The sequence below is a fragment of the Cheilinus undulatus genome, linkage group 19, assembly GCF_018320785.1.
Source record: "Cheilinus undulatus linkage group 19, ASM1832078v1, whole genome shotgun sequence".
In the NCBI taxonomy this organism is placed as follows: Eukaryota; Metazoa; Chordata; class Actinopteri; order Labriformes; family Labridae; genus Cheilinus; species Cheilinus undulatus.
The window spans coordinates 18,071,892-18,216,070 of record NC_054883.1 but is presented as its reverse complement, the minus strand read 5'-3'; the positions used below and the strand labels follow the sequence as shown (position 1 = coordinate 18,216,070).

Below are 144,179 nucleotides of genomic sequence, written 5' to 3'. Positions count from 1 at the left end.
GTCTTGAGGTTGGAGCAGTCTTGTGGTGCCGCTCCGCGCTACGCTCTGAAAACAGTCGATGGGTGTTGACGGAATCTCTTAAATGGTCGTCATGGTAATTCCATTGTTATTTGGAACAAATTTGTGCATATACTGTTACATTAGTTGAAGGCTGTGTTTAAAACACTTCAGCCAGACATGAATCATGTAGAATAAAAGGTGATCTTAAAAAAGGAGATTAAACTTGATGATTTAGCCTGAGTGGACTCATTACTCTGCTTCTGTTGAAGTGTGAGCTGACTGTAAGCTGGTGTAGTTCACGATTTCTTCATCTCATCAGACAGAAATCATTACCTTCTTCACGCTTTAGAATATCATTTTTTATGAAAGTCTTAATGGATATAGATATCTGATACAGAAAATTACACATGCTATTAGACTCTAGAAGAGAGCCTGATTTCATTCGAGTGTGATTTAGTCTGACGGTTTACTTTGTCTTTCATTTGTTGTTTCTTTCGTCCCTCTCCTCTTTGTCCTTTTTCTCTCCTACCTCTTTAACACCAGTGCAGTTTTGGCAGAAGCCTGAGTCTGGTTCTTCTCGAGATTCCTGCCTCTTAAGGGAAGGTTTTTCTCACCACTGTCACAGGGCTGAATAAAGCTTGTAATGTGCTCATGGTAAATAACGCTGGTCTTTATTATAGTTGGGAATAGTCCTTATTATAATAATCATTATTAAGTCTCTTAAAATAAGCACCATCAGAGAGTACAGTCTAGACCTGCTCGTTGAGGGTAAAAGGAAGTAACATAAAACCCAATGTTATAAGATTAAATTATGTTATTTTTTTAACAAAAGTGAGAATTTTCAAAATAATACAGGTGAGGCAAAAATAAGAACTGTACGAGTGCTGTACAAAAGTGGAGAAGGAGAACAAAAGAAGACTTTAACTTAGAGTTTTTTAAGCTTACTGGCTGGATTTTTAACAAAAGAAAAGAAACAAAACCTGACTAAACTTCTCTAACTAAGCAAAAGTAAAAAACAATAACTAATAGCACCCTGAAAACTAATGTAGCTAACAAATAGTAGCTAAGTGTGTGTGCAATGTGCTCTAAAAATAACTAACTGGTCCACCTCAGCTTGACCTGCTTGTTTACTAAGAGCTGGGTAGATTTAAGCCCTGAAAACTTTCTCTCCAGTGTAGGAGGTCACAGGGAATGACAATCAAGGCAGCATCAGGGATGCCTCCTAACAGGAAGTCTAACACGTTTGATTTTTCTGTCTGCCTTCTTCGATTTGTTCCTTCATGTCAGTGAAGTTGAGCACAGAGAGCTCTGCTCATGCAAAAGTCAAATGTTGAGGCAAAAGAAGATAAAACAGAAGAGAAGTTTGTTGAGCTTTAGATCTCTGGTACCTGACCACTCCTTTAAAAATTCACCACCCATCAAACATAACAGCATCCGGCACTGACGGAGGAGGATTAACTCAATCTCTCTAGAATCAGACATCTAGAGTGGAAGTGCAACTTTGTCATTAGACAAACAGCTCAAGAGTCTCCAGGCCTGCAGTCGAGGGCTGAAAAGAGCTGTATGGGTCATTGAGCTCAGCTTGGGGTGGGCAAAGGAGCAGTTCTGATTGGTCTGGAAGTATTCACTGTAAAGAGGATAGAGTCACAGCACTTCAGAGAGAAGATGAAATGCACCATGATGTGACCCTTAGACCAGACTTTAGTATACCACAGCACATCAACCCTGACCTCTCCTGTGAAAATCTAAAGACTTTTTATCCAAAACATGTGAAAAAAACATTGCAATAATGGTCTCTGTTGCTGTGAGGGTAACATTCATTTATCAGAACAGTTTCTCTGTATTATTCAGGAGATGAATATTAAACTGAGCTGTCTGTGTGGCCACTTTTCACCCATTTAATCTGCCTTTTGCCATTAGATGCCACTTTATCCCATTTTTGCCACTCTTTATTGCCCTTTGCCCATTTAAGTCAGTTTACCGCCCTTATCAAAATAACCAATGACCTCACAGCTGCAGATTCTGGACACATCAGCCTCCTCATTCTCCTTGACCTATCCGCTGCCTTCGACACAATATCTCACACCGTCCTCCTTGACCGCCTGTCTCACCATCTTGGCATCACTGATACAGCTCTCTCCTGGTTTCACTCATATCTCTCACAATGAAAACAGTTTGTTACCATCGGCACCTCTCACTCATCCCCCGCCCCAGTTAACCAGGGCGTGCCTCAAGGCTCTGTTCTTGGACCTCTCCTTTTCACCATCTACATGCTTCCCCTTGGACAGATTATTCACAAACACGGTCTCAGCTTTCACTCTTATGCAGATGACACCTAACTCTATCTCAGCACCAAACCATCCACTCAGCTTCCTCCCCACTCCCTGGTAAACTGCCTCCACGACATCAAAGCCTGGATGACCTCTAACCAACTCAAATTTAACAGCAATAAAACAGAGCTCATGGTGGTGGCCCCCAAAGCGCTGCTGCAGAAGGTTGGAGATCTCATGCTCGATGTGGACGGGACCTCCATCTGTCAATCCTCCGAGGTCCGAAACCTGGGCGTCATCCTGGACTCCACCCTCTCCTTCCAGTCCCACATAAATCTGTCACCAAATCTGTCTTCTATCATCTCAAGAACATCTCCAGACTCCGACCATCACTCCCTGATTCTGTGGCTGAAACACTCATTCATGCTTTCATAACCTCCCGCCTGGACTACTGTAATGGAGTCCTGTCTGGAGTTCCCAGCAAAACCCTGGACAGGCTTCAGTACGTCCAAAACTCTGCAGCTAGAGTTCTCACCCGCACTAGACCCTGGCAACACATCACTCCGACCCTCATCCACCTCCACTGGCTCCCTATCAAGTCCCGTATCAACTACAAAGTCCTCCTACTCACATACAAATCTCTCTATGCTCTGGCTCCCCAGTACCTTTCTGATCTCCTCCATCCTTACACACCATCCCGCAACCTTCGATCTTCAGACACCGGCCTACTTTCCATGCCCAAAACCAAACTCCTAACCTATGGAGACAGAGCCTTCAGTGCTGCAGCTCCCACCCTCTGGAACACTCTTCCTGCAGACATTCGTAGTGCTCCATCTCTGGACATTTTCAAAAAACGTCTCAAGCACCACCTGTTCACCACAGCCTACAGTCTTCACTAAACCACCCCTTACACTCATCCTACCCCTCACATAGTTTGTCCATGTTTATGTGTTCCTGTAAAGCGTCCTTGGGTTTCTTGAAAGGCGCTATATAAATTCAAGATATTATTATTATTATTATTATTTTCACTCATTTTTAAGTACATTTCTGCCACTTTTTGACCATTTTTACCACCTGTAACTCTTTTTTGTCACTTTTCATCCATTTGTTGCCAACTTTTTTTAACAGTGTCCCATTTTTTTGGGAATTGGCATTGCACAAGTGCGTTGTAGAGGTGTGTGGGTGGGGCTCAGCGATAGGCCAGTTGAGGCTGTAGTGACCAAAGGGCAATCAGTCCAGGGACTTTGTATCCCGCCACTTGCCCGTTACTTGGCTCCAGCACCCTGCAACCCTGAACAGGACAGGCATAGATAACAGATGGGTGAGTGAATGCATTTCTATACCAGTTGAAAGTGTGGCTGCTGAATTAATAGCATCTTTCTCTGGTTCAGTCTGTGTGGATTTGCACTGATCGCTCTCTGCTCATTTCCCCGACTGCTCTGGGAACATCACAGGAACATTTGCAACCACAATGAGCAACATTTGAACTGTTCCCAATAAGCTCTACATTTCTTCACTCCTCCGAGTGAAATAAAACAAATCTCTGAGTGAGACAGCTGTCATGGTGATATTTATCGTCTGAATCAAAGTGTCTCCATTACACGCTGCCTCGATCTTCACAGACCTGTTAGTCTGCTGGTTCCTTCTGTTGATACAGCTCTGCTGCTGTTTGGCTGCCTGAGGGGATTTCTGCTGCACCTGCAGGCTGTGTTACATGTGGTCCCCATGGGGGGGTTTGTACTGATAACTCCCTGTGCTCTCACCTGCTGCTCCGTGTATTTTACAGGAAGTGACAAGACAGAGAAGCAGAGCAGAAAAACTTGCTACTCTCTCCTGTTTTCATCAAACATGAGGCCTCGAGTCAACTGACCTTAAGAAGTATGATTGTTCTGATTAGTTTATAAAGAAATAATATTAAAGTGCAGACTGTAGCCCATGTGATCTATCTATCTCTGTTTTCCCATTCTGGTCTGATTTAGGATTCAAGATGCTTGACAGTCCTGGGTCTTCTTTGTCAGATTTCTCCTTTTATGATGTCTTCTATTGGTGAAAGGTCTGGACTGCAGGCAGGCCAGTTCTTCTTCTGTGAAGCCATGCTCTTGAGATGGCTGTGGTATGGGAGCTTGCTAAAGAGCTGTTTTTCAGTACAGTCTCATTTCAACTGACAGTATTTCACCTTTTCAGCAAAAAGCATGTTTGTGGCAAAATGAGGAATTTAAAAATATTTTTTGAAGGGGCTCAGCTAGCCTCTTAGCTCAGTACTCCTCAAGACTCTTGTCTACCATCATCTAGATAGACCAGTGGTTCCCAACCTTTATTTCTCAGGGCCCCCTACTCATATCTAAGGAAAGCAAAGCCCTCCTAGGACCCACCTGGAAATATTAAACATCACTTTTAGTTTATTTCATTGACAAAATCCCAACATAATAGACCTACATACACTTTTAATTGATAAAAGATGTATTTATAAACTATCCATTATTACAGCAGTGTATCAGGGCCACCCTAGAAAAAATGTATAATATTAATAACAAAAATCTGTTGATTTTCAAGAAAAAAACTTCAAAAGTTGTAAATGTACCTAAACTTAAAAGTCGAATTTTGGAGACTATAAGGTCAAAAATCCAATCACTGTTTTCAGTTTGGTTTCTTGTAAATTTTATGCTTTACACAGTTGTAAATTTATGATTTTAAAAACTTTTGACTTTTTAAAGACATTTGGACAAACCATGAAGTCATTTGAACAGCTTAGAAGGGAATTTAATCTACCGACACAAGTGTTTTACAAATATTTACAGCTAAGAAATTATCTTCAGAATCATGAAGAATGGTGTAACATCTGTAAAACACCATCTAAATATTTATTTATGCCTCTGTTTTTATCTATCTGTAACAAACATGTCCGGTCAGAAAACTGACTGTTAGAACAATCAGAGCTCCTTGGCTTGATTTGGAGTTAAGAAACTGTATGAAAGAGAGAGATCAACTGAAGAAAGCTGCAGTTGTAACTGGGAATTCAGCTGCTGGCAAGCTTACGGTTACATGAGAAACAGAGTCACAAAATTGAATAAACAAAATAAAAAACAATATTATCAAAACAGGATTGAGGAAATTAAGGGTGACAGCAAAAAATTATGGAGAACCCTCAAAGATATAACGGGAAAAAGGATCAACAACGTCCCATCATGCATTGAATCTGATACTGGAGCCATCACCAAAGCAAAAGATATTGCTGATTATTTTAATACTTTTTTTCATAAATAAAGTGGATACAATGAGAAATCAAATGCTGACAAACATAAACATCAAAATGTAAAGACAAACAAGTGCCAATTTGAATTTCTTAATGTAAATGTTGATGAAGTAGAAAAATGTCTTCCTGCATTAAAATGTGATAAACCTTGTGGCTACGATAACATGGATGGTAAACTGTTAAAGCTTTCAGCTAGAACTCTTGCAAAACCACTTTTTCATATTTTTAATTTAAGTCTAGAGGAAGGTGTTTTTACACAGCTGTGGAAAATAGGAAAAAACAACCCCTCGCCAAAAAATAACAAGGATCCTGTTACTGGACCAAATAAGTGATCTATTTGCAATTTGCCTATTTTAAGCAAATTAATAGAAGGTATTGTATTCAAACAAATACAGTTTTACTTCTCTCAAAACAGATTTAACCCAGAATTTCAACCCGCTTTTAGGGCAGGTCATTCAATGTGCACAGCTCTTACCCAATTAACAGATGACTGCTTGAAAGATATTGACAGAAAGTTGTTAGTAGGTACTGTACTGCTGGATTTTAGTGCAGCTTTCAATTTGATAGACCATGGCCTTCTATTAGTCAAACTATATGTAACATTCAATGTCAGCTTGTCTGGTATTAAATCTTTGAAATGTGGAATCCCCCAGGGGGGCTGCTTAGGACCTCTTTTATATGCAATATATACAAATGATCTTCCATATGTATTAAACAAAGTAGGTATTGCAATGTATGCAGATGATTGTACAATACATGTATCTGCAGGGAACAGCAAGGATCTAAATAAAATGATCCAGGAAGAATTAATGCTGGTTTCAGAACGGGTTTTAGAAAACAAACTTAAATTGAACATCTTAAAAACAAAGTCCATGATTCTTGGCTCGAGAGGACTGATCAACAGCTGTGCATCTCTTTACAAGGTGAACTGATTGAGCAAGTTAAAGAGGCCAAACTGCTGGCTGTAACAATGGATGACAAACTTTCATGGATGTATCACATTAATAATATTGTTGCAAAAATGAGCAGAGGAATTTCCACTATTAGAGGGAATGCCTACATCCTAACAGAAAATACAACAAAGCAAGTTATTAAATCTCTACTGTCCAACTGTCTGGTCTAATGCCTCAAAACAAGACCTTAATATGATCAGCTCACCGAAAACAGAGGTGCCCGTTTAGTACTGCACTGCTCAGTGAGGGACAGTGTGGATGGGATGAATGCCAGTCTGTCATGGATAAATGTGCATGTAGCCTGGTCCAGTTTTTAAGAAACATCATAACCTCCAAAATGCCTTCATAGTGGTACTCCCAGCTTACCAACACTAATGATAGACACAGTTATGACACAAGACAAGCCTTTTTGGAGTGTTTCACATTACTCCTGCCCAAATCCAATGCTTAACAGAAGACTGTCACTGTCTATATGGAATAAACTGCCACTGCATTTGGTCAAAATTATTAATAAGCCTACTTTTAAAAAGAAATTAAGGACAGCCATTTTTAATAAAGAAATAAGCCTTTTACTTGTAACAGCTGGTAAATGATTAAATGAATCTGAGAGATATTTCATAGACTGTTATGGAAACTGGAGTTATGAAACTGTAAACAAATGTTTTAACCATCTGTTTCCAGACTATAAAATATTTTAGCTCTTGGTTTGTTGTGACTGTTTGATTTTATTGTGTTTTACTATATCGTGTTACTGTTGTATATTTGTTTTATCATGTATTGTGTTTGTCATGTCTCTTTGTGGACCCCAGGAAGAATAGTTGTTACTACGGTAACAACTAAAGGGGGTTTCAATGTAAATAAATAAATAAATAACAATGAAATAATCCACCAAACACAAATGTAATTTGTACTAAATTTATATGTGAAAGATTAGCAGTAACATTCAGTCATACATAACAATATTAACATTAAGTTCAAAGCTGTGAATCAAGACTGTCTATTCATTTCTCTAATGCAATAGAAAAGTTATGTCATTACTGGACTCTGAAACCTCAGACTATCAAGACTTAACAGCAGAAACCGCAGTGCTGCAGCAAGTTCTTGGAAAAATCACAGAGTGAGTAAGAAATTAATTCTAACTCAGGCCTGCACTTTGAACATTTCATTTAACCGAATAACCTCTTCAATTCTCCCACTTATACAGCTCAAATTAGATTAGGACTGCTGTAAAAAGGCTTAAAGTGAGATTAAATGGTGCTTTTAGACTCTGTTTAAACTTCACAGATGGACAAGTAGTAATTGGAAAGAATTGACAGAGGCAGTGGCATTTTGCTTAGCAAAAGAAATGTTGCCACTCCAGTTCATTCATGTAAATGATCTGTAAAATAGACGCTAAATACAACATGGCTATTTACACTCCTTTTGCAGTTTTGTAGCATTAAAATCTGAAAGATTTGGCATCTGCCGATGGACTATTTTTTTTATTTTGGTACATTTTTTTGTGCCTGATGAATAAATGCAGAATTTGAGTTTACATTCATACTGTTAGATTAGATTAGAAAAAATGCTGTGCACTAATTTACAGCACACTTGCACTATCTATATGAAGCTGCTACAGTGTGTTAGCATATTTGATACATTTTACCTCGCCAAAAAGATGGCGTTGAATTGTCCTATTTTTTTTATCGTCCCTTATATCGTTATCACAATGAATACTACAAAATATTACGATACAGTTTTTAGTCCATATCACCCATCCCTAGTACTGAATGTAGAATGATGAGAATGAAAATGAATTAGGCCAGGCCAAGCTGTCGGACAAAGTGGAGTAGGCTACAAGATGTCAGGAAGAAACGCATCATGCCACCATCCAAAGAAATTCAAGAACAAATGAGAAAAGAAGTGATTAAAATCTATCAGTCTGGAAAAGGTTACAAAGCCATTTCCAAGGCTTTAGGCCTCCAGCAAACCACAGTCACAGCCATTATCCACAAATGGAGAAAACTGGGGACAATGTTAAACCTTCCGAGGGGTGGTTGGCCAACCCAAAATGACTCTCAGAGTGCAACTATGACTCATCCAGGAGGTCACAAAAGGACTCAGAATGACATTCAAAGACCTGCAGGCCTCACTGGCCTCAGTTAAGGTCAGAGTTCATGACTCAACCATAAGAAAGACACTGGGCAAAAATGGCATCATGGGAGAGTTCCAAGGCCAAAACCACTGCTGACAAAAAAACACAAGGGCTCATCTTACATTTGTCAAGAAACATCAGAAGAGAACGTGCCCTTTTTTTCTGGGGCATGTTTGCGCACAGCTTTCCCGTCAAAGAAACATAGATGTAGAAAAACTCTAAATAGCGGGTCAAGCGAGATGACGAGTTCCGATGCCCCCTGTACCCCACCGCCCTTCCCCACTCACCCCTTAACCCCTCCCTTCTCCTGCAGCTGCTGTGAACACACAGACACCAGCAGCAGAGTCCAGCTCTCCCATCACAGCCTGCTGCTCTTGTGTGGCGGTGAGTGAACAACAGAGGACTCAAGTTAGCAAAAGACAAGACCAAGTAGCCTATAGTTAACGTGTGTCTTGCTAACGCACACGCATGAGCTAAGGCTCTTTCTCATGGGCATACAGGATAATGTACTGTACATAAGTGAAGAGACTACAGTACTCATACAGTTACGTGTAGACTATCTAAAAATATCATCAATATTGTCACATTGATATGCAAATTAGCGCATTTTAATTAAATAGCACTAATTTGCACATATTTGACAAAGCCCTGCAGGTTAATAGGATAAAAAATGAACTAAAACAGAGCACCATCGAACTTCCCCAGTTAATTAAAGACAGTATTTTACCTGAAATGTTAAATAAGTAGAGGAGCTTGATTGGGGAACTCAAGGGAAAAATCTACAGATGCAAACAGACGGAGAGCAGTCAAACTAAACACCATCTGAATGTGTTAAGAGTGAACGAAGACATGGATGCAAAACAGACCAAAATCTCTAAATTGACCAGAACATGGAAACACAATGTTCTAACCTGTAGAGTCCTGTCTGAAACAGTAGGCTCCTCATCTAAAAACTATTCATTCTACTAGATATTTGATACCAGACAGACAGACCTCCTCCAGATGTGAAAGATGCACTAAAACTAAGATCATGTGACCATCTGTTAGTGTGTGCTTGTTTAGAAAGGGCATAATAATGATAATAATAATGGATCATTAGTATAAGGAAATTCTGTATTCTGTTGCTTGGCTATAGAAGCTCAAATCATTTACATTTTAATCATGTCTGCAGCACAATGCCATTTCTATTTTGTCAATAATTTTTTTGCAGTGATTTTCAGTGTTTCTGCTGTTTTCTCCAGTAAAATAAACAAAGTTAGCAGTAGAGGAGTGCAGATGCTCTAAGCCTTATTGTTGCAACTAATCATTGGTCTAATAGCAGTTACGAGGGTACGTTGGCTTGCTTATTTATGTAGAGAACAGCTTTTTTTCAGTTTAGTGTGAAGATTATGTTTATTTTGAAGTACTTTTAAATTCAGTTACACCAAAATGATTCAAAGAATTTATTATCCGGTGCAAAAATAAAAAAAATTGAGAGTGCATTTTTTTTTCTTTTCTTGAAAACTCTTACTTCACCATGCCCCTCTCCCTTGTGGCTACAGTTATTCTCAATATTTAGTAAAGAAAAGCATCATAGAAAACAGGACCATGGTGTCATTATTTTGTTCTTGCTTACTCTTTTGATAAACCCAGTGAATACTAAAGTGGACATTGTCTTCGTGTGATCGATTTATTTTGTAGAAATATGTTGAGTATTCGTCAACTTAATGTGAGGGTATTAAATAAATTGGTGATTGATTAAGTCAGGGGTGGGCTAATATATTTAACTTTCTTTGAATATTTTTATGAAGACAAGTGCCCTTTTTCTCACTTGAGCCCCTGCCCCTTAAAATGTCTGTGCACGTCCCTGCCCAACGGGATGCATTATGTGGACTTATGAGACAAAAATTGAACTTCTGAAAGGTGTGCAGCCCATTACATCTGGCGTAAAAATAACACAGCATTTGATAAAAAGAACATCATGCCAACAGTCAAACATGGTGGTGGCAGTGTGATGGTCGGGGGCTGCTTTGCTGCTTCAGGACCTGGACCACTTGCTGTGATTGATGGAACAATGAATTCTGCTGTCTAACAGAAAATCCTGAAGGCCAACACTCCTTGAAAAAAAAACAAACAAAAAAAAAATTAAGGTTTTGGAGTGGTCAGGTTAAAGTCCAGATTGAAATCCAATTGAGATGCTGTGGTGTGACCTTGAATGGGCAGTTCATGCTGGAAAACCCTCCAGTATGGTTGAGTTAAAACAAGTGAACCAAAATTCTTCCACAGCGATGTGAAAGAAATTTCAGTTATTGATGCCAAGGGTGGCACAACCAGTTATTAGGTTCAGGGGCAAATACTTTTTCACATTGGGCCAGACAGGTTTGCATTTTTTCCCCCTTAATAAATAATATCATCATATAGAAACTGCATGTTGTATTAACTTGGGTTGTCTTTTTGAGATATTAAAATTTATTTGACAATCGAAACTTTTAAGTGTGATAAATATGCAAAAAAAAACCCCAAAAAATAAAAAAAAATCCGGAATCAGAAAGGGGGCAAATACTTCTTGACAGGACTGTATCTCACCTCTGGTCATCCCTTTATTCAGTCATGCATCAGCATAAACAAAAAAATGAAGCAAAGAAAGGTAAAAACGCTTTTTTCTGCAAATAGGGAACACTGAACAGCTCTAGTTGACTGAGGCCACAGCTTCAAAGTGTTAAAAATTAAGTTAAAAAACACCCTTCTCACCCTACAAAAAGGCTTTGCTTTCATCATTTCAGAATGTTTGTAAAAAGTCGGTCGATAGTCATTTAATCTGTTTTGTCAAGACTAATTTATCCTTATTTAAACCTAAAAACCTCTGACAGTGAAAAAGGATTAATCTTAAAGCTTTTATTTATCAGAGTGATAGTCTGACAGCTTTATTTCCTGCTGAGGTGTTAGATGAGCCGCCTTTTTTAGACAATCATTTAATGAATGTATTTTTGTTGTTCTGTTGCTGATATATGACACTGAACGAGCTGTTTCAGAACAGTGTGTTTTTCTCCTTCATTAACTTTTCATACAGTGTGACTGTGTGTGAATGCAGTCTCAACCACAAAAGGAGCAAAATGACTCCATAAAACACGGCACTACTGGAAAACTGTCCCTGAAATGACCTGTTTTTCCCTCCAAAGAATCATCCTCTTGAGTTGAAGCCTTGCCAACAGGTTACTAAATAAAAAGTTAGGATACCTTCTTCATTATTGATAATTAATAGATATATTTTTAATGGCTTGGCTGATGCGTTCTCTCGCTTGTTAAAATGCACCCTGTGGAGGTTTTGACTATTTTGTAGCAGCAGGCGCTGCTGCTCGACTCATTATCCAGAGACGGAGGTATGAAAAAATCACACCTGTGCCTGCCTTCATTGGCTTCATGTTAGAATAAATCAGCGCTAAACTTTAATTTTATTTCAAGCTAATAGATGGTGATTCAAGGCTGATCTGCCTTTGGCTGACAGAAACTTTCTGCACTTTTCAAAAAGTGACATTGGCTCTTTTAAAATCTCTTCATGAACTCTGTGATCTTTGTGAACCTATCTATAAAACTTTGTCTTGTTTTGTTGTAACACTTAAAAAATATAAAAGGTCACATATTATGCAAAATACACTTTTCAGGCTTTTCTAACAAAAATATGTGCCTCTGGCCTGTCCACAATCCCCCTACGAATCAGAAAAATCCACCCCCTCTCTTTCTCCGCCTTTCAGAAAATGTGTGCTGAAACAAGCTGTTCTCAGATTTTCCCCTCATGATGTCATGTGAGGAGTTAGCACCACCGCCAAGTTCAGTAGGAAAGAAAAATCCGCCCTCCTCTCCTGATCCTCCTCTCAGCTGCCATCTTAGAGAAGGATCAGGAGAGCTACATCCATTTCCTGTGAGGGGTGTGGTCAGGGGCAGAGTCAAACAGTTCATTAACATTTAAAGCCACAGACACAGTAACAGCTCTTTCTGCCAGCAATTCCCTGTTTTCATTGCTGCAGCCATGCAGCACTTCCATGTTTTCCTTAAGAAACGTCTTTAAATTCAGGTTCATTGCAGGCTTCACCTATTCCCTGCAAATGCACCGCACCAAACACTGCCATCAGGGGAAATTCCTAACTTTCATAACATTTCTGAGTAGGCAAACTCAGGGGAGAGACCTGTCCTGCAGTAGTGTCTGTCTGATATACGTCCACACTCCGAGAGAGGAGAGGATATCCTCTTTCCCTCAGCTCCAAAACTTTAAGCCACTACTGCTGGTTAGCTAGCTTGCAGCTAGCTTGTTGAGGACACTGCCTGTCAACAGACGTGAGGGGAGAATTTCAAAATAAAAGTGTAGCTTGAAGCATCACTTTAGATCAGTGTTTTGACTTTCCATTGATCTGATTGGATCATTAAAGCTATAGTAAGCGATTTATTTTTAGTGTCGTATACCCACAAAAACAACACAACCCGTCAGGGTCTTGTTATTGAAGCCATCTAAAAGAATAACACACTTTTGCAACACCTCCTCGCGCTGCACTCTCACTTAAGGAAAACCAGCTAGTACTCGCTAGTACTCGCAGCCAATCATGGCTCAGAAAAGAGGGAGCATTCCTATTGGCCGCTGTAGTAGATGCGCTTCCGCCTCTCAGCTCAGTGAGAAGTTGATACAATGGCGGAGTTACCAGCGGTGTTCGGTTCTATGTACAATTTGTTCATGCTGAGATGAAGTGTTTTCTTGCCTGTGATTCAGTCATTGATTTCAGAGGAAAAGTGGAACCGTCAGTATTCTATTCAGTGGATGTGCACATTCACGAGGAGGTATGTGAGAAAAGGGGCGGAGCTACGAGCTCAAACAAGGAGAAGAACAGGAAGGGAGGGGGAGTAGAGTTGATTCTGCACGGTTCTCATTGAATGTTACATACTCAAGCTTTAATTAACCAATCAATGTATCGCTATACATCGATGACTCGCTACTCCTACCATTTTCAAAGTGTTAAATTTAACTTGAAGAACCTGGTTGGAGACCAATTCTGTTGTTGTTCCTGCCAAGAAGAAATATATTTTACCGCATAACTCCTCAGTAGCTCCTTGGTATTTAGAGGACACTTTAAATTTAATGCTTAACTTTTACTTGAGTAGATTTATAGACCAGTACTTCAACTTGAGTACATTTTTACCACTGTAATTCTACTTTAACCTGAGTACAATACTCCTGTACGTTTTCCACCTCTGCTAAAATGTGACTAAAGCTAAGACATTTTAACCTGAAGGCTAAAACAAAATTAACACTGCATCTCTAGAAATAAAGAAGGACTCAAATGTTGTAGTGAAACTTGGTTTCTTTATTCACACCATTTTCTACTCCAGCTATGTTAGAAGTTAACGTGTCAATCCTCTAGTTCCTATGTTGATCTCATTCATCTGTACACACTATATAAAAAAGTCAAGATTATAATATGTTTAGAAATCCAAGAAGGTCACGAGGTGAGGAGGGTTCAACAGTTGTCGAGGGGTTTTCGCTTTACAGTCCCTCCCCTCACTTCCAGCCTCCTCCGACCTCCGCTTTGACTCCTTTTTTCTTATTTTTGTCATTAAACAAAAGAACATATCGAACAAGGCATTTGTACCAGAGCTCAGAGGGGGGCTTGGACATTTGTAAAGCGCTTTGACTGTACAGCTCACGCAGAACACAACCTACAGGTCATATACAGAGCATGGTAAAAGAGGAATAGTATACTGCTTGGGCACAACACAAACACAATACAATGCCATCTGACAAAAAGGTACCATTGAAAAGAAAACAAAATTATTCTCTTCAACTTTTTTAAGCATTTCATAGAAACAAAAGAGAAAGGTAAATCGGAGTAAACAAATCGAGAATATATACAGTGAGGTAAAACACATTGGTCTTTAAAAGGAGGTATTTTCTTTTCGATTAAGTGACCTTTTTAATATGTTAATTATGCTTTTTTAAGATACTTGTCAGCTTTTGGATGACATCTATAAAGCAGGTAATGCAGACACCAATGCAGACACACAATCACATGCAGTCTTGTCATTCGAGGTGAAAAGTAAAAGAAGTCTTGTCAAACTTAGGCACCAAATAAAATGTGATAAAGCTTTCTGCTACCCTTTGTTGCCACAAAGGCCTCACTGCAGCATCGGAGAGGAAACGTGTTTCACTGAGCAAAGCCTGAACCCTTTAGTGACCCAAACAAGTCCTACCGAAACCCGGACTCAGCAGAGACAGACATTCAGAAGTCTCTGAGACGAAGGAGGGCAGTCAGTAAGGGAGAACGTGCTAACTCTTTGACCCTAACGCGCTCCTCATCACAGTGAGTGGATCATGCTAGCATAGATAGGTCGTTCAACCTGTGTGATCCAGAGGGACTGGGCGGGCAGACACCATTGGCCCAGACTTTGCATAACAAGAGAAAGAGAGAGAGAGAGACCCGTGCGGTGGATAGTTGCATGTTCAAAAAGCTGCTGCTGTGACCTTTGGGCTGAGTTTACGCAGGTTGTGCTCAGATTGGTAGTCGTCTCTGAGAGGGCCGATACATTCACAGCTGTGGGGATTACTCAGTGCGTGGTTTGAAGCGGTAGAGCTGCTGGCATAGTTTATCTCACCTCCCTGTTTTTGCCCTCCATAGATGCACACAGAGCAGAGAAAAATGCTCCCTCTGCATTTCGAGAGCAGCATCAGGCCTGAACCAGACCGAGCATAAAGGGTGCCTCTCATTTCTTGGGTCACGAAACGGCTCAAAACACATCGCTGCTCCCGTACACGACCTTTAACTGTGTTGACCAGTGAACCAAGGTGTGATAATTTAATGATGGCTGTACATCGACAGTGTACAATGACCTCCTCCCCGTTTTAATCTGAGCTTAGGACAGAGAAGGCAAGGTAGGATCTTATAGATGAGGTACAGCGGGTTTTCTTTGCGATTCTTTAAATGGGTCATGGCCCAGTTAGCTGTTTTAAAAACCTCAGGAAAAAGAATGAACTCTCAATAAAGAAAAATATATACAGGGATAAATCCAATCTTTTCAGCCTGATTAAAATAGACAAGTTTGTAAACCGTGCTGTTGAGATGAAGGCGGAAACTGATGTGGGATGAGTACTTTAGGGGAACTACTCTTTGAAAGTCACTGGCATCTGTTTCACTTGACAATAAAAGTTAAATAGACTGTTTTCTGACAAGAGCAAAATAAAGCTGGCCACACACTATATCTAAGGTTCTCAACTGGTGGGTCAGGACCCTAAAGTGGGTCGCAGAGCCTTTTTCTCTGGGTCATGAACGTGTGCTTGGGAATAAAGGGTAAAAAGTCAATGTTCTGTTATTCAGAGGTGGTAAGGTAGCTTGTGTTATTGTTCAAATCCAAGCTTAAAAAGCTTGAGAGGCCACAGACTTAAGGACAATTTCAACTGATTTTTAATATAAAAAAAACCTCTGAATGCACGCACTGGACAAGTGGTTCCCAAAGCCTGGGTCACAATATGCCTACCAAAGTAAAAGGAAACTTTTTAAATAGTTTCAAATGGTATACTTCACCACTATTGTTAAAATAAATAACAGTATGATTTGAAAGGAAACCTTAATCAATAGATGAAATTTATGCCGAAAGGAGAGTGAGCTTTAAAAAAATGAAAGTATGAGCACTCTTCTTGAAATGCATGGCTGTGCGAGTAACCAATTCCTGACACTAAGGGTTGTGGGTTAAGTTTTGGAACCCTTTGCACTAGACAACTAGGTCAGATGGTTAAGAAACACATCTGCCATCTGCAGGAATGATCTCACAAAACCTTGCATGAGCAATGTGACTTCAGAGGAAAAACAAACATGGAGGATGACAGAAATCCTCCTCTGGCTGTCCTGCAGTATAGCAGCGAAAATCAAAAAGTGAGGAAAGTAATGTGTAATCCTGTCTGAGAGGAAGGTACAGATGTGTTTAGTAGGGATCTTTAGGGGGGAAATCTGGTGTTAAATCCAGCTTGAATTGGTCTAGTGTGTGACCAGCCTTAGTTTCTTGAAGTCTGTACTGTCACCAGATGATTCTGCTACCTCTTTCTCATATTAAATGGCAGAATTACAGCTTTAAGATGAACTACAGCCACCATATAGTGGTTGTACTGCATTACAGTGAGGCGCCATAAGAAATAATTGAAACAAAAATCTAGCTCAGATAATAATTGCAAATCAAGGAATCGCTGCTATTGTACAAGAGCTGAAAAGCCAGTGTTCAGAGAAGGTATGTGAGAATCAGCAGACAACAAAGCCTGATTTAGAGGCTGTTTCTTCCTGAAGAGAATAACAATGTTTTGTGTCATCGTTGGATATAAGGTCTGGAAATGAACCAGAATTGCAGATATGGATGTTTTGTCAAAGGTAATTAAAAAAAACCTCTCACTTTTCTTCACAAAACACTGAGATTCTTTTTCAAAATACTGTCTCAAAGAGTGGGCTGTTATCCCTGCTTTTTATGATTCTTTGAGTTGTATTTACTAGTCCTGTTTCCATGTGGCCTTAAGATCAAGAGATAAAACAATTTTAGCAAGGACAGATAAAGTTGGTTCAATGTGGTATGGAGCTCTGAAGCCAAAGAACCGGCTGCAGTGAAATGTGGCCCTTGTAGCTAGGAGATATTCATTAGGTCAATTAGAGAACATGGAATGACAAGAGAGAAAGGCAAGAATCAAAGACAGAAAGATTGCTGTATAAAGAGTATAAGAGATAAAACAGCTGGGTGCAAACATCTTTTTACAGTTAAGTCATCTTGGGTTTAAAAAAGAAAAGAGTACAAGGCTGCTGGTGACTTTAAGACAGAATGAAGGTTGTCCTTGTTGAGGCATACCCGAGGTGCTGTTGAGTTGAGCTTTTGTTGTTGTTAATGTCCCAGAGAATGGCGTTGCTTATGGAATATACATACTGTACAGTCTCAATCCAACACAGAGGGCGAGCCAGGGATGATTTAAAGAATTTAGTATTTAGATCACCACATAATCAACCCGAGCCCTATGTCCTAAGCCACATGGCTTAGAGACATGGGTCCTTGGACTTTACCTGGCTAACCACTACAACCCTGACCACTTTTGTACACAATTAACATTTAATTCAGCATAGTCCGTCACCCTTTTTGTATCTAACATAGCAGCAATTTCCACTTCTTCAAATATCAGGATAGCTTTCATCTTTTTGTCGACTCCGCTAGATATTTACAAGGCTTATTTCTGCCACTGCTGTCTCTACATATTTAAGAATACTTCACTCACCAGAACGACTCTGAGCAGTGGATCTGTACGGGTGGATACATCACAACTTGTCTGCGTCTCATTTAAGCTTACTTTCTATAAAGCAATGTCAAATTCTTAAAAGTGAAATGCCCGCTGCAACTGGTTATGTAATTGTCCCAGAAATATGCCATAAATATTTTTAACAGCTTAAACAGGATATTGCTGGTGATGTTTTTGTACTGAGCAGCTTAAATACGCAGTTTTAGTTTAATTGAAATGTAACAGCTTCTAGAAATCAATCAGAAAGACAGCGTATCCACACTTTGGATGTGCATTTTAAAGAGAATTACTCTTAAGTAGTTACCAAGACAAAATTCACAGAGATGGACCAGGATGAGTCTGTTAGTTTGATGCTAACACACAATGGAAAATGCCATTAATTGGCTAAAACTAGCATTACTTTTGATTAAATGTAACAGAGGGAATTATGTATTTCACATAAATATTCTATCTGAAATAAATCATTTAACTGGTAGTTTTCATGAAAACACAGTAGAAGAGATCTTTTCTGAAGTTGAGAGTAGAAAAATCAGTTTTTCAGCATTTCAGTTGTGTCAGCGGACATTTAAACTTTCATTTTAATTTCGGCTAGTCAGCAGGTGTCAGATGTGCTACAGCCATCATAGCATTACAACCAGGTGCTGGTTCAAATAATGACTAAAAATAAATTAATGACTGGGCCTCATTCACCAACGCTTCTTATGACAAAATCTGTCCCTAACCCATTTAGACATTAATGTGCTTCTACCTTTAAGACCTGATGTGGTGTGGCATTTTGGAGGATGTTTTTTTTTTATTTTTAAGACATGAAACTCCAACACGATTTGCTAAAAAAAAAAAAAACAAAAAAAACAAACACGCTGGAAGGCAGAATGGGTAAAAACACATATCTTGGTTTTAGCTTTTAAAGCCTCCAAATGAAAGAAAACTGATGGATAATTAAGTTTTTATATTAGAGGAAAGAAGGGAGAGAAGAGGAGTTTAGTGATGCTTCTAAAAAAAATGTCAAAGTTTAGGCCAAAGGCAAAGATTAACAGTTTAAACCATGGGTCTGAGCCTTCCAAATGCTTTTGTTTCATATCTCTATCTGCAGCCAAGGCTGAGAAATTAAGATTTCAGTAAACACTGAAAGTTTTCAAAATTTTTCGGAAAACCCTCAGGTTTTTAGAGTTTGTTTTTAAGAACATCCTGGCATTCTCTGAGATTTCTTCTTTGCTAAAAACATGATCGAAGAACACATAAGACCACTCTGAAATACATTTGAGTGCTGATATGAAAGGATGACATTAATTGTTCACTTCTTTAGCACACAGATATGCTTAATTATGAAACTGGTAATTACATCTAAAATGACATTTAACATCATTTTTCTTATCTTTGTGCGTTTGTATCCTAAATATGCAAAAATAAGTGACTTATATATGGTCAACATTGAGTTTGACCAAAAGATGTTGATATTCTAAGGTTTTTAAATAATGTTTGAAGAAGTAAATATTGTTTGATATTATTTTAATTTCATAATGGGTGACATTTCTAATGACAGTGCTACATGAACAATAATATCCAATTTATGCAAATGAAGCACATATTTAACATCCACTACCACAATAAATATACTTTTAAATCATCCCTTTTTGGTTTCATTTGGAACTAATGAGGGTTCTCTTATATTAGAGTCCAATGCTTGTTTATATGTTTAATCTGAATTTGGGCTTTACTGATGTCCTGCCTTCCTCTCTCCCTACTCTTGTTCGCCTTCTGCTTTTGCACACAGCCCTGCAGTCTCATGCCCTTATACGGACATGTGCAAGCTTCCAGATTACAAGGTCAAAGCATTTGTCAGTCTAAGAGCAGAAGGGAATAAACTTCAGCAGTATAAGAACATTTCACGACTCTGACGTACAGCACTGTGCAGAAGTTTTAGGCATGTTTGGGCCAAAATTTGAGGCTGAAGTAAGGCGTGTAATGGCGAGTATGCCCACCTGAGGGCCCCATCGGGCGGGAAGGAGGATTGACACAACCCAGGTCATGCTCTGGATGTCTTTGTGTATTACCAAGGGCATGGGAAAATAATCTGATAAAAACAAAAAAAACCCCACGGCTTTAGGGTGGAGTTATAGGTAGATGTGGCGCTTAAACATAGGCTAGGGTACTGTTAGGGCTGGTAGGAGGGTTGCCACAACCCCCTGGTTGTCATGTGTATGTTCTAAACACCTGAAAACTGTTGGTGGTTGCTGGGCATATTACCAGGGGTGCAAAGGCCCGGACAAAAGGAATGTTGTTAAGCTCGACCTTGGCTGCTGAGCGACACACGTACATGTCAAATGTGTCGACACTGACTCTGGCTGCCCTCCCTCCTCTCTTCAGCCCGGGGTTGTGGAACATCAAGACCTATGAAGAACGGTTAGAGTTCTACATGCCTAAAACTTCTGAACAGTACTGTAGGTTTCTCTTAGAAGCTTTCTAAAGAACAAAATCTAAAGAGCTTAATGGTGAATCAGATCCACTGTCTATCCCTGGTCCAAACTCTTGAATTCAAGGTGAAAATCTGTGGTAACTGTTGTCATATGGAGAAGTTCTCTGAAATGCAACAATTACTTAAAAAGAGAAGAATTTAATGCTGCTGTTACTATGTCTGGAAACTGACCTCTAAAAAGACTGAATTACTATTTTCAGACATTCATTGTGAATGTTTTCAACAAAGTATGACATTAACCATCTGTTATCACATAATCAGTTGCTTTAAAGGCATTTTTCCTGCAGAGCCCAACCACTTTAAACCAAACAAGTCACAACCTCCAAAGTAATTCACTCCCCCTGCCTCCTCTTCATCACTTGGCCTTCTAGTAGAAAAGATGTCAAAAGGCTTTTCCAACTGTGTTTTATGTGTGGGCATTAAAGTGGAGAGAAGTAGCTACTCCAGCGCCCATTGATAAGATTGGCACCCTGGTTTTAAGCCGCCATCCATGGATGCTGCAGCTTTCCGTTCTGCCTGAGAGCAGCTGATTGAACTGACCGGCTCTGTGAAGTACACAAGAAGAACTGATCAGTCAGGGAAACAAGCTGCGACAGAAGTGGACTTCTGCACTTCCATGGATGCTGGCTGACAACAACATTTATAAAATAAAAAAACTTAAGATAGAGGACTGCCAACCATATGATGATGGGCTGGATTTGCGTCAAAGCAACATGGCACACTGATCAGATTTAGGCAATCTGAGGATATTTTTACATCCAACGGCAGCTCTCACCTCCACTTTTCAAAGCGAGGTGGACAACTAAGTAGCAGCACATCAATACATTACGTATCCATAAAGAAAAGTAATGAAGACAGGCGGACTCACCCGTGTCCAAATTGCCACACAGGTAAACCTTGCAGTGGTTCAGAAGTGCACTTATTGCTGAACAATCAAGAGAATATGCCAGATTTTTTTGAGTAAATCACTTTGGCATATCTAATTCGGTGAATATTTAAGTTATGGAGACGTAGATATCAACGGCACCTAATTATGGATTTGTTTTGATCTGTGTACTAAAAGACAAGTGCTTCTGATGCAATAGACCCAAGTAAACCTGTAACAGAAATCAAACGGGTTTAAATGTATGGCAATTTTGGCAACAGGACAAACACTTGACCAAAACAGAACGTTAAATCAGGTGCTACATATATTTTTTGTCCTTTAGATAAAATAATGACACTACCTTTATGATAGAAATCAATGATATATATAATATTTTTTTCAATTAAAATAAAAATAAAGAAAAATGATAAGAGCAGATCTTGACTCTTATGCGTTGGTCCCTTAAGGCTTGCTAAGCTGAAATGACAAAAATGTCAATTTTATGCTTTTTTCATCTTTTGTTTTGTACATTCTGGTAGAAAAAGACCTTGCCACAAAAAGAAATAAAGAAAAATAATACACAACCTGGAAAACCTATGGCTTAGTAAGTATTTGTTTGCTATATTTAAATGAATGTACCTCAATTTTCTTGATTATCCTACAAAGAAGAAAAATGCTTGAAAGGTTGATCTGCGCTGCTGCGCTGCCGACAGCGCAAAAACACGCAAGAAGAACAGAATGAGAAATCCAAGAGTTTTACATTTATAGGGCAACATCAGTAATGCTTACAAGTCTTTGTGTCTCTTTTCCACAGCCGCCATGAGCTTTCGCGGCACTGTTTTCCAACTAAACACAGTTTGAGGTGCTGGAGCTCTGTTTCCAGACTGTCCACAAGGAGGAGAAGCTGTACGATGAGTTGTTGCTGAGGTGGTCCGGTGTTCAGGTGTGAAGGGTTTCATGAAATGGCACCAGAGTGTCGGCTGGTAGCGGGTGCTGTGAGACGTGCAGTGTGTGCCAATTTTTGCATTCCATTCCCTACTTCATGGGTGTGCATAGTACGAGCTTGCTGTACGCTCGGCATGGCTCCTCCAGGCCTCCTCTGGCACACGCGTGCACGGAGCTGCATACATGAGAGCAAACACACACAGCAGCCGACATGAGAGGAGTTGGGTTGTTAAAGCACTGGCACTTTCCGGTAACCGCTGGCTTGGAAGGCATGGTGGCAGCTGATTGTTGTTGTTGTGTTTGCTGTTTTGTGGTTTTAGCAGAGCAGAGTATAGAAAATAGACACATTTATCTACTGTATATTGCATATGTTGCAGCATGTTGCCAAAATGAATGAGGTCATCATGTCCAGTTTTGTTTTGCAAAAGAAAAATAAGTCCCCTGCCACCAGAAAGAAAATTAAACACAATAAATTAAACTGACCTGTCCACCTCCCTTCCAGGAGATGGGAATACGACAGTAACAAGAAAAAAAAAATGGTGCAAAAACGTTATAGAGATGAGAGATTCTGCTTACAGCTCAACTACATGAAGAACAGATGAAGCTGTTGTTTGTCTGAGACCTCACAGGGTGGCTGACATGCTATCCCATGACACCCAGGTCCATGCTTCAGTACCCAATGCTACTGTCACACCACTCTACAGTAGGGCTGCAAACCACTTAGCTTTAGATATGTTTTTTTTCTTGCATCCTGGTTCGCTTGTTTAAGGAAGAAATTATGTACTGTGAGCAAATAATCATAATGTAACCCTACAAGGGGAGGAAGAGCCCAGATTTTTACACTAATACTTAATGGCGCTCATTAGTGACTTAGAGCAGCAACTGGTGGGTCAGGGCTTTAAAATGCCCTTTTCAGTGGGTTGAAGATGTGTTCCTGCATCTGAAAGTTCATGGAACTCTTTAAAACATGTTTTTCAGTGTTCTCTTTTATTTGTCACACTTTGTAGTATATGGAGGTCAAGCAATTACATTTTTCATTAAATAAATCAAATTGGTTTAAAAATATCAGACATTTGGGTTGCAATACCACAATGATGAGGTGCCGCAGGGTCCTGGGGCCTGACCAGTTGTGAACTACCAATTTAGAGGTTAGATTCTCCACCCAAGATTAGACCGACCTAACCTAGCCAACAGCCCGGTAAGACATGATTTTCCTCCACCTAAGATGTCTGTCAAAAACTGATCACCCTGTTAGATATAACAGCTGGACTTACCCCAATTTTCTGTGTTTTAGTCCATTTTTCCTGAAATAACTTGCACATCGTTATAAAATCTGAAGTCTTTTAACTAAAAAACTGCACTCAAAGCAGTCTCGTCAAAAAATATTATATCAGTGACCTTTTCTAAATGTATGCTTTACATTATTTATGGAGATAGGCCGGGAAAAGTGGCGCTGCCACCCTAGTCAACTCCTCAACATACACATAGGAGGAGCGAGAAGGATCAGATTGAGTCAATCATTTAGTACAAGGTAATGCAGTTTACATAGATTATGAAGTGTGTGAACAACAATGTTGACTGCAGTCTGTTATATTTTGAAGTGTGTGAACAACAATGTCTACTGCAGTCTGTTAGACTTTGAAGTGTGTGAACAACAATGTTGACTGCAGTCTGTTAAATTTTGAAGTGTGTGAACAACAATGTTGACTGCAGTCTCTGTTAAATTTTGAAGTGTGTGAACAACAATGTTGACTGCAGTCTGTTAGATTTTGAAGTGTGTGTGAACAACAATGTTGACTGCAGTCTGTTAAATTTTGAAGTGTGTGAACAACATTCTTGACTGCAGTCTCTGTTAAATTTTGAAGTGTGTGAACAATGTTGACTGCAGTCTGTTAGACTTTGAAGTGTGTGAACAACAATGTTGACTGCATTCTGTTAGATTTTGAAGTGTATGAACAACATTGTTGACTGTTGTCTCTGTTAACAGGTACTCAATCTGATGTATTCCTGAACATTCAAATTCATCAAATATCTTTTTGCATTATTTTGTTACATAATATTCCTGACTGGTGAATAATATTCCACTTCTAAACTGCTGCCTGTGTGACAAAGTTGGCTGGCCTTCATTAATTGTTAGATGGGACTGGTTTATGCTTGAAGTTCCACAAAAAAATCCTAAAATTAGTAAAACATCCTTCAGCTTTGGTGTAACATGCACTTTAAAGGCTGCACAAAAGACACTAAGGCTCAATTTAATTGCTACCATAAGTCAATTTCATGGCCACAAAGTACCATGTTCATGATTAAGTGTTTCTAATGTCGCTCAGCTTCCTCTGCTATTTTTATAGCCCTCTCTTCACTGTGCACTGTCTACTTCATTTTTTTCCTGTCTGTTCATTTTGTGTTGAATTTTGTGGTTTTTATGTTCTCTTAGCGTCTTTGCAAATGAGAGCATGCTGTCAATGACAACTCGAGATTAAATAAAGGTCTAAATGAATAAAAGCTTCCATCTTGGGCTCATTTCAATAGATTCTTTCAATAGCTCAGAATAGTAGTTAAATTGAACTTATTTGTAATTGTAATTGTAACTTATTCAAAAATGTCTTGTGTGTTTTTTAACCCAGCTGGGACCAATATATACATTAAATGGGCCAGGCTAGGCTGTGCTAGGATGCGGGAGCTTGGGTGGCGTATGGCTCAATTTCTGGGCCTGATTTAAACTCTAATATGACTGAAAATCCTTTGTGCTTAAAACAAAAAAAATCATATCCAAGTTAAACCTTTTAATTCCTTCTGTTGAAAACAGTTCTTTTAAGTCTCTGTTTGTGACTGCTACCATGATAAATACACTCTGGAGACTTTTTGAATTAAAATTGACCAAACTTCTCAAGATGATTGATATGATTTGTTATCACAGCTTTGTTCCTGGAATGGTTAATTTTCTGCAGCAGCATGCTACCGAAAAAAAGTAGATAGACCAGTAATCAGAGTAACGAGTTTGATTGTGAGGGAATGTGCTGATAGCCTGCACACAGAGTGACTGTCTCATATTACTGCTCACATTTGATTATAATGTAAACGGAAGAAATCTCCAAACAACATGTAAAAACATGTTTAAGAAAGTATGCAGTAGGCACTGAAGAGGCCACCTGTAGTAATACTAAATTGTCCATTCTATCACATCTGACAAATTACAAGCTATTATATTAGTACTTTCGAGCAGATATTTCACTAAATTTAACAGTCTTTACAAATTTATACAACTATAAATATGTCACATTATTGTGAGAGCATTTCCCACAGGTACATTCCTTTCAGAATGTATTCAGTGATTAAGAGATAATGTTATTTGACCCTTCCAAAAGTTTTGTTTAGATTAGACTTTAAGTGTAATCATGGGGATTTCTGATATGTTTTAATTTAAAGATAAGTACCTTGCAGCCCTACTGAGAAGTTGTTTACTCTCTGAAGAACTGACAGTTATGCTAATATACACATGACCATGTGATGATGAAGACGAGTTGAGATGAGTGCGAAGCTCCGGCAGCTCAGAGGTTCCTCAAGTGATTCCCTGTCAGGCCTTTAGGCGACCTGATGGGGTGCAAGCTTTGACTGGTTTGGTGCGTCATGAGCGGTGAGTTTGGGACTCTACATGGATCCCAGTTGCCCTGGTGGGTCTTTCAGAAACTTCATGATTTAGGCAGATGGAGGATAATGAGTCGAGGCTTCCTTTAATGCCTCTGCTATCCCATTCAGGCACAACCGTCCCTCATTAGAGCCATCCGTTCAGACATTTCTGTGTGTGTATCAGGCCAGTGTGACACGCATACACACATGGTTTCTAAGTTTCAGATGCAGGACTTAGCAGTTTGTCCATGAATGAAACAGAATTAGAAAAAAAGAGCACAAGAGGGGGAAAGTCTTCACTTCCCTTTACAACCAAAGGGAGAAACAATCGATGAATAATAATGATGATAACAATGCTTTAATGCTAACGATATGGGTGACAGTCAGATGTGTGTGTAAGAGTGTGTTCTGTAGTTGAGTCTACATCTTGATTCCCTCCTGTTGGCTGAGCTGAGACAGCGTTTTCTTGATTCGGAGGGCGGTGAGTCGGGCAGCACTGTTGGCATACCAACACTCCCTCATTATCTTGGCCATCACCCGCAAGGCCTGCAGAGGAGAGAGAGAGGACAAGAGTTAATGGGAGTTAATTACAACATGATTCCTGGGATTCACACTGATCTGATGGACGTGTTGAAAGCTGAGTTTTGATTTCTGTTCTGACAAAAGCCAAAGCAAACACAACCATTGAGAAAATCTTGTAAACTCTGGGGTTCCTCAAGGCTCAGGTCTTGGTGTGTTTATGTTTGCATGATGCATACACATAATTCTAATTTTTTAAAAATTCATCTTTGTCCATTTTTGAACCCTACTGATTCCTCTAGTTCAGCGGTTCCCAACCTGGGGTCCGGGACACCCTTGGGGGGCGCCAAAGATCTAGAGGCTTTGTCTGCTCTGAGGTTGTCAAAGTTAGATTTGCAAATATCAAGCAACATCATGATAAAGCACTTAATAAACAGTTTATAAAATGGTCTGTTAATAGCCTCTTCCTTAAGGTTTTATAAAAACAAAAAACAACAACAAAAAAACAAACAATTAAATGGATGATGAGTTTTGACAACAAAATGACGATAACTTTTTTTGTTAGGGTCGGGGGGGGGGGGGGGGGCTCAGCTTGTCTCTGAAATGAGTAGAGGGGGCCTAACCCTAACCTACGTGGGGAGCTCCACTCTATAACACTCACCTTCTCTACAATAATGAAACACAAACAAGGCTCTACCAGCCACTGGACGGTAAAAGAGAAGAGTCACAGAGTCACAGTTGTTGATGCTTGGCTAATAAAAAAGAAGCCCATTGTTCTAGGCCAGAAAGCTACTGAAAGTCCAAGTGATCAAACATGCAAAGACAGCCTATGCGATGGAGGTGGAATGGCTTCCTCCAGGCTTGTAAAACAGAAAACACCCAGTCAGAACCAGACTGGGTCCAGAATTAATGTTACCCAATGCAGCACCAACCATCAGCTCAACCAGCCAGCCAAGGATAAGGCAGAAGGCAGACCTGATAAGCAATAATGTGTGGAAAACAAAGTTGTTGGGTCATGATGGGTTGTGATGACCTTCCTGAGGAAGTAAGGCTTGCAGAAAAAGTCACTGCTTTTAAATCACTTTTATGTGATGTCGTTTTCTGCTCCTTTTTATTCCTTTATTCAACATTCTACCTTTTTATCTCCACTTTTATTTTTACCATTACTGCTACTTTTGCTATTTTACTGTTATTATCAATGTTATTATTTCATTACCAATTCTGATCTTTAGCTTGTTTTAATATCTTTTATTCTTCTTATTTATGTTTTAATACCCCTTAATGTTTTGATTTCCTGTATCTATAATCTTGAGTTTTTATTTAGGCAGTTCTTACTGGTTTTTGCTTTCACTCTCCTGATGCTTGTATCATTTTAGCATTTTCCTTCCTCAGACTTATTCTTTTACATTTGTTTTTCCTTTACAATTTAACCTCTCTTTATGTTTTTAGTTCTTTTTGCTTCTCTTTTACTTGCCCTTCAAAACTTCAGTACCCTTGGTCTCAGATTTTTGTGGTTCAGTTCGTGTGGTGGGTACTAGTGGGTTCTTATGATGTCTAGTGATTTCCTAGTTCTTGTGATATCTCAAGATGTCTTGTCCTACTGACGTCTTAGGTTTCTCAGTGTGATGTCATGGGATATTAACACTCATATGATTTCTTTGGGTTTTTAGTTCCAGTAATGTCTCATGTTGTCTCAGTAATAATGTTGCTTGGGTTGAACATGTAGCCTGGGGTTGTTCTTCTTTCAGTTCTCTTACCTTGAGTGTTCTCAAGCACAAACAACACAGCTCAACACATAAACACAGCTCTATTTTACATTAACTCTGGCCCTCATTTCACTGAACTGGATTAACATATTACTTGGATGCTGATTAGCTGGCATAAGGAGAACAGCTGCTTTTCCAGTGTCAACTGAAATTACAAATTTGTCTCATTACAAACTTGGCTTCATCTTCCATATGGGAATTAGTGATTCTTTATTATTTAAACAGTCTCCTTTGGTATGCCGAGCATAGTCTCTAAGCTGTTCTGAACTTTAAACAGCCTGCTGGCTGCTGATCTTTTTTTGTTTTTTTACAGGATGCTAGATTAAACAATCTCAGTAAGAGATGGTCCTTCTGATTAATTTCCTGGTGACTCAGATATTTAAATACCACTATTCCACTTTTTGGATTTAAAATGTTTTTGTTTCATTTTGTTCTGTCTTAAACAACTGGTGATCAACTTCCTGTGCAGATAAAGATCAGTTTTAATTTTGAAAGACAGAGGAACTTAGAGGTTAAGAGAGAAAGAGAAAGATTATTAACGAGTCTGAAATTGCATAATTCTGTACTAAATACTAGATATTTTGAGTGCATATGTGCAAAAAGTGCATTCACACTGAGAAGTGTAATCAAATGCAGTGTACTATTGGTAAACTCAATACTGTCCAAACTTGAGTGTGAAATGAACGACACTCCACTCCCTCAATGACTGCCATATTAGTGAAGAAAACAATATAGTATAGTAAGCATGCTAGCAGGCTAGCTAATGTTTGTATCCACTGGCTAGCTATTATTAGCAAAGGAAGCACATTTCAATCAAGAAAAAGGCATTTAAGGCCAATAAGTTCATTTTCTTTAAGCAAGTAATGTTCACATATGAAACAAGTTGAATGAATCTAAAAGTGAGTAAAAATTTGCTGTTAAATTTTGATTATAATTGTCACTGTTAAAAAAGAAGAAAACAGGCCGTTAAACTGTTGCCACTTCCTGTGAGTGCAAAGAGCAGTGCACAATTTGGGACGATACTAACCTGCTGTGATTAAGTGCTTTGTACTGCATCTAAAATACAGTACACTGGCAGAAGTATGGGATTGGGGACACGCCAACATCATGCAAACTTGCTATGGATTAAACAAGACTAGGTAAAAACCTAGTAGGTGGCTGACTGCAATTATCTGCGATGCCTGTTGAAATGCCTGACTGAAATGTGTGTTCTGGCAGAGTGAATTTGTCATGATTGTTGGTCGTTTATCATTTTTAGCCAAAGGTATAGTAAGCGGTTACTGTAAAAGCTACATGTTGCTCTCTCTCTCTGTTCGTCTCCTTCTTTCTGTGTGTGGAGATGAAACATGAGCAGCGTCAGCCCCCCTCCCCTCCTGCTTTCTTCTACCACATCTGATTGGTTAAAGACAGACACACATCGTCTCCGCTGCAGCAGAGCAGCAGGTAGAAAACAGAGGGGGAAATACGCTGTCTGTATTCTTTGCTATTACTGCACAAATGGAAGACAACACTACTTTCCCCTTAACTATCAAATTGTCATGCCAAAGCAGGGGGCAGAAGAGCGTCATCTTCGTTTTCTTTCGCAGAAAGCATTCCGTTTTGCTCTCAGCGCTAAATGTGATGACGAAACGTGTCGGTCCGGCTAAGACCGAGCTAAAGTTCGGCTAGCAGCCACAAGTATTCACACAAGTTAACCTTTCCCCCCTCAATTATCATATAGTCATGTCAAAGCAGCTCAGCAGAGGAGTAAAAACATCTTTCCCAACATGAACAGCTTACAGGGTTGATTTATTCTTTGTCATACATAAATGTGGCCCAGTTCTGGTTAAACAGAGGCTAAAGCTATGTCTGAGTATTTAGAGCAGTAAGGGCAGCCATTAAAGGACTGTCAGCATGAGTAAACCCCGCCCATAGAGCAACACTGTATAGATGAGCCATACATAATGTTAACTGGAGCCTGGTTAACACAGTGGAGGCAGCCATTAGTGACAGCATTCAGTCCAAGCAAACGCAGCTCTGTAGTATATGGCTCATTACAAAAGCATCACTCACTCAGCGATATACATAAATACAGACAGACAGACATACAGACTCACTCAGACACAGACATTGCCATATGTAGGGCTATCAGCGGTCAGCCAAAAAGAAAATAAGGGAACAGTAAAAAGATGCTGAACAATTTTTTCCCCCAATATTGCAATTGTGATTTGATATACAATTATTTCTGATGCTCCTCATCCTATGTAATCTCCGTTAGAGACACGTCAATATTTATCATTTTATTTATGTTTTCCAATAAACACAAGCAATTAATCATTCTATATTATTACCAACACAATATTAGATTAAATAAGGACTAAACAATTTTAATCTAATTCTATATCTACCTGTGGTTTTGACTCTTATTGCAAATTGGACATGAATTCTTGTATTGAAGGGAATTTTATTCTTGATGTCATTATCATATTCAATAAGAAACCTACAAAAACGAGAAAAGTAGGACTTTTATTAGACTATTCTTAAAAAAAATGGCACTTTAGTCATTGCAAGACATGTAATGCATAACATCTCGGCTGCCAAAAAATAAAAAAATAAAAACAGGTTTTGAACTGGTATTTTGGCACAAATTTCAGGTTAAAAGATATTGCACCTTTTGCAATATGAAAACTACAGTGGTCCGATTTAATTTAATTTTCAATTAATTGCCCAGGCCTAGATGCTGGATAATACAAGGAGCAGATGATGTCTGAGCTTTTGTTTAGTGTAAAACAGCACATTGTGGAGCGTTGGTGGACTTATTTCACATCACTGTGGCTGCAGGGAGAAAATGTGGTATAATTAGAGTGTCCTGAAAGGGACAAGAAAGCATGCAATTAAAAACAATTCTGTGTAACTATGGGCACTACTTAACTGTGGTTATAGCTGTCAGCCATAGTTAATACACCTTAGTTTCTCTTAAGGTCATTCAACAAATAGAATTTCAAGCATACTGATGGAAAATGCTTCTTAAAGACTTGGGATTTCACAATGCACTGTATTTCATAATGCTACATTTACACTTCACAGCTGCAACTAAATCATCCAACAACAACTCACAATAAGTGCAGCCAGCCATGAGGCTATAATCCTAAAACTGCAAACATCATCTTCAGCAAATTTGCTGAGCAGCTTCAAGTGCTTCATACAACATTTACTCTGTTTGGTTATTTTAGTGTTTTGAAGATTGTTCTTTTTTATAACTGAATTCATTAAATCAAAAGTTTCTCTCAAGTGTTCACCCTAAGGTCATATCCAACTTAGCTTTTAAAGACAGGTAAAAATATTTGGTGGCTACGAAAAGGCTTCTACCTCACCGCAGCAAGGTGGATCCTGTTTTGAATTCCTGGTCAGTTTCTGTGTGGTTTTTGCATTACTCCCCATGCATGGGTGGGTTCTCTCCAGGTACTCTGGCTTCCTCCCAAAACATCATTTGTAGGTTAATATGTGAATATTTTTAGATTAATTTTGCCTGTAGGTGTGAGGTCAAGCATGTCTGCTTGTTTCGTTCTACATGTCAGCCCTGTAACTGACTGACAGCCAGTCCAGGATGTACCCTGTCGCTCTGGGATCAGGTCCAGCCCCTTCCCCTTCAACACAGCACGGAACAGACACTATAAATCATGGATGGATGGAAGTGTTCCTCCTGACATGTCTGCTTGCTTCTGAACATGATTTTGAGGATAACAATGCAACAGTTTTTAAACTTGAAAAGAAAACAAACTAACCTCGTTTTTGGGCTTCATTTGGACAAGTCAAGCTTTTTGCCTCATAAAGTCACAGCTCTGTTCTAATTAAATTAGTGAAACTGACGAGACAGGCTTTGATTTCAGGAGAGAGCCTTCAGAGTTTACACAAATTCCTTCATGTCTCCCTTGGCAGGGCTGTAAACAGCATCTGGTAAGTATGACTCAACATGTCTGTGTGTATGTGTCTGTTTTCAGCCTCCGTCTGTTGGTGTCTGTCTGGCGGGATACTGCCACTGCTTCCATTGGACTGCCTACAGGGCTCGGAAGTACAGCCGACACATTCCAGTACACCATTCATCAGGTGTGAATTTTACAGTGCTTGGGAAAAACAATATGACAAATACAAACTTCACTTGACAACAGAAGTAGATTTAGTGTTTTTTTTTTTTTTTTTTTTAGGTAAAAGCTTTCGGATGCAAACACCTCTGACGGGAGGTTCTTTATATAAATGTGCAAGTCTGATTAATAGTGGACTGGTGAGAGGACTGAAAGAAAATTCCACTTGAGAATGTCACAGCTAAAATCACTGCATTTAAGAGAAACTCAACAAATTTAAAAGACTTGACTGTGAGGAACCTAGTGAGAAATTTGTAATAGGTCCACTTTGATTTTCGTTGATTTGTACAAGTGGCTGTGCAAAATAGGGGAAGAAATAGGCAGCAGACTGTGAACATATAGGAAAGAAACACCAACGCTCCCTTATACCCAGTGGTAATTATTTTATCCAGATACTGCCAGCTGAATCATTCTTCAGCTACTGGGAGGAATTTAACAAAAACTATATGCCTATAGTATGAGTAAAATATGAAATGTACTCCTCTACCACCCCAATGCAACCCCTGCCACTCCAAATGAAATGCACAAAAATAACTATTTTATGCACATAATTTACTTTATTTCAGAGCATGAGCCCTCAGTTATCCTAAATGCCTCCGCTCTGCCCTCATTTCCATGGCAAGTTTTCATCTGACACAATCAACCTGAAACATTTCCCTTATTGTCAGGGGTTATGACTTAGCCTCTGCCTACACGAATTACAGCTGTGTCCTTTTCTTACTACTGACTATTCTCTCCCTGCAGCGACCATTTCCCTTTGAAACTCACAGACTGCTCAGTGGGAAGGTCACCTTGTATTTCCTTTATGATCCATATTAGGCTCCTTTTTAGGCGGTTAAGTTCAAGTTAAAATCTTTGATCTCCCTATTAAAGCAGGTTTGTATCCAAACAGGAAGTCCATTACCGTAAGGTTTCCAAAATTACACAAAAAAAGTCTTGCTTGCAAAATGTGTCATTTCAAAATGGGATTGAAATTGATGCAATTAATTGTGATTAACTACAGAAATCCTGAGATTATTCCCCCCCCAAAAAAGTATTCTTTTGACAGCCCCACTAACAACATGAGAACAATTTGAGGTTGGTCAGTATTTCCTTCAGTATATTTAAAGTAAAAAAAGTATTAAGAGTGCATTAATGAGATTTTTGCAATCGTAATAATTTTAAAATTTGGCTGAAAAAAATCAGTTCAGAGAAAATAATTGTTTTAACTAAAAGTAAAGACTAAAATATATAAAGACTTTAAACTGACTAATATTTGACCAAACTTTTGACAGTGAAATCATTAAAATGTGGCTAGAACTGAAAGACATTTTAATCTAAATGCTAAGACTAAATTCAAAATAGTTACCAGAATAAACACACGTCTTAAACCAAGGTTAACTAACTTTTTTTTTGGGTACAGACTTGTTTTTACTTTGAAAGAAAGTGAGGAAAAATAACAATCTTTACAAAAAAAGGAATTTGCTATGGATTGAAAAGGAAAGGGACAGTAAAAAGGCAAATGTTTGATAACACTGGGAGCAGATGACTTTGGATGTCCACTGAGCTGTCTGTGAGTTTTTTAAAGTTAGCTGACACATCAAGGCGGCATTACACCGAATGGCTTTTCCTCCAATTTCAAAGTCGCAGACAAAATTCCAAAGTCGGAGTGAAATCATGGGAGTCTTGCTAAAGTCACAGCTCACTCCTGTTGTCTCAATAGGTTGTTTAAGGTGGTCATAAGACTCGATTTTAGGCAGTCTTTCTTCAGTCTTGGTGTTACAATAATACCAAACACGTTTGATACTGTAGTAAGTCTTCAGTTTGGTTGTATGCATGTTGTGTTTCTCAGTGACGTGACCGTTGTCCATGAGCACATTAATTAACTTTATGCTTCCAAAACATGAACGTGAGTGTAGATCAATCTAGAGTCGCTGAAGGTCTGCTAAGAGCTGCAGTCAGATCTGTGCACCTGTGTGTTTGTGTGCCTAGTCTGTCAATTCATTCCAGGCCGATATGGAAGGTACGGAAAACCGCCACTGGGATTTTCAAAGTAAAAGCCCTTCAGTTTGTTTCTGGGGTGAGAAGACTCATGCGTTTATACCATACTTTTATTCTGAAGTGTTTCCGGGATAGATCCTCAGGTGTTGCAGTAACATGCAAAGTTGCTTCTGTGTTTAACTTTCCTTTTGTTTCTACTAGATGTAAATCAGGGGTCTCAAATTCATTTAGGGTAGGGGGCCAGATTTGCTTCAACGAGATGTCCTGTGGGCCAGACTTTTTTTTTGCAATATCAATACGACCAACCACTGATATATGAAAAACAGAATAAATCTAATATTAGATGCAGGCACCATTTTATGAGTACTGCATGTTCACACACTAAAAGGTTAATTAGCGACTTTAGACAGAGAATTTATTTGCAAGTAATCTAAACAGGTCAGGCAAACATATGCTGCCCTTGTAATATATGACGGTTTTTACATATTTTAATGTTTTTAGAATCCACTAATGATGAATTGACAAGACTGCAATATTCATTATAAATATACAGCACATTCAGGTTGACTGTTTATGGCTTTAAAACAACAACTTGTTCACAAAACCTGATCTGACCCCTATTTCACCTGACCTGGGATCAGTGCACAGAGTCCAGAGAGGAGATTGAGAGGGGGGGGGGGGTCCTGCAGAGATTTATCACACTGCAGCACTATTACTGTTTATAGAGCTGGAAACCCCTCACCTGCTTAGTGAAATCTTAACTTTAAGCACATGCCTGGGCCGCTAGAGTTGTTTGTCTGCATGTCCACTCTATCTGAATCCCCCTGACATCCCTGCACGCGTGAACTGGGGCATCTCCATGTGCATTTTAGCGCTGCATCAAGACTAAACATACCAACCTCTCATGTCATAGGACAGCCTGTGTCCAGATTAGGATTAAATGTTCAATTATAAAGAATTGATTTATCAGTATGAGAGGAATTTTTACCATTTGACAAGACCTGTAGTTAAATACGCCACAGGATTTACAAACCATGTCCTGTTTAAACTTAAATGATCAAGACCACAATTTCCTTTCTTGTTGACATAAAATTAAATCGTATGTAAATTAAATTAGTTGATATTACTTTGGCATTACAGATTGTAATAATGAGGGATGAAATCAGTCGGGAGATTGAACTGAGTTGCTCACCAAAACGAGATATGATGTCTGCGTTTGTGGCTGATGGACAATTACGCAGAAAAAACATTTATGTCATCCTGAGCGCAGCTGTTTTAATCCCACTTAGGGGAAGAAGTTTGGTTTACAAAGCAAAAACCTCTGGATGCCTTTATAAACTAATTTAAACTCCTATCCATATCTCTGACCCTTCCTGTCACATAAGTGAGCTGTGATCGCAGGTCCTCATTTCTGCATCGTTTAAAGAATGAGTTAAGGAACAGCAGTGGAGACTCTTGGACCAGCAACCTGGTACTGCTGGCAATGAACTCAGACAGAACCCGAGTCCTGGACCAAACAAAAACAAAAAAAACATTGATGCCTCCACCCTCAACCATAACAACCGGAAGATTGTTTTATTATGAAGACATCAAAAGAGCGTGTTTTTTCGGCTGCAGTGTATTAATTAGATGCATTTGGGGATTAAGGCAACTATTTTGAATTCTTGTTCTTATCTCTTAATGCTTATTCATATTATGGATATAATATGAATTGAGTCTTTTGTTGGCTTTAAAGCTGCAGTGTTGTTAATTAGCAGCAGTAACGTTGAATTTTGTAACTGAGGCTGTAGTGTGTGTGCGTAAAACACGCAGGCCGCACTAACACTACACTTTGATGTCAAGTAGGGGGCCACAAAATATCTTTTTGTGGGACACAATTGGCCTGTGGGCCGCAAGTTTGAGACCCATGATGTAAATGCTTTAAAAACATCGGATTATAAGGGCTATTAACTAAAATGCGAACTCCATCTCCTTCTACATCTTGTTTGCTGCTCAAAAATTGTTGTTTTGAATTTCCAACAGATGCATGATGGCTTGCCGACAAATTGTCTTTAGATGTGATAGAGTCTCACAAGTCATTCTTTTTAGAGTCTTTTAAGAGTTTCAGCTAAGTCCTCTGATGAAGGCTGGCATTAAGGAGCAGTGGTGGACTTATTTTACATCACAATGGCTGCAGGGAGACACTGTAGTAGCTTAACAAAGTGTATTGCAAGGAACTAAAAACATGGGATCAATTAAGATAATGCCCTAATCATGGTCCTTAATTAAGTGAGATTGATGCATCAACTCTGACAGCCAAAACATTAATTCACATTTTTCCTGGAAAGTGATACATTTGACTGCAGCTCAGTATTTTAAATCACATGTTTACTTTTATATTAGCTAACTTATATACCAAGGGACCACATTAAGGGATGGGAATCAAGAACTCCAATTGGTTTAATCCATCAACATCAGAAATATTTAATCTTAAAAATTCCCTTATTGATACCTTACTTCCCCTTGCTTTGTAAAACATGGCAGTCAGCAAAGCGAAGAATACATCTTCTATCCTACAAGGTTTTAACTTATTTTTATATATCCACAGATCTAGGATCTAGAGACTAGTTTTATAGTGAAGAGGAAAAGAAAAACATCGGATTGCATCCTGAAAGGTTTCATATATTTTCTCTTCTGCTGAAGAACACTTGGCTTGAGTGTGTAGCTGGATCTGCCTGCAGGTCTGTCTGTGCAGCTATGTACTCCAGAGCTGTTTCTCAACTTTGTGTGCAGAAGATAACGGCTCTCAGGCATGTATATGGGATATGTACACAAATCTGTAGTATAGAAGAGGGCCAGCCAGTCTCTGGTTATGGCCAAGCAGGCCTGAAATCAGCAAATGCTGGTCCTCAGACGGTCCATTGGTGCAACTTTAGTGAAAATAATTTTAAATTAAAAAAAAAAAAAAAAAAAAAAAAAAAAAAGGAATAAAAACAAAAAAACTTTGTTTTGTTTTAGTTGTGCAAAAATTAAGAGTAAAACATGAAAATTAAACTCAAGCCTTCGTTCAGTGAGTAATACGTACACAAGCTGACAGAGTAGGGATGAGGATCGTTTACTTTTGCTGATACTGATTAGATTTTCAAGCCTCCTTGAGGCTGATGTTTGCTTTAAAAACTGACTCTAACATTTGGTACATGTTCTTCTTTGTGCCTAACCATGAAAAACAACAGGCTTTTTGATTCACAAATTCTGGCTGCAAATCAAAGAAGCTTTTCTTTCTGAAAGGCCAAACTTGTTGACAGCAACAAATAATGTGCCCTACCACCAAGTAAACACTTGAAAGAGTGAATGAATCACTACAGCTAACAAGATCAGGGACGGGCTCAATCTGGAATCCAGCGGTTCTTCAGTTTTGTCAGTAATCAAAAGTTGAAACTCTCTTTATCATTCCTCACAGATTTTTCTTGGTTAACAAACACTCAGACTTTAGTCTGCGTCTGCAGGTGCTGTCTGGATTTGACTTGCTAAACCTGTTCCTCTGTCTGAATTGTGCATCACTTTTGTTTGATGATTAGAGGCTCTTCTTTTATTGTTTATCTTTCTGCACATCCTCATGTTCACCCAAATACAGACAGTGAACCACATCTAAACCATCTTTATATAAATATTAGCGCCATTTCAGAATTCACCAGTACCTGCACATTTTACATTTCATAGCAATTCACTCAGTGTTAGAATTTGCTGTCTGCAAATGTTTAGCCTTACAATTGTATGAATAAGCGGAGCAGATGCAGCTGGATGCACCTGCTAAGCCATGGAAACCCATTCCATGAAGCTCTCTACGCACACTGTTCTTGAGCTAATCTGAAGGCCACATGAAGTTTGGAAGTCTGTAGCGATTGCCTTTGCAGAAAGTTGGCGACCTCTGCACACTATGCACCTCAGCATCCGCTGACCCTGCTCCGTCATTTTACGTGGCCTACTACTTTGTGGCCGAGTTGCTGTTTTTCCCAATCGCTTCAACTTTGTTATAATACCACTGACAGTTGACTGTGGAATATTTAGGAGGGAGGAAATTTCATGACTGGACTTGTTGCACATGTGGCATCCTATCACAGTACCACGCTGGAATTCACTGAGCTCCTGAGAGTGACCCATTCTTTAACAAATGTTGGCAGTCTGCGTACCTAGGTGCTTGATTTTATACACCCGTGGCCATGGAAGTGATTGGAACACCTGATTTTAATTATTTGAATCTATATTTGGCAATATTGTGTATTTCTTGGGTTCTTACAATGTTTATATTACTTAAGTTGGTTTGGAATGTTTCCATGCTGCCATTGTTAGGTTATTTTGTGTCTTAGTTTTGGATGTTTGTTCTTTTATGCTCTGCATGTAGTTACACCCCCCCCCCCCGTGAGGCTCCACTGTTCCAATACTTTTGGAGGGAAATGAGTGTAAAACACTCTGTAACCCCCTGTTTTAAACAAATAAAGTTATAACTATAATTATTTCACCTGAAAATACTGTTTTTATCTCTGTTCTTAGCAGATACTAGCAACATTTTGGTAGACTTCCATCATAAAATATTACACTTTCTTTAATCTTTTCAACATGCCCAGACTGAGGAGGCCATCGTTGGGTTGAAATAAATGTGTTTGATACTTGAGCTAGTGAAGAAAGTATCTGCATTGTTAAACTTGTGTTCTTTGGAAAAAACTAAACAGGCTTTTAAAGACTCTGCGTTTAAATAGAATATGAGTTTTTGTTCTGATGAATGACAGAGAAGTATAAAGCTGAAAAAAAATGTTTTTATACTTGGGTACAACCATGGCCAACACATTTTCAATATCAGCATTGAGCATTAGAAAGCCTTGAAAAAACTAAAGAGCTAGTCAAAGAAAGATGGACCCTGAGCAGTGGATTTCTGTGGAGATAACATCAAAGATATTTCTTAGATCCAACTGACAAAGAGAAGATGAAACTCTAAGACGAAAAAGGCCTTCACTGTCTGATAAAACAGACAATAAAGGCTTTTATTAGGGCCCGAACACCGAGTGGTGCGAGGACCTAATTGTTTTTGCTCGAGACGTGCAATTTTCCGTCATTGTGTGGACTTTTGAGGCCCTTAACATATTCAAAAACGCAAGAAACTTGGCAGGTGCATCTGGTCTTGCGAAAATTTTGATATTTTTTAGGTCTCCAATATGACAATTCAGAATTGCAAAAATAGCGCCCCCTACCAGTTTTCAAAGTTGAAGCTCCCTCCTTTGACTTTGTCGTAGATTCATTCAATTTTGTGTGCAGGTTCAGCTTGGGCAGATCTACAAAAAAGCCTCCTGGGCCTACACTCTATCTCCAACAGGAAATCCGCCATTTTGAATAAATTAGTGAAAACTGGGGTATTTTTGCCCTGTTCCAGGGGTCATAACTGGATTAACTCCTCTGAGGGATTTCATCCGATTGACTTGTACTTCAGCACAGAGGTAGATGAGACATGGATGATGAAAAGTTATTTGGGGTTTTCTCATTTATTATTTGGGAATTTCTCATTAGTCGAAAGGCGTGGCCATGGCGGCCCCTCAAAGTTAGCTATTTTGCCAAAAAAATCTGATTTTGCTGTCATGGAAACATGCAGGGCCAAAACACAACATATTTTGTCAAACATTACTGTTTTCCACATCTTATCATATCAGCATGCCAGTACTAAAGACCTGCAGATTTTCATCAAAGGGTGGGGGCATGGTATCCTTGCAAATTTCGATTTTGACGATGGGGTCTCGCCATACAAATGTAATCTGTTATATCTCAGCTGTAAATCATATCTTAACTAGGTTTTGTGTGCTTATTGGAATTGCATGCCTGAACAAGTTTCGTACGCAAATTTTTTCTCTAAATCATAGCGCCTCCAGCTGGCAGCATGAAGTACTGTTTTTGTATAATTGCCTCTAATTCCTCCAAAATGGGAGATATTGCAGTCAACTTTTATCAAATTTATGAAGGTTTACTGGGGTAATCAGATTTGTAAATCTCACAAGTCTGCTTGTAACTCAGTTGCCACAACAAAGGATCCTTTGCCATGAAACAGGAAGTACTTACTTGAAGAGCTTAAACTTCTTGTAGAGTCCTGAAACTTGACACAAATATGCTTGGTGGAAAATTGAAATGATTGATTTTAATGTTGTGGGTGGGCGTGGCTTTTTGGCTCAGTAGCACCCTCTACAACATTTCAAAAATTTAGCCCCTGCAGCAGGTTTAACGTAAGATTTCAAAAATTTTTGAGCTTATACAATATATCAAGATCTAAAAAAAAGCCTCTTGGACCCATGCCGTAAAACAAACAGGAAGTCCACCATTTTAAATTTTGTGGTCAAAAAGCAGCGTATTGCAGACGTCACAATTTTCAAAATTCCTCTTGGGGAATTCTTCCAAACACCTCCATGTTAAAGATATTGTAAGAGGACATGTCAAAGCTGAAAATTTCATTGGAACGTTTTCATTACTCATAGGGGTGTGGCCATGGTGAATTTTTCTTCGCCATGAACAGGAAGTAGAATTATCCTAGGCTTAGAAAACTTGTAGAGTCTTGAAACCTAGCACAAAAATTCATAGTGGGGATCTGAGATGACTGCCCTTTGTGTTTTGGATGGGCTTTGCTTATTGTTTCCGTGACACCCCCTACAAATTTTTTTTAAAAATCAGCCCCCGGGACACATATTACCTAGGCCTTCGAAAATGCTTACACTTTTGTGTCATCACAGGACCTACAATTAAGTCTCTTGGACCCATACTGTAAAACAGCAGCAAGTAAATTTTTTTCCTTCATTTTGCGTGTGGAAAGCTTCAAAAGTCCCTCTTCTCTTAATGGAACCAAAATTAAGGCTATGCTGCTATCTTGTAAAAATACAAAATACTGCAAGACTATTTAGGACAGGGTCCAAACAGCAACTAACACATTACAATGTCTGTATCTATTTATCCATGAAAATAAGAGAAAATGATGAACTGAGATGAGATAGTAAAGCATTGAAGAAAATAATAAAATTTGTACACGTCTGTATCGCTGTATTTACTTCTCTGCTCTTTATCACCAGTGATTGGAACATTCAGAAAACAATCAGTCAATGCTTTTAGCCACTGAGTCATTTTTCTCCTGTGCAGCACACACAAGGGAGAGGGAGTGAGGCTGCAAGCATGCCAGAGAGAGAGAGAGAGAGAGAGAGAGAGAGAGAGAGAGAGAGAGAGAGAGCTCATACCTCTTGCCCATTTGTTTGACTACCAAATTAACTAAAAGTGCTGTGTTGCTGGCACTCAATGGTTGGTACACATCAGCGGTTGTGACACATCCCGACATGCAACGGGTTGCGAGGGTCCATTATCGCTGCTTGCAGCTTTAATTAAAGATATTGTTAATGATATGTTCTCTGAATGAGCAGAGAAGTAAATCATGGTGCATGGTCGAGAAAGTTCTCATCAGCATCCTTCTGAGGGAAATTTCTCTTCAAATGTCTTCTGGTCAGAAGTGTTGCCTTTCAATTATTTCAGTCAACATAAGGCTTGTGTATGAAAATATGTAAACAATCAAGAATTTTTGCCCCCCAATGGAGGAAATATTCATTTCAGATCCCAAATATCACAGTTGTCTGGAGGCTGCCAGACAAAAAGGTGGCTAAGGTCAAAATACAAAAACAGTGTTTGAGCTCTGACATTATGTGGTGTGCTTTTATATCCAGCTTTAGAAAGTGCATGTGGGTGTCACAGTTGTCTGCCGATGGCAAGGCTGAGTTTAAAAAGAAGTCTGGTTTCAGCAGCTGATTACAAACTTTGCTCTTGGTCCTCACAAAGTAGACTAATGACAACTTCAGTCGGATCTTATGTCATTCAATTTCCCTAAGTGCAATATTATGACAAATACAAATCTCACAAATACTCATTTAACTTTTCCCCCACTCCCAAGGACAGTCTGGTGATCAAATTGCTTTAAACATCTCAAGTAAGGCTGACATCATTTGCTGATGTTGAAAATAACAACAACAACAACAAAATTAGTTATGTTGTAACATCACTACATGTCTTTTAATGCCATTCACTGACTTAGTATAATTTTGGGAGTGGCTTGTGGAACAAACTCTCATCATATTTATATAAACTTAGCAAAAAAAGGACGGAAATATGTGTTTGGTAGATTATTTCATTGTTTTAACAATGCTTCTTGGCAATAAATCTTATACTGTTGGAAAGTCTGTTCTTTTACTTTTAAATGGAGCTTCATTGGTAAGGAACATCCATTTGTGGGGTGAGCAGCAGAGCTGGGTATCAGGGTCGCACCCATGCCAATGCCAAATTGCTTATTCTGCCATTGACTCTTTTTTTGGTGTGGTTTAGTGGATTGGATGGTTGAGGTCTGAAGCAACAAGACATATTGGCAAAATATTCATTCATTTAACACGCAGGAGCCTCAGTTGCAGAAGAACCATACACAGCCACAACAGCCTGGCCACACACTTCTGCAAGTTGCAAGTCAGCCAGTGTGGACATGTTGGTCACTCTGGCACTAACAGCATACCCAAGCTAATCCCACACCTCAATGGGGTTGAAGCCAGGAATGCTGGCAGGCCATTCCATCTCCTAGTCCAGTGATCATCAACTGGAGGCCCGGGGGCCACATCAGACCCCCCCCCAAGGCTTTTCATCTGGCCCCCAGAGGACTAACAAATTCAGAAACTTTAAGCGTGCAAAAAAATGGCATGCTTTTAACTTTTTTTCTTAAAGTTTTCATAAAACTATCAACCTAGAGGCTTATCAGAAAGGAAGCACACTGGTATTTCTTTGATTTAGCATGGTAAACACATACTTATCATTGTTATCTCAACTCAAGTTGCAGCTTTTTGTATCAATTTTACACATAAGGCTCTTTGAGAGTGCAATTTCCCCCTCTGAGAATCTTCACAGATGATCAGTGTCCTGCATGTGTTTTGGGCCAATCACGACACAGCTTATTAGCATTAAACTCAGTGATAGAAATCATAATGGCTCCAAAAATATGTAGCTAAAATATCTCAATCGCCCCCTTGTGGCTCGCTGCAGTATAGGTGACAGAGACTGCTCTCATTGTTAAAGGCTTAAAGTTCCATTAGTTTCGGAAGGATGATACTTTTTAACAAGAAAATGTTAATTAGACTAAAATATTGATTCTATTTCCATTTTTTCAATGTCTGGCCCCCACAGCATTGGTCAAGAAAAAGGTGGCTCTCGAGAAAATGCTCTAGTCTGATAAACCCCGCTCTATGGGGGCCAGTGTTGTCATGTTGGAAGACAGAGCTTGGTCCAAGACTGCTGAGATATGGAAATGCCACTGGTTGCAGAATGCCATCTCCATATCTCTCTGCATTCAGATCGCTTCCAATGATGATAATCTGGTACTGATAACGACTGCTAGTAACTCAAAACAATCAATAGCAACAGGAGAAAAAGCTGTCTGACATTGGCAGAGAAGATTTGGCTAATTTTTCATTGGCACAACCCATTTACTTAGCTCTGCTGCTCATCCAACAAATGCATATTCCTTACAAATGTGGCACCATCTAAACAGGAAATAAACAGGCTTTCCAGTGGTATGAGATTTTTTGTTCAGAAGAATTGTTACAAATAAGAAATAATCTACCAAACACAAATGTCCTTATTTTTTGTGCCAGTTTAATTACTAGGTTACTAATAAACTAGGGACAGGGCTCTTTAATGATTTTTAGCACTCAAAGTACTCAGATAACCTTATGAGAACTAAAGGACTAACTGATTTTATTTCACTGAAATGTGACTGTAGTGTGGCAAATAAGACTATGGCTGAACAGAAAAGACGATGGTACAGCATTGCAGTCTACGTGACGTGATGGGAAACACTGAGTTGCTGACGTTGCACGGTCAGCTCTGTGCTCGAGTATTCCTCCATGGCGCTTCTGTGAAGCAGACTGGTTGGGGCAGTGACATATAACTATCTTCTTTTTTGGGGTTTCCAGGCAGGTGGCAGCCTGTCATGTGACTACACAGCCAGTGGTGTTTTTAAGGAGATGGAGCATCAATAAAGAGAGAATTATAAGGGAAAAAGACTAAATAACCAACTTGGCAGTTTCACATGGTTGGAGGCTCTAAATTTTGGTTTTATTATTTTTCAATTAATCACCCAGCACTAACCTTGATTACAAAAACAAGATAATTGTGAATAAATGATTACTGTGCTGCAGGCCATGCTACTCTTGTTTTTTCCACAGGTTTTGTAATAAGTAAATGTTTAAGTGTTTCTTCATATATATAGACTAAGGAAGTATTTTTTGTTTCTTCATGATCATATAGCTTTATTTTTTTTATCCATTTATGTTCTTCCACTCATTTATGTTCCTTTATTGTTTGTTTTTCAAGAGTGTCTAGGTGTGATTAATGCATGTGATGCATATGTTTTAAAATCAATGTGCAATCATGTTTCAGAATCCTGATCTTAATACCAATCAAAGTAATTGTGCTGGTGATTTTTGCCATAATTGATTAGTACTAAAATGTAATATCATGTTTCATTTTCTAGCATGGTTATCTTAAAGTTTAATACCTAAAAAAAGGTAAACGGCCAGACATTCTCCACCCTAATGGTCATGATCTGCTTTCACACAGTGAGCTGCTTAATTTTAACTGAATCAGCTCAAATTAAATTGTAAAGACTCCCAATGCAGAAAACAAACTGATACCACAAGTGTGTGTGCGTCCATGCCCGCGTGTAAACCACCGTTCAATCTGAAACCAGAGACCGCATAGAAAACAACACAGACTTTCTCCTCCAGCAGGCTGAGTGGATGCTTCCTCTCTGGGGACTGTGGGCAAAAGTATGTCTGTGTTTGTGTGGGCATGTATGAGTGTCTGTGTGTATCAAATGATAGAGCAGAGTTACTGAGACCGACTCCCAGGCGTTGGAGGTGAAGAGACGATGGGCTTATCTAGTTTGAATTTCAGAGAGTCCTAGACACTGGCAGAACTAGATAACTTTATTTTTATCCTAATATTACTGCTATGCGTGAAGTCCAACAGCACCACTATGGACGACAACAAGCCCAATATTAAGTCTAGATATTGGTTTACATTTTGGCATGTCTGCATCACATCCCTGCTGCTGTTTCTCCTTCTTCAAAAGCCTCTGACCCTTGTCAGAGTGATGCCCCTCACTGTTTAGATTTATAAGATTTAGTAAAAAAGGTTGCAATTGATAATGTCAACTTGTGTCATTTCATTTTTAGACATCAATACGTCTGTATTTGTAAAGCCCCAGTCCATAGTTAATGTTTTCTAAAACACTTAAAAAATAGCAGACCTAAGCCATTCTCTTTGTTACATTATTTATAGAGACAACATTAATCCATTATGAGCTCAGCACTGAGCAACATTTAGCAAAGTTTAAGTGGCAAGGAGAACTGCTTTTAAATGACAGTACCTCTGTGCAGAACCAGGCAATGACACATTGCTTACAAGGCTGAATCCCAAAAGTTTAAGATTTGGAAAAACCTAAAGCTGGCTCCAATTTCGTCAGTCAAATTTGCACTTCTTTCACACTGGGTAATAACGCAGCATGAAGGGAGGCTGCTCAAAAGAAAACTGCAAAGCTTTTAGTGCACATAGTTTTCAACAGGAGCTGATTTATCAAAGCAAGTATGTGCTGTATCTCTGAGGCTCTTCAGCTGTAATATTAAAAGCGAGCCTAGCGGTACTAACTTTAGGCTTTAGATTGCCAACAAAAATCAACAACCACTAAAGCAGTGGTCCTTAACTGGTTGAGTCTCTGGACCCACCATCAATTCCTCAAAGGGAATTGCAACCCAAATTTATTTATTTATTTATTTTGGTTAGATTTACTTAAAAAAAAATAGAGTTTGGACCTTAGACAGTACAAATGACATGACAAAACAAAGAAACAGGTAAAAACAAGCAGAGTCTCAGAGAATTTACTGGAATCTTTTTTACCTAGGCACAGATCAGCGACCTACTGAAAAGAGCTTTGCAACCCACTTTAGGCCCTGACCCACCAGTTGAACCACTGCATTCTACAGAGTTAAAAATAACAATGACATGAATTGAGACACTCATAAAAAATGGTGCTTTAATTAGTGCTGCCAGCAATCACTAATTAACCGTGATAATATTATAGCAGATTTTATCCTATGGGGTTTTTCATGATTGCATTAATCGTGTCTTATTTTCTCCTTTTAGATGCACTGTAGTTAAGTCACTGTAGCTGGGCTGCAGCTGGACACTACTCCAGGTAGTATGTTTCTGCTCTGACAGTGATGGAAAATAATGACAACACTGTGCCTTTTTCATTTTAGCTGATATCGATATATAGATGTAGTTTAAACCTAAGACTTCATTCCTTAAAATTTTATGGAATGTGGATGAACAAAGAGATAGACTTGGGTCTGTTGGTCCACCTTGAAAATCCAACTTACTTGAACATTAGGCCAAAATTTATACTCAATATAGGCTAATACGCATGAGTATATCGGGTGTAAATATCTATACAGTATATATCAATACTTACATTGTGCCTTCTTATGTAAAACATTTTATTTTTCACCATTTCTTTTGACTGTTTACATTTACTCTACTAATAGTATCAAGTTCTTTTTCTATGGTAAAGTAAATGTTACCTCTGAAATGCCAGAATTTCCTTGTTTTCTTTCAAGGGTCGATTTTCATCCAAAAAGGAAATAAAGCACCCTTAGCTTTAGTACCATAACTTAGGAAGTAAAAACATAAAGCAAAGTTTGTTTGAGGAAATCTCCTTTTAATGTTAAGCTTAATTGGGTTACTTACACAGAGAAAGCGCCTAAGCATGGACTTCTGATAACTGTAAATGCTACCACATTAACCAGGGATTATTGGACGTCAGTGAGTCATTTTGTAAATGCACTCCAACATATTTCTTCTTGTTTTAAAGTGCTTAACAGTGTAATTGATGGAACCTCTTGAAACTGTCTCCTGCCTCTAAGTCATGGTTTCAGACAGGGTTGATTATAGGATCAGACCATTAGGGGTAATCTTTGACATATAAAGTTCCTCCTCAATTTTCTCAATCTACTCCTCATCACTGAGCCACTTTATGATGCCAATAGCACAATACTGTGCATACATCAACAAATTTTGAATACAGGACTTGTCACAAAGTATCTTCTCTGTCTACTACGACTCCTTCAGCAGTAAAGTCTTTTTCCCAGCACTTAATATGACCATTGAATAAAAGAGCCCTAAAATAAATTGTATGGCATCAAAACAACTATCTTTTGCATTATTTACTTCCGGGGTTTAATGCAGTCTATTAATGAATTATTCTCTGCATCCTCACATGTAATCATTATTTAGAAATTTGTGTTTTGTTTGCTAAAATATAAAATTTGGATTTTGGTGACATTTCTAGTACACATAAAAAGAATCTGGTGGGGCATTCTATACCGTTATATCTATTTTATGGGTGCTTAGATTTTAAATTTAAACTCAAAATCTAAAAAAGGGGTCTAAAATCAGACCACACTGGTGTAGGAGCACTACACTTATTTAAATATTACGTCAAAGAGTTAGCTGAAAACAAGGCCAGTTTCCCCGAACTGTGCTGAAGCACAGCCGTTGCCTGTTACCCAGCTGGCCTGGACTCACATTGCTCAAAGCATAACTGGGCCTGAAAACGGATAGCCTAAGTTTTTATGTTTCATATGACACAAGCAGTTTACAAGTTGCAGGATCTTAAAGTCACCAAAATAGGGAAATACACAGACCACATGATGGTAACTTTACTCACTCCGAGGCTCATTTGGAGTGGCTGTGGTCAAATACGGCCCTTTATCTCTCCACCATTTATCAAAATGACTGTCAGAGAGAAACAGCCATATTGAATATATGTCATTTCAAAGTAATACACTTGTGCATTGTGCATGTGCATGAGGAATCGTATTGTGCAGAAGCCTGCCTCCTCCATCAAAAAAAAGATGAAAATTATCATTGGAAAAAATAATATAGAAATAAATTGTAGGTCAGCGTGCTTGGGCATGGAACAAAATGCCTCGTCAAGGTCCTAAAACACATCTCTTTGCATTTTTTTAAAATCCAAATCAAGACACTAGCTGGATTTAGACTTTAACATTTGTTGAAATCGAGTTTTAAAAGTGCAATTTATTGTGATTAACTTAAAATTCAGTAATAAACTGTTAAATATTTTTTTTTATTATTTGACAGCTCTAGTTTTAATGCCTCATGTTAATAAACTCCTGGAAGGAAGGAAGAAGTGGGAAATTTATATTTACCAGCAAAATCCTAGGTGACTGACGTCTGCGACTATGTGCAGCCCTGTAGCAGTCAGCAATATAGGAGAGAGGGTATAATCCCTGTAAACATCCAACATCTTTGACATACTGACAGACATCTTACCTCACAGCTCTGCCAGCGATTGGGGATATTGGGTCGAAGCTTCTGCTCACAAACAATCTTCCTCATCTCTTCCACCGACGGATCCGACTGAACCAGGTCATAGTAGGGCAGCTGGTAGTCCTCATGGATGCCTGCCAGAAAAATATGATTAAATATTCTCCTTCTTCTCATTGAGATGGTTTGATGATTTAAATTGAGTCTGTATGATGCATGATCAGACAGTCTGATGCACATACAGAGAGTATACATCAGTCTATCTGATCGTGCATCTTCTCCTCATCCAAGGTGCTGGTGTGTCAATATTTCCATAATTAACTCTCCTCCTCTTTTGCTTTACTCATCTCTCACTCTCTCCATTAATCTGTCATGCTCCTCCTCATTCAGCCAATGATTCACTGCCTCCTTCCAGAGCTTATTTGATGCTTACCTCCCATAGAGCAGCGGCTGGCGATCTCCCAGAAGACCAGGCCCATGGCATAGATGTCTGCCCGCTTGAAAGACTCAAAGTGTTTCATGTTTATGGAGTCGTCCAGGACCTCTGGTGCCATATACCTGAGCAGAAAGATGATGGGCTGTTACATACAACCATTGCAGTGTTAGGCAGTAATTTTAAAACTATGTTTTAAAAAAGGTCAATTCTATTTTTCTATTTTATTTTAATGACAAATATTTATCAGAGAAAAGTAGACACTCTGAAAATGGAGGAATAATCCTCCAACCACTATGAGCCTTAATCAAAGGGCTTGTGAACGACAGCTTTTAAAAACATCCAGAAACAAAGGGGAGATGAGTATAAAAGCAGCAATCAGCTAACAGTGGCAGTGCAAAGTTAAATGTTGGTGTGTGGAAATAAATTGGATCTCAGACTTGACCAAGAGCCAAGGCCCTATTTCCTAATGCTTCTTAAGTCTTCTCTGCTCATCAAATCCATTTCACAAACCTTTCCAAGCTTCAAGTTAGGATACACTAGTGCCTCTTATTCATTAGTTCAAGGCTGGATGCATCACATGGAGCTAATAAAGCTGCAGCAGAAACCATGGATAACACGTTTTAATTCAATAGCCATTGTAACTTTTGACTATTTTTTAAATTTCATACTCAGACACCATTACTTTGTTCAAAAGAAGAAATAATACTTTAATCTGCAAATCACATATTAAAATTCACAAACTGAAATAACAACTGAATCAGAGTCAACAAGTGTGCACCTGCACCTTCTATGATCTCAGGACAGTAACTATTTAGAATTTTTGCAAAATAACTTCAGATATGGTTTTGTCTAATTTTATAATGACAACAGTTAGAAGGACCACCTTGTTCCAGCCCAGCTGTGCATTTCCAAACACAAGTACTGTCTGGAAAGCATGACAGGTGTATTTACTGAGTTTAAGGTGGAAGTAGGTCCTCAGGTTCGGACAAAGATAAACTTTTAGGGACCATAAAGCATTGCTGTCCCTCTCCTCTATTCTCTATCTGCCTGTAACAGACACAAACACTAGTTTAAAAGGGGACATATGCAAAAATCACTTTTTCAGGCTTTTCTAACAAAAGTATGTTCCCCTGTCCACAATCCCCTCAAGAACCAGAAAAATCCATTCCCTCCCCCCTCTCTCTTTCTCCACCTTTCAGAAAATGTGTGCCAAAACAAGCTGTTCTCAGATATTCCCCTCATGATGTCATGTTGGCTCCACCCCCAGATGCTAGCTGAGAGGAGGATCAGGAGAGCCACATCCATTGGCAACATCCCTCTCAGGAATAAACTTCACAGGCATGTTTCGGGGACCTCTGAGACCAATATAAACTTGCCTTAAAAGGGTAAAATATGTCCCCTTTGAATAGATAACAAAGAGGTTTCATGAAACAAATTTACTGACAGCTTAGGCTGTTAGCGTGTGAGTCTAAAACATTGGTTTTCTTGTCTCATAATTGCCTTTATGCAATATACATACAATAAAAAATCAGAAATACCTTCCATAAATGGATACAAATCTTTTTTTACAAAAAAAAAAAAAAAAGCAATTGTGTGTCAAACAATTATTAATCACTGCTCAGTTGTCCATGTCTTGCATAACTACTGACGCCTGTTTCAGTAGTGCCAGCTTCTGTCACCATTACCCTCCTCTGGCTCTGCTTGTTCTCCAGCTTTCTATCATCCAGACAGCAATAATCGGAGTAATGACATTGATGGACAAAGACAGAGGCTATTGAAGTTCCTCTTTTTTCCTTAATGGAACATTCTATTTTTTACAGGATATCTATGCACATCAGCCTCAGTTTTTAATATCCTCTGTCTAAAACACCACCTTCGGCTTCATCTGCTTCATGTTTTTACCGTGGTGTTTTTGGTCTGAATCTCTTTTGTTTTTAGGAAACCTAAGAACGATTGATGGCTGGTAATAGGAGCCGTCTTCATGGTGCCTCACAATAGTGTAGGTTTTAATCTGTAGCTCAACATTAAGTTGCATTAAGTAGAGATGCACTTACTGTGAAAATCAGAGCCAACAACAAGACTGTTGTTTTAAGTAATAGCTTAAAGAATGGTCAAAACCAAGTCCGTTTGTTTGTTTCATCACTTCTTCTGGAGTAATACTCCCTCAATGCAAACATTTCTTCTCATGTTTGATCATGAAACATGTCCAATTTGTGCCTTCTTTGGCTCAATAATAAATCTCTTCTCTATATCAGCTGTTAGGTGTGAAGCTGCTTTAAATATGATAATTCTGCTAATGATTTCAGGCCAATTTGGCTGATGGCAAATGTGCACTTACAGCTACACCTGAGCATACATATTGGCACTGGCAGCACGTCATGGTCTTCTCTAAAGTCAAACTGCTAAACGTGCTCCACTGGTTGAAATGTGATCCACAGCAACGAGAGTTTAAAACACTCAAATTCTTCTTTCTGAGTAAACCAGTGCTGAGAAATGGTGACGTTTAAGCTATTTATAAGCACAGGTGCTGCCAGTAGCAACATAAAGCATAATTAAAGCATCAACACATGTAAACATCTAAACCTGTCTAAACCCTTTTTATCTGAAATGTAGATGAAGTTAAATGGTACTTGTTGGTTATTTTAGGCTCCAAAAAAGTCAAACTTTGTATAACCTTCCCTGATTTCAGGACGGAGCTCACCAGGCTCTGCAACATGGAACTAAACTAAGGCAAATCTTTATTAGTTTGGAAGCACAATATTACTTCATAGTCTTAGATACTAACAGTGCTTTAACTTTAAACCACTTCCAGCACCCCTGAAATGAGTGTTGTTTTCTTAACTAAAAGCATTTTTCTTAAAGGACTGGAAGCCTGCAAAGGTGCACACTGTGCTTGCAAGTGCATGTGGGCAAAGGCTTGTAAAACATGTTTTTTGAACTCCTGGGATAATATAGTATACACCGGTAAAATTTCAGGAAGGGTTGGGTGTGTTAAAAGATGAAAACTGCCAAATCCTAATCCCCATTCTTATTCTACTCTTTCCATTGACTTTAAATCACAGAAGGCAGTGTTTTCCATAAAATGGCACTAAAATTGGGTGGATGGATGCCAGCTCTCCCACCCACTTTCAAGGGTTAACCTATCGGTGTTTCTGTGCTCTTTTGGCAGAATTCATCAGCAGTTCATTGTATAAAGATGCATAAATCTTTTCACTCGCCTTTAAAACGTTTAACTTGATATTCTGCAATCACAGCAGGAGAGTGGCAAGTGTGACTCAACCCTCCGTGGGCAATGCATGAGCCGGCACAGAGAAAATGCAGAAGAGTAGATTGTAGTCTAACAGACGTCTTAAGCACTCCTGGTGGGGTTTTGGGGGTACAGGAGAGGGGAGATCTCCTTAATTTACATGTAATATCAACAGCCGATCACTGAACAGCTGGTTGAAAATCAGTAAATTTGCACTTTCACTGGTTAGATCTAACTTCTAAATTAGATGATGTTAAATTGAGAGTTTAAACTAAATTAGCAGAACTGATTAATTAAATGTTTGCTAATTAATGTGAGTTTAAATATTCATAGACACAGTGGAACCAATAAAGACATCTAAATCTGGGCTTTTACAGCTTTATGTCTCCAGTCTATGAATAAATTCTCAAAATTTTCTAATTATCAGTCATTGTAGCTGCTTTATGCCTTAAATAAGTAAACCATTTCTCCTCAGTTCATTGAATTCCTGTAGCCATTTAAAGGCTGCAGAAAAGATTTGTGATGTGATCATTTAGTCTCCAAATTAAAAGGGCCACATTGAGAAAAGGACCCATTAAACAAGGTAATCCTTTTAGGCTTGCCTAATTAAATTAAGGGAATACAGCACAGGTCACAAAAAGCTCAAATAGCTAACCTCAACCTTTCATATGGTTTCATTCACTTCTCATAAAGATATACCCATAAAACTTTGGCCCTGGGCTTTGATGTAGAAACAATCTCTGATGATGTTACTGAGACGGGTTTCAACACACTAGTTAAAAAAAAAAAAAACTCCTGCTCTGAAAGAGACTTTGTCAAATAATGGAGAGTCTGTGTGCAAAAACAGTTGACACTGCCTCTGCTGAATAACAAAAACAAAACTATTACACAGAGGAAAGAAATATCCTAATTTCTGCTGTCAACAGAGGAAGCAGAGGGAGTCATTATGTGGCCAAAACAGAGTAAAAAGCTAATTAAATTTTAAATGAAAGTATTATTTCTGTAATCAATAAAAAGAGAACTCACTCACAAAGATTGTTATTTAATCAAAGTAAGCTGGATGTCTTCAACAACACTGTGTCCTCATAAAATGAGGCACTGAACCGGGCGGCTGTGTACAGACTGTCTTCTAACCCAAGTAGGGGTTGGATTTTTGCTGATACTGGATATGCCAGTATTTCCAAGTTCATTTTAGCAAAGACAGATTCTGACATGAACACACCTGTTTTTTTATGTAAAGAAGTTTCTCCTGTGCAAAGAGAGGCTAAAACCTAATGGTACACTTGTAAATTTTACAGATACAGTGCCGTGAAAAAGTATTTGACCCCTTTCTGATTCCTGTTTTTTATTTGCATATTTATGACACTTAAATGTTTCGGATCATTAAACCAATTTAATATCTCACAAAGACAACATAAGTAAATACAGAATGCAGTTTCTAAATGATGATTTTATTTATTAAGGGAAAAACTCCAAACCTATCCGGCCCTATGTGAAAAAGTAAAGGTAAATGTAAAGTATCTTGAGTTGAGGGGTATTATTTGTCTGTTTGGGTTTCTGAGAGTCTGAAGGGAGGGATTTAACAGACTCATTGGATTCTTAGAACCGCACTTTCACTGGTATTAAAGCTAATGTTTTTGGTACATCAATTAAAAGATAATTAACTATTACAGTCAAATGAACACACTTATCATTAACATTAACCACCATGACAAAAGTTATTCAAACTTTATGGTTAAGACTCCTTCTCTGCTGGAAGTTTGGCATCATGACAGGAAGTAAAAACACACAGTCACACTCCCTGACTGTATCAGATCATCAATATGTAACATGAATTTCAGCCAAGGCCAGAGCGTCTATGTGCACTGACCCCAGGGCTTACTGAATCATTTAGTGGCCCTGTGATACGCCGGCAGCATCTAATCACCACAGCGGAGAAAGGAAGAAAGAGAAGTCGTAAACAAGGGAAAACACAGAGAAGAGGAGTAAACAGAGTGGGATGAGCACACTGGTTGTGTTGGTGGAGCAAGGAAAACAAGGAAAGGGTGTTTAAAGAGAAGGAGTAATGGGCTAAATCTAATAAAAATTACAACTCTGGGGCTAGAGAGTCTGCATAATAGAACAAGAGAGACATGCAGAGGGAAAGTAATTGATGAAACCATCTGTAGGATGGAAAATTATGAGCTTGGTAAAAAGAAGTGTTGCCCTCATTGATCAGAAACCAATCAATATCATCAGACTTTCATTAAAAATAGCTAGTTATCAATCCTATCACCTGTAGTTAATACTCTGCTGCCTGTGGCTGAGAGAAGCATTGTGTGGGTTGCAGTATAATTAACAGGTAATTGAAATGCCAGCCAATAAGAAGAGAGCACATCAGCAATGTGGAACAAATTAAAGTAAATTAGAGCACTTCCGATTGACGGCTTGAAAACTACTCAGTCAACTCATCGGGCACTGGTTTCGCTCAGTTGGTAGAGCAGGCGCCCACATGCTGAGGCTATAGTCCTCAATTCACTGGTCGCAGGATTGATAGTCACCAATTGCACCAATATTTTAGGGTTGGTACAGCACGATATAAGCATCCCTTGTAATGTGCAATTGTATTTTTCAATAGAACAAAAATATACACTGCATATGAAATGAAAGATAAAGAATGCATATCCCGTACGACTCATAGTTTCTATGTAACCTCCTTCTTTAGGTTTTATACCATGCCTGTCTCTGTCTCCCCAATTTGAAAAGCAGATGAACTGGCCTGATTCAGTGCAGATCCATTTTGCAATGCTCCAATCTGAAACAAATGTGCCAGGTCTGAGACCAGACAGACAGACAGACCACACTGCGTTATTTGAGAAGAACAAAGCAGTAGCGCGGGGTTTAGCTGTACTCCAAGCCTGACCTGTTTTGGAAGGGTTTTGTCAAACTTACAGGTGGGGTTTAGTTGTTTTCCAAGCTGGTAGCAATGACTGCTGACAGGGTAGCAATTAGCTTGGATGTAGCTATAGTATAGCAGCAGTTTTGTCAGATCTGGACAGTATTCCTTTATTGAAAGAGTAGGACGAAAGTTATTATAGTTCATTAAAACTAACTAATTAACTAAAACTAAAATGTAAAAATCATTTCAGTTAACTGAAACTAAACTTAATTAAAACTAAGCTTTACAAAAAAATGAAAACTAACTGAAACTTAATTCTGTGCTGAAAAAACTAACTAAAATAAAATAAAACTAGAGACAAAATCCCCTTAATTTTAGTTGTTGACAGCAGCTGATTTTGATTGGAAATACTTTATACTGTTTACATTTTAGTGAGTTGTATACAAACATAAAAAAACTGAATAAATAAAGAGAAAACTGAAGAGCCCTTTTGAGTCTCGCCCCTGACAAGTTACCCCATACTGCCAATAAAACTAACACTACAATTAATAAAAACTACACCAGAACGACGCATTTTTGAAAACAAAAAACAAAAAAACAAAAAAACAAAAACAACAAAAAAAAACTAGAATAAACAAACAAACCAGAAGAAAAAAAACTAATAAAAAAATAAACTGAAATTTAAAACAAAAAGTAAAAATGGAAAAAAAAAAAAAAAAAAAAAATCCAAAACTATTATAGCCTTGGATGGAACCACACTGAAAGCCTTTTGTGGTTGATAAGAGGTTTTCCTCTTCTCCTGACCGGCCATGGCATTAGCTTAATACACGATTCGCCGCCGTTGTCGACAATAATTGATGATGACTTCCGTCACCAAAAATTTTACTGTTGATGATTCGTTTGTTGTGTCCGCACACCTTTTTTTCATGCAGTGTGTTGCTATTGTGTTTGCAAAACGTTGTTTCCTTAAGCTGAGATGCCTGGGAGTGAGCCATCTGTCATTCATACTATCTCTGCCGAGAGTTGCACGTGCTCAAAACTGATCGACAGGAAAAGGAAAACAGAGAGAAATGGTGACACCTGATGCAACATCTGCACTTCCTAAGACTTTGAAAGTCTGGGAATATTTCACTCTCGACAGTTCAATATGTATGTAAAGCAGACCTTACAAATCACGGGAGCACTTAAACAATATGTTTTAGCTTTCTATGCTAGTGAACGTTGGTCATCCAATGGTGATATCCTCCTGGCTTTTATAATTAATGTAACACTACAGCGCTGCAGACAGAACCTCACACCATTTTTTTGTTTTTTTTTTTTACTTGTAACTCAATAGTATTATGTTACGCTGGCATTTTTTCCCTCATCACATTTTTTTTAAAGGTATATTTTTGGGCTTTTTGTGCCTTTATTTGATAGAGAAGGACAGTGGACAGAGCTGGAAACGGGAGAGAGTGGGGAGAGATGTGTGGCAAAGGGCCACAGGCCAGATTCAAACCCAGGCCGCTCGTGTACATGGGTGCGCCTTGGACAGCTAAGCCATCTGTGTGTCCCGCTCATCACATTTTCTATCTCTGATGTTATCATGCTACATAGGGAGTGATGCACATCACCACTTTCACTACTTATCAACACTTAAACAGTGGAGCAAACTCTAACCAATATACAATAATAAGGCTTTACATTTGTAAAAGAAAATCAGTCCTTACTTCAACACTAATTATGTTAAAAAGCCAAGACAAAAATATTGCTTGAAATGAAAATTTAATAGTATTTCTTGAGTTTAGTTCAGTATTCTCTAATGAAGGTTTATTATATATATAAACATTTCTGAAAGAAGACCTCTGACTTATTGTCTTTATTTTTAGTTCATACATGTTTGTTAGTATGTCAAATTTCTTTTTTTAAGCTGTTAGTAAAAAAAAAACAAAACAAAACACAAATTGAGTCGTGTTTGCTTGTGTTTGTTGGAAAATACTTAAGATGAAGAACTTCAGATATAACTGCGTATATGCTAAATTATTTGCAGAATTTGTCCCACAGTTGTGGTTTTCCCTCAATAGAACAAAACAAATATGATTTTTTGAATTAATACACAAAGTGGCATACATACTGACTGTGATGTCTATATAAATAAAACAATCTTGATTATGATTTTTGCCATAATTTAGGTGCCAAACAGTTTCTGGTTGCTGTACTTTAACTTTCATGCGTTTGTTATAAAAAAAAAAAAAAAAACAAGTAAATATTTAGACTTTGTTCTTGCAGAAAATTCACGAGTTAATTAAAAGGAAAAACTGATTTGAAATTAGTTTTAATTGTAGCAAACCCTTTGATTCTGCATGTGTTTGTGTTTTCACACAGTCTCTCTCTAATTGCCAGGACTTCTCAGCAGCAAATATGTTTTCAGGGATTGACTGGCTTGTTTTAACACAAGCTGCTACTGAAATATCGTGAGTTTGACAAACAAGAGGATTCTCCGGTACTGCTGTGGTTTTCTCAGTAGATGTGCCAAAGGTACAAGTACATTGTAAATACAAGCATGGCAGCACATTTATTGTTTCATGCCGCATTGCATCAGAAACTGACACTACCCCAAACTTAAGGCAACCATCACAAATCAGTAACACACCACTCTGTTCACACTCTTGTTTTAATTCATATCGTTTAGCTGCTTATAATACAGCAAAGACTTATTTCATTGTTGTTATCAAACAGTGTTTTGGGAGCATGAAAATGATTCATTTCAAGGTCTATGATATCCTCAGGTCATGATCTGTCCATGTAAACACTGCCAGTCTGAGCACCAGTGACAAAACTAGGATAGCCAGAAGAGACAAGATTGATGTGATCAGAGATGAAGTCCTGATAAACTTGGACTCACCTCTTTGAGTTGAAGCCCTCGAGGCAGAAAGCCTGAAATTCTAAAGGCCCGCCTCTTTATTTACACCCCAATCCCCTCCTGTGACTCTTTTTCAAGCTCAGAGACATGACATGAAAACACCACAACACTCCCTCACAGTGACAACACGACAGAATTTGTTTATCCCCAAGGACATTCATGCCATTATGAAAGACAGCCAGAGGAGCCAAAATGGTCAAGGTTTCCAGTTATGTCATTACAGAGCTGGAGTATAAACAGATGGGGGTGGGGAGAGGATTCAAAATGATAAATGGCCTGCATTCATGAAGCACTCTTCTTGTTGTCCAACTATAAATGCCCCAATTTATTGGATCAATTCAAATCAGCTGCTTTCCACTGAAAGGTTAATATTCTGTAGTTAATATTCTGGTGTCTGATTTTCGTTGACAATCAACTAAAAATAATTACTTATAGTCAAAAGATCAATCCCCTGCTTTTGCTTGTTTTAAAGATGATTTTGGGTGCTATTTGCCTTTACTCGATAGAGCAGTCAAACAGGGACAGGAAATATTGGGAGAGAGAACAGGGGAAGACATGCCTCCGGCCTCCGTACATGGCTGCCTGCTCTACCAACTGAACCAGTGCCCAATCATCCGTAGTGAATATTCTGTTGTCTGCCGCTGAGAGAAGCACTGTGTGTGAGCATTGCTATTATATAATTCGACTGTTTGCTAATACGTAGTAATCTCATCAGTATTGTGAATAACAAAGCCAAAATGAAGCACCTTTGACTGTTGGCTTGAAAACAACTCTGTCCACTCGTCTGGTGGTGCTGCTGCTAACTCATTCTAATTCACATGCAGTGGCTGCAGTAAAAACCCCAAAACCATTCAATCATACTCATTAGTTAGAAATATTAATCCAGTATTGAAATCTACTTTGCAAAAGGCAAGATAAAAGTCAGACAATTAACCGTTGAGGCGACATCACATTTCTTCAAGATGTGTTTAAGGTCTGGTCAGCTAAATGATTATCAGTCAAAGTTAAATAAAAAGTCAACAGGATTTGTTTAAATAAAACTTGAAAAGGACATTTTATTTTCATAAATATATTTATTATTATTTTTATATTGGGAGAGAGTTTAATCAATGCATTTGTTCAGAGGGAAAATTTTCTTAGCAACAAAAAGTGATAGGGATGCACAATTTGCACTATATTATAACCAACAGAATGTTAGATTAGGGCTGATCAATTTTGAAAAAAAAAAAGAAAAAAGGTCTAATTGTGATGATTTTGACTCATATTGCAAATTGGATATGAATTGTTGTCTTAAAGGATGTGATTTTTTATGTCACACAGAAGAAAAATGTACAAAAATGAAGAAAGTTGGCTTTTTTTGTAGACTATTCTAAAAGAAAAATGGCACTTGAATAATTGCATGGTATGTAACGCGTAATGTCTCTGCTGCAAAAAACGAAAAAAGTTTTAAACTGGTATTTTGATACACATTTCAGGTTAAGGAAAAATTGTACCTTGTGAAATTTGAAAATTTGAGCAGGCCATATTGCAATGTAATCTAATTTTCGATTAATTGCCCAGCCCTGGTTGGTTCTGATTGAAACTCCATAAACTTTGCCTTTTAAGGTAAAACATCATCATATATTTGTACATTCTGCTAAGTACAGCCAATAAATCAGAAATACATTTTGGCAGAAAGAATATGCATCTGCCATTACCCATGTCTTGCCTATAAAATAACTACATCAGTTGCATTGCTGTTAAAGACCGGCAGCTTGTTGCATTTTATTTATTTTATGATTTGTACTGTTTAGCATTCCATCAGTGTTTTATTTTTTCCAGTCGTTTAATAACTGTGTTAATTTGAACACATTTTGTTCTGCTCTGTTGAACAATGTTAGTAAATTATGCTGTTGAATAAGAATGACTTCTGTGCTTGTTTGATCAGCTTTCCTGCCCCCTGTAGGAGGTCCCAGTACACTACAAAGCTAAGTAGATTAACCAACTGCTAAACTAGAATGTATGACAAAACATAATGATATCGTCAAATCTCACTCATATATGACTGGTATCAGCAGCAAAAATATAATCAGGGCATCTCTGCTTACAACCTTTTAAAGAGCATTAAAACCACATTTTATCCATCCTTTCAAGATAATTTTCTTTTTTGAAGAGGACAGTACAAATGACAGTGTAGGAAATCAAGGAAACGATATGCAGAAAAGGAAGATGATGTTAGTCTTGAATTCCTAAATCCTATCCCTCAGCTTTTACAGAATAAAAACTCAATTGATTTGCGTTGAAAAAAACCGAACCATGATAGATCCACTTACCTTTTGGTTCCCACTCTGTGGTTTGGAGCGATGTCGATGGTGTCGGTAGCTGAGTCGTGACGGACAGCTAAACCAAGGTCAGCGATGCAGCAGGTGCCGTTCTTTTTCACCAGGATGTTCTTTGACTTCAGGTCTCTGTGAGCAATCGCTGGCTTACCTGTGGGCAGAGCATTCAATATTATACAAAAGCCTTTCAGGTGCACTTTTGAAAATTATTAAGTTTCTCAAGCAGTATGGTAGAAGCAAATATGCAAACGAAAAAGACAGATGATAATTTTACCTTGGTGTTTGGGTATGATCATTTTTTCTCCTCTGAATAAAAGCAAGTGAGAGCTCAAGGCAAAGCTGAAGAAAAACTCAAGTTAAGCAGCCCAATTTGACCCTGTATGAAATCTAGATTTTTAAATTTTATTCAGTCTTAGCACACTTCTCTGCCTCCAATGAAAAAAAAAATCTGATTGGCAGTTTCTGTCCAAAATAACATTCGAGGTAACCAGACAATAAACTCTTTTTGACCTAATTAAAATGCACCAACAAGATTTACGGGCAGTCAATGAGGCTCACCCTCACCCAAAAACACAATTTTGAGATAATCCTAATACCAGCCATGCTATCTGTTTCTGTTAACTGCACTCTCCCAAGATTCTGTTTTACATTAATTTGGACCACATTAAGGAAGCCTGTCTGTCTGAGCTGTGTGGCTGTGGCTTAATGAGGTTGAAAGGCCGAACTCTGACTGCAAATTAAATGCAGTTTTGGCTGATCAAATAAATGGATTTGCACATTTCTGGTGGATTCCCTTCTCATATTAATGATGAATTCTTATGGCTGAATTTCTACCAGTGATGAAAGCTAAAATATTTCCCACTGTGACAACTTTACAGGGTTGTGAAATCCACTCTAACAGAGGGCTGTTTCAGCCTGAATTTCTGCTTAAGGGATTATATAAATGATGGAGCTGCATGCTACGCTTCCCTGGAGCTACCAGCTTACTATCCCTCTATTGTGACGGTCAGAGAGACAAACGGATTTTATTTTCAGTGTTGCTTCTGCTGCCAATATCCCACAGGACAAACCTAGTAGATGTAACCAACAGGAGCCATTTACTGAAGTGACTTTAGTTGAAAAGAGAAAAGATACGCATCAAAACACACGGACTGACTTACACCTATTCTACTATAGGTGCATGCACCTTATGATGCATTTCTATAATACACTGACAGTTAAGTTGTTTCATAAGAAGGTGATCACATTTACACAAGAAAAAAAATTATTTATTTATCTAGCATTTATTTGACATGGACATACAGTAACACTGATGCTGTGATATTTAATAATACCCAGGTCCCAGATGCACTGCTTTGTGTTTACAGCAAAGTGCTAATTTTCAACATCTGTCCATGGGAGGCTTTTAAAGATTAGAGTTGTAAAAAAACGGGAAAAATTAAGAAATAGCAGAGATACCTAAAACACAGTACACTGTTCATACATTAGAGTTAAAACATCTAAGACAGATAAATACAAGTCCAATAATAACAATGAAAAAAATAAAAGCTGTATTAGAGATGGTTCCTTCAGATAAACATGTTTACAAGCAAGTGTTTTATATGTGTGAACAGTATTGTTGCTCCTTTGGCCACGGTATCAACAAGCATCAGGGCAAGCAACAATCCCTGTCTCCAAGCAAGCAACTATGAACACCTAGTTTTAAGGATATTTTTAACGGCAAGATGTTGTAATTTGACGACCACAGCTGATAAAAAGTTGTTAAAAGGCTGCACTGTGGAGCCGTGCACATGTTTGTCTGCTCCACAGGAGTTGTAATCCGGAAAAACGTCACACACTCGGAACTTGTACACAGAGTCAGATGCATTTGCATTTGCCTTGACTGCAAAAATTCGTAGAATGTGGCAAATTGCGAGCCTGTGTCTCTGTCACTTCTTCAAATTCCTGCTGGATCCATCCATTCTGACAGAGTGTGTGTTTGTGTCAAAGCACTGAGAAAAGTTGTAGAGCTAGAGAACAATTTTTTAATTCTGTCTCTGTTATGACCTTTGATAGGGCTACTAACATATGCTTTTATCTTTTATATTTCCATGGTTGATATCCACATAATAAATGAGCAAACTCTGGTGTTTAAAGTGAGGTTTTGGTGCGAGAGAGGGGAGGGTCGGGCGGTCGTGAGCAAGTGAGGTGGAACTGTTTTGTTCATCAATCACCCATTTAAATGACTTGGACTGATCGAAATTACACTCAAATTAAAACCTGTTCCAAAGAAAAGGAACGACAAAAAGCGTCAATTTCGGCGTCAGTGTGCAGACATGATTACAACAACATGAAATGAAATGACACATTGTGCAAAGGCCTTAACACTCTGCATGCCAACCTGTATTCCTCTGTGATGTACTGAAACACCTGCAGTAGCCTCTCAGTGCGCTGTCAGCACAGAGACCGGCGCGCTTTCACTAATCTATGGTGTAAAGGTCAGTGAGAGAGCCCTATGGCTACAAGATTTTTAATAGATTAAATGACCTCCTTGATAGTCCATGGGTGCAAAATGGAAAAGGACTATGCATCTGTCTGTGTGTGTGCACTGAAATGCAGGGTCATCCTCATCATTCCAGTCCGTCAAAATGACAGACAGCCTTCAAAATTCTCCGTCACTTATCAAAGAAATCCGTCAATGATGGGGAATATTCGGTTAACGCGACCTCGATTCAGGAGACACCTGAGACTGCATACACAGTGGGCAGCTGTCTCAGCACTGATGGTGAGTTCAGAAGGTTTTTTACTGTCAATAAGTCATAGAGACAAGTAAGATTAACACCCTCCATTTGGTTGGTCGATTAGCTGGTTGATGAGCACTAATCCAATTATATCATACGCTGGACAATCGCACAGAGAGAGAGAGACAGACAGAGAGATTTGTGTGAAGTTGAAATTTATGTTTGGTAGATTATTTTTTCTTCTTACACCATTGGAAACACCGTTTATTTTTCCATCAGGCCATCATCAAAATAACCTTTTTTGAAATTGGTAGAGAAGATTTGGCAAATTTTTCATAGCTGGAACCCACATACTCAGCTCTGCGGTGCATCCAACAAATGCATGTTCCTTAGAAATGGGAAATAAGCAGTCTTTCCAACGGTATGGATTTATTGCCAAGAAGCATTGTTACAACAAAAGAATACTCTACCAAGCCAAAGTTTCCTTTTATTGTGCTAAATTCACATATATTTAATCTACATAAATATAAAAAAATTAAATTATTAAAAATAAATAAAATAATGTATTTAATATTACAATTATTATTGTAGAATTGTGATTATAAATGTTTAACTTTTTCCACAGCTTCATGACAAGAAAGAGCACTGAAGTTAAATTGAATGGAGCTAAATTGAGAGATAGCGATAGCCTTTATTTAACTTATTGGCAAGAACTGACGAAAAAACTTTGCAAACTGGAATGCTATTAGTCCCTTATTAGGGAATATGCAGTTACACAATACTTCAGCTCTGTGACTGATACAAGGCTATGGAAATGTTTGACCATGTACAGACTAATTGAGCACAATCTCACCATCGAGAGAGGATGCCACAGACAAAGCTGGATCCCTAAAGAAGAAAGACTGCACCCACATCAGCCAACATGAGAAAACAGCTGTACTTTCTAAACACCTGTCCTTTATACAAGGACATCATAGACACATTCTTTGCTATCTACTAGCAAACAAAAATAATTCATCCAAATTCTCATTATTATTAATTTGTTTATTATTGTTGTTATTATTATCTTTTTTCTTTTCTTTTCTCTTGCCAATAATAAAGGAAGAGAGAGGAAAGGGAAGAAAAGGGGGAGAGGAAGCTGGGGATGTGAAGAGATAAGAAGGGGGTTATTAGTTAAGTATGCATATGAATAAATAATGGTAATAACTATTATCGTAAAGAGGAACATAGTTTTAATCTACCACATCTACACCTCCCATTTGTTGTACTTAATAGTTTATTCCCATTAAAAGCCCTTCCTCATCTATTACCCTCATGTACATAGCAGCACACTCCCAAAAATTGCACTTACGCACACACATACACACACTAAAAACAACAAACTAGAACTTTCCAGTATGTTTTATCATTCTTATGGTTTCTGATCCCCTGTCTTGAGTGTTAAGACATATTACTGTTGTCTCCTCACATTGTATTTCTTGTTCTATTTATTATTGTTTTTGTTGTAAAATAAATAAATAAATATATAAATAAATGCATAAAAATTATAATTCATCAGAACTATCAACAGAAGCTTCTCTGCTGGATGAAATACATATCTTTTAATATACATTCATTTTACCTTCGTGGACGAGCACACCTGTTTTTCCAGTTTTGTTTTAGAGTGTAGGAAGGCGCACACTGTTGTTTGAGTTTAAAACGGGGGTAAGATAACTGTTATGATACATAATGCTCTTTATAATTAGGTTTATTTAGGTAACCAGCTAAGGGTCAATAAGAACACTGTAACTTATACAGTTTATTTAACCTACAGATAACAGATTTTGGTTAGTTTTCTTAACAATCAACTGATATATCGGTGAAAGCATAAGATTTTTATTCAACCATGACTTTCAGCCCTGAGACAAAAAATACCTTGTGGTTTTGGTACCCCGATGTGCTTCAACTCACATAACTAATACAATATGTCCTATGATGCAACGGTTGTGCATGGGCGCATTGCAACTGCGATTGAAAAACAATATATTATTCAGGCCTACCATACAATAAGTCCTTAGGACAAACGTAGGAATTTTCTGAAAGTATTGTCTGCTGAGACACTTACAGGAACTCCATTTGTTCTTTTATATAATTTTATGTACATCCATAGAGCTGACATGAATCTCAGTTTTGTCTGACATGTTTCTAAATCTAGTGGACCTTAGTTCACCTCTGTTTGCAGCAGAGAGTGAACCTGTCCATCTCTGTTTGCATTCAGCCACTGGTTTTGCCATCTCCACTGCCTCAGAGAGTTGCTTGGAGTGGAAAATGCAATTCAACAGCAGTCCATGTCGTGCTGGCTTCAGAGACGGGGGCCAATTGAAAAGATGTTTTTCATCTTTATAAGGATATTTCATTATCTAGGCACTTCATGTTTCTGATTTATTTTGAGAAGAAAATATGTTTTTTTAAATAAGGTGATGCTCTCAGGGACACGTTCAGCTAAAACATGAAAAAAAAAAAAAAAAAAAAAAAGACAGCACAGGGTTTGACTGTGATAAATGGTGTGTCTTTCTTACCTTGAGTGCCCACAATCTCCATGTGAAGGTGGGCCAGGCCGCTGGCTGTGGACAGGGACAGCTTGATCATGCCCTCCACAGTGACGGTGTAGCGGTTCAGGTAGTCAAACAGGGAGCCATGTTCATGGTAATCAGAAACCAGCCACAGCTGCGTCCACGTCCCGTTATCTACACCCAGGAAGAGGAGCGGGGAGATGAAGGGTTAAAGAAGGTGACTGTGTCCTGGTTCTGATTGTCAAGAGAAAAGATCAATGTATGGAGCCTGACTGATTTAATCTGAGGAACAGCCACAATAAGCCTTGGTTCTGCTTTGAAATACTGTCATTTCAAAGATTGTTTATGTGGCTCACAGACACCTTCAATCTGAAAATGAAGGATATTTTAAATCTTTACTCTGAAAGAGGGCAGGGGCAAAAAAATTCCCATTATGCTTTGGGAGAAGTGAATAAGAAATATAATTTGCCATGGAAACAGTGAGTGTAGGTTAACTTAGTCATGTTTCTGAAGGCACTGTTTCTTTTTTATTTTCATGAAACCGCACTACTTATTCTACTCTGCTCTCACTAAAAGTCTTATATAAGAGTTAAAATGAAAAAAGCGTTTATGATATTATCATCACCTTGAATGCCATGCTGCATTAGCAAATTTCAGGAAAAAAAAACTTGTTTTTCAAACAGAATTATTGACTTGCTCCCCTTTTCATTTCTCATCTCTGAAAATTTTCCATCTTCAAGTTGCAGTTTGTAAAACTGGGTATATTAGCGATATCCAAGTGTCAGACTCTAGATTGTGATGCTCACCTTTAATGGCAACTGTGGTAACCAGTGGAACTTAAAAACTGTATTTGTTATTTGGCCCCTTGGTCCGACTCATGAACGATGCAAAAAATCCAAGATTGCAGAGTCCATGGAGGGGACCCTCCCAATGTATGAATAAAAGGATTATTTTAAGTTAATAAAAATAAAAAGATTAAATCAGGTAATTAAACACTCATTTAGATAGGCCTACTTTTACAATTATGTATAACGTGTATCGTTTTAAAAGCCATTCACTCACTGTACATTAAGTGCCCATAAAGACATGAACTATTGGGACCCGAATTGTTTTCTAAACCAGGGGGTAAACCATAGACTGTAGAAGAATTGGGCAAAGCCTGTGTGATATCAGCCGTTTGCTTACATTAGGCAGACTTAAACTGTTTTTGAAGCCCATCCGTGGCAGCCTCCATATTGACACCGTTGTCTCAACTTAACTTTGGATCAACCTAACGTCAGACATGAGCCCAACCACTCAGCTTGACTTCCTGTCAGCTAAGTTAGCACTAAAGCTAGCCTTCTGGATGTAGCGTCTGCCTGTTGAGCTATTTGTCAATCAAATGAGACGGGTCAATCAGTGCACAGTGAGGTTTTTCCTAAATATAACTGAAATGACTGTGGAACAAAAAAATTCACCCCCTGTACAGTGAGAGAACATGAATACATTAGCTAATGAGGACCAGGCAGTAAACCAGTGTATTTCTTGTGTAAAAACGTCTTTTTAACATGTGTTGTGCACAGGACTTCCAGTGTTCCTGCAGCTAGCCTCAAGTAGACACTCACAGTATTGCAATTTTTTGCACTCTCTCATTTTTCAGGACCTGAAAATGGACCTGGTGGACCTTGAATGAACTGCGATATTTCAGACTTCAGCACTGACTATTTTCAGTCATGGAGGGTGCTTATTAATCTACATAATCCATAAACAAATATCTTCCCTAGAAGGAACAAACCAAGTTCCACATTAATATTTCATACACTACCACATACATTCACAACTCTGCAAAACTTCCAGTCAGTGAGACTGTAGTGGACACAAAAAATCCATTTGCTCCTGGGGCATGGGGATCTTGTGTGTGAGAGTATATATGTGTACAGTATGTGCTGCTAGAGCTGACTGTGTAATGTGTGCTTGGCCTTCATTGTGAACTGATCCTCCCCCACACCGTCTAACTGCCTGTCTATGCACATTGAGCACTGGCATACAGAGACTTCACCTTTAGCAGAGGCGCATCTCTACTCTGATAGCTCAAGGTTCAATATTAATACAGCAGCCCATGCTGTCATTTTCAGATTATGAGATCAGCTTGATTAAACTCTTCTCTACAGTTATGAATGTCTTTCAATTAAACTGAATTCTCTGTTTATCAGGTTTTTTTTTCCTTTTCATTCATATATTTATGTTACGTTATCCTTGCATCTGCCTACTGGCTCTTATCTGCTTTATAGTCTTTGCTGTGTACAAACCCTAGTTTTTTCCCTACAGCTAAATGTACAGCCTGATCAGGAACAGACCTCCCGGCCCTGTCTGAAGGTTTCTCACCTTTGTTGTCAGCTGCAATGAAGCCTAGAATGTTCTCGTGCCTCAGCATCACAGTCTGGTAGATCTCAGCTTCGCGAAACCAGGAGCGCTCTTCACGGGAGGAGAAGATTTTCACAGCCACTTCCTCCCCACGCCATTTTCCCCGCCATACCTCCCCAAAACGGCCCTTGCCAATGCTCTCCTGAAGGATGATGGTTCTGGCAATGGTCCTCTGGACCAGCAGTGGTAGTCCTGGAGAGAAAGGACAGAAATAAATCATTTCTAAAAGCTGAAGGCAATGTGATAAGAAATACACAAGCAGGCAGATAGAAAATGGATGAGAAAAGGCACAACAGAGATGATGAAAACAGTAGGAAAATAGTATTTGAAGTAAAAGGAGGGTTACATTTCCCTTCAAAGCGTAAGGAAGAAAAAAAAGACTATGAAAATTTAAATTCAACAGGAATAAAGAGAGGACGCTTAAATATTCTGAAGTAAGTCCTATTCCAAAATAAAACAAAAATAAATGAGCCTGGGAATCTGTGATAAAATAGGATCCAATAATCAGCACTACAAGCATGAGAATACTCTCTATACTGGAGCAACTGCTGCTGAGGTATCCGATATATTGGAAGCTGCGACTGATCATGTCTCACTTTGAATCAATATTAATAAAAAGATAGAAATAGAAAGCAGGATTCTGAAGCTTCCATTAACACCCAACACACCACCCTATTTTATATGCTTATCCTTTCTTCCCTTGCTCAAAAAAAAAAAAACCAAAACAGATGACTTTGGGTCATATCATTGCATCATTTACTTGTTTCATTACAAATGTATGCTTAATTATTAAAGGGGAACTTCGAGCCCTCCATCTTTCCCCCTGACTGTCGACAGCAGACATGTTTCAGCCTTGTAAAGGCCTAATTAGAACATCAGACAGTAATCTGGACAAAACAGGGCCCTAGTTACATGCTAACTCTCATTCTAATGCTTGGATGAAGTTGTGTTGTACTTTCAGGACAGCTTGAGAATATTTTTCCCTATAAATGATGGATGGACTTAAGCTTGTACGGCACGTTTTTTAGTTACTAGACTACTCAAAATGCTTTTTACACTCCAGGTCACACTTTCCCTTTCACACCACGTTCACACACTGCACTATGTACTGTGTCCATTAGGGGAGTAAATCGTCTGTTTCATAATGATTCAGTACAATGCCAATATTTTGGACAACAATACCATATTTTCCAATAACATAAAATACGATACGACACAATATCAATATGGTTCAATATTGAAGTCTATGATCGAAATCAGACAATTTCATGCACAAATTTCACACAGAAAATCTTAATTTTGATAATTTCATTACTGAAAGGTTTCTGTACTTCATTAAAATTTCAAACCCCCTCCCCCCTTTTTTTTAAAGAACAAAGACCTGTGGTTATGTTGCAAATGTTGTTTTCTAATCGCATTAAATGTTTTTGATTACCTTTAAATTAGGAACAAAATATGGACATTTGTGTCAGAACATTGATTTTATAACAGCAAACATGCTAAGTCTGAACTTCCTTCCAGTGGCGCAGCACTGCTGCGACACAGACTCTGCTCCCTCATCTGTTCAGCTGAAAGCACAGATAACTCTTCTCGTGCAGACTGGAGAGGTGGGTGCTTTTTGACACCCATGATTCTCATTGCAAACACTACGAGCAGTCTGTTGTTAGTCAGGCACAGAAAATTGTATCCGATCCCACCCACATTCTCCATTTTGAGTTTCCGCTCTTACCCTCAGGAAGGAGGTTTAGGGTCCCTCAGACCAGACCATGTGGAAAATTGTTCGATGAACCTGCTCCTGCTACAGGATGTAATTTCATGTGTTTTGTATTAACTCTATGTATTTATTGATTCTGTAACTGTGGGACTGAGTCAAACACAAATTTCTCTGTGGGGACATTAAAGTCTATCTTATCTCAAGTACCATATTTGTTATTCCTCAAGTCCTCTGACCACTCTAAAGCACCAACGCTTAATTATTCTGTAACCTTTCAAAATCATGATCAAGTTTTTTGGCTTCTGTTTTCCTAGTTTAGAATTTTTTTAAACACATTTGCACAATTGTGGACTTGAATAGTTATTCCTGCCTTTCATACTTTACCAGGGGCCTAATAATGTGACATATCATTCATTTGTAGTTTTGTAAGGAATTATAAGAGTTTAGTGAGATTAAATCTGTGGCATGTGATATTACAGTGATTAATTTACACTATTTTTGATTTATTGCAATCTTGATCTTGATAAATGAAGAGGTAGTGCCCTTTAGTGCTGCACACTCATCTAATTACATTACAATGTCAGATTATGCACTTACACGATCGCATAAACTGCAGTCATTTTTGTATTAGGTAGCACTCGAAGGGTTAACAAAAATAGCTTCAGAAAGGTCTTTAAGTTTACAATAGTGCCACAATTGCACTTTGATAAAGAATAAAAATACTTTTTCAAGTTAATTTGAAAGCAGTATCGTAAAAACTTTAGATTTTACGTTTTATTCATGCTACTTAATGTTTGTAGAATCTGAGTTGAAAAATATACACTTCAAAACTAGCACTATTCTCTGTATTTTGATTGATACTCAGTCACACATCATTTCCAAATTGTAGCACTTATTTTAACCAACAGGGACTGCTTCAAAGATTGGGACTGTTATACCGTATCACACATTACCAATCACGCAGCACAATTGCCAGACCTCACGGGGCCAGGTCAAGCTGGTCTCAGGCTCATACAGACAATTCAGCCTCTACCATCTACAATCAAAGGGGCCCTGAATAATCAATGATTTAAGCCTATTGTCAGTGACTTAAATGAACAGAAATGTACTCTTTGTTCCTGTGTTTCTAAAAAATAATTGTGGCTACAGACGTGTTTATTTCATCAAATAAAACTATGATTACACATGTTTGTGGACAGACTTTTTTCAGGAGAAACACTAGACTAAGACTAGCTAAAAATAGATCTTTGATGACTTAAATTGGCTGAAAGGAAGTCTAGTTTTCAACTAGATGACTAAAAGAGACTGAAATGTAATTTAGTTTTGCCAGACATTCAAAATCCACAATATTCCTCCACTGTGGGTAAATCTGTAAATCACAATGCCTCTGTAGCTCTTCTGCTTTTCAGCTGTAGAAAGCAGGGATCCCAGGTTTGGCAGAATGCAGAGGACACACTACCATGACTTGGTACCAGATTGAGGCAAGAGACTTAATGCTTGGATTAAAAGTAAAGACTGTAAAAGATTGCTTAAGAAAAGAAAAGAAAAAAAAAAACCTTATAACAACAACGTTTTATTGAAACACATCAATCTGAAAATTCTGATCTGATCAAAAAAAGACAATTTAAAAAACAGGGATGATCTATGCTGATTGTTTATTCTGATCAGTGATCAGCTAAATATTTGTTCCAATCAGAAGCACAGTCAATTTGCATGGCGCCTCTAGTCACTCACTATTGTGAAATAATTTTGAGATTTGCCATACTTGATTAAAGCAGATAACTGGCTGCTGCCACTGTCCACTTTGTTGATTACTTAATATTGAACAGAGATAAATTTCTGCCAAATTAAAGCTTTTTTTTTTAATTTTAGTAAAAGAGAACAGCTTCTTCTTCTGCTGTTTCATAAAGACCAGAGGGAGAGCTTTGTCTAAATGTTTTAATTTTGATCAAATGCTTCATGCATTGGATCACTTTATCTCGTGATCATGCTCATATTGAATATGGAATCCCAATCAGAAAGATTCAAACTGGACTGAAGAAATGTTGCACATGAGTACATAATAATCCCCTTTAGATTGGTAATATTAATTAGGTCAGACATATATTCTGTTTGTTGTTGGTTTTTCGTTGAGTTTTTCCCTTTTTTAAAACACATTTACTTTTTCTGCTTACATTTCAGATGAGAAACACTTGACAGTGCAACAGCTACTGTAAGCCTGTCAGATCACATGTTTTGGCAAACTGATGATTAGGAAACAGAAAATGATAGTGAAGGAAGCTTCTCCATTTTACACCAAACACAAATTCTGACTCAGCATAGTGATTAAAACAGCCCACACAGATCTGGCCACACACACAACACAAGTGCAGACACACACAGTTGCATTTTGTGCAATATGGTGCAAATAGCTAAAAAACAGAATCCAAGTCTCTCCTTGGCAGAGCGCTGGAGGTGCCAGTCTACACAGAGAGGTGCTAATTTATGGCAAAGAGAAAGAACAGCTTTTGCCAGGGCATGTGTGTGGATGTTGCTGTGTGAATGCGTGTTTTTGCAGGAATGCAGAAGAATCTAGGCCAGTCGGTCATTATAGTACTCTTTAAGATATGTGCAGCTACAGGCTCTTACTGCTATGCATGTGCAGTCCTTTTAAACAGACAAATCTGGTGATAAAGTGGAAGTTGACAAGCTGCCACTTCTGTGGTCATATCATCACTATGATATTTGTGAGTCTGAAAGGAAGCTGAGCAAATAAGTGAACAGCTTTCTTCTTTTGACACAACTTTGTACTTTTATTTTGATAAAGGTGTAAAGGACATAAACGTGTGGAGTATTCAGCTGCTCTTACAGTCGTGACACACTAGAAAAAAAGGGAAGTACACAGTACACAAGAGTCCTCTTGTATGAGTGCAGAGACTGCACAGATTTATAGAGAATTGAGATACCTTTTAGAAGTAGATTAAGAAAAGAATCCTTATTGTGGCCTCCTGGATGATCCGTAGATGTTGTTTGGTCTTTCATTTCCAGGTGACTAATGTAATAACAATTTCTTACACAGCATTGTTTTAATAATTGATCAACATCGTCAAGCAAGAGCTGTGTGTATCCGTTAAAGACAAGTTCCATAGACTGAAAACGAAAAATGTATGCAATGTCCATTTATAAAAGAACGTATGTGCCAGTCCTGCTAGCCTGTGATGAATAAACCAGTTGCCATTATGCTAACAAGAAGAATAACATTGTATTACACATCTGGTAGTGCCAAGTTAGCCTAAATTTAATTTGCATTGGCAAAAAAGTTCTTTACACGGAAGATAGTTCCCAATGACAATGACTGTATGTTTGGTCTTGTCCTGCTGCAGAATAAATTTGGTGCCAATCAGGTGCCTCCCCGATGGTATTACATGATAGATAAGTATCTGCCTGTGCTCAGTATTAAGGAAATTCATTCTGACCAGATCCAAAACTCCAGAATGAATGCCCCAAACAGGCATTCATTCTTATACTGCTCTCCAACCCTTCGGCAAACAAACTGCCTTCTGCTGCAGCCAAATATTTCACAGTTTGACTCATCAGCCCAGAGAACCTGCTACCTTTTGTCTGCATCCCAGTTTCTGTTTTATGTGTAGTCGATTCGTGGAAGAATGGCTTTTTGAATTTCATTCTTCCAAAAAGACCACTTCCAGCTAAACTGTTCCACACTTGGGTGTACCTACGTCTGACTGGTATCTGCACATTCTGAGTTGATTACACTGCTGGACATCTTATGAATGCAAAGGGAAGTATGATGTGACTTTAATCTGCTGCACTAAGTTTTTCTTTGGGCTTCTTCGATAGAGCTTGGGCAGAACATCTGGAAACCCCTGTATGCCTTGCAGTTTCTGCCTTGGAGGGACCTTGCTGATGCAGCAGAACTCACTGTGTCTTGTTGCTGTGCTCAGTATTGCCACCGTGTGTGGCTACTGATATTAACCTGTCTTCAGCAACCTTACATTGGAGCAGAGTTTGGCTGTTTCTAAGCCCAGTGCATTCTGTAAGCTGAAGTGTTCCTTTGACAGAATGTAAAAACTCAGGGAAAAAAAGCACCTATTTCAAAACTTGTATTCACATTTCTACTGCGTCGACATACAAGTTTTATGACAAGTCCATCTTCCCACTGAGTAAGTTCTTCTTTGAACCTTTTTTGTTCTAATGAGGCCCTTTCCCACAGCTGTCTGCATGCATTGTGTTTCAAAATGCAAAGGTTCTTTTGCATGCAACAAACAGATAATATTCTAAAAATTTCATTACTTTTGTTCCATTATTAAATTACTTTTCAGTACCCTGAAATTTTCAACAATGTTGTTATTCACTCTTGATATTTAACTGAACTGAATTATATTACAAGTTACATGATGTAATACTCCCGACCCCTGCTTGACGACATTTTCTTGACTTAAGCTGGGTATAAACTGTGCAATTTCAAGTCGACCATACGACAGCCGTGGCAGAATGTCATCTCATACTGTATGACTGAATCGTTAACAACGCACGACCATCGTGCATGAGTTGTGTGCTCACACTGTACAATCTGACAGTCATGCATGACCTGAGTGCTCACACTATGCGACTGAAGTCAGGATGGACTGTGACAGAAACCCACAGAGTTTGCTTTTTTGAAAAGTCTCAGGGTCTGAGGGTGAAGTGTTTCCAATCATATTCTCTCTCTCTCCCTCTATCTCTCCCGCTTTCTCGCTCTCTCTCTCCCTCTCCCACCATCTCTCTCTGCCTTACACACAAGCAGCATCACCTCTGTGTCAGCGGCAGGTCTGCGGCTAGGAATATTTCCTGCCCGTTTATTTCAGTTATCATAGCGGGGGTGCATGAGAAAGTGTTTCCAGCTGTTGTCATGGTAATTTAGAATGTTGTCTGACAGTTCACAAAAGAAAACAATCCCCCCCAAAGTTGTTTATTCTGTTTGCGATTCTGCTCTCACTGTGAAGTGTCTGGAGTCGTATGACCAAAATATCAAACATGCCAGAAATCCTCCCGACCAGTTGGAAGCAGGTCGTGGGGTCATAGTTGGACTGTGGTGGGCCGTCGTACCCCCCTGTACACAGCATGACAAACGACGCCTGATCCGACTGAAAGTCGGCCCGACTTCAGAGTGAGTCGTGCGACTATAAATTCGTGGCTGAATTGCAGGAAAAACGCACAGTGTACACCTGGCTTTAGACATTGCTGAATTTTCATTGATGACCCCTGAGCTACAGCATTATTAGACAGACTTGTATCATTTGAATTTTAGTCCATTTGAAGCTACGTTATACTCACACTGTTTTCCTCTTCTCATTTAAATCATGTTGACTGATGCTGGTTGTCATTGCTAGAAACAACCTTCCCTCACTGACTCACTCAGCAATGACTCTAGGACATGTTTGATCAGCTCCACAAAGATGCATATCTGTTCAGTAGATATTTCCATCTGTTCGAGGCTGCTTCTTCTGATCAATTTTTAACTCGTCCTTTTTTTTTTTTCTTTTAACAGGTTATATTCTGAATATGAGGCTTCATTTGAAGATAGCTACCCAACACACAGGAGGCAACCAGTAGAAATCAAAGTACATGGGGAAATGTGGGATCTATCCTTTAATCAAAAGGAAAGGTCAAGGACACTGGGAAGTGAGTGAATCTGTGTGGACTGCTTCACACTGTAGGCATGCTTTGATGCGAGTTAAAGCTCTGTGAGGCAGAGACATTTTTCATATTGTACAAACTTGTAATTTTCTTGAGCTGTTTTTCAGTTAAGAAGTAATGACTGTCAATCTGAAGTGACAAGTACAAATATAGTCTGCCTTCAAATGCAAGCAAACACGCCTCTTGAATGAAATGTGAAAAAAGGAATTACACCTGGGGAGCACTACTGGAACTCTGGAGATCTTTAACACTTCACATCACAATGATTTACTCATTTCTAAACAATTTTAGTCTGGGTTATTCTTAGTGGACCTCAATCACAGTTGTCTCAGTATCAGTCTTAAATGTATTACTTTTTGCTAAGAACAAGTTACAGATAAGGAAACTTTGTTGAATGTCAGTTTTCAGACTTTAAAAAGTATTTTTTGGCAGTCGATTTAAGTGAGTGGAGTAAACTAGATTAAAGATCTGTTAAACGAAAAAATGGAAACAAAGTTATTTATTGCAGATTCGTAATACCGACTTCTTCAAATATTTACACATAGGAAGTGCTGTCCTTGTTTTCATCAAAAGAAATCTGTTGAAATTTGATGTTTCAAAGTATAAAATTTCTCACTGTTCTCATCCATTATTAAAATTTAAATAAAATAATAAAATTGTATGAAATATTACCTAAATAAAGTCATTCATAGTTTCTCTCAGTAGTTAAGACTTGGAGTTTGAAATTTTTGAAAATAACATATTTTGTATTCCGTTTTGGGGGTTAAGTTTTTCACTTTACTAAACCAGTTTTGAAAATAGAGTTTAATATAAAACTCAGTTTTATAAATTACAAGGAATTACTTTAAAATTACTTTAAAATTAATACATTATTACTGAGTAAATATCTCCTAAATATGACCACATTCCCTAGGTATTACTTGGTAAAATGCCAATTTATTACAAGGTAATTACCGCCTTATTGTTGAGGAAAATACCAGATAATATCCCCCTATTATTATAAAGTAACTGGGTAATTAGGGCCTACTAAAACAAAGTGTTATGGTCTTGGTCTTTTCTCATAAAACTGCACTTTTATGTTGTCTACTGCCGTTTTTTTGTCTGCCTAACTTTACATTATGTTTGCAGTGCTACTATAAACAAATATATTTGCAAACAGATAAATGAAGTTTCATAAATTTAATCGAATTAAACACTATGCCATCATACCTGATCCAGAGCCCGAGGTGGTCATGTCATAGATAAGGTCCTTCAGTGTTGTTCCCACTGTGATGAAGGGGTGGTCCATAGAGGGGTCCTCTTCATTGGGAACCCTATGGTGGTGGTGATGATGGGGCCCGGCACCCCCTGCCCCAAGACCTCTGTGGCTGTGGCAAACATAAAACGCCAGGACCAGCAACAGGCAGAGCAAACACACAGGGCCGGCGATCACTGCTGCAAGGGCCACAGGGCCTAAAGGAGGAGTTTCTGGTGGGGGAACTGTAGGACAGAAAGACGACATAGGTTAGAAAATATGACTGACTGAAAGCGACCTGTGAGTGTGATCTTGAAACTCAAGCAATCATTGGCTATCATCAACTGAGAGACACATTATACCTATGGGAAGAGGTGAATTTTTCTTTGGTTCAAGAAAACTTTTCTTTGTTTATTTTAGAACATTCTCCTCCCCAACACTTGATGTTTAACATTTTTAGTAATCAAAACAGTTTATTATAGCCAGTAATTGAAGTGTGCTTGTCACTGACTCTCACTGAAAGTGGCATACATCTTGTTCAGTGTTCAGAGAGACCCATTAAAATTTAAGTTAGCCAACTAATAGTCTACTTTTTCCCAAAAGAAAATGTAAAGAAAATAGTCAATAGGGAATCAAAGAATTAAATCGATCAGAACAATCAATAATTTGTAAAGGGACCATATACAATGAAAATATAAATGTTTCCATTTGATGCATTGTACCAGAGATAGCTTAAAGCTAAATAATGCTAGCTAGATAATGGCATAAATATTTAAATAATCCTATCAATTCGTATCACTACTCGAGTTCTTAATAAAGTCTGAACTGAATTAAATTGAAATTATATCAATATCAGTATCAGCAAAAATGAATTTGTAAATCTTGGCACATCAGATATTGGTAAAAATCATGCATCCCTTGTTAGTGTTTCTTATAGATGGATAAAGGAGACAGCAATGTCTTCTGGTTCCTAAAAGTTTCCAGTTACATCTCGACCTTCTGACTAATGACAGCGTCACAGCCCTGCACAAAAATAACACCCATAAAATGAAAAAAAAAAAAAAAAGAAAAAAATTGAAATGACAGAATCAGAGTTGAGTTTTATTAACAAGTACACTTTCACATACATGGAATTTGACATGGTATTTTGGTACAAAACAAACAAATAACATGGAAGAAAAAAAAGAGCAGAACTGCAGCATGGACCTCTTCTGGTGTATCAAATATTTCCTCTGAATTAATGAAAATTCAGATGGGATGTTGGATTTTAGATAGACCCTCAACATATTATTTATTCTGCCTTTTATTGCTCTCTCAGTTTTGAAGTCCCGGTTCGGTACGTTTTCGGTACAGTAAATAAAGTGATTAAATAACTGATTTTTTTAAGTAAGTAAATTGTATTAAGATAAATAGGCTGAATAAATTAAATTTAAATAATTAATAATACTACGACCTCCTTCCAAAAGGTATTCAATGAATAAAAATATAAATAATTAAATACATTTTTAAATTACTAGGTTCTACTAATTGATACATTGACATATTTATTTCAATTCTTTAAACTCTAAAAATTCCTTGCCAACTTGAACACATCATCATACTACCATAAGTAAGCTTGTTTAGTATGCTAATTAACATCTATCCTGCTGAGATTCAACATGGACTTCAGCACTGGATTACTTCTTTAACCAATGGGACATACTACAAAGTTTGGGAGAACTTTTCACAGCCCATCTTGGCGGATTAAGAGGTTAGAGCCATGTGAAATCTGAGGGCAACCTATGACACAGCTGCAGATATGATGGAGTCCCGTCTCCCTCTCCCCTTCCCCCTCCTCTGAGGCTGATAGTTGAAGGTACTGAATTTAGAATTAATTTGATTCACAAAACCAGAGCACCATTGTTATAATTAGAGATCTTAAGTCCTAAATCTCCTCGTTACAGTGTGTTTTTCTTGTTTCAGTGGTGCCTTTTCAAATACTTTGATTGATCCGCTGCACGATGTGCTGCCAGCGACACACCTGCTGAGTAATGTCAGCGCTATTGTTGTTGTCTTTGTCCACTGTTGTATTTCACTGGGTAACAAAGTGTTCCTAAACAGGACACTTTTATCTGGGAATATTCAAGCTGTTGCTGTGGTTGTGTGGTTGCCAGGACAGCGTGACAGTGAGTTGCACTCTGGTTTTCCGTCTGTGTATGAGCTTCATTCAACATGTATCTATTCGCTTCACGTCTGTACCGTACCGAGAGGCCCGTAGCGACTGGGTACGGTACGAATACATGTATCTTTACATCCCTAGTGTTTACTGTTTAGTGAACCTTTCTTGTGTAGGCTGGTGATTGAAAAAAATTACTACTACTAGAGGTGTAAATCTCTCCTTTTCAAGACTATTTGATTCGAGTCTCGATTCACAGACTAAGATTCGATTCGCTGACTGTTCATTGAAATACACAACGACTCGGTCCGATCCGATCTGATTCAATTTGGTTCAGTCCGATTTGATTCGGTACAATCTGATTATAGAATCAAAATAACTTTTTGCTTAAACAAAAATTTGCAAATAAGGGGAAAACAAGATAATTTTATAATAATCTAAGTTTATTTGATCTATTATAAAACAGACTAAATGCCAGGCTTCCTGTGCTAACATTCTGAAATTATGTTTGAGAAAGTTTTCAGCACACCCAGGTGTCCAGGTGTCTTAGACATTAAACTGGGAGATAAATATTAAAATTAGTTTTTACTGGTACATGTTCGTCCTTCTGTGCTTGTAACTTCCTTAGCATTATTAATCCTAATAACAGAACAAACTAAATATCAAATTTTGCACAGAAGCACAAATTAAAAGTAATGTAAAGGAGATTTGGATAGACAGAGCTCTGTGTGTCTGTTAATACAGGAGAACAAGGGGTTAAAATAATATTGAAAACTGTCAAATTAAAACAACTTTCTATACATTTTTTTTCCTTCATTATTCCTCTTAATGTGAGGATTCAGTCTGCACAAAAACATGGTTATTTCTTTTTTCTATGTATCTGATCATTCTTGATTGTTTTCATTCTTGAATTAATACACTGGAGAACAGCTGATCTCCAGCTTAGTGAAGTCCTCTCTGTTTAACATCATATCAGTGGGATCAGACGTATTGACTATGTCACCAAATCAATCACTCCCAACAACATGTTATGGTCATACACTCCGTGAAAAAACGGGCTGTTTTACGGTGGTAACTGAGGACTCCCCTGAGTTTTAACTCAGGAAAGTGTTTATGTTCGGGTCTGTTTGTGCTGCGTTTAGTGTTAGCATCTTAGCTAAACTTTAGCTCCGCCATCTCAACAGGTGAGATTTATGAGTTACCGTAGTGCTCAATCCCTTTTCCTCAAAGCGTACAAATGGGCAGACATTTCGAAACGTATCCTAAGACTTGTTCGTCCATATTTTAACCGGTCCAGGACTCCGCAGACCGATGCACTCTGACCGCTGACGTCAAGATCGGTAAACTGATCAATATCGGATTATCTTTATACCACTAACTACTACATATTTGGGTGTCCAGGAGATGAAATTATCTCAGCATGCATCGATATAGTTTTAATTGTTGACAAGTCTCATTCTTCATATCTTTGTAAAATCTGAAATAGAGATTTGAAAAGACATTATGAAGACAGGAGAGATGAAGTGAGGCCATACGGTAATTGAAAGGTTAACTTTGAACATACTGATGGCTGGCACGTGGCAGTCTAAAGTGCTAGACTCCAGCCAGGAAGCTAACAGGCCAAGTGGTGCGGGGGCACATTCCATCTGCCCGAGTGATGGGAAATTTGGCCTGTAGCATGTACACACACAAAAACACAACCACACAAACACACACAGCCACATGATCCAAAGACAGCACAATGTCTTTTTCTATCTATCTGCCGTGAATAAAGATAGAAGAAACAGTCTGGACACAGACGTGACGGATGACCTAGAAAAGTTGAATCATCTATATTTACGATTGTCACTGTCTGTCTGAGTAATTCTTTGCCTTTGACCTATTGCAGGCTGGGATATGTTGTCGTGCTGAATGACTTAAGGAATAACTGAGGACAAAAGGACAAACACAAACAAAAACAGACTTTAATAAAGGTAGTCTTTCCATCCCTTTAACAAGAATGAATGCTGATCTGCCTGAAATGAGACATAAAACAACGTTCCTCATTATTATGAATGGCAGAGGGTCGGCTCTGAGGGTAAACATCAATTTTCTTTAAGAGGTGCGTAGAGCCTCACTGAATAGTTCATTACTGTCTGTGTGATGGATGAAGGCAGGCAGATGAGTAAAATCATAAATGTTCAAGTGTCACCTACTACACTGTTACGTAAATTGATGTAAATACAATGTCAGCACAGCCTTGGAATAACTTGCGCCAAATGCCTGCTAGTCGTGATGTTGTCTGTCTGTATCTACAAGATAGACACAAGCATACTTATTCTTTATTTATTTGTTAGCTTTCAAAACAAATCAAAAAACAAGTATGCTTCAATGTTCAAGCAATTTCCCTCTGGCTGACGGCGGCTCTCTGTGTTATCTATCACAGGCCATTTTGGAGCACAGAGTCTGTAATGTTGCTTGCTTCATCTGCAGTATTCATCAAAGAAATGGCTTCTTGGCACTGAAACAAATGTCTCCATTACGTAAATGTAAACTGCTGGAGAGGAACTGGAGATGGTAAATAATAGCATCAAGTGATGGAATCTGAAATTGATTTTGCAGGTCAATGGTCTTTTTCTCCATACTTTAATTAAAACGTCCAATCTAGGCAATGCTGTAGATCTCATAATAACTTTGTCATCAATGCTATTGTTTAAAGTTTGGGTAAAGAATCCTTCATCATGTTTTGGTTCATCATCTAACGAGGCCAGAGTTACATAAATGAGTTGGTTTTAAGAGAATGGTCTGTTGATTCTTTTTGTTTCCGTGCCATAAAACATTTAGCTGGGAAAAACACAGCCAGCATGTGTTTAATGTGGAACATGTAAGGTATCTTAAGCTTGATTAGATTAGATGTCAACCAATACTGACAAGTACTGCATTACAAGTAGCTCATGAGTCCAGTGACACAGTAGGGGTGTGCGATAGGGCGATCTTAGATTGTACTGATGATCTGCTAAAGCTGATTTATCGTAGAATCGGCTCAAGTTCTCTCAGATCTATGCTCACTCACCTTTCCTCTTCTGTTTCCTAACAGAGTGAGGATTCAAGGCTGAAAATGAAACTAAAGACTGAGCTCTTTAAAATAACTAACTGGCAGAGCAAGCTGGGATAGGAAGCAGAAGAGCCTCAGTAAACAGATCTCTAATGTAAAAGTCAGTGCATGAATGATTTGTGTCACATTATTACCGATCCATGGGTCCAGTACTAACGCACTCGAATCTTTGATGCAAAGGTTGATTATCCGATTCAGACTGGTTCATCTTTACACCACTGCTTAACTTTGGCAGTATAAAAACAAACCTTAAAGGCCTCTGTTGTACAAAATTGCAAATGAACAGAGGCTACATGTGCCACAGCTGTATGAATTTTGTTTACAGTCCACATTTTAAATAAACAGCCTGATGAGCACTAAAACAAATTTAAAAACACAGAAGAGGAAACAAAGAAATCATAATTTTAAAGTGGTGCACAAAAGGCACAAATTGGTTCCATATAATAGATCAGAATACAGGGAAATGAAAGTTTGGTCCATAAATATTGTGGGAGAAGACATTCAGACCACCCTTACCTGATGGTGCTAACTATAAAATGGCTAATATTTTAGCATTTCATGTTTTGATCAACAGATTGTTGCAGGAGACAGAGACAAAAAAACTTGACTTGTAAACAGGATTTGTGCATAAAAAGTACAGGAAGTACATTTGGTTGCTCTGCAACCTGATACAACTGGTATGCACTCATATTTAATGTGTACTGCATCAGCCACCTCACAGCTCACAACAAGAGCTTCACAGCTGCACAGAAACTGCACAATGTGGTTTTTACTGAGCATAACAGAAATCATCATGAGACGGTTGATTTTTTCCCCTTTAGGAGACTCTAAAAGACAGACAGTGGCCCGTATACTGAGGTGACTTATATTCCAATATGTCAACAAGAGAAATAAAAGCTTATAACAAGCTGTCAAACTGGTTTTGCTGTAGTCAGCAACATGCAGGTGGTGGTCGTCTCTTGTAAGGCCAATTGTTTGTAGTACATTTTTTCATTCTGTCTGGCAGAATGCCATCATTAACTGTCTGCTAAATTAAGAGCAGAGTCTGGCTCATTAATTATCTTGACACTCAAAAGCTGCTGTCCATTCTATTGTATTAATACTGACAAACAAGCCACTTCAAACCTTAAGCATCATTTAACCACTTGAGGACATTGCTGAGGGGAATACCTAGGTTATGAGGAAAACTATTTCAGAAATGTGTCTATTTTGAGGCTTTTCTGGACATATTTGTTCTTCTCTTAAGAGGACCGAAACACATTCTATGAGCTCTAGGTCAACAACTCTCATTAATCTCTCTCATTAATCTATTACCATGTTTACATGGAGACAAAACAGAATCAATCGCTTATTTTTCTTGTTAAAAACAAATCCCACGTTCATATGACATCAAGCAAGTGAGCACACAAACATGCAAAAACAACTACAAACACATAGTATACATTCTCACACCCTTCCTTCTGCAGTGCCAATTTCTTGTACAGGACAACTTGTTGTAGGCAGCAGAAACAAACACTGCTGTTACTGATGCTGTAGTCCACTTAGGTATTCATAGCTTTCCCATAACGTCCCACACTCATGTAGCCCACCCTTGTGGGCAAGGAAAGCTTCCTACTACTGTGTGCTATGGAGGAGTTCATCTTATTGTCAACCTGTGTGTTTTAGCCAGTTTTATTTAGATTTTTTTAAATGAAAGAAAGTTGTAGATTAACTGGATGCACTGACTATCTAGGCAATAAGCCTGGGTTGTACATGTACATGCTCTGAGGCTGCCAAAGTTAGATTTGCAAATATTGACAAAAACCACATAAAAGCAGTTAAGTAGTTTATACAAAGGTTTTTGAAAAGAAATCATGCATAGGGTTTTTTAAGGTTTATCAGTAAAATAATTAAAACCTGCACTGATTTTTGATGGCAGTGCGTCACTTTTTCTTCTCTCTTGGGTCCGGGGGGGGTGCTGCTTTTCCTATACCCCTTTCCCACTGGCCAAAAAACCCATTTAAACCCGCTAACAATTGGCTCCTGTCGGCAGTGGGAAAGGCTCTTATCGGCATTCAGACCCGGGTCGGTTTTTTATCGGCTCGCCTCTGATCGGATCCAGTAGGATCGCACGCCTGGGTGAACACGGGATGACTTTAGCGTAGCGTGCCTATGTTTATATTAATACAAGTAATACATTTATATTTCTTGCCTGTTGTGATCTAATAGATCCTTTTTGTTGTTGTTGTTGCACAGAAACTTCATTCTGTCTGCTGCGCGTTTAAGCCTGAGGAGGCAGGAGTTTAAAGGCAGAAGTTTCACAGCATGGCAGCGCAGTTTAACGGCACGTATAAACACAAAAATGCCCATGTCATAATGAACATATATCCGCTGAGAATATTGTTTTTTTTTTTTTCCCAGATTTTTTTCAGACAGATTTAGCTCATTCAGTCTGTTAAAATCTCATGGATTGTCTCATAAAGCGCCGTGCGTCCTGTCCGTGCGCAGCTGGAAAGAGAGATCCTTTTCAAACGATATAATCTATTAACCTTTCATTTATTTATTCATTGCATTATTTGCCTCTTGGAAATGATCACATCGATCCTCTTTTTTTGTTTGTTATTACACAGAAACTTCAGCCCGTCAGCTGCACATTAAAGCCTGATGCACTGTTGCTGAAGGAGACAGGAGTAAAGGCAGAGGTTTCCAACACTGCAGCGCAGTTTAACGGCACATATAAACACAAAAATGCTTGTCTAGCTCACTCTTGTCATAATGAAGGTATCTGCTGAAACCTATTATTTTTTTGTAAACAAGTCAGGCTTCTACAGCCTTGGATTTCTCATGGATTATCACATGAAGTGCAGCGCTTCCTGCATAAAAATGCAGCTGGAGAATGGGAGACTTCTCTAAAAGGTTGTTTCTATTTCCCTTTATCATATATCTGCTCCTTGGAAATGACTATATCTTCTGTTTTTTTTTAGTTTTCACCCTTAAATCTCAGTCTGAAAAGTACCATCTCCTCCATCAACTGTTAAGCCGGATGACAGCTGATGGAGGAGACAGGAGTTTGGCAGGCTGAAGTTTCTGTTTTAAATCATTAAAAAGATCGATGTTTGCCTATTATTTCCAAGAAGCAGATAGACGTGAAAAATTTGAAATAGAAACATTGTTTATAAAAGGTTCTCCTTTACTTTATTTGGCTGCGCTCGTAAGTAGGAAGCGCTGCACTTTACTGGATAATCCATGAGAAATTTAAGGCTGTAGGAGCTGAATATGTCAGTAGAACATTAATTATTCTCAGCGGATATCTTTGTTATAGAAAGACTGAGCTAGAAATGCAACATGATGACATCAGCTTGACGCACCAGAGGAAAAAAAACAGCCACGCAGCTCATCTGCTGGCGATCAGGCCCGGGTCTACTGGCAATGGGAAAGGAGTCACTTGCTGATTGTTAGCAGGTTTGCCCACGTTTAAAAAAACCCGCTTTTACACGCTAATTTTAGTGGGAAAGCAGTATCAGGTACATGTGTGGGGGGGCTGCTACGTGGGATTGTTGGTGATCCAGCCGAGTTTGGAGATTTAACTAACATGATAACACTAGAACACTGACAGACAGCTGACAGTGATCCTGATATGATCGTTAAGCAACATGAACAAGCTAATGTTTGCTAATTATCATCATTATAGGTGAGTGCTAAAGACATCCCAAAGGCTAAGTTCGGGCTCAGATGTCTCGGATTGCAGTGATTTAAATAGTGTCAGTACGAGCCAAATGACAAAAACTTACAGTTTAAACAAATAACTCAGTCCCTCTGTAGTTTTCGGGTGATTTGAACCTGAATTTGTTCAAAAACATGAAGGATATAATGCCTTAAACTAAAATGAGCATATGCAGAGTCTCTGGTTTTTAAGGAATTCCACGTTGCCTGTTTACATGGATATTAGGGATGCACAATATTGGATTTTTGCCGATATTCGAAATGCCAATATTTTAAAACTCATTTTGGCCGATACCGATACTGATATTTAATTACATTGTTTCCACTGTTAAAAAAAAAAAAAAAAAAGTCCATCCTGTACTACAAATATATTTATATTTTTAATATTGTTAGTCTATTTTTTTTAGAAATTGACAAAACATTTGATTTTTATCAGAAATGAAGGATGTGTTGTTTTTTTTTCCAAATACAGCCATACACTAATGTAAAACTTACAGTAATGTCTGGGTTATATGTGCATTAAAGGCTACATGTATTTTTAACTGTACAGCTAAAGTGATCTGCATCTTTGAGTACAATAAACAGCAGCAAAATAACCTGCTGACACTGAGCTCCACAGCGCAAAAAAGAAATAGCTTATAAATTTAGACTGATTCTCCTTATTACTCAGCCAGTTTGCATGATGGCCCCCTGACATACTCCTGGCAAAGTGCTTTAAATAACAACAACAACAACAAAAAGACAAATTATCAAATGCAAAAAATCTAGCTATAGTTCAGAGCTTAAATATGATTTTACATTTTTGAGACTCAAGATGAACAAAAGAAATAGAACTTCAACTGAAGTACTTCTCTTGATTCTGCTTTAACCAGCACAAACTAACTAAGCAACCAAGTTTAATGGGCATTTCACTGTAAACAGCTCTTTAACAACCCAGTGACACCCACATCTCCAATGCTGGAGACAGGACACCTGCAGAGTGTGTGCCATGCACGGGAGACTTGGCACACAGAAGTCCGTCATTGCTTTTGTCATGTTTCACGCACTTTCACGTAGCACAACATGCACATTCTTTATCTCTATTTTCCATATCCTAAACATGTTATCAAATGCAGCTGCAACTGCGGCTGCTGAGTGAGCACTCCTGTAAATGCAGGACAGGCTTTTCAAGAGTGAAATCCTCATCTATCCACTGAGGCAGTGAGGCTCAACATGCTAACAGGATGGACACTTGATGTTCATATATCTGTGGTGAAGCTAATATGTTTAGCTTTAACGAGGAGCTTCTCTACGTGACTGGAAATGAAGTTTTGCAGTTCAGGTAAGGCATCATTAGCCCGCAGAAGCCCATATATTCCACCATGCTGAAAGGCTGATTATCAAGAGCTATAAATTTAATGATTTTCCTGTTCAGCTCCTTACCTTTGGGTGGTCGCTGCTGTATTTTTTAGCTTTGTCGAATGACTTAAGAAGAGGCTGTTGAAGAGTTTTCCCTGGCACGAAGTTTTGTCATTCTTCATGTTAAGAAAGTCCTTGTAGTAATCAGGGTGACAGTTTTTTAGATGCAAAATTAAAGTGGCGGGGTTAAAGACGTGTTGTCATGCTCCTCTTTGCATTACATGTGCTTTACAAGCGATGCAAACAGCTACTTTGCTGTCTTGTTCCCACGCCTCACATGTTGAGTTTGTTGTTGGCACACGTCCGGTGTAGCGCCTGCGCTTAATGATGACGTCGCATTGTCAGCCGCACAGATCTGCGTGAATTTTATTATTGGCTGATACCGATAATTAACTTTTAAAGCTATTTCAGCCGATACGGATATACTGCTGATAGTATCCTGCATCCCTAATGGAAATGAAATCCCCGTTTTCTAAATTTTCCACAATGAAGCCTGTTTAAGGCGTTTAGTTTTCAGACACCCAAAACACTGTTAGCGGAAAAATGAACAGCCAAAACATGACAAAAATGCTACTGTTTTAGGATGAAGTCATGCATGTTCGGTTGATGTTTCAGTAAATAGAATTCAAAGGCTTGTCTAAAAGAAATAAACAGAGTTTCTCTGCTCCTCGAAATAAATATAGACCACCATAACTTCACTAACAAACCAGAGTAAAGAGTCACTGGATAAAAATATCGATTAAGGAATTTATATTCATTCTGACTGATATAATACAATAGTCAAATCACTGGTGCCTCTACTTTAATGTCTGCATGTGGCGGTGCTCAAAACATGAATCGGGGGCCTTAAAAAGTTGATATTGTGGTGCATTTTTATCAAATCGTCTTGCATTAAATCAGTTAATACAGAATTGGTGTATTGTCATATCATGGGACATGCACCTTACTGTATTGTGAGTTGCCTTGGCGCTCCTTGGCATACCCTAACACTACATATCATTACTACTACAGCTATCAATTTGTCTGTTATTAGTCCTGCATGGGAGTGAGTTTAATCTGTTAGTGTAAATTAGTTTAGTTGCTCTCAAGAAAACCATTTACAGATGCAGTAACATACTGCAGTGTGTGATATTTTTGAAGATGAAGATGCTCTCAGGTGTCATACATACAGTCAAGATCATCAGTCTTTATAAACTGTGTTTACAGCGGATGCATTGACACTCAATTCCTGCGCAGAGCTGCCATCTGTGTTTCCATAAAGACTTTACTGTGATGTGAACATCCATTCAAAATGAACAGACAGTGATGCCATTTTAACATAATTTTTACTGGTAGAAAATGTAACAGCAGTCTAGGAACATCAAAGATGTCTCATCCATATTTGCTCCAGCAGATATGTGTTTGGCCTTCGACTTTTCTCTGAGCTCAAGCTTTGACCCATATACAAGCATTCAGCTGTATTTCCATTATGTGATGCTGTGGTCGTGTTGCCCTTCAAAGTTGCAATACAAATCAACTCAAAGTTTTTAAGAACCTGCATCAACTTTCTGTAATGTCAATAAAAATCAAAAGGGCTGCAGCTCTTTTCTTGGAGTTCAGGTAAATTGATTTGTGCACTTGCAGCCATAGCAGAGCAGCCGTTCTAAGAGGACACCACTTCCTTTGCTTCATCAGTAATGAAGAGACAGTAGCAAATCAAAATGAACAAGCCTTCACTCTGGTAGGCCGGAGCTTACTTTAACTTTAAACATATATTTCTTCCCATTTTCGTCCTTCTTTTCTGCTTGGCTCTCATAAAAGTGCTACACTCACACAAGAGGCAATCTCCAGTGTTGAAGAATGAAGCCAATGTGAAAAATGCCACAGTTCCTTCAGTATCCACTTCAACCAGGCTGCAAAAGCCTAGGAATGCCCATTAGGGTGGATTGAATACACATGAATGTCCCTTGGAATTAAAAAAGTATCTATTGATCTTTCTAGTTCGGGCATGATGCCCAGGCGACATACAATGACCGAACATTTTTTTATCCATACATCCAAGAAACGGAATCGAATCTTAAGATACTTCAAGATTCAGCTCTCTAACACTAATTCAACAACAGCCATCAAGTAATTATGCAAAACAGTATCTAATCAGTTGACTAATGACCTCAGTGACCAATCGGCTATCAAAGCAGTTCTTAGATGCATCCCTATTGGAAACACTTAACAGTCTGAAAAATGGCTGAATTGATACACTGTAAGAAATGTCTAGAGGCTCTGTTAAAGGTTGTCTGAAAGGTTCAGTTGAATGTTGACTGAAAAATACAGCAGAATAAAAATGTCATAAATCTCATCAGAGACGAGGTGAAAAGTAGAACAAACACTTGCAGGCAGAACTCTGCCGATTACAGCTCCTATTCTGTCCCCTAATATAACTCATTAATGTGTTTTTGGTTGATAATTGAGTTCAAAGTCTTATCTAATGTCATTTTTTCTTAAACACATAGAGGTGATAATTTGTGTATTTACCAGGAAAGATTTCCAGGTTGGGCTCTTTGTTGCAGTAGTCGTCAGTACAGCACATGGGGTAAATACCCTCGTCATGTTTGACAGACGGGGCACAGAAGAAGGGCCGGTCTCGTGGGATCAGCTCGGTTTCATGTACACACTGGCGCCGCTCGATGGTCAACCGGCTGCCTGACTTGCGGATGGCGACGTAACACACGCCATCAGTGGTGCAGCTGGAGTTGGCAGTGCAGCGGTCACAGTAACACTGGAGAGCTGGAGGAAGAAGAGAGGAAAAGTTACAAATAAGGCTAGAATAACTCAATCCAGTAGGAAATCCATCTGGAATGTCTGAACAACAAAAAATGTAACATGCATCATTCATGTCGCTGTCATCACTCTTCCAGAGAACTCTTCATGGGCATCCTTTTTTGTTGAATTCAAACACACCATTCTCTTCTAGGTCTCTCAAACTCACCAAAATCACTTCCTATCTTGTGTTTGTGTGTTTTTCTATGTATGTTTGTGTGCGTATGTGTGTAGTTCGGTTACTTGGAAAGGAATTCTCCCTGAGGGAATGTAAGACGTTACATCACTCCTGTCATACTTTACGCACACAAACTTACTGACTCATTTTCCTCTGAGTGGTTGCGTTGTTGCTGGAAATTTGAGTGCTTCTGAGAGAGACAGACTTATGACAGAGACAGAGCTGCAGAACAGCTGGAGAGCACATGGCCTACATCAGGAAAAGCATCTAAAAGTTCCTCTTTCAGTCTAGACAAAGTCATGTTTAACAGGAAATGTGACTCACAAGCTGTTTAGTATTTTCTGAAATGAATGCACATTTGCAAATCCACTTGTTTGGCAATCAGATGTTTCATATGAGAGTTACACCTACTTCCTGTCTGATGGCAAAGGATCAAAATGGCCAGCATGGCCACTGGGGTATCTGTTAATGAAACATGTCAATGTAGGGACAGATATTGATGACTTCAGATCAAAATCAGAGAATGATAGGTTCAACAAACTAAGACAAATTCAGAAATGACCCATTAAACCATAGAATGATCTCCCCTAAATTTAGATCAGTTCTTAGTGAAAATTATTTTGAAAAGCATCTTTATTTTGGGCCCACTGGTGAACAGTCCTGCATTTGATAAGCTGATAACTCCAACTTGTGTAGGCTAGTTGGACCTAAATTCCTGTGCATTTTAGAGGATTTTTTTGTAGGTCTAGTGATGATACATATGTCTACTGATTTTAAGAATCCTAGGTTCCACCTCCTTTGGGGTCTGATGTTTTGAATTATTGTAGGGGGTGCCATTGAGCCATTAGGCAGATGCCCCCTTAATAAAAATCATATGGTTGGTATGAACAACCAACAAGGGTCATGCATATGAAATTTGGTGATTGTACGATGCTGATAAGGCAATGAAAACACTACTTCCTGTTTTTTGACATTTGAGGCATTGCCATGGTAACAGGGTTAGAGGCAGGTCCATGAGGCCTGGATTGGCACATTGGTCAACATGTTAGGACTGTTCCAGAACAGCTTTTAGAAAGATCAGACCAACCATGTAGGAATGAGGACAGAATATGTTAAAAAAAAAAAAAAAAAAATGTACTTTACTTTTGTTAGATAGATTAACGAACCAGATACAATCAATTTATGAAAATTATCTTTATGAATAAAACATGTAAGTTTCATGAACTTTTATGTTATTATCCAAAAACCCATTGAAAAGTTTCACGAAGATTGACATCATCACTGCTGAGTTATTAAAAAAAAGATTTTTGGCACAGTACCAAGAATCGTCGTCCAACTTTGGCAGCTAATAACCACTATGCCCTGTGGTAAAAAGTCCTGCTTTTAATAAGTTCAGGAGTCCATCTTGTCTAGTTTGAGGAAAACCTATTCTGGAGTCAAGGAGATAAGTCCCGTTGGACTAGTTCGATCAGATGTGAGGACTGTGAATTTGACAAAAACTTGCCAAAATTGGGCACAAAATGGCTATTATCTCATTTCCTGTGCATTTTAGAGGATGTTCCCAAGAGGATTTTTTTGTCCGTCTAGTCATTATACATATGTGTACCGATTTTCATGCATGTTGCTCAAACTTGTAGGCTGGGCTCCTGAATACCAGGTTTTGGGGCCCCTGAGGGGTAATTTTTAAGCAAGATGAATGGAACCACCAGAAAACAAAATTTTTCACCAGGCTCTAACAAGCCGCCAAATTTGGTGAGTTTTAGAGCAAGATAAGGCCCCAAAAAATGCAAAAGTTGTGAACTTAAAATAATAAGAAGTATTCCTTCTGTTTCAATAGAGCTCTCACATTGGTCAGTGCTCAGGCCCTAGTAGGGGGCCAGACAGTAGACAAATTGCCGCTACCCTTTCATAAATATTAGGACAGGACATCTGACTGACTTTGAGTTCAGGTCCAAACTATCAGCATGTAACTAAAGCATACAATCAGTGAAAGAAACGTCCAAAACATTTATGTGCACAAAGTTTGCTAACTTTTTTGATGATCTCAAGGAACTGCATCTCTGATGGCCTGCTAGGAGTCAACCAGTAAAGAGATCTAACACACTACAGTCAGTGGAAACAAGTGTAGCAGAGACAGATCTGATCCTGTTATAATAATAATTACACTTAATATTATTCCGCTCGCTCTGTGTTTTGATCATTATTAACAAGCCTCTTCACCCCACCACATGAGGATCATCTGTCGGGATAATGGTACAATTGAAACGTTTTAACTCCCAAATCTTTTCTTGTGGAGGGGGCTACTATGTCTGTGAAGTCTGGAACACAGTTGTTTTTAGAAAGATTACGTTAAGAACAAGGTAACTTATTCACTGCAGGACTATAAGCATTTCATAAGAATGGCACCCTTTTTGTTAATCTGTAGGAAATGGGAATACATTTGTGGGTTGGCTAAGGTGTTACTTGCTAAAGCTTTACACCCTGAAACATACTTCAGGTTGAAGAAATAATACACCTTCTACAATTTGAAACAATACAATTACAAACTGCTGTGCTGTTTTTCTTTGTTTCTTAAAAGACGCCAGTGCTACAGGTCAGGACGCTTCTAATCAGAGTTTAACACTGCTCAACAGCCACAGTAGCCACACAGAGTCAGGAATGTGCTTAATGTAAGGAAGTCTGTTAGAAATCCCTTCGGCTTGGAACCATTAGTAATGGTGTTATGAAGTGCTATGAATAATCCAGGTCACTCTCTCTCTCCCTCCATCTCTCCTATGTGTCCTTGCCCCCAAACACAGGGCAGACTGAGAGCCCAGAGTCTGGTATCATTATGCAGCTCAGACACCCATCATGCATGGCTGGCCAGGTTAAAGCAACACACACCTACGAGGACGAGATCTCTGAATAATTAACAAGCCAGGCCACAGTGAGAGGAGTAAAGCACTGAGAGTGTTTGACATCCACACAAGCAGGCAGATGGTATTAACAGTATGAAAGGTACATCAGTGCAAATCTGCCCTCTGGTGCAACAACTTCACTGTGGTTAGAGAGGATTTAAACACAAGAAACAACGCCAAAACTAGAGTCCATTACATTACTGACGAGGAATACACTACAAGTCTGTGAATGCCATACCATTATCCAAGTTTTAAAGTTGCAGGAGGTCTTTTTCGCTGGTGGAATTTCAGGAATGGTCTGGAGGTGAATTCCAGACAGACGGAGTCAGGGTATAATTACAATAGCCAAACAACAACAACTGTGTGTGTATAAATGTGTGTGTGTGTTTGTGTGTTGTGTAAGTGGTGATGTTTCATAAAGACAGAAAAAAATCAGATCAAGCAATGCACAACAGGAGATGGCTAAATAAGAGCCAGCTGACACCAGTCCTCTCTGAGTCAACCTCATAACACATGAGTCAGATAACTCCAGCCCATTATCACACAAACACTAGGTATCAGTGAAGAACAGCCCAGATGTCTAGACGATCAAACAAGAGATATTTTCCACATGTTGGAAACAACTGTGCAACAATGAAGATTAACTTGTGACAGCTTCGGTCAAACAGAACATGAGTGTGATAGTAAAAGAGGATAAATCACAGTAAAGTAAAGGAAGACAGCTTTGCCATCCAAACAATGATTAAACTCGCTTTAAGTGTGGTTTCAAACTGTGATATTTACGCTTCTGTGACATTCTGCCTTCGCTATGATGAAGTAATGAGAGGACACGATGATCCCCACTTCGGGTAGTAACAGGGGTGATACAGAGATGAGAACAAGATCAGCAAAGCCAGGGGAGGACTGCAGCACTGTGTGTGCATTAATGATGATCACATCAGATTAAATGCAAATTCCAACTGTTTTTAGTTGACTTGCATGAAGAAAGAAGATAGAAATGTGTTAAAATCAAGCACTATGTATTCAGCACTTCACAGTGGCTCTGGGTAAACAAGGTAAGATGGGTTTGCAGAATGTAGCCTATGTTAGCAGTGCTGACAACCCCAGCCTTCAGTCCTTCTTGCGGGTTGATGTTCACATTTCTGCTGTACACATAAATGCATAGAACATCATCCCCATTTTCTAAATAAAAATACAGACACAAATGTTTTTATAAGATGCTGACAGTGTGCTTAGTTAATTGCTTTTTACATTTGATACTGTATTAAATTCACAATATTGTCCCTCAGTAAACAGTACTACTACAAGGATTCAAACAAGAAACATAATACAAGAAGCAGGTCTGACCAAGTATTTATCAGCACACATGCATAAGCTCAGCAAGCCTCTACAGGCATTTCATTCAATCCTTTTACAAAATAATTTATGTCTATAAAAAAATGCATTTAAGGTGAATTTGATCAAGACAGAGAATCAAATTAATGTTTTCCTCTTTCTCGTCTCCATTTCCCCTTCTGCCTTGTGCATAATGGTGCATAAGTGCTCTTTTTTTTTCCCTCCGAGCAGTGATGAGAAATTATACTCCAAAACTATCATCAGACAGGACCTAGGAATGTGAAATAATGTTTGATGCAGTTTTAAAGTTATAAAGGTTAGCCATAAATAGTTGTTCTCGTGTTGTGCAACAATGGCAAGCTCCATCCAGCTGTGACCTCACTCTGCAGGCAGCTCATAAAATGTTACAGACTATTTCAGGGCTAAGATTAACCAATAACTACTGATTAACTTAAAAATGATTAAAAAACAGAAAAACGCCCAGTCCTTACTGAGAGCCAATAACTCACCAAACACCTATTCTGTCACGTTTGCCTCAGGTTTCCACACAGACACAACTGCTGTTCACCTGTTCACTGTCAGCTTGAATCCTGAATGCAGCAGGATTTTGATCCTTACTGCCCCTTTGCTGTCTCTCTGATTGGCAGGTCAGTGGATCAATCAGAGATCCCCTTCTCATCACAAATATTTCAGGGCTAAATGTCACATGCAATATAGATGTAAACTGTAGACATAAAAAACAAAGCAGAGTAAGAAGAAGCAAATATAAATTCTTAGTGTGCTCAGCTTCTGTTAATAATTAGCACAGCTTTGGAGGTATTTAGGGGAAATTTACCGACTATAAATGCTAGTAAAAGACTATGTGTGTCCTGATTTGTAGTCTTCAACAGATCATGAATCAGTGAGCCGAGGAAGAGAAAAGCTAACCAGACACACAAGTCTCTACATGCAGACAGATGAGTCAGCAACAGACGTGGAGTAAACAAACAAAAACACACCTTTTACTTCTGTTATTATATGGGGCCAAAGTGCCGTCATTAAAGTTTCTTTATCTGGAAGGCCTGGAGTGAAGAAAACTTTATTGAAAAGTCATCACCAGCAGTGATTTTTAAAATTGCAGTGCCCAGCTCTGGTAAACAAATAATCGACGGCCTTTTCTGAAAGAAAAAAATAATATTGTGCCCCCGGCCCTGTCCCCAGAGTTCACCAAGGCTGCAGCCTGCTGATTCTAAACTGCATTCAGCATCTCAGAGACACAACTGATAAAATGGCCAATTAGCCCATGATGCATCTGAAGATAAGATTTAATGAAAAACTTAACATTTTTAGGACTGATAATCAAAGCTCCACAGGAATAATACACACTTTAGGATAGAAACAGGAAATAGCAGTGCCCCAGATAATTTTTTTTTTCTGTTACCTGGGACATTTTGTTTTAATTGCTTCCTGAATTAGACTGATTAAAATATTGTGTTCCCAAAAGCAAAAACTTTTCAGTGTGAGCCAGGGAGATTATCCAAACTTTTGAGTTGGATGAGACGCTGCTTTTGTTTTAGAAAAATCTGCTTCAAAAACTCAGCACAAACAAAGGTAGCGCTTTCTTTAATTTTAAAACATTAAATTAAATCAATTCATTGCCTTTTTATTCTGGCAGGCAACTATTGTTTGCTTTTTTTTGCTTATTATTCCGAACTGTTAGAAAGATGAAAAGGCATTTGAAAATGTAATTTCTGACTATTATCAGAATTCAGACATACTTTTAGAAATGACCAGTCCTAACATTTTTTAAGTGCTTAAAAAACCGGCGGTAAATCACTGTTACTGTGTTAGAGACCAGTGGAGGCAGAAATATTACTATCCTTGACAGATAAACCCAAATAATAAAAACAAATGAGATAAAATGATAGATAAGAAGCAGTGTAATTTTATTACTGAATGGAGAAAAATTCGTGGCATACTGGCTCAAAGTACATGTCATGTGTCATCAGAGGCAGGCAATATGACCTGAAATTTATTTCACTGTCACTCAGTCTCTCTTTAAAGTAACAGCATTCTATTGTGGTATAAAAAAATTTTAAAAATCACACATTTCAATATATGTTCAAGCAACATGACCCCCCCACTCTTTCCTAGCATACAGTACTCAGTATTTCTCAACATAGATTTCTGTGCTTCATTCCAGTACAATTTCCCTTTCTGCCTATTTACCTTCTCTGCTCAGTGAGCCGTCAAATATTGCCCTCCAGCGCTAAGAAACAGGCTTTTCAGGCAATATAAGCTAGTGCTGCTCGATTTAGTTATAATGTGTTAAATTATACTTGAGAATACTGCGATTACAATTTAATACATATATGGTAGGGGTGGGTGATATGGGAAAAAAAAAATCGAATCAAGATTGTTTTATGGCTGGATCACAATCTCAATTTTATCCTGATGCTTTATCATTCTGACTTTTGAGGATAATTTTCATGTTATTGACCAAAAACAATCTTAAACATTGTATTTTCGCATTTAGAAATATATGAGGATTAAAACTAAACTATGTTTTTTTTTTTCTCTTCAGCAACAACCTGTTTGTCAATTCAAGAAATATTTCAGTATTTGACATTTTATAGTTGGTGCCACCAGGTAAGGGGGGTCTGGAGGTCTTCTTTAAGCACCTAACCTTTTATATTTCCCTGCATTCATCACAAGAAAATTAGGATTTTGCTGCTCATATGCAATATCGTATTACAGAGTCACTTCAGCTTTGTTTATAGAGCTAATAAAAAATAACCCCAAATTAGATTTATTTCTGTTATACATGGTCATGCAGAAGTGACTTTATTCTATTTAATATAATCTTGATATTTATTCATAAAGGGGTCGAAGAATCATTTACTAACAGATATGGAGCGACAACGTTAGCGTCACACACCTGCCTGCAGCACTCTGAAGGAGAGACAGAGAGCTGCATGCATGTTTTATGTAAATCGTTCATGTAAATCAATAATTATACTGTCTAGAACATTTCTTAAATAAGAATGCCATCCAGACCTCGTGGACATCACTGTCCCCACTGTAAAACAAATACTCCAGTTTACAAAGTGTCCCTTGTGATGCCATTATCTCAACAGATTAAGCCTCTTGTGGAGAGGTGAAAGGACTCATTGATAACTTCGTGAAATACTGGGAGAGCAGAATAATATCATCAGTAATAATAGAAAAAAACAAAAAAAGAAAAAACAAAAGGACTAGATCTGCCTCTGCTACACTCTCCGTGACACATCATCAGATGTGAGAGCTGTTTTAAAGGAAGAAATCTTAAGTTTCAGTTTCATTTTCAGCCATCAATCCATACTTCGTCAGGAAGCAGGAGGGGAGGGGGTGAGTGAATGTAGATCTAGCCAAGTAGAATATGATTCTCCCCCAATCTCTCAGCTTTAGCAGATCGCTGATACATTCTATTTCTCCCTGATCTAAGATTATCCTATCCCGCACCCCTATTCTGAGAAAATTCTGAGTACAATATACTGATAATGGTTTAGAGCCCACCACTAAAAGACCTTTAATCATAATCATTTCTCCACTCAAAATGATTACTCCTAGCATATTTACACATGATTGGATGAGTCACACTGTATGAAATGAGGCTCATCAGAGACTGGGACAGGAAGACAGTTTTAAGAGGTGGATCATCAGTATTGAGGACAGTGTGTGTCTATTTAAAACCTAGAATCCTAAAAAAGTCGACAGTTGAAGTGTGTGTCTATTGAAATAAGAACAGTTACAATGTTAAATGAGCACTGGGAACCAAACACACTCTCTCACACACAGACTCAAACAGTGTGTCTGATATGATAGAGCAACTCTGAGAGGGCAGGCAGACACGAGGGCATGCTCCTACAATGTGGTCAGACAGAATTTGGCTGACTAAACTGAGACACTGGAGTGACAGCGAGCAGACAGCCAGACTAAACACACACAAGATGGACCAATAGCCTGCCTAGCTGCTCTCAAGGCTGCTCTGGCCTATTTTAATATGCAGAGAAGTGTGTGTGTGTGTGTGTGTGTGTGTTCCTGTGGGAGGTGGAGCTCTTTGGACTGAGAGGAGCTGTAGTAACGATGAATGCATCTGGGGGCAGTTTCTGACCATCAACCAGTCGGTGAAGTGTGAAGGCACTGTTAGCTTGTGTGTATCTGCCATTATCCTGTATTTTATTCTTAATGTTTGATTTATCGGTCCAGCTCCCCTTCTTCCCCTGCCGCTCTAAACTTCTAAAGTCTCCTCTGTCATGTCAGTCACAAAACTGTACAGACATGTGATAAGCTTAAGGCTGGCTACAACCAAAGTGATATAAAGCCTTATTTCGGGCTTAATTTTCTGAGAAAGTTACCCTGGATTCGTAAAAAAGGCTTGTGTGCAATCCAACAGCAGCACCTGGTGGTTGAATACATCGTTGCCCCTGGAAGGAATCAATTTATCAACGGAAGTATGCATGGAGACAAACATCTTTTCTGCCTTTAAAAGATTTCAGTGCAGTTATTTTTTTAATAAAGTGTTCTGGTAAAACAGCTGCTTCATCTGAGCTAATCGCTTTACAGGCAGCAGCCACTGTTTACCAGCCAGCAGTAAAAGTAAACCACTCCCGTAGCTACCAACCCATTCTGCTTCGACTGATCGGTCCAGTTATTCTTTAGACTGGGCACAAAGGTTTCAGATTTAATATCTCCATAGATATTCAAATTCAAACTGTGCATTTTGGAAATAATATACATATATATTTTTTTAACTTCTCACACTTAAACAGGCCCTAAACACTCCTGCCTCCTCCATTAGCTGTGCACGTAAGCAGGACCTGCAGCGCTATGTGAGCTAATACATGAAAATGCATAGCTGTAGGAGCTAAATTTATCTGTGGACGATTACTTACTCCAGCAGATATCTTAGTTATAACAAGACTGAGCTGACAAAGCATTTGTGAGTCTATATATGCCGTGAAATTGTACTGCTACCCTAGGATGATGATGAGATTGGGAATTTATTTTCCAAATGTATGTTATACATTATTATGACAACAAAGAGCATGTGCAGTTCTGCCCCTATTGTAGACAGATTTATAGTGCAGTAAGTTCAGAAAAAAATCACTTGATACACACCAATCACATTCCAAGCTGTTGTTCCTTGCTGTGAGTCTATGGTCTGAAAGGTGCTTTCAACTTTAAAGTGTTAGGGAATGAAGTTCTTGGTCTGAAATAGATTAATCTATTGGTATTAATATCCGTATTGGCTACAAGTCATTTGTTAATAGCAGAATGTCTGCAGAAATTCAATATCATGCATCCCTGATATTGAGTATCAACAGGCCAACAGTGGCTGAATTAAATTTAATAAGACTCTAGAGCTGCTCTTCCATGCAGGATAACATGATAGTGATAATGTTTTCTGTCATCTCAAATCTACACACCGACTATGTCAAACAGACGTATACTCAGTAGACAGCACCTTTTGGTATTTACTGTGCATGCATTGTATAGGTTATGTTGTGTAAATAAACATGTTAAAAGAGGAGTTGGGTATCTTTTAAAATTAGGGATACCAATACTGAGATTTCACCGATTCCATCCTGTGTGCAGCAAAATAACCTGCTGACACTGAGCTCCACGGTGCCCATTTCTTGAGTTTTGAGCAAAATTATGTCAATTTTGTCTTTTTTCTTTTGAGTTTTTGTGTTGTTCCAATGCACATAAAGGAAATAAACATGTGTATACCAAAAAAAAAAAAAACCTATTGTAATTGCAACAATATCTGGGAGAAATGGTGTATTTTCTGAAAAACTTCCAGGGTTGCCAATACTTTCGTCCATGACTGTAAATACTTCTAGTTTAGGGTCAATTTTTGATGCAAACCCTGAAAATTTTAATAATGTGCCTAGTTGGAACATTCTTTATACTATTTCTGACCTAAGTTCTGAGAATCTCTTAAATGTAAAAGCAACATATTTTTTTACTAAAATATCTCTACATTAATATTGAATCGAATCGAATCAAATCGAATCGAGAATCGAATCAGGGCCTTGAGAATCGGAATTAAATTGATTCGGGAAATCAATGGCAATACTCAGCCCTAAACTCTACTTTAAATCAGTATTTTCCTTTTTTTTTGTTACATAGCTGTTTGATAAGTGGGATTATATCGGTGTCTTGCACCATTCTGATATATTTTTTTTAATGACCAGCCCTTTGTACCCATGAAATAACACTGATAGAAAATGCTGGAGTCCTACTCTTATTCAGGCATCATCATTCCCAGAATATAAGCACAACTTCTTCAAGTTTTGAGTTGTTATTGTTGCAATTCTTGCATTATTGTCTTCAATGTAACTTTTAATACCCAACTTGTAGCTTGGTATGTCAGACCTCCACCCACATCGATTGGTCTAGTATCATATTTGGCAGCCTTTAAAACACACTGAATTCCATTTCAGTGAACTCTGCAGCTTAAAAGCTCATAAGCTTGGCTGAGCCTTTCTGCCTGCTGATCTCTTTATACTTTAAGTTCACCATGATGATAAAAGAATAGTGAAAAAAAACTGGAGTGGGAGAATGGGAAAATAGGCCAGTTTTTCATTCTTCAACTGTCAACCAAGGATCTCCAAATTTTAGAATGAGTTTCAGGTCTAACTTAATGTATTAAGGCTAGGATACTGTTAGTATGTAAAGAATGCATATACAGTTAGCCAGTAAGATATCCAGTCTGGTCCGACTGAGGTTTAATACATGCAAGATTAAGTCGGTCTCCAACTGCATTATCTAGGTTTGCTTTGAATAAGTATGACTTAAGTCCAACAAGCATGTTAATATGCATTTTAAAAATCTTTCTAACTGCATATTGCATTGATACAAATGGAAATAGTTTAGTATGAACAATATATATGTGATCAACCATCTCCTAAATGTGAGAAAAAAATTCCACAAAGTTGAAGATTTATGCCACGTAATGGTTTTACAATGAACAATAAAAGTTGACTAAATGGACCTGCAGTTAGTTTTTCCTCCCCAAATACAGAGACTGTAGTCCTTGAAGCAGGTGGCTGGGTTCAAATCTTTCCAGTGACATCTATATCTCAAGAGATTCCAACTCTACCCACTGTCCTTCCTCTCCACTGAATGTATAAAAAGCCCAAAAATAAATCTTGAAAAAGGTTAGCTAAAACCCACTCAGACAAAAGAGCCTGCTGTTTCTGTTCTGAAAATCCACGGTTTCTGTTCCACTTTGTTCCAGTTCTAGTTTGGGATGTAAATCACCATTTTTACTCTGATTAGGGCTGCATTGGTTGCAAAAATTAGGGCCAATTCTGATACTGATGTTTAAGATATCAATGCTGTTGTACTTTCATTACTTCTTTTGGAGTAAGACTCCCACTACACCAAAGTTTTCTTTTGTGTTTGACCATAAAAATAGACTTTGAATAGACTTGTAGAAGAAATTGCCCAAAAGTAGGGGTGCACAATATCATAAGTATTAGTTTAGAAAGCAAATAATCTATTTATCCAGGCAGATCTGAACATTTCTGCCAATATTTACAACCAATATTTTGGCTATAAAAATCTGCCTGTAAATATTGCCTGACTGAATTTAAGGCTGGACCAATAGAGCTACGTCAGCCAAATCTTCTCCTTTATTCATCATCATTTCTTAAACTTCAACATTGTTTAAGAACTGAAATTTGTAAAATTGTTTATCCTGAAACTCTAAATTGTGTGTTTTAAGGACTGAGGTTTTAGTTCTGAACTACATTCAAATATTGGTATTGCTATAATCATTTTGTAAATATCAGCATATCAGATATCAGCAAAAATCGTTGTTCAACCCTACTCAAAAGGTGAGTTCTTCTTAAATCGTCAGTAAGTTAAACTTCAAGCCAGCATTGAGTGGACGCAATAGATAAACATTGGTAACTGAAAACTGTTCATGTCACAGAATTCACTGATGGTAGATGATTGTTAACTGGGCTGATATTGGCCTGTACGAATGATAAACTGACGGATCTGTACACCCATAATCATGATATGACTAGGGATGCACGGTTAACTGGCTCGGAATTTACGAGTCATTTAAACTAATTACCTATCATTTTATTATAAGCACGGGCTTGAAATCCTGGTCTAAAATGCTATTATAAACTGTAATGAGCCTCCCGCCACTAGAGGCCGCTGTAGCTTGAGTTAATGGCAGCTACCTTCCTCCCTGGCACTTCATTAGACATAAATACGAGAAGCTCAGCAGTAGCCTAGCATGTAGCAGGAAGAGCGCAGTATGAGTTTATTAAAGTAGTAAATGGAAATAAAATGGTATGTAGGCTGTTGAGGGTTGAACTCATGTATAACTACTCACCAATTGAAAAGAGGCAACATATCAATATTTCTGTATCATATCAAATTTAATCAAATATCAAATATCATATTTGATTTAAATCATAGGGCTGCAATACATTTAAGAGGATATTTATTGCCAATCTAACAATTATATTCTAACTACAGAAGAACTCAACTTTTTTGGTGCTGATATGTTTATATTTATCTAAAAAACAATATTTTTTGCCTAAAAAAGAACCAACACCTATACAGTATGTTACTGTAAGTGTTTTTTGTGGAAAAAACAATATAATCCCCTATTTGGACCAAACATTTAATAAAGTTTTTACTGGGGTCCTGACGTATATTACTATTAGTGGTTCTTACTGTGAACTAGTGCTGAACCATTTATTTTGCAATGGCAATGTCAGGCTGTGCAAAAGCATAATTGCATAAAAGGCTGCAATTATATTTGTATAAAGTAGTTCTTGAAAGGTTTACAAATTTGCAGTTTTGGGGAAAATATTCCATTATTTTGAAAACAGTATTTTATGCTACTTAATATTTGTATGTTTTGGGCTGAGAAATACTTCAAAACTATCATTATTCTATAATTCTTCAGGCCTGTCCCTGCTAATCAAGCATGTAGACTGTTGATACTATTTATGTATTGTATTGTAATCAGAAATCACAAAATTGTTCAGTATAAATACAATCACACAGTCATGCAGCACTTCTGTGATCAGAAGATCTGTGATCTGTGATGATTTCTCAGTAATAGACAAACAATTCAGGAAATATTTTAGGTTTTCCTAAAAATAAAGAAGTACTATAACCATTCCAACTATTTATTTTTATCCAAAGCAGCAAACTGAGTCTGTCCTCACTAAAATTTCTTTTATCTCTAATTTCTGAGTCAACACTGATGTGAAAAAATCCCTGCAGCTCTCAGTCTACTTCGGACCCTATCAACCAGCCTGAACTGACTTGCATCATTGATCCTTAAAACGCCATTTTATAGACACGATACGCATTGTGCATTGTTGGTTGTGTAGTAGCCAGGCAACAGAAGGACAATACATTACAAAGCAGCCCATCAGCATTAAGGGGCTGGACCACATTTATCCCTCCATCCTCCCCTCCCCTCTCCTTCTCCCTTTGCGTCGCTTTCTTAATAACATCCCCCACCTGTCACTTTCTCCCTCCCTCATCCCTTTCTTTATATCCTCCAATCCCCTGGCCCCTCATACTCCCCTTCCTCCTCCCTCCCTTCCTTCCACTCATTCTGACAACAATAGAAGGCAAAATGCTGAGGCGAGTGTCAAGCACAAATAAAATAAAGGAATCTACACACCACGGCTATATGAGTCAATATTTCAGGATACAAGCATGAAATGAATTCAGTGTAATCTGCCCAGCTTTGGATCTGTTTACACTTAAGCCTGGTGTGAAACTGAACAGTGTGTGCGTACAGCTGTGTTAGCACTTCCAGAGTCTATGCAAATCGCCCTCTGCTGAGTGTAAGACTATGGATAAGCACATTAGCCCGATAGATGGGGCATTTTCAGTAAACAGCTGATAGGAAAAATTTGAACAATGAACGTGTTCAAACTGTGATTTATAAAATACACTTTTAGCCCCATTTCAAACCTAAACAAGGTTCAGAAGAACTACCAGTGAAAAATTTTCCTTGATGTCATAATTTTAAAATTTAATCTAGTGCTTCATGTTTGCACACTTGGTTTGAAAAATATTTAAACCACAAGATTCAGCTTTTTTCTTTTCAATTAAACTCTTTGGTCACTGCTTGGGGAAAGGGAAGAAATAAATCAGCCAAGGACGAAAAAATTAGCAACACTTTGGAGGACTGCTCTCCACCTTGAGTGAGCGCAGTCCTATTAACTATGTGGTCTGAAAAGAAATCTTTGTTGTAGGAATCATGTGCCTGCTTAAATTAATGCTTCACTGTGGGTGCTGATGGCCTTGTAGTCAGGTCAACCTCCAATACAGAGGTTTAAAAAGGGTGTGCATGTGACGTCACAGTCAGCGTAAGTCACAGCTGCTGAGCGGCAGAAGGTACGAACTGATGACAGAAATCAGTAAGTAGGCAAAAACTGCTTTAATTCAGCTGAAAGGTGCCATCTTTTTATTGATTATATCTTGATGTGGTTCACTGCAGGCTGTATAGATCCTCAGCAGATGGAATATGTTTATAGAAATGTGCTGAGCTGTAAAGCCACAAGACAAAGCTGTAAGGTTACAGAAACTACCACATACTGTATGCCTGGGCTTGTATCAGGACCCATCACTGGCTCCTTAATGGCAAATCAGGACCTAAATTTAATATATCACCTTTTTTTTAAATCAGCAGCAAATGGTTTTAATAAAAAAATTCAACAATCTAGACTAGAAATGGAACAGAAAATCTGATAGGACAAAGAGATAGGGGGATTCCTTATAAAGCAAAAGCACATCATAGATTTAATGCCACTTTTTTTTTCCAGGCACACATCCGTGACCCACTAAAAAGGCTTCACAACCCACTGAAAATGGTTCCACGACCCACTTTTGGGTCCAGACCCACCAGCTGAGAGCTAAGGCCTTAAATCACAGAGCCTACAAGCATTCCAGTTAGTAATGAATATGATCTGAACCGCTCTCCATTCTCCACCCTCTCTTCTTTACTTTAAAAGAAAATTTAGACCCAAAATTTCATCAAATAATAAAATAAGAAATTATATTTAAGGTGAAAAGACATCTAAGGACAACAAATTATGTTTCAGAACACGAGCCTTCGGTTCACACGGCTGGTTTTAAAGAGAAGGACCAAAAGCAGCAGAGACAACAGGAATGTATCAAAGATTAAATAAAGTAACCAATCAGTGACTCAACTTTACTTCTATTTGGTCAAATACTGAAGTCTAGCCTTCAATCCTGCTTGTAGGTTAATATCCACACACCTTTGCTGGACATGGTTGTATAACAAGAGTTAAAGGGGACACAGCCTAAACTCATAGTATGTAAAATCCCCTGCTGGATGCTCTCATTAAAAACAAAAACCCAATAGAACAGTAATGGCATTTTGATTTGAAAAGCTGCAAATAGTGCCTTACTGGGTTTGTGATGCCACTCCCAAAGCATGCTGCGCTCACAATGTAAACCTCGAACCCTAAAAACCCCGAAAACCCATTTTTTAGTAAATACACCTTAAAAAGGGTAGTTTTAAAGAAACAGAATCCTCAATTCAACATAAGAAGTAGGCCGTGGAGGTCGCCAAAGCAGAGGAAGGCGAGCTTGGGCGACTGAACTCAACCTATGGCAGCCACCATACGTTCTAGCGCAGTTGTAAAGATTAAGAATTTCTCTGGTTTTGAAAAGAGTTATAAATATTTGAGGTGATGTAAGCACTCAGGTAAAAATATATTACACAGGAGTAGTCATGTTTTTAACCAATATAGACACATCTGTGCTAAAAATCTAAACATCTCCATTATTTAGATAAAAATACTGCCTACAACTGCTCCTCCAGGTAGTTTCAGTTTACATCAGTAGCCAATATGAAGCTACTAGTGGCAGTTGCTTTGTAACAGTAGAAACATTAGGATATGGCCTTCAGTTAATATAAATTAGATAATGGTGTGCTTAAATGATTAGTATTTCTGGGACAGACTAGCAAGGATGCCAACCTGAAACGTATTATCACATATCAGTAATTTTTCTTTAACCGTGTGGGCCAAGTGTCTCTCTGTTGTCCCGGTATTAATAATTGACTGTTTAACCAATCTCTAATGGGCCCATAAACAAAGATGAGACATAAGACAAAAGTAAAGTCCATTGGAGTAACTCTGTGAAATCAGTATTTCCTTAGCCATCTGGCACAGAGAAGATAAATGAACATACACAAACTCAGCATAAGCACAAACATGACAGTTGGGTTAAAAAGAGTTCTTATCCTCATAAGTGAAACATTTTTTCCTGATTTGATTAACTAATTTCATTTTTCATCAGCGCATGTCTACACAGAGATTTACAATTTTTTCCTTCATGTTTATGATGCTGTGCATTTTCAGACCAAAGCTCTGGCTCTCCTGCTCATACAATATTCAGGACATATAGAAATTAATGAAGATACCGTGTACAGTAATTAAACCAAGAAGAAAGCAGCCACAAAGTACTGTTACCACATTGATTATACATGAGCTATGAAAACATATTCAATATGCACAAAGAATGTTTGCAAAACAACCCTAAACTCTACTGGAAATGTGTCTGCAAAAAGGAACAGAGCGCCTTCATCGTTCCACTTTTCTCACCCTGTGATTGGACTTCAACACAGAGACAGAGAGCAACAACTCAAGGAAGCCTTATCCAGGGGAATATCAAACTATTATACCATACGCTATATACAATATATACACTTATTAATTGATGTGTTATAAGAACTCAATTTGAACATTTTGTTCAGTCAAGAACAAACATTTCGGCTAGCTCAAAGTAACAATTACCGTTTTCCCATCAGAGAAGGCTTTGTTTTTTAATCAGACCACACTGAAGCATCATGGGAACTAGCTCCTGAGCTTGAGACAATGAGGAAACCAAAATATTCTCAAAAAGGCTGTCCTTATCTAGCCTTTTCCCAGCCAAGCCTCCCCCGGCTTTCCCTCTTACACTTTTCATTAGCCTTATCAGAGCAACTTCAAGAGCCGTTTTAATGATTATCTTGTCTCAGTGCAGTGTGCTCCTATCTGCTTCATATGCTGTATGGCAGAGGGATGTATATGAGAGCAAGCGGCTCCGGCATTTCAACAGACCACACGAGCAAAATCAGTCTGCAGGATCAAAGTTTGTATCAATTATTCATTTAAGTTTTTCTCTGATGGATCCTATCTTCCAGTCTGAGTACTTCGAGAAAAGGAGATTTAACAGTGGTTTCTCATTTCACTTTAAAAGTGTCTGTTTGTATCACAGGAGGTCTAGTGACAACTGTTAAATGTGTGAGCCAGAGGAATTTGATTCAGTCAGGACTTAACGTTTGAGTAAATTCTTCTTTGATAGGGACACTTCAATCTTTAATCTGATTTTATGTCTAGAGTAAAAGACAGCTGCTCCAGTGAATTCATACACGTTTGGGCTGGGCTGCATAATTTTTGCCAAAAATAAAAGTGATCAATTCTGAGATCATAACTATAAATCAGTTTTATTAATCATTATTATTTTGATTGATAATTGGTTGAATGAGCTGAAGCCACACCCACTCACAAGAAATACGATGCTCTCAAATTTAAACAAAAATGCTTCTGATCAGAGCGCAGCTGCCTGGCTCTGAACCGATACCAATAACCGATAATTGCCTACTCCTGATGGCTGATAACCGATAAGAACCCTTTTTTTTCAATTGTTGATTTAAAAACTAAGTTTATTTGGTGTATTTATGTACATCTGGGGGTAAGAAGACCTTAATATGTAGTGAGCAAAGATATATTAATTCTAAATGACATGACTTGTGTTTACATCAAGAAACAAAGAACTATTCTGACTTTATAACTTCTTTTTTAGTTAAACATTTATGTACCAAACAAAGTACAACATACACAAACAACTGACATGTGTTTTCCCTCTTTTCCCTTAAAATGAATTAAAGTATCTTGGCAAGTGGTCAAATCTGAAATTTCAATCAACTAAACAAGAAATCAGCTGACTTATGTCAAATCAGACATAAAACCAAATAACAGGCTGTCATGCTTAACAAATGGAGATCTTTGGGGGTCTGTGGTTTGTGGTCTGTGGAGGTCTCTTTCAATTGGACATTACAGTCACTGAGACCAAATTAATGAAAGTAATCTCACCATTGACCCCAAAGTGCATGTTTTTTTTCTATGCAGAGGTTTCCTACTACAATTCATCGCCTGAAGAAGGCTGAAAATCTAAAAAAAAAAAAAAGTTCTACTCTTAAAAATGAACTTTATCTCTAAAGTCAACATGTTGCATGTGGTGACGAAAGATGTGGGAAACATTGGAGCCACCAAATTCAGAGGTTTGGCCACCTGTGGAGCAAAAGTTTGAATTTATCAGTGCTGATCTATGTAATTAAAGCAACTCTCAGGGTTGTGACTAAAGGAAAGACGATGGCATGGTGAGTCATACACCACAAGAGGCATGAAGAAGGAACAGATCAGGAAGGTGCTTCGGCATTAATCAGAACCAAACCTGAAGCACAAAGCCACTGATACTGTAAGAAACGCAAATGAGTTGTGTACTATAACAAATTGATGTCTGAATTCTCTATTAACCATGTCTGTTGAAGAAGATGTTCTGTCGCATTGATTCAGTGGAAAACCTTGGGCTTGCAGAGTTCAAAGAATATTCACTTCACTGAGAAAAGCCCTCAGTCTCTCAGTTGAGGACATTTTTGAGAGGAGTATAAAGGCTGAAGAATTCTTGAAAGGGTGAATATACTCTTGAAAAGTGCAGGCATTTAGATTTACTTTGTTTGAAGAGAGCAAAACTATTTCTCATATCTTAACAACATGCACTGAATGGCATTCATACAGCCACCGAGTTAAAGTTGTTGCTTTACTGCCTTTTCACACCTGTGGTTGTATTGTTTGCAATAACCCTTTGCATAATGTCCAGTAAAGGTATGGGAATGTACAACACATATGCAGTGCACAAGCAATCAAAGATCACATGAGTAGGGCTGAAAGGTTTGTTAAAATGATCAAATTGCGCATATTTTTACACATTGGAAAAGTGATATGCAGATCCAGCGCTGCTTCTGTCTCTAAAGTCAGCTAACTCCCCACTAACTAGCCACGCTGCTGTGTTTACCTTCCTCTCCCTTGCTTCTCACCACTGATGCACATGTGCAGAGGAGTTTTCTGGATTGGTGGAGGAGAGAGAGTGAGCTTGCTGCTGTGAGAGATACATTGAGGGACAATGGGAGAAGCAGCTCAAAACTTCCACATAATTTATACTTGGATATTCGCGATATAGTCATTTTACATATCGTGCGTGGCAAAAGCCAGGATACATCGAGCATACTTGATATATCGCCCAGCTCTACCTTGAATGTTTGCAAAATATCGTGATCAGAGCTTTAAAAGGAAAAGATGTTTAATTAAGCTCACAGAAATTGTGATGTATACAATTTGGTGAAATTTACAAGGTTAAGGTGAAAAAGTCCCCTTTTGTAGCCTTGCCACCTGCATTTGTCTTTGTAGTTCTGCTCCAGCATCTTTTTCTCAAGTCATTGTGATATCCTCCTCTCATTCAGGGATAACTGGCATAATAAATTAACATCAACAGAAAACTTGATTCAAATTAAATACTATTGAATATAATTCTGCACAAAGTCACATCTAATAACTTATAATTTAGTAAGAAAGAACCCCATGTTTTCATGGAGCATAAGGTGAATACTGTAGTTGTAGGGCTGCACTGACGCATCAGTTGAACATCGGTACTCGCAGATATTGACTCTGTTTTCAAACACAGTGGCATGCACTGATGTCAGTAGCAGGTTTTTATTAATCTAATGTTGGTGTCTTTTTCACCTAGCTGCTGCTTCAAAAAGTACATTCATACCAGGTAACTGAAGTCACCTGTTGGACAAACTGATCTGTTTTTTTTTTAATGGTGAAACAGGAGAAAGACTTTTGTCACATATGTGAGAATTATACCCCTAAAGAAGAAAAGAAAAAATGGTAACAGCATCAACATCTGCTAAATTGTTATTTAACTGTTCTCATATGAATCAGAGCCAATTTTCATGGTACATCTCAAGTAAATGTCTTAGTAAACCTGTGTCATGGATCAAAACTGCCTACCATAGCCTACTAGAGATAACCATGAGAAAATTCCCTGAAACTCACGATTAACGTTATGGAAATCAGCAAAGCTGGAACACACAAACACACAAAATGTGTACTTTTTAGTACAGATAAGATATATGTGATGTAAAACAATATCCAGTGTATAAGACCCACTTTTAACACTTATGTCTAATCTATAAAGATGGATGCATCCGACACACTTATGACGGATATACTAGGGATGTCTGATTTTGGATTTCTATCAATATTAGATGTGCTGATATTTCCAGACTCTAATAGCTGATATCAATTTATACACACCCTTTTTTATTGTAAAGAACACCAAGTGTCTCCTGTGCAAAGAGAAGCTGAGTCAAGCAGAGGTAAATAAAAAAAGGAACGGGGTGTAGACTGTCTCATGGCTGATTTTCGTTTGGGGCTTCATTCAAAATGTTTATGGCTCACAGTGGGCCAGGTCAGTTTGGGGCTATGACGCATGTGTTTTGTTGCTCTGATTGGCCTGTAAAGATGTAAAGGCTCTGCCCTTTTCCAACTGCTGTCTATGAGACATCCATCTGTTTCTCCCTCATAAGGTCATAACTCTGCAATTTAAGTAAATTAAAGTATATGGTTGACATAATGAACTTTGTAAAGCACTGGTTAGATTGAAAAAACTCCTCAATTAAAGACAACATGGGACAGCGGGGGTGGACAGCATGACCTGCAGGCTGTAGGTCTGTACTTCACAACTATCGCCCTCAGCTGAGAGCTCAACTGTAAAGGTAGCTGGCAACATCATAAACTCCATGAGGACAAAATCGACGCCACAGCTGCACAGAAACTGCACAAAACATTGAGGACTGCTAGAGGAAATATAAGTAGTCGCACAAGCACAGAGTTCAAACCTCTTTCCCTCTTAGAGCCCAATACCAATGTTAAACGATGCATATGTGCATCCCTAGCTCTGAATAGTAATCTCGACAAGTTTGTAAGAAGTGCCTTTATTTCTAGGAAAACTCAAGAAGCAGAATTTTAAGTTTTATCACCTATATAATGTAACAAACACACTCAAATAAAATTTATCAAAGAACCAGGTTTGTACCTCTGTAAAAATGTATCCTTAAAATTAAAACTCCTACAGGAAAATGCAAATAATTATACCATGACAACCTTTTCAACAGTTGCCCTTTCACATTGCTTTCTGCCATAGAGGTTTTCTTTCATAACAAAATTGGGCTCTGGCTAGTACTAAAAGTCAGTCTTCCCATAATGCCTTTAATTACAGACGAGAACGCTCAGTACAGTTCGTAATGTGCGGGCGCAATTTGGCACTTAAGGTTTGGTTTAACTGCTGGAGAGCAATTACCAGAGCTTAAATTAGGCAAAACGCTGGCTAAAAGAAACAGGCTATTTTTTTAACATTAAACTATCATAAACAGTGTTAAAGGTCAATAACCATTTTCCACAGCACAAAAACGCATTCCTTAATGGGTTTTTTTTTCTGTCTACCCAATGGTCAAAACCCCAGTGATATTCAAAACTTTGCCAGCAAAGACGGGCAGCAAATCTTTACTAGATGAAAAAACTAATGGTTGACATTTTGCTACTAGAATTAATTTAGCAACCAATTAATTCTAACCTTAAAGCAGGAATCTTATTACTGGGTAAAAAAAAAAGGTCTGCTTAAACTCTCTCTATCTTTTTCAACTTGCTTGTTTCTAACTCATGTTGGAACAAAACCAAAGCCAAACTAGTTTCAGATTTTAAGTTAAATCCCTTCAGTTTCTCTGTGTAGAGTGTTTTAACAGAGATAAAGAGAGAAGTGAAGGTAGCACATTGAGGCACAACTGGTACATTTGAGGTATATTGTGAGAAAGCCAAAGGATGAAACAAAACCTCTTCTTGGAGCAAGCTGAGGCAATTTCATTACTGTGCCAAAGTGTCTGTTGGTAAAGTACTCCATGGAATAAAAAAAAAAAAGACACAAAATAACAACAAAAAAAACCCTTTTACTTCATCCAGAGGGAGGTTTTGTTTCTGCTGCAATGCTAGGAAAATTGAACATATTGAACTTAAAATGCTCTGGGCTGCTCTCTGCTTGAGAAACAGACCCAGTAGGTGAGAGCAGCACAATGTCAGAGCAGGAGAAGCACTGTGGAAATTGCAGGTAAGACCAGGTTTGAACTTCAGCTTTTCACTATTTGAAACAGACTGCAACCCTGTTTACATCTTGCATTAACATGCCTACTGGATATTCAGACATTAAGTGGTAATGCTTAATGCTTTATGTAAATGCACCTCAAAGCATGCTGATGATGAACTGATATCCAATAGTCCAGAATGCATACACAGGCAGGGATGCAAAATAGTGGGGTCTGCTTTTTGTGCTATTACCTGGTGGCTCTTACTGAGGTAATATGCTGTGAAAAAAATCTAAATTCAAGCAATAATTCTGTAATAACTAGTAACAAGACTAGGTTAAAACCAAGTACATGGCTGACTGCAACTATCTGGGATGCCTGTTGAAATGTCTGACTGAAATGTGTGTTCTGGCAGAGTAAATTTGTCATGATTGTTAGTAGTTTATTATTTTTAGCCAAAGGTACAGTAAGTGGTTACTGAAATGTAAAAAGCTACTTGTTGCCCTGTCTCTCACTGTCTGGCTCCTTCTGTGTGTGTGGAGATGAACCCTGAGCAGCGTCATCCCCCTGCCCCTCCTGCGTTTGTTCTACCGCATCTGATTGGTTAAACACAGACACTCATCGACTCAGCTGACACTCTCTGTATCCTTTGCTATTACTGCGCGAATGGAAGACAACACAACAAGAAGAGCAAAAACCTCTCCCCTGCACAAGAAAAGCTGTTGGTGTGGCTCTGTGCTCTGGATTTAGCAAGAACAGCGGTCCAGGTCGGAGTAAACTGCAGCGGTCCAACTGCGACGTCCAAGCTAACAGCTAATGGTGGACTAAACGGGACAAGCCCACAGCCATGATTTTAAAGCCATGTCGAAACAGACCGGGAGTGGAGAGAGAACATTTTTTTCTGTCACAGAAAGCTTTCAGTTTTGCTCTCTGCACTAACTGTAATGAAGAAATGTGTTGGTCTGGCTAAGGCCAAGCTAACATTTGGTTAGCAGCCGTAAATACAAGCACAACATGTAACCCTTTCCCCCTTCAGCTATCACACACTCATGCTGAAGCAGGTTGGCAGAAGAGCAAAAATACCCTTTCCGTTACAGAAAGCTTTTAGTGTTGCTGTCTTCGCTTGTTTGAATATAGAAATGTCCAGTTTTGACTAAAGTGCTGCTGTGATTAATTCAGAGCTAACTGCTCCTCGAGCAGCTAGCATACACAAGCATTCACACAAGAAGTTACCTTTTCCCCTCAACTATCACATAGTCATGCCAAAGCAGGTCAGCAGAGGAGTGAAAACATCTTTCCCAATATGAAAATCTTATAGGGTTGTTTTTATTCCTTGTCATACAGAAATGTGGCCCAGTTCTGGTTAAACAGAGGCCATGCTAAAGCTATATCTAAGTATTTAGAGCAGTGGAGGCAGCCATTAGAGGGCTTTTAACACAAGTAAACCCCACCCATAGCACAACTCTGTATTTATGGCTCTAGTGAACACAGTGGAGGCAGCCATTACTGCCAGAATTCAGTCCAAGCAAACACAACTCTGTATTCTATGGCTTATAAATTAGCATCACTCACTCAGTCAGTTACTTACCAACTTACTTACTTAGACACAGGCATTGCCATGTGTAGGGTTGACCAAAGCGGTCAGCCAAAAATGTAGGTTGGGGGATTTCGTTTTTGGGTAGCGTGATAACTTATTAACATGTATTAACATTAAAGTCAAATAGGAGTAAAATACTAATATGACAAGAGTTTGTTTCACTCATTATTTTAAGAGTTGAAAAAGATAGATGAAAATGAGAGAAATAAATAAAAAGCGGAAGGAAAGATGCAATGTTTAAGCTAAAAGGCTAGGTGAGAGACTAACAATGTAATGAGAGACAAATCACTGCAATGCAGAAACTTTAAAACGTTGTAATTGATGTCAACATGGTTTCATAAGAGAGATCAATTCCCATGATAGAGAAGGTTACTTTACATATCCTACAGGTAGTCTTTATAAATAGGTTCTGTTTGTGACCAGCTGAGTGCTGCAGAGAAGGTGGTGAGATGAGTGAGGGGAGAGACCATAGGTCTGAGGGCATGTGTGAGTTACATTGCCGTTATTACCAAAGAGAGGAGAAATAGCGATTTACAGCTGCAAGAACTAGTAGTACAAATTAGCTGTGAGTGCTGGATATGAAGCGTTAATGCAAAGTGTGAACAAATGTTCTTAAGAGCCATCATTTTGCAATCAATTCAAATCCAACACAGATGTGAATGAAAAATGTAAACAGGATCTGCATGTATCCAGATACAAACCGTGCTGGTCCTTGTAAACATCTATTATGCTACTAAATGAACCTGATGCCATTCTGGTCAATCTGATTATGGCTGGATGAGCCATTTTCACAACACAGCTGAGAGACAGATGACACAAAAGAGAAACTGAAGGAAATATGAACAAACTGCATGGTTGTGGTGTTTTGCGGCTACAGTGTAACGAGAGGAGTCCCCAGAGTTGTTTTAAATGAAAAGCGGGGATAAGGTTTAATCTAATACATTGACTTACAGTAGAGGGCAGGAGGGAGAGAGACAGCCAAAGACAATGGCTTCACATAGCACAAATCGATGGCAATTCAATTCCACAACCCCTACACAAAAACCATAAAGTTACACATATCTGGGCAAACACACACACTCACAGCCTTGAAACAAGCACGGCAATAATTGAATCATCTAGCATTGAGTGCTGAGGCGCTCTGCAGTACTGAAAGAGGAGGACGAAGTACTGCAGAGGCAAAGACAGAGACAGTCCTCTACCCTAAACTCAACAACCTTTGCTCTTCTGCATGCACCATTTTACCAAAGTTGGAACTGTTACAGTAAAGAAGAAAAATATTGCTGGGAGATTGTTTTTTCTTCTCTGTCAGTCAGACAACTTCTACAAATTTAGCAAAACTGGCCAGCAAGAGCACAGAGTTCACTGTAGTGAAGCTGTGAATGTCTGACCATTTCCCTTGACCAGAGATGGATCCATTATGTATCAAATCTAATTTAAATAAAAGACTAAAGCTGGAACTTTCTTACCCAAAAGAACAGAGGATACTCTACTGTGTACCTTTTAAGTCATCAGCAGAGAAAATTTTACCAATATACATCTGCATATGAGCATATTAAACAATAGAAGGCAAAAGATCCATTTGTGAGGCACTGATGGCCAAGCAGATTGGCTTCATGCCACATGGTAACCTTGCAAAGCAGATGGATACGCCCGTTTCCTTGTTTCTCACTGGTGAATCCATCTTGCAAAGCTCCTGTCTGAACCGTTTGGGCCCGGTTAGAAAGTGACTGGACCAATCAGCAACGAAGGGCAGTACTTTCGGGCACAGTGGAGTCGTGATGTAAACAAGCAGCAACAAGAGGCCGGTGCTGTTATGGCGGAAGACGTTAGCCTGGATCCTGTTAAAGTGCCAGTTTTATCAGAACTTGATGACATTTCTTTGTTACAAGAAGAATAAAGAACAGCAGTGAGTTGTTTCTTTTCAAAAACGACAACAGGCACGTACTAACATATCTATAGTCGCCATGGTTCTCGTTATATAGTGATATATGGAGTTTATTCCTCGGCAGCTGCACACGCGAACATCGGTAGCGGCGATGACATCACGTGTTTTGTTGCTCTGATTGGCCCGTAAAGATGTGACAGACAGAACGTTCATCCAGTCACCCCCTGAGGTTTTTTCAAAGGATCTGTCCTCTCCTAAATGCTGTATATCCAAAGTTTTCCAGATGAATGCATGAAATACATCCATCTGGTATATCAGGTTAAATATATGGGCTACACACCTTGAAACCTGCAGCCAGGGTTAAATTCAATATTTGGTTCCTTTCCCACTTGCCCTTAAGCTTCTTGAGCTTAATCCACTGTCCTGGTCCTACTAAAGACAAAGGTCAGAAAATAAATCTTAATTATTCAACAAAAATTAAATGTCTACAACTGATGAAGTTAGTTCTTTTGATTGAAAAACATTTTTAACAAATTGGCTGGTTCTTATGTTCTTAAAGCCGCCTGACTTTTAAATACCCATTAAAAACAAAACTTCCTTGAAAAAGAGGCTTAGGGGCACTGGGAATTTTCCATCCTTAAGCTGGTTTGCCTGTTACAAAACTTAGAATGAGCATGCCACTGAAAGCTGAGACTCCCTGTATTCTGTGAGCCTATGACCCCACCACCAGGCAAACAGAACATGAAGAGTCTAAGCCAGCTACTACAGGAAGATGGTACAACAGCTGTTATATTTATGTTCAGCAGAACTTAAAGTGCCAAAGTTCTGAAGGGAAAAAAACGACACCCAGTCATATTTTAACCCAAATCTGCCAACCCAAATCAAGCCCTTTTGAGTGTTCAGGAGGTCATTTCTGGTGTCATGGTACCAAAACAGGTATCAATACTGTGTGATTCTGACTACTATTGTACTGAAATTCAAAAACATGGTATTTTGACAACTCTAGTCCACAGAGACAGGCTTTCAGCTTTGAGTACAAAATGACCACAAATAAAAAAATAAAACCAACTGATTGAAGCAGAGAAGGATAACAGAAACAAGGGGCAGTGTGACAGGTGACAGAGTGAGGCATTGCCACACAGCTCTCAGTCAGCTGCTCTGACTCTACTTTGATGACTAGTCAGTAAATGAGGCTTTACTTATTTTGAACAGCAGCAGCAGCAGCACCCTGGCAGAAGAAATACTGCAAGGGCTGCTAGGGGAATGAAAGATGGGGAAGATGCTAACTTTTACAAAGTAAAACAGTTAACAGTCAGCAAAAAACATACCCAACCCGAGTATAGTGTATGTGAGGAAAACACAGTGTAATCTGGACGATGAAATGACACAAAAGTAGGACAATAATTTACCTCAGTATCTTTAAATCCTATTTCTTTTCAATCTTGCCTGAAAACACAGCTTTGAAAGAGCAATATTCAAGAGGCTGAGGATAATTGAAAAAAAAAAAACAGTTAGATGATCTGGTTTCTTAATTACTCATTGATTGGTGGAACAATCATTCCTGCTGCAGCCTGGAGACTTTGAAAGATGAGCAGGGTTCAAGGGAAAAGAGTGTTTTGAAATTTGATCAATACTAAAGATTTTTTAATATTTTTGCCAGTCCTTTACAGTTATCAAAATAGTGTGCTAAATTACTGTTATGCCTCCTTAGTGTGTTATTTTTGTGGTATTCCCTGTTATGTGAAGATATTTTACAAGCTAGAGTGTTCTCAAAAGACCTGCTGTAGGAAGGTTTTCATCCTGTTATTAGTCCTCATTATTCGAGTGTCTGACAAATAGGCCAACATCTTTTCCTCATGGGATCTCATGCATTCTTTATTCCCCCATTTGGCCCACATAGAACCAGCCAAAACAAACCTGGCCCCAAAAGCAGACCTTGACTTTAAGGGCATGTATTAATTATGTTTTATCCTCGAGAGCCAGGGGTGAGGGAGAGTAAAACTGCAGGGGTTTACTCGCAATAGTCTCAAATCAGATCAGAGTACAAAAAAACAGAATAATATGTAGAGATAGAATTATTACAATTTCAATGGAGCAAAAACTGCACATTTGAAGAATGTAGAGAAACATTCTCTCTGGAGGTAGACAAGGTGTCTGTGTCAATCTGTGTCAGGAACAAAGCCCTTTTTAAGCACTATAAATAAAGAGCCCAGGTTTGACGTGGGGCGCTTTGAATGAGAATCAAAATGTTCAGAGAGTTGCTTGCAGGGATGAGGAGCAGTGCTGTTATTTCAAACGGCCATCCTGAATTAAACAACAGTCGCGTCTGAACTGTCACCCAGCTCACATCACAGCAACCAGGACATCTCTGAACTTGACAAACCTTCAGAGGTACTCATCCCCTGTAAATGAAACTGCTGTCAATTAAAGTCTTAGCCACAGCGGACAAACAAGACAGACTATTTGATTTCTAAATTAAATAACAAAGCAAAGTAACAAAACTTAAGCCACTTCTCTCCAAATACTACTTACACTTAGGAGAGCATTAGGGCTAAGTGATTAAGCTTATTCTCACTGTTATTTCAATATCGAATGGTCATGAAAAAAAGCCATGGCATCTGTCAGTATGCAACACTTGACTGACCAAATGAAGCCGTGGATGCACGGGCCAGTCAGATGACACTCCAACTTGCAAATACACGCAGAACTTGGATAGAACTTGGTTGTGACAGAGATGTTAGCTAGATTCAGGAGAGACAGTGTATTACAAACAGAGGTACTGTGTTAAACACGACGATTAGTCGTGGCTACTTCCAGAGGAAACAAACACCTGCAACACAACTACAAAGATCTACATGAAACCCTTAAGTTTATTTAATTTATTTGATTTAAGACCCATTAAAATTCCCTTTTTGACATTTGTGGTATACATGCAGACATTGTGCAACTGGCTGTTAATCAAAGTGCCTTTGTGACATTTGGTACATGTGGGTTTGACAAAGAATGACTTTGTTTTGTCATTTCTTTATAGAAAATATTCAAACTATATCATTTCTCATCAGACAAAAAAAAATGTGCTTTTTGGTCCATAGTGCCCAACCACATGACAGAGCTGTTGTCATTCATCTGTAATAGTGCTGCACAATTATCTAATAACAATCACAACCACAAGGTAAGGCTGTGTCATAACATAATCTCTTAAAAGGCTACATATTTTTTTGTATAAAGTAGTACTTGAAAGGCCTCAAGTTCACAACATTGCCATAATTGCACTGTAGCAGTAGCCTTTGTTTCAAAAAGTAAACTTCAGGTTTTGTATACTAAATAATATTTCTCTTTTTTCCACGATAACCTAACAGACTCGTAATACTTTTACTTATTGGACACAGAGAACACAAAAGCATTAAGAGTAGCTACAGGATGCAGACACTCAAGGTGCATTTCCACTAAGCTGTCCAGTTTGGCTCAGTTGGGCACAATTTGGCACAGTAAACTATGATGTTGCTTGCATTTCCTCGGCCAATGTCCATCCAGCTTTGCTCACAACGATGGGAATTGGGGCTCTTTTTACAGATCGGGGTGATTTGGCTCAGCTCAGTAATAAGAGCTGCACAACAGCTCTTCATTTGCTACCTTTTCAGCTTTTAATGTCTATGAAACACAAATTTTTAATTTTTCAACCAGTCAAATTTATTTAAAGAAAATGTCCCAGTTTGGACCTCACACAAACAAAATTTCACAAAACAGAGAAACAATTGAAAACAACCATACTTTAAAGAGCTTCAGAGACTTTTGCAGGGTTTTTCCTGGCTCAAATTGATGCAGAGGTGGTACCATTCTGATCATGTGTACTGGTGTATGCTCCCCCGGGAGAAAATTTAGTACATTATAAAGGTAAAAGGTAATAACATCAATCTAGTACACTTTGACAGTGGACTTACAAGGCTAAATCTATTAAAATGTTTTTATCTTTATACAGTTAGTGCTTTAACTTTGAACAGTTTCCTGGTTTGACCTGATAAAGGTTTTAATGATACCAGTTTTGTGCAGAAAAAAAGCTGTTATTAACATCAAAAAGCTTGTTTTGGTCTTTCTTTAATGGATGTTCAATTTTATGTCCATAATAAAACACTGACTGACTCATTGTCCACTTGAAGAGGTCAGATGACCTGCATGACCATCTCTCCTTTCAACTGAAACTCATTTCCTTCAGTCCGTCACACCTTTTCTTTCATTTTACTTTTCTCTTATCTATGCTGGGATTGTTTTTAAGTTTAAGTTTATTAACATCTATCATAATAAATTATCTAAAATATTTTGTGAGTAATATAGATGATATGTAATGTAATTTCTGGGTTACATTCACATTCTACAATGATCAACATTCTGTTTATTCCTCTTTGCTTAATATATATTTTTGATAAATAAAATCAATGGAAGAGAGAATAATACTGCTACTGGGTGCAGGAGGAGGCAAGACGAGTTTATGTTACTTTAATTTTGTGGAAAACACCAATAAAATAGATGACATTAATTAAGCTATGATTACAACAATCAACCTCAGTGATAAAGGTTTTTTTTTGTAATTAATAGACACAGACAAAAACTTAAAATATTACCTTTATTATTGCAACGAGGAATATGATCATTAAAAGGAATGATCATTTTTGTGACTTTTTCACATAAAGGTTAGTTTTTCTAAAAAACAACAGTCCGTTTGTCCTTGTTACGCTTAACACAGACTCATCTCAGTGTCAGTAACTGTCAATGACAATTTTTAAGGAAAGTAAACCTGTTTCATCTTAAATCTTTATCAGGAGTTCAGACCAAGAAAATTCATTGACAATGGCCAGTCAATCTGGAATCAGCACCACTCTGGTTCAGTAACTACAAGGACACAAAACTGTTTAAAGAGAATGGAATTTTATAAATTAAGCCACATAATTTTGTTCTGCAAGTACACAAGATTGATGCATTAAACTTTAAAATATACAAAATTTCAGTTATTTATTTTAAAAATATCCAATTATTTACAGCACAAACTGAGGCAGGGGGTGGAATACCTGTCCATTAACTGTAATCGAGGAAAAAGGTTCAATTAATCGTGATTATGATTTTTGCCATAATCGCCCAGCCCTACGTCAGAGCTTTGAGAGCTGGAGGCGGCACGAAATTTGCTGGAGGCAGCTGCCTCATAATCTAATATGCAGGAAAAACCCTTTCTCTGGGAGAAAATTTTCTTGCCCAGGTGCAGTTCATAACCAACTGAAAAGGGCACTGTGACCCCATCATGGATTCCCAACCCAGCAGTTTAGAACCACTGTATTAAAAAACAAAAATTCAAAAAAAGAGGAAACCTCCTGCTCTTTGCATAACAAAGCCGGCTCTTAGAAACAGCTTGATCACAAACAACACATCTAACTTTTCGTCTTGTCCTGAGTTGTCATTTAAATCCAGCCATTACTACACAAGCTTTATTTGATAGATAGCAAACCACCATGACATAATTATGAAAACATGAAGGAGATAAGCTGTCCAGCTCAGTGCACAACATGCGTTTTAGTTTTGTCCATCATTACCACCACCAAACAACAGGTAAAGATTCTACTAACTACACAATCAACTGTTTGAGTCTGGCTCCACCATTTAGGGTCTGATAGGTATAGATCTGTTTGGTTTATTTCACAGCTTTAGACACTGGAGACGCAGGGAAATGTGTACCATATTACAGCAAGCTGAACCAGACCACCTGGTGGAAAGAAACTGTTTAACTAGCTGCACGGCAGCAAGGTCACAAAGTCAGAGCTGTGTCATCTGCGACTTTTTCTGTGATCGCCCATCAATATTACTGAGTATGCAGCACAGCTGGTGTCATTTATCTGGATTTTTGTGCATTTATGTTAATTTTGTCAAACAAATGACAACCATTTAATAATAATTATTCATATGCACAACAGTCCCACTTATTAACTGGTGCTGGCTAAACAGCTTTACTCTGAATAAAGATGTCAATAAAAACAACATGGTAACAAAGATGAATCTAATCCTTTCTTCACAAAATAGCCAGGACCTTTATTACCTTTATCAATGGGTTATATCCAATATTGACTCTGCATGAAGATCATGACAAAAACAGAAAACTGTCTTCAAATAACTGAGGGGAGAGTGTAGCACTCGTCTTCCCTGAATACCCTGCACCTCCCCTCAGGCACGCCATTATCTGCTCTACAAGCAACACCTTGGCGAATGTGCAGTCACATCAACACATCACACCTCTCTCCTCACTCAAGTCGTGCGCTGAATTAATTACTTTTATCACCATGGTAACCTCAGTCTCAGTAAGGAGATTGGTTCTCCTCAACGACAGTACTCTTAAAAAGCCTACCGTTATGTTTTTAATTTCACCTTGTATTATAACACTCGTGAGGTTTGCTAGAATGGTGGCTGACAGATTTCCTGTTTGTTTACGACATTTTAAAATTCCTTTTGTGGCATCAAGGGGAAAAAAAAATCAATAAAAGGTAAAAGCATGCCCTGTGAAGCTTTATGTGCCAACAGAGACGTAAAAAAAAATAAACAAGACAGCCAATACATTCAAATACAACACAGGTATTCAAGTAATCTTCTGTGAACCGGCAGCAGAACTCTTCAAATACAGATCGATCCTGCTACAAGCAGAGGTCCTTGCAAATCATCTCAACAACTACGAAAAAACAAGAGTAGAGACAAACAACCTGTCCAGCCAACAAGGCTTTTACCAGGAACATACTTGATTGGCTGAGACAATACTGAAGGACGTTTATTTGTATTGCTTGTATTTCACTTCTTTTTCTTGACTATCCTTGATTTTCAAGATTTTTTGATTGCAAGTCTACTGAGTATTTGCAAGTGTGTCACTGAAGTAAACATGTGCTGTTGAGCCATTTCCAATGACAGCATTTTTGTGGAAAAAAAAAAGATAGAGTATAAAAGATATTTAAAATAGGTGACCCTTGTGTTACACACAGTACCAACGTTCACATATTTTCCATTTGTTTCCTTTTACTTTTTAATTAACCAATCCTTCTAGTATAACAACTTAATTTCCCCACAAAGACAACATTGTTTTGTTTCTGCATTTAGAACTTGAGGTGGCTGTTTCCACCATATTTCAACACATGTGAAAGTGTTTTTACAGAGAACACTGTCCTCCAAGGGCAGCGTTTGATGTGTTTGTTGTTTGCAATAGCAATTGTGGCAATATTCTGATTTGGTGGTGGCTGCAGTGTATTGTTTGCAACCAGTAAAAAAAAAATCTAAATGTCGGTACTTTTTCTGTATGTTTTACTCAAAACAGTGTGGTAGCAGAATTTCCTGGTGTTCAGTACCAATGATTAGTCAAATATGGCTCTGGTGCAGGTGACCAGTAGAGTGTTAAGCAGGCTGGGAGAGTTAAAAAGTTTTTAACAGATCTTTGCTAATCTGTAGCACATTGCTATCACCTCCGCCCTGCAGCAGACAGCATGACTGGCCAATTGGAAAATTTAAGCTCCAAAATAGCAAATGTATTGCACTAAATTTAATCGACGTCTCATTTGTAATCTTTTAAAATGGTTAAATAGCTGTACAGCTTACAATAGGGCTACTAGCATATATCATTCTGTCCCAGAGTGAACAATTCTGTATACACCGACCGTTTTCTTCTTCCTTGAGGACTGTCCTTTCATAATTAAAGTTACATAGTTTTTACAAATCACAGTGTTGCTTGTAAATGTGCACCAGTATGCACACAACACAGCCATCTCTACAAACTGGGAAAGGTACCACCCCCTACACCCACTTCAAGCCTGCACATATTACACCTTGTTTATGTCTCACATTACTTTGGTAACATAAAAGTGAAATCAAAAATACACATGACCGTCCATATGTCGCCCTGCCCCCACTCTGTTCCTTAGATCTTTGTGTGCCTGTGAGTGCTGATTCCCCCTTATTCAGTAAGACCTTTCAGCTCCCAAAGTCATTTCCATAGGTCATGGCCCCACCCACCCTATCCCCCCGTTCACCCACCCAGCTCCATTATGGCCAGCTCTTTGTCCATACCAGATGTGCTCGCTGATATGTGTGTTGGGCAAAGGGGCCCGCTGCCCCAGACCCGGATGAACCTCCCCCTCTCACAAACACACAGCAGACCAGAAAGGCTGCTAACTACACAGCTGAACTGATTGTCTTTACAGGTCCAAGCTGGACCCATAGTTCTGTGGCTTAGTGTAAAACACAAATACAAACCACCAATCTTAACCAGGAGCAAACTCAGTCTATTACCAGCTTTGGATAAGAAACGGAAGCTAGCAGAGTAGACATATCTTAAAAATTCCTGAAGGAAAAGTAGAGCAACGTGCTATATTTTCAATACTATCTTTAGACTATGAAATGACAGAACGGCACACAGGAATATAAGATGACAGGATCTAATGTTGGCCGTTTTCCTTATAGTAGTACAACAAAAGATGAATAAATTCAGTGACGAAATACGGAGAAAGTAATTGTGACACCATCAGCGATGATTTTTAACCCCTGCAGACGACAGCATCTTCTGCAACTTGACCTTATAAAAACACTGTGTGCACGGAAACCTGCCTGCCCTATCCCAGAAGATGAATAAAGCTTAGGCAGCTTTTTTGTTCCCACAAAACAAAGAGGAAGGTATGGAGGGACATACAGAAAAGAATGGGAGGGGACAAGGCAGTACATCTGTCTGAGCCACTGGTCTTATAAATATGCAGCAGCTTGATCTAAAGGTTAGACAGCCTGCACCCTGGCAGCTGCTCCGTCCCAGACACAGTGTTTATCACATACAATGCACACAGCCTTTTTACATCCAAACACAGTTCAAGGAAAAGTCCGACAAATAATCATAACCATTATCACCGTCCAAATGTCCTCTTCCTCCTCACTGTTTCCTACACAAATGTACTTCACTAAACAGCCAGTCTCATCTTATGAGCCAGCCGGTCAGACAGGGCAAGGCTGTCTCTGTTGTTAAAAATAAGTCTCTGCTTCAATCAGAGTCAAGTCTACTCCAGTAGAAAGGATAGACAATTCATTATAGCACTGTGAAGAGGAAAGGGTCAAAGGTGAGTTGTACCTGGGGTGATCCATGGGGAAAGAAATGGCTGTTGTGAAATATGCCACCCTCTTGCCTGCCAGTTGTTTTATTTACATGCAGACAAAACAACTTGGATATCGGCGCCCCACAACCTGCAGACTTCTGGCTAAGAGCTTGCCTGATTTAGCATTTCTTTGGTGAGACTCCTTTTGTTTGTACTGAATGTTTTTATTATTTTTTCCCAGGTCAGAGGCACTACCCAGGTGCCTGGTTTGAAAGCAATAGTGGTGCGAGCCAGAACTGACATGCAAGGCATCTGCATACAGCAGAACATGCAGTCAGTCCGAAATGTGCGCAAAACATGCTACTCTGAGACAAAAATAGTTTACAATAAAATATGGCTTAATGGGGAGATCTCTCAACAAGTCTGTAGTAACAGTCATTTTTATCAATGCTGCCTGTGTCCTTATACATGTTTTATTCGCATAGCTTTTGTTAGCCATATTAGTGGCTTGCACTCAGGCTTGACAAATGCTAACGGCTCATTGGAGCCATCTTCTGCTACGAAATAGGATATTTTCAGCCAACAGTTTTATCTTTTTATTTAGTACTAGCAGGCTAATCGTCTCTGTCCTGTTATCATCATAAACAAAACAATGAACCGGTGCTTAGAGGGTTAATGTTAGGTTGGACAGCCACATCGAGAACTCCTACCCATCCCTTGTGCCTTGCTCCAACACGCAGTCGACATTATCAGTGACAGTTGCTATCAGCATGTACACAAAAAAATCAATTTATTGTGTATTAAAATGTATGCAAACATATTAACCCAACTTCACTAGCACACTGTGATGATTGTGGTACAATTTACTCTTACATTTAAAAACCTAAATCAAACCCAAACTGGACTAGGTTTATTCTGCATGCAGGCTTCGATCCAGAAGACTACCACCATAAATATAAACTTTGAACAAAAAGTAAGGAAATTTGTGTTTGGTACATTATTTCTTTGTTGTAACAATGCTTCTTGGCAATAAATCTTGTACTGTTGGAAAGCCTGTTTATTATCCTTTTAAATGATGCCACATTTGTAAGGAACATGCATTTGTGGGATGAGCAGCAGAGCTGAGTATGTAGGTTGAGCCCATGAAAAATGTGCCATATCTTCTCTGCCAATGCCAAACAGCTTATTCTGCTGTTGCTATTGACTCTTGTTTTGAGCTTCTGGTACCCCCAGGTGCTGCCCATCAGGTGCCTGATGGGCAGCACCTGTAAGCATGGGCCCTGCTACAGTGGTCAGTAGATGTGTGCTTTAAGAATCGGCATGCCACATTTGACTGATCTGGATAGGGCCCGTCGGTTGGGCAACTTCAAGCTGGTGTTCAGCAAAACCAAGTTGCCCAATTGTTTGGTGTGAACCCTAGTACCATCTCCAAACTGAAGGCCAAGTTCCATATAACGGGTAATGTCAAAGACAGGCCGCGAAGTGGGTGTCCCAAGAAGACGACACCCCAAGAATACTGTTTTCTCACCCTGTCAGCAAGAACTCTCACCTCCAAGATGACAACGTCCACCCCCACAGAGCGGGGTTTATCAGAGACTACCTCCAGAATTTGGGAGTGGAGAGGACGGAATGGCCTGCCAGCAGTCCTGACCTCAACCCCATTGAACACTTGTGGGATCAGCTTGGGCGTGCTGTTCATGCCAGTGACCAACACAACCACATTGGCTGACTTGCGACAAACACTGGTTGAAGAATGGGATGCCATCCCAAAGCAGTGTGTGACCAGGCTGGTGACCAGCATGAGGAGGAGGCACCAGGCTGTTGTGGCTGTGTATGGTGCTTCCACACACTACTGCGGCTCCTGTTTGTTAAATTGTTAAATTATCAATATGTCTTGTTTCTTCAAACTTCAATCATCCAACCCACCAAACACCAAGCGAGAGTCAATGGCAGAATAAGATGTTCGGCATTGGCAGAGAAGATTTGGCACATTTTTCATGGGCCCAACCTACATACTCAGCTCTGCTGCTCATCCCACAAATGCACGACCCTTACAAATGTGGCACCATTTAAAAGGATAATAAACAGGCTTTCCAACGGTATAAGATTTATTGCCAAGAAGTATTGTTACAACAAAGAAATAATGTACCAAACACAAATTTCCTTACTTTTTGTCCTATTTTATAATACAGCAGAGGTCATAGTGTCGTCTCCTTGAATAACACCATAAGCTACGGAGAAAGTGAGCAGTGTATTTGTACCATGCATGTTCTCCATGCATTTCCAGCGACATCACAATGTGGATGTTGAATCACAACCTCATGTTGCTGTTCTTCAGAGTAGATCACTCTAAATTCAATGATAATGACAATATGATTGGGGAGTATTTGCAGAAAGAATTTGTTCTTAGCTGTGATTTTTTTTTAATTATCATGCTTTTCTTATTTTTAAAAACACATTAGATGCTATAACACAGCCTCTGAAGGTTTCTTTGTTTATTCTTTGCTGCCAACTTCTTCTTCCTGCTTTCAGTTGGGTTTTTAAACAGTCATCTGGTGTTACAGTTGGAGGGTTACACTGACAGACAAACATATTGCTCTGTTTCAATCTGTGCTCACTGTGAAAGGGTGTTTTTTTTTCTCCTGAATGCTCTTTAAGCAAAAGTTATTCCAACAAAAAACTTTGCTTCTCTTTCATGTCTGGCAGGACACAGTGAATTTGAAGTTGAGATTATAAATACCAATCCTATAAATATTTGATACTTAGACTCTTCACAAATCCTGCTATACCCTTTTAAACAAACTGGTGTTCCCTTCTCATTCTACACCTATGGTCTAAGTTGGACAGTCCCAACAGCAGGGCAGTCCGAGATAAATAACTACATCACTTCCAAGGCAAGCAGCTACACATACACACATTCAGAGAGAGAACCCTCCTGTGTTGAACAGGGACAGTGGAAAAGGTGGGGGTGGAAGTTAATGGAGGCCAGAGAGGCCGTGCTGTTTGAAGCAGCTGACTCACGGTTCAGACTCAACTGGCTGGCTGTCTGGTTGGCTCCTACGTTCAAAAACATGCCTGGTTATTATAACAGGCAGTAATGCTGCTCAGCACCTGCCTTCCTCTTCTCCAAAAACAAAACTGAGGAGTCTCACTATGTATTTGATGTTCATTTTACTTTTATGAGTGGTTTTAGGGATGTTCCGAAGCAAATTTGCAGGTAAACGATGTCAAGTTGGTTTGCTGAGCATGCATTAGAGCTAGCACTGCCGGCCTTCAATCCTCATTGTGGTTTATATCCTCATGCCTCTGCTGAATGTGGTAACACCTTGCTTAGGTCAAGTGGTTATACTTGTCAGCAAGCTGGGTCACAGTTTAGACTGAGGACCAGGATTGCAGACCTTAACTGATAAAAAAATTATTTAGGTTTTACAGGCTATCAATCATGATGCACAAAACAGAGGTATCTGACTTCAATCATTCAGCTGGCTAATCTTATACATTCCTACTTCAAATGTACTGTGACACAAGATCTCAGAACATGAAGTAATTAGGTTATTACATTAGTCAATTATTATGAAGCATGCGGTGCAAGAACTTATGACTCTACGCATTAAAGAAAACGTCCATCAGCTGAAAAGTATAGAGTTAAGGCAAATTACGACAACACTGCTTTCATCAGTCTTTCAGGATAACCACCATGTCAACCTATGATAGGGAGTTCCATTAAAATGGATTTAAACTGGTGCTAATAACACCTGGGAAGGATTTTTAATATGACTGTTATACAGTCATGGACGAAAGTATTGGCACCCCTGGAATGTTTCCCAAAAAATACACAATTTCTCCCAGAAATTGTTGCAATTACAAATGTTTGTAATTGCAACAGTTTGTAACAAATGCATGTAAACACATGTTTATTTCCAGATATTAAGTTGAGGGTGCCAACAATTCTGTCTGGCCCATTTTTTCAGTTTTGAGTAAAATTATGTCAATTTTGGCTCTTCTGCTTTTTGTGTTGTTCCAATGCACATAAATAATATAAACACATGTATACCAAAAACATTTGTAATTGCTACAACTTCTGGGAGAAATGTTTTTTTTCTGAAAAAATTCCAGGGGTGCCAATACTTTCGTCCATGACTATATTTATATGTGAAGTTGTTGCTGATATGTTCAAAAGGTTCAAATGTGCTGTATTCTAAAATAAAGAAAATAATCCATAGTTGATTATTTTGCCTCACAGGGCCTGGACATTTTCTTGAGAGGTTTGTTCATGTACAATGATCAGCCCCTCTGCTCTGCTAGGCTTCATTGACTTAATGATTTTCGCTCTACCTTCAAAACAGACAATCCTGTTTGCAAATCCTGTCCGACAAAGATTTTGCTGGATAAGATCTGTTTGCCCCAGGCTACACCATTTTGTAACTCTCATTCATAGAATGAAAAAAAGTGATTAAGCACCAGTAGCTAGTTTACATCCCAGATGTCAGAAATATTACTGAATGTCTGTCAAAAGACGAAAGGTAAAAATTAGCTTCTTCACAGAATGGTCAGAGCTCTAAAAACAAATACATAGATCATTACTGAGCCTTTGGTTAAGCAGTGATTTGTGAAGCAAAAAAGAGCTACAATGTACAAAGTCAACTTACCAAAAATAAACTTCACTTCTTAAGTTAAAAAAGTTCACTAAAACAGCCTGACATCTGCATTTGCAGGGTTGACATTAAACCTAATGTTCAAGATCAGTGGCCCAGAAAAACTACTTTATCTTCTCCAAACCCAACCTGCTTGTTCCCATATGTCAGCATTCATTGGCAGATTCAGCAAGAGACAAAACTTTAGCTGCATCATTTTCCTCTCTAACATGACACGCCAGATAGACTGTCTTATGTTTTGTGGCATGGGATAAACTTAAAATCCAACTGACAAAAACTCAAAGACAACATTTGTGAAGGGGAGAACTTTTCAAAAAGAATTTAAAAACCACTCTAACTTATTATTTTTTTAAAGTAAGTCAGCATTAATGTTTTTACATTTTATGTAGACAGGCCATGTGGGCACTCACCCATACACTGTAAGTGTGTTTCTGTCCAATAACAAATAATCCACTGTTGCTCGGTGGAAGTTAACCTCTTTAAACCTAACAGTTTCTATTCATTGTCATTTGGACTTAAATTTGATTATGGTGTAATCAAGGGAAAGACATTTAGCTCTTAACACAGCTGTCACAGCAAGCCTTTCCTCATCTGAACTTTACAACATTGCACATGTGTACTGCCCAAGAGAAACACATATATAAACAATACATTTATGAACTATAACAAAACGGTGATGGCATGATATCTTGTTCTTTTATCAGCGATACAGAACACTGCCTGTGTTCTAGGTAGCAGGGATAAGCAATCATTTTTGAACATTTAAATAGTCTTAAAAAAAAAATTCTCAGGTAATCTCAATTTAAAACCATATTTTCCCATTGCTATACTGGCACATGGTTGTAGTTCAGTACTACCAACAGATGAAGCCCATATCCTGACTGAAAGCTGTTTGCTAACCACCTTTAAAAAGGAAGAAGAAAGCAACAAAGTCCAATGATACAAATGAGGTGTTCAGAAACTAACTTTACTTTAGTAAATGATCTATTTTACCTATGATTGTCAGAGGAAATAGACTGATTGAAATAGAAGTTAAAATTAGCACAAATATTTCCATTATGTGTTAAGTAGGGCTGAACATTTTTGGAAAATAATCTAATTGAAATTTTTCCCCCCAATATTGCAATTTGATACGCGATTATTCCTTAACTTTCTTTTATTCCTAAACTAGGGCTGAACAATTAATTAAAAATATCATATTCTGATGATTTTGGCCCGTATTGCAAATTGGATATGAAATGTTGCATCGAGGAGGTTTTGTCATTCTCATATTTAATTAAAAAAAAAGGACAAGAATGAAGAAGGTAGGATTTTTTGTTGACTATTCTAAAAATTGGCACTCTAATGATTAAATGATATGTCATGCATGTCATCTCTCCTGCAAAAAAAAAAAAAGTTTAAAACTGCTATTTTAACACAAATTTTAGGTCAAAGAAATATTGCACCTTCAGCGATTTGAAAACTGCAGCAGGCCATATTGCGATTTAATCTACTTTTCTATTAATTGTCCTGCCCTAGTATCAAGCTAACAAACTTGGATGTACATCACAGTCCATCTCTTACAGCGTACTCACGATAGGCAATTCATATAATTTCCAAGCCTGATTGTTCCTGTAAGTCCAGCCTGTTCGGCCAGTGTGAGTGCGCTGGACAGTGCTCAAGCACAATACACTTCCATGGCCATGGAACAGATGGGAGAAGTGTGCCTGTGCAGAAGAAGAATAAGAAGTAGAAGGCGCAACATTCTTCGTCTCTGCTTTTAAGCAAATCTTCTACATTGGCAGATAAGATGTTTGGCTGCTGCAGGTGTGGGTGAGTACATAGAATAAATGGGGGTGAGCATTTGGAAGCGTTTTGGACAGCCCCAGGGTCTTCTGGGCTTTAGAATCTTAAAAAGTGACAGGTTATTATTTGAAGAAAATTCAAAGAATACATTTCTTAATAATATGCACATCCCTATCAGGTAGCACATAAATACATACATACCAATATTCTAGGTTCAATGTAGCCTCAGTTTAAAGCTTGACTTTTAGAACTTAACTGAAAGCTTAGCTTAACTGTTGCTAAGTTAAACTGTTAACAAACAGGTTTAGTTTGTACTGTCCTCTAGGTGACAAATTAAGGTGTAAAGTGAGACTGGCGATGCAAAATACTGATTACAGTTATATTAATAACAAAGGATAAAAGTTTAGTATGAATGTTTGAAATTTAATCTCAATAGTAAAAATAGTAAGACAAAAACTGAAATGGAACTGTATAGAAAAGGAATGGTTCTTGTGGAGCATTTACACAAATGAAGGTGACAGGGTTTCTCATTAACTGACCTCTCGTAGCCCTGTCACAGCAGAAACTCTGCAATAATCAGCAAACTAAAGTAGAGCAGTAGGCAAACAGTACCCCGTGGCTCAGCCCTGCAACAAAAATATTGTTGCTGGCCATTAAACAAATGGCCCATGGTTCCATCTAATTGCTGAGCTCTGCTGTAGTGCACATAAATGCATCACAAATACACCATGACAATCGGTTCAACAGTGAAAAGAAGGCACATGTACTCCGTAGCCCAAACAGAAATACAGAAACTGACTCCTTTTCTGCCTTGAAGCGATCTTGTCATTAGAGAGGCCGTTTGAAAAACATAGGAACATCAGAAAAGCATCACATAACTACATGATGTCATTCTGTGAAAGTCCCTGTATTTTTTGGTAGAGATAAACATGATCAGGATGAGTAAAAATGAGAGCCCTGGCTTCACAGAGAAGGTTTGGGCGGAGGCTTCATGTTTAAGATGCAGCTCTGTTTTCTGACACAGAGCCAAGTCTGGGGGAAAATGGCCCCGACGTTTTTTACCTGCTTGTTCACCTCTGTGTTTAATTAAAGCTTGTCATTCAAACAGGAAAAAAAAAACAGTCAGGTTGGAATGGATATGTGTTGCATTCTGTACTGATGGCAGACAATGAATGTCAGCATTTTTAAGAGACAGAATGGTTACCTAATGCATACAAATTCAAGAGATGTAACATTATTCGGGCTGAAATGATTCCTCGAATTATCTGAGTGATTTGATTAAAAAATCCTACAAGCAAATTATCTGCTTCGCTTCACTCATGTATCCATATACGCCCATGCTGTAGCCTGGACATCAGGTCGTGTGTTGCACGGCATGTTGTGTTTTGTACGGACAGCTATTTGTGTGGCACAATGCACTTGTTTCGCTGCTACTATATCCTAACATGCATGATGCGAGGCATGAAAACCAGGAGGGAGGAGAAGATAATGCAGTGAAGTTTACAGGCACGCGTCCAGCATTTTTACACAGCCACTGGCCGTGGCTCCATGGCAGATATGGCACTATGCCTGCACCGGTGAAGCTACGCAGATCTACGAATATAAGCGCTGCCTGCATGACTCTCTGGTGTGAGACAGCGCTCATTTTCTGTCGGCAGACTTCAGGGAACTTCATAAACTTCTCTGATTGACCCGACAGTTTCACAGAACACCGTCGGGCTTCACAATTCAAGTCCTGTTTTGGTGCTTTCCCTCTCTCTGTCTCTTTCTCTTCTGCGTGCATTATACATTATACCTTTAATTATAAATTATTTAAAATTCAGCGCACTGATGTCTTGATTGCAGCATATTTTTCAAAAAGTTTCAGCTTCCTTAATCATTTGATAAGACTTATATTGTTAATGAACTGACACCAATTAAACAGAAACACGCTATTGCCACAGACAGTGACTGAGACTAAACAGGTTTAAAGTTCATCATCATATAGTCAGGATTCAACAGGTCATAGAAGCAGCATTATCCCTTAAAATTAGTTCTCCATGTCAGTGAATGGTCTTAAAAGGTCATATTTTTATGGTGGATGAACTCACAAACAAAAATGTGCAAAAATTAAAAGCGAACACCCTTTGAAAAAAATAGACTATATTCCTGTAATCTAAAGGTTTACCTTTCAGACATCATCAGACCACTCTGTGAATGATGGGACTTTATTCTTGCTATAAAGTGAAATATTAGATTTATGCATAAAGTAGAGGATTTTAAAATCATTAAGTGTTCCTTAACTTAAATGACAAATTGGAAAATAAAAATAAACTACAACAGAAGAAATAAAGTGTCAGCACCAAACATTTTGAATCAGCAGCTGAATATACCTGATGCATGCATAAAACTGATTTGACACAATATATAAACATTGGTAACTGATATCTGTTAATTACCCATAATTTGGGCAGTGGTGGATTTATGTAGACAGGGCTGATAACCGCAAATACTAATGTTAAACTGATACACTGGCACATCCCTATACATTACAACAATCATTTAATGTTGATAATCTTGTTTTTATGATCATGGAACACCAAATTGGAACTGAAATTAAAACTTGTTTGTTCATCACTACCATCTAGAAGTAGTATTGAATAATCTCATTAATGTTGGTATTGATGGCTTTCTGACTGACATTCTTGGCATTAATGTTGATTGTAGCAGTGGTAGTGTTTGATTTTGTTTTGAACCATACAGTAGTTTATGATAGTAGTAAAGAAGTGGACTAATAAAAGTCCTTAGAGAAAACAAATGGCAGCTTGAAAAGCCAAATACATTTTTGGCAGGAATTATTGAGGAACCAGCATTAATTAATGACAATCACAGATCTGCTGAAAATAATAGGTTTAGACAAACAGAAAATATCTTTAATGCTGTGTTCTAAAGACTACAGATATGGCTGGATCTAAACGCTTTGCAGCCCGTAAGCTGTGCAGTTGCTCTCTCCTTACGTGGCAAACTAGTCCAAATTAATCATAAAATTCTGATGAATATTCAAAGAGACGAGTAGCTTGCTTGTGTAGTCTTGGCTGAAGCTGACCCCTCTGATGCATCACTTCAGTGCAAACGTCTGTGTGATATACAGGAGTAATATAGAGCAGTACAGTCTGTCAACAGGAATCTCCAGCATTTCAACAGCAAGACTTGAGGGAAACGTACATTCTTCTACAATACCAGCACCCAAATTTGGGTCCAGTAGAACTTCCTCATTTCTTTTATATTTGTAACTAAAAAAACACAGCTGATCAGGAGAAACTATAATTATTGCCTGCTAAAAAAAAGTCTTCATTCTCTTTCCCATCTAAGATGAAAAAGCATAACTTTCAGCAGTAGAGCAGAGTAGATTCCCTGGCCTTCCCGTGATGAAGAGCAGAGTGGGGGGCCGGTCATTAACGCATTGGTGCCTTTGAATCCGATGGTCACTGGCATGGCTACAACCTCTCAAATTAGTTGTGGTTCCTTGAGCCAGGACAACGGGCGTCCAGGGTCACCCGCATGCCTGGCATTCCTCTACTGCTTGTACTGACAGCGGCAGCACAGAGCACCTAGAAAAACAACGCTTCACAAGCATTTCGTAGAAACACACAACAGACATAAAATATGGCCCCCAGCTGCTGGGGAGGGGGGCAAAGATACAGTGTGGATAAAAGCAAGAGCAAAATATCGACTCACAGCAGCCTCTGTGAATTTTTTACAGCATCAGTATCTAGACAAAACTACCACAATGCATCTGGTAGCACCTACAGAATAGAGGAAGCAGGGCTCCGACTGTGGCCTTGATGAAAAATCCCATGATATTACTTCCTGATTTTCAGCTGTTTCTCTACAGAAGCAAACATTCTCTTTTTGAACTTCACTCTAGCCGCGCAACGCTTTTGGCTTTTGCAATTTCAGTGTATGATTACAACCCTGGAGCCTTGAATGAATTTCACTGAACCTGTCACACATTTTAGACTTTCAACAAGTGGCCATAATCCTCGAAGGACACCTTTCAGCAGTTCTAACCCACTTTGGTGCAAGTAGAAAATGGCACAGGTAAGCACCAGGGATGTCCACCTTTTTTTGCTGCCAATACAATACTGATTGTCTATGAGTGAGATCTATAGGGCTGTAATGGTATTTGTATTCATCCCAAAATAATAAGGTTCAGAAGTCAAGGTTGGGTGCATGTAGTCACATGCTAAATACGTTTGAATGGAGAATAAAAGCAAACACCCACAGCCTGCACATGGTATCTACATCCAATTGCTGTCTGCTAGTCACCAGTAAACAACAAACGAAGGCGAATCTGGCAAAACAAAACACACAAAGAATAAAAGTTACACGCAGTAGGAACTAGAAAGACAATAAGGCAGAACTACAAGCCCCCAGCTTCTCATCCCTCTCTTCAACTTCTTCGTGCCATTTTACAAACGTCTTTGGATGTGAAGTCAGAAAAAGTCAAAGATAATACCGATGTTAATACATGTTATATGCTGATAAACAGTAGTAGTAGAGACCCTAGCTTTAATGGTATACTAAAACATGCTTATGCCTCATTACAACGTCCCAACCCTGGTTCCTTTCCTGTGAACAATTACACCCCTTCCGATCTTGATCTGACAAAAGCTTTTTGACTGAAAAATCGACCATGAGAATGGAAGCGGTCAGCCCTAGTCAAATCTACTTCTTATTACATATTTTTATGAAAATCATCTGATAATGATTGTTTCTCAGCCTGTGCACCTCTGGCATGCATGCTTCAAAACTAGCACAGCTCCGACTCCAATACCAGTATCAGAAATAAGTCAGATACTGCTGAAAACGTGAGTTATGTTATCATCAGTGAGTACATGTGTTTATGCAACGACAGTTTTGTTTAAATGCCTTCCGGACAAGCTTTGTAGCTTTGTATTGTGTCTTTACGGAAACATGTATGTATTATTCTGTCCTTTTTATGTGTTGTTTTGTATTGTTTTTATATATTCTCTAGACCTAGAGTCTGTAATAAAGTTTTTAATTGATTTGATTTTTACTTAATTTTTCTTCTTAAAGCTGGCTGTTGTGGCATGATTGCTGTTTTGTTGAATATCTATAAACTGCCTACACACCAGTGTCTCAGTGTCTCTTTATTAAGACATTTCGATGACATGACACGATGAAATATCTGGATATTACTCCCTTAGTTTGTATTAATGCAATAATTTCTTTCAGATGCTGGCTACATCAACATGGTAGGTAGTATGCACATGTAATTATAAGAAAAATATTAACAAAAAGCTTCTTAGTTGTCTCAAAGGACTTTGGTAGAACAAGGCCAACCTCAATATCCAGATAAGAAGGGTGCAATACAAATAATTTATTGAAGCAACGAGAACAGAGGCATGCACCTGTGGTATAAGCGTGTAGCAATGGAAACTGCACAGTGCAGCATTTCCAAAACAAATACAAAAGAACAACACTGGTGACACTGCATTTATTTGAATTAGAATATAGTTTGAAGAAATTGAGGTTTAAATCATATTCAATTGCTCCCAGCCAGCCCCAGTATCAACCCTGGGGTAATAAGAGACGTGATAACATCCTGAACCATCAGGGACAGTCAGGATTGATTCAGTCTCCCTCAACAGTGGCTTGCATTGGACTGAGAGTGCTGACACAACACTCATCCTTTATACGAGCCACTCCAGCTAAATGTGGCCGGTTTACTTACTATGCCTGGAGGGGGGCATTGGGAAAGACTGAGAGCAGACAAATGCAACTAGAAGGTGGGAGGACCGAGGGGCTGCAAAGGAGAAATGAGTGACAGAGCATGAGGATGGATCCTGTTAGGCATGAGTATGACTGAGGCTGCAGGGCTGAGGAGAGTAATAGTGACACCACCTAATTTAGCCCACTGCCTGCACTGGGATGTGCACGGCGTGAGTAGTGCAATGCTGCATGTGAATACTGCTAGGAGCAAGTGTGTGTGAGCTGCAGGGGTGTGGTCGTGAACACAGCACAGGCAACGTGATATGTAAAGGTGTATGTGAAGGTGTCCTCCGGTTTAAAAATACCCATCTTTTATGATTGTGCATAAAATCTGATGCACAAGCTTGGTACTGAAGCTTAAATAAGCACAAGAGCAGTGATTCTTTATTCTAATCCGTGCGGCAGATTATCTGCATCTAAAATATTGGTTTCTTTTCTGATGTTAATGGTGCATCTCTGGCCGTGGACTCACGCCATGACAATCCTATTGCCGGACAAAGAAAGCTGAATTCCCACCCTTCTTGTGTGTCCTTTGAGACAACATATCAATTTACTAACCAGTCAGCATGTGAGGGAGCCATGGGGGTATATGAGGACACGGTTGAGCTTTTGGCATGACTGGGTTCTGCTGAGATCTTTATGTATGCTGTTTGAAGAGCATGCTCCTCCACTCATAATCAGGCTCCCTCTCCCTCTCCCTCTCTCCACACAAAGGAATGTCACACAAAGGAAACGCGTTGAGTATTCGAGTCAACGGGGAAAAAACACTATCGGCTGTGTGCATCAGCGAGAAAAAACCTCTTCCTTTGAAATGTGCTGACTACTGAAACAAAGAATAACAGTTTCGTAGCAAATTGGTAACACAAATCCCAGCGTAAGAAGAGCAGGCATGCATCGCAACAGCCGCGTTGACTAGTCCATCAGCGCCTTTCTCTAATGAGGAGCTATAAATGCCGAACCCAATTCACAAATGTTGCGAGGGTAATCCCATACTGCTTATCAGTAACCGTAAACACCCCATTAGACGTGACTCTGGGTCCCTCGGAAGACCCTTGTTTAATCGGCATGAATAAAAACACTGAGTGAGTCTTCTTTAAACACTTCAGCTGCAGTCTGCCTCCACTGCAGTTACACATACTGAACCAAAACTATCACTACAAGGTTAATTTCCGAATATATCTGTGGTAATATCATACGCTGTTGAAAGAAAATGCTCGGTCAGTTGCTACGCAAGTTTTATATTAACTTCAATGTGAAGAAATAGCATTAAACTGCTGCATTTTAAACCACGTTTGGCGTATGCGGGCGCGGTGCACTCAGTTGAACTGGGAGGATGAAGTGCTGTGGAAATTGTTTCCCATCATTTGACAGCAAGCTACGGGACAAACTCCCTCGATGCTACATGTCTGTGCTAGTAATACACATATCACGACGAACTAAAACAAAAATGTTATTTCCAGTCAAAAATGACGTTTTTATGTAGAACAACTGAAAATGTCGAAACTCTTCACACCGCTATCGGATGCAGCTAAGAGCTAGCAAGCTAACGTGATAGAAGTAGCGAGCAGTTAACAGATAGAGTACTAGGAGCGTTTAAAAATGTGTTATTAAACTAGTTGGAAGTTTTAGTACCTGACTAAAACAATTATTATAGATTTCAGAGAGAAAATGACATGGGAAAGAAAGTTGAAACACTTCACAACTGACACTTGCTAGTCCACTATTTGGACTCAACTGTTTCCCAAAACATTTTCGAGTCAGACGTCCCTGTCATATCTGAGATAGGAAAAAAATGACATGCGGGGCAAACCAGAGATAACGGTCACCTGAAAAACACTCAGTCATGAGGCTAAATAAACTTTCAAGAGTTCAACTCACACTTAACGTCCCTCACAAAACTCCGAGGGGACATGCTGCAACCACAAAGTAAATGAACAACCAGTGCTTGACAAAAAGCAAACATCCCCTCAGTGATGCTGCCAACTTTGTATTTGCGAAACTGAGGAGTGTTCCTCCGGACGGACTCCACTGCTCTTTGTTGGCAAAGCTGAATCCAGAGACCAAAACCCGACCGAGGAAAGGCCAGCTTTGATCCTGAGCTATAGCCGTCGGCCCTTTTAAGTCCGGTGTGACTTTTAGCTGCCTGCTCCTTTTTCTCCCAGACAATAAACATTCCTCAGACAGGCAGCAGCAGGCTGGCCACCGACCCTGCGCCATCTTAGTTAGACACACTCTGCTTCTTCAGGCTTCTTGAACAAAGAGCTTTTCCAGCGGAACTGTCAGGAAGCGGGGGTTCAACTTGCGAGAAACACACGAGAAACAGAAAAAACTAGTCCATATAGTCCTTTTCGGGGCACTTACCGTTATTTTCTTGTATCCTTGTCCAGAACAGGAGGACGAGCAGAAGGCATGGTGTTGCATCCATCGTGGCTACGGACCAGACTGGCAGCCGACTGCTAACTTCTCCAAGCTATGAGAAAGGGAGATGCTAATTGGCTAATGGAGTCACAAGTCCCGCCTCTCGAGCGCTTCCTCAGGTGATGGGTGATGCTGATTGGTGTAGAAAGCTGCCATGTCCCATCTCACTGGAGCAACTCTATCACTGCTGTAAACAAACACTGTTGCTATTCACTACAGTGATAAATTACATTTATCAGTCTGAGCTTACTTTTCTTCTATAATGAAAAAAATAGTGACAATATTAATTACGTTATTTTGGTTAAAGTTTGGTTTTAAAAATAAAACTTAAAGAAGCAAAATCTGAGGACAAACTCATAACTAATCAGTGTTAATTTTGCCAGTTATTTTGAATTTTCCTTAGTCTTTAAATTAATTTTTGATTTTTAGTCACAGTGTGGTTATTCTTAACCTATTACTCTAATTTAAGATAATAAAAACTGAATACCAATTTAATCCAGTTTTAGTAAATTCCTTACATTTTAGTCATTGCTTTTAGTCACGCTGATTTTTCTTTGAATCAATCTAATCAGCCAAATTGTAAAATAAATATTAATGTAAAATGCTCACATTTATACTCCATGAATATTTTTACTGATTTAAAGTACACTGATGAAAATAATGATGTACATTTTATGCACAGCAGAGAAATATCAACAGTCCAGCACTATTATTTTATTATAATTGAAGATTTATTTTCAGCTAGACTTCGCCTTGTCTTCCTCCCAGAAAAAGGTAACTGACAAATATTTTTGGTCATAGTTTTAGTCAATGAAATTATCACTTTTACAAATACCTTACAAGCATTTGACCTTCATACGGCCTAGGGCTGGGCAATATGCCACATCAGTGTTTATCAGTATCTATTCAAATGATTTTTTTGGTAATACTATATTGTTTATTAACTTGATTTTGATTAAAATAAAATTAATACCAGGGCTGCTGCCCAGTGAAAAGATTGGTAACAATAAGTGAGACTAATAATATTATGGTATTGGTATTGGTATCAAAAATACATTGCAAATGGAGGAAAAGGCAAAGGTACAAGATTCTGAACATATTTCTTGACAAGGATTAAGGAACTACGTATCCCATGATCCACTGCTATTCCTTTCATTCATTGTTAAGGAAAGTTTCTCAAGCTTTCTAAGCCTTACATTTATCTTTTCTGCACTTGTCTTTATTATATTATTTTAAGTGATAAAGTTGTAGTATATCATACATTTCTTGTATTTTGCTTCATACTAATGCAGCATGTTTTGTTGTCATCCACAGAGGCTGAAGCGTTTGGAAGGCACGTCTCCTGGGCCAAAACAAAGATCCAGGCTTTTGGGAATGCTTTGGATGCTGCCATCAAATCCGTGTCAGTGAATGGCAAGATGAAGTTGCAAAGCAGTTCACCTACCTTGGCAGCGTAATCCATCAGTCCGCTGACGGCAAGGCTGAGATCAACTGCTAGCACAGGGCGATGGGCTCGCTAAGCAAGACAGTGTGGCATTCCTGGTGCCTGAGCATTCGGATGAAAAGTCAGAGTCTTTCAGTCCTTGGTCCTCCCAGTCCTACTATACTCTTGTGAGGCCTGGATGTTGACTGATAGCCAGAGGTGCCAACTGGATGACTGTTACAACTCCTCTTCGGTGCATCTTTGGGTATCATTGGCAAGACCATGTTTCTAATGCTGACCTGCTCAAGAGAGCTGGGATCGGAGGGGTCAGCTGCCTGATACAGGAACAGATGCTGTGCTTTTAAGGGCACCTGGCGCACTTTCCTGGGCCTGATGTGATCAGGACCTGATGGGCTGGTCCAGATGCCATGGGAGGCCAGAGCAGCACAGGACCAAGGCTGATGCCACAAAGTGCCAAATATGCTCCCATCACTGACCTGACTGATGACAGGCTGGATGGTTATCTCCTCGTTAGTTCACAGGACATGCTGTCTGTAGTTTCCAGAAAGAAATTGAAATTTTGATTAATCTGACCACAGAACAGTTTTCCATTTTGCCTCAGTTTGTTTTAAATGAGCTTTGGCTCAGAGAAGACAGCTTCTTCTTTGCATGATATAGCTTTAACTGTGTTGAAAATGTTTTGTGGAAGTGTTCCTGAGCCCATGCAGTGATTTCCAGAACAGAATCAAGCCTGTTTTTAATGCAGTGCTGCCTGAGGGCCTTGAGATCGCACGCGTCAGATATTGCCCTTTGGCCTTGCCTCTTGCACACAGAGATTTCTCGAGATTCTCAGAATCTTTTGATGAATTTATGTACTGTAGATAGTGGGATTTTCAAAGTCTCCACAGTTTTACTTTGAGGAACATTTATTTGAAATTGTTGCACATTGGTAAACCTCTGCCCTTCCTTTCTTCTGAGAGCCTCTGCCTCTCTGAAGTGTTCCTTTTATACTCAGCCTTTTACTGATATGTTGCCAATTAACCTAACTAGCTGTAGAATGCTCCTCCAGCTGTTTTTTTTAATTAGTACAGCTTACTTATCCAGCCTTTTGTTTCCCTGTCCCTAGTTTTGAGATGTGTTGCTGCCATCAGATTCATAATGAACCAATATTATTTAATGAAATGGTAAAATGTTTCAGTTTCAGCATCTGATGTGTTGAATATGTTCTGTTGTTGATTAAATATGTGTTTATGGCATTAGTGAATCATTGCATTCTGTTTTTAATTACATTTCACAAAGCACCCCAATGTTTTTGGAAATGAGGTTATATATCTTGATATCCTGAAGTGGAAATCTTATGGGAGGTTACCCTGAAATGTTCTTGATATATTCAGATTTCGATCTGTGAAAAGACATTTTATTGAGCGATTTTCGGCATATCATTCTGGAAATAAAGTGGAACTTTAGTCATGGGTTAAACTTCTTCAATATGAATTCCCATTTCTCACACAGCCAAGTTTTTAAATAGAATCCTCCACAGGAAAGAGTGTCTTTGTAGAGGACAAACTCCTGTGCCAGAGGAAGACAGAGAGGAAGGTGACACTCATGTGATCCTGTCAGACAGAAAGAACATGTCACCATGGCTCTGACTTAAGAAATCATATAAATAACATCAAACAAACAAAGATAGCATTATTTGTGCTGCTACCCAGATAAGATATCCTTAATGACATGCTGTGGCGAGACCTGTGTGCATTGTCCATATGTCAGTCTTTCACACACGCACCCAAACATCCTGAGCACATTGTTCCAAAGCCAGTATCTCTCCCTTTGTCTTGGCCACGTTTACTCCCCCTGCTTGAGCAGACATGCACATGCACACCCGCTCTTGACCTGGCCCCGCTCCTCCTCCTGTTTCGGGTGCACACTCAAGCACGCGCTCACACACCCTACCTACTCCCTGGAGAGTGTGACAGAGATTGATGATGGCCTATTATTTGATGTCCAACTGAGCCCTGCATGGTTGCGTGTATTCACACATACACACACACACACACACACACACCCCCCCCCCCCCCACACACACAGAAAGAGAGAGAGAGAGAGAGAGAGAGAGAGAGAGAAAGAGAGAGAGAGAGAGAGACATGCTCTCATGCATATTTATTGAAGAATGGAGGATAAGGTTAACACTGCTGCAGGTCAAATCTTTGGAGCAACATATGGAAGGGTAAACCATGTGATACAGAGAGAATAAATCAGCAGGATCTTCTTTAAAATAGTAAGAGGTGATCACAAATAGGAAAATCTTCATAAGAGTCTTATTTCACTGCCAATCGCATATTCAACATCTGCTTATGAAACAACAACCCATTTCAGCTACATAGGGCTGGTGAATGTCTATTTTTACTTAAATTTATCTGTTTGACCAAATGATTCACAACTTGCAGCCTATTTTGGCACAAATATCAACTTATCAATCAGGTTAAGCATTAACACATTTACTGGAATGAGATAAAGATAAAAAATTAGGAAATTCAGTTTTTCAATTACATTTATCATGTGCTGTTTTGTCATTTTAAAGGGATATTTCGGATTTTTTTACATTGACTTGTATGAGGTACTTGTCTTTAGTAGTGTCATGAGCCACCAGTGATTTCAGTGAACATTATCCCTCAAACAGGATGCATTCTTTGATGTCAAAGTGAAAACAGATTCCTACAAAATAATGCCAATTTAAAAAAATGTCATGTAACATAAGACTGCATAAACATTTACCCTCCTCAAGTCAGTACTTAGTACATGTACCTTTGGTTGCAATCACAGCACTGAGTCTGTGTGAATAGGTCTCAATCTGACTTGCACATCTGGACACTGCAATTTCACTTCTTTGCAAGCTCTGTCAGGTTGCACGGGGATCAGGTGTGAACAGCTTTCTTCAAATCCAGCCACAAATTCTCTATTGGATTGAGGTCTGGGCTATGATTCGGGCCATCCAGAGCATCC

At 38.6% G+C, this 144,179-nt stretch overlaps 1 protein-coding gene across 1 annotated transcript; it reads right to left on the bottom strand.

The window, feature by feature from the left end:
- Positions 1–26,145: 26,145 nt before the first annotated feature.
- tgfbr1b (transforming growth factor, beta receptor 1 b) lies at positions 26,146–139,772 on the bottom strand. The gene is made up of 9 exons (XM_041813940.1): positions 139,697–139,772; positions 89,560–89,811; positions 76,675–76,944; positions 68,037–68,267; positions 65,679–65,846; positions 60,395–60,551; positions 49,053–49,177; positions 48,626–48,756; positions 26,146–26,349 (listed from the first exon to the last, which is right to left on the bottom strand). The coding sequence occupies exons 1-9, from the start codon at positions 139,758–139,760 to the stop codon at positions 26,224–26,226; spliced, it is 1,524 nt and encodes a 507-aa protein (XP_041669874.1). The 5' UTR covers positions 139,761–139,772; the 3' UTR covers positions 26,146–26,223.
- Positions 139,773–144,179: the final 4,407 nt, after the last annotated feature.

Bases quoted from the DNA above. Each gene is read 5' to 3' on its own strand.
- tgfbr1b (XM_041813940.1), bottom strand. From the start codon at position 139,760: ATGGATGCAACACCATGCCTTCTGCTCGTCCTCCTGTTCTGGACAAGG. The intron at 49,178-60,394 runs GTAAGTGGATCT...CTTTCTGCTCAG, and splicing joins CACAGAGTGGGAACCAAAAG to GTATATGGCACCAGAGGTCC. The intron at 26,350-48,625 runs GTAAGATGTCTG...TCTCCTCTGCAG, and splicing joins ATCGCTGGCAGAGCTGTGAG to GCCTTGCGGGTGATGGCCAA.